We start from the raw sequence: 144179 nt of genomic DNA, 5'->3' as shown, positions 1-144179 counted from the left end.
ATGGTTGCTTCAATAGGTGTAAAATCAATTTGTAACTTTTATTTAAGAAAACAGATCTGCCAAACTACCCACTGTTCCTTTTGTTACTGAATTTTAGTAGCAATGGTAGATATAACTCCAAGGGGAAAATTTTGCTCTTTGGAAAGCAAGACAATGTACTTTACCACCAAGTCAGGCATATTTTGTGTTGTGTTGATGTTTTTCAGGAAATAATTTGTTTCTAAACTTCCTTCTTTGTGTCTTAATTTTCTCCCTGAAATGATACATGGTCACTTCTTCAACTTACAAATAAATCAATTCCAGAATCAAAGTTCATAGTGAAGGGGACAGTAATTAAACATATTTAGTGTTAAGATGGAAAAATGACGCCGTTTGAGGAAATGAATGGATCAAACATGCAACTAGATGGTATGCTAAAATAAAGCAAAATTTTGTCTTTCCTTTACATTTGTCTTGTGTTCAACTTTTGCACTTCAAAATTAACAACTGAAATAATATAAGCAAGAACCATAGCTAGATATGTTGCTTAACAGGGTTACGTTGGTACCAATCCTCATTTAGGGTCAAAGAACCATCGATACTTTGCAAATCATTTTTAAAAGGTCAGATGAGAAATTCAGATTCTTGCTTCAAGACATCAAACATTGCAATGAAGCTGCAACATGGAAAGTTTTGACACAATAACTAGAGAAATACAAAGCTTGAGTACACTTAGGAAATAATTTAAAGCTACCAAAGGCAAAGTACTATAGGCCTGCATCTGAAAGCAAAACTGTTGTGTTGAAGTGTAGCCAACTAGGCAAAAACACATGGTTCCAGGGGACCCTGTCAAATGGATCAGTTATTTTGGGTCTACCTGAAGAGGGACAAAGAGGAGAGAAGCCATTTAAGAGCAGTTTTGCTGTCTGCCTCTTTTGTTCTTGCCAGGGTGCCCATTTTTAAAGTATTCAAACAAAGAACCACAAACCGCCAGTCACACCATAATACCAGCTTGTGTTTACATTTTCAGCTCTCCGGATCGTGATCCTATTCAGTGCACACAGAGCGAGTGCTCGTGTACACGCGCCCGTCCGCCATCAGGAGGACTGAAACTGTAAACACAAGCTGGTATTTTGGTGTGATCACGCTAATATGGCGGTTTGTGAGGTCAAGGGGTGGAAGGTGAATTATGGATCCAGAATTTCCTTGCTTTTGTCAGTTTAAGTCAGGCTGCTTACGCAGTAGCTGCATTTCAAACTTGAATATCAGCTATTTTAAAAAAATGAAAACCTACCTTAAATAATGAGAGGGCTACATTGTCTTCCCTGGAGAGTAATACAAGCTCCTGTCCTCAGAACCTTGAAAATTAGATCATGAAAGGCATAGAACAGCTCAGTTCTGAATAAAACTATGAGTTGGTCACAGCAAAAAATTTTGGGTAAAATAACCCAAGGACATCATAGAACTTCTCATCTCAAGGAAAAACCACTTTGGCAGCTTGTCTTATTACTGAAAGCTTACTTAATCAAGAAAATTGAGAAGTATATTAACTTTCCAACATATTGTGAAAAGAGAGAGGGATCAAGTTTCAGATGGAACTCAGAATATTTTTTTCACTTTTTGTTGTTGAAAAAAAAAGTCATGCAACTCAACAGTAGTTGGCAATTCATCCTTAACTCAGGTAGTGCTGGAGGCACTCTTCAAGATTACTTGAATTTTGAAGGACCATGAGAGTATCCTCAATGGAAATAATGTTAGGTTTCACCTGCTGTATTGGTACCCATCTGTAATCCCAGATACTCAAGTAGGAGGATCTCAAGCCAGCCTGGGCAACTCAATGAGACCTTGTGTCACAATAAAATAAAATAAAATGGGTTGGGGATGTAGCTCAGTGATAGACTGCTAGCCTAGGATGAATAAGAGAAACAAAACCCAAAATATAATTCCTGTACTGAAAAGAATAAATAAGTAAAGTTTCCCAACTTGCCTTACCAATAAGAAATCATTAATAAGAGGTTTATTGAATCTCATTCTGTAAGAACAAAGGCTAACAAATATAGAATTAGTATTAGAGTATCATTTACTCTTCCATATAGGTACAGATAGATAAAATCTTTTTATTCTGTAGATTTTCAAAACAGTATAACATTTTCAAATCATCAAAGTTGGAAAAATAAATGGAAGCTTCAGAAAATGAAATACGTTTACCCACTTTTGGTGCTTTTGAGGGAAGATGACATGAGCCCTGCGTGTATTTCCAGTAATTTAAAATTCCATTCCTGATGACAACATGAGCATTTCTTTCAATATACTTTCCTTACATTTGCATGAAAAATAGCCCAAAAGTATCAGTCAGTTGTTAAACCATGTGCGGAAATGGAAAACAGAAAGAACATTTTGTTCTTTATAGATGAATTTATTTCTAGTTGGTCAGAATTCAGCTACAAAATTAGATGAAAATTTTTAACTTTCAAACTTTAATAGGCTAAGGATAACTGTAAATATATGATATCATCTATCTATCAGCCTATCATCTATCTATGCTTCGATTGTCCTGTGGTTACCACTCATTCCTATAACAGCTCTGCACTTCTACAAGAAAAAGTTCGAGTGGTCTTTTAGTTCATAATAATCTTAAAGCTTTCCACAAGCATGGAATTTTCAGCCATCTATATTTTCCTTCTGAAACCATCTCAGATTACTGTAAGACAATTGACTGCTTCCCCCTTTCATGTCTATATGTGTTATGATTTGTGTTATATGTCCTCTGAAAGCCTCCTGCAGTCATGGGGGCAGGCTTCTAGAGTTCTGATTGATTGATGGTTCAAAGCTGGGCCTATGGCTATGAGTGCTAACCCACCCCGGGGCAGGTAGTCTGCACACAATGTAAGAGAGGGAAAGAGGCTTGTTCTCTCACACTGCTCCTTTCTGTCCGTGTTGTTTTGTCATCTTCTGCTGCCATGAACTGTTGCTCCCCTGCCACACCATCCTACCTTGGAGCCAGCTGATCATGGACTGAAACATCTACAAACTGTGGGCTAAGAGAAAAGTAACCAAGATAATATGTTTACCTATAGTGATATATGTAATAGAATATAGATAAATCTCTATAAGCAAACTGACAAATATCTAGGATAACTAAACAACCCATATTAATTTATATTAAGAGAAGTCATTTTAATGTCATTTTATCTCTTTGATTAAACCATAAACTATTTAAAAATTTAAACTACATTTCAATGAAAGTTGTAGCTCGCATAGTGTAATTTATTCTGTTGGTTCTCAATAAAAATGGCATTACTGATTAAACATGAAGCTAACAGAAGGTTAGAATAGGACTAAGTACTAAGAAATGAATATTTGGTTTGCAGTTCTTCTGCAGGTCAAGTCAGGTTCTATGGAGGAGGCTTTGGGATAGGTGATACTTGTATTTTCTTAGTAATCTGTGTTAGTCTATGTTGACAATAAGGTCAATTTAAAATGCCCTTGAATGAAACTATTCAATCATTGTAAACAGACAAACAAACATAAATAAAAAATAGAAACAAAACTTTCTTCTTTCCAAGGAAGAACTCTGTAAAAAGCAATATGGGCTTCTAAGAAAATAATGATATGGCTAGATATGTATAATTTGTTTTTAAATGGAGACTGGAGAGAATTGGCCATGGTGGAACCCAGAGGGCTGCAGAAGACGGCAACTCGCCCGCCCTCGTGGTAAGTGCCTCCCTCCACGCGAGCCAGGAGGAGACCAGTCAGTGGCTCCCTTGAGCCTACAAGCACGTGGGCTGGAATCAAACATCCCAACCCCCCTGCTGTCCCCCACCCCCACCTCCCTGTTAGCAACTGGGGACAGAGGTCTAAACGTGTCTTGAGAGGATGACTGGGGGATTTCCTTCCATCTTCTGTTTGAGGGCAAATTTTTTTTCACTGTTTTGTTTCATTATGATTAATTGTATTACACTATTCAATATTGTCTTTCAAATGGTTTTATAATGTTCTGTTTTTTATTTGATTTTGCTATACCTAACTGACTGGACAACCACTGTGAAGATAAGGAGATACACAATGATACCTATTACTTTACCCCAGTATCCCGCTGTGAAGTTCTGTACCAATTTCACTGCATTGTCTTGATTGGCTTTGTTTTGTTGTATTTTTACTACCTTCAAAATAAAAATTAAATAAAAAATAAAATAAAATGGAGACCAATGACTGTACTTGATACTTAGAGTTTACATAGAATAAGTAAATTTAAGCATTTGTAACATGTTAAAGATTTTTTTTTGTGGAAGGTAATTTCTTAGCTTATGTCAGCAATTCTTTTCATTATTCATTATTTAAAATATTTTTCATGATATGGGAGATATGATAAATAATTGTATAGATCAGTTTTAAATTATATGTATAAAAGTAGAGATTAAAAAATAGATTTTTATAGCTCTTCTATTTTAATTACAAAGGCATGAACAAAGCTTAATCTCAGCAATAAATAATATCTTATCTGAGACAGGCAAATCGGATGGGGGATGCAGCTTGGTGAAGCACTTGCCAAGCTTTTGTGAGGCCCTGGGTTCAAGTCACAGTACAAAAAAAACTTTTAAAAAGACAAAAAAGAATATATATTTATACATGTTAGTATCTACAGAGATTCAAACACCATAAGATTTATCTAAGAAAAATATTAACCCAGTCATTATATTTTTTAATATAATCAGATTAAATGTTGATATAGGATGTATTTACTAATTCAAAAGCTTTTAAAAACTAAATCTGTCGGGCTGGAGATTTAGCTCAACGGCATAAGAACCTGCCTTGCAAACAGGCAGTCGTGAGTTTGGTCCCCAGTACCGATAAAAAGGAAAAAGACAAAAAAAACCCTAAATCTGTCTTTACTTTTTGGCAGAAGTAGTCATCTGTAACTACCCAGAAGCTCAGCAAGAGGGACCAACATTCCAAGATCTGGAGTAGTTTTATTTCTTCGTTTTCTTAATACTGGAATAAATAGAAAAATGTTATTTTTTCCCCTGAACAAAGAGAGGGACATAACTGTATGAAGTATTTTCTCAATGTATCTTTCAGATTGTCCCACCTCTCAGTGTATCTTTATTTCTGTTTTTATAACAGTTTTCTTTGGTTGCTTTTTACTGCTGTATAATGGAAAAATGTGTAAAGAGAGGAATACTAAAAAAAGACAGAGATATGGAGAATAATTGTAAATATTTTATGTTATACTTAACAGAGCCAGCGAAGACAGTTTTGTATCATTTTAGAATATATGCTTATGTATTTATATCAATCCATTATTTTGAGAGTTTGTTTCAAACTCTCACCAACACATCGTGGTAATCATCCCGTGGCAGAATATGAGACTCTCTTTTCCTTTCCGTTTCCTTTTCTCTCTTTCCTCCTCCTCCTCTTCCTCTTCTTTATTCTTTCTCTCTTTCTTTTTTCCTTTCTTTCTTCCTTCCTTTTTTTTTTGGTTCCAGGTGCTTGGGATCAAACTCAGGGCCTTGGACATGATAGGCAGGCATCTCTTTTTATTTTATTTTCCTTTAATTTGCTCAGGCTGGCTTCAGACTTGCAATCTTCCTGCCTCAGATGGGATTACACACAGAGCTCTTTTAAAACTGCCACGTAGTTCCAAAGTACACAGGTACCTTAATTAATTTAACTGTAGGCCTATGGTGGATATTTACATTCTTTCAGGTATTTTCTCCTGAAAACCATGAGGCCACAAATGGACTCAGATACATATCTTTGTGGGTATGTTTGGGTATTTTATAGGGTAGTTTCAAAGAACTGGAATGACTAGGTTGAATGCATATGTATTAAATGTTGGGTCCTGGTGTGGTGGCACACCTCAGTAACCCCAACATTTGGGAGACTGAGGCAGGGGAACTGTCATGAGTTCAAGGTCAGCCTGGGCTACATGGTGAGTTCAAGGACAGCCTGAACTACATAGACTCTGCCTCAAAACAAACAAACAAATAAATGTTTTGATGAACAGTGTCAAATTACTAACTATAGTCAACGAAAATGCCAAATACTCTTAATCTGTAGCTTTATAATCGCAACAATAAAAAGTTAATAAGCAACAATACAGCCAGGGGCAGTGGAACACTTATGTAATCCCAGCACTCTGGACACTGAGGCAGAAGGACACAATGCCCAAGGCCAGTCTGTGCCACAGTAGTGAGTTCCGGCCCACCCTGTGTTACATAGTAAGATCTTGTCTCAAAAAAACCCAAATATTCATCAAATAATAAAACACCAATGGCAGAGAGAGTTGGGTGCCATCATGATAGGGTCAGTTCATCTCATTGACAACTGCGTGTTGAGAACCGCCGTCCCTCGGGTGCTGTTCAGCAGTGGAACAGTAAGTTACAGGGCAGAATGAACAGAGTAATGATTGGATAAAATAGAAAATACTATGAAACTGTTGGGTTTGGAACTGAAGCTGACAGCGTTGGCTGTTTCCTCCTGTGCACCTTGCGCACTCTTTGCTAATTCTGTGGCTAAAAAATGCAGGGCTGCCCCTCCCCATGACACTGGCTTCCTGATGGGCCGCTCTTGGTGGCTGAGAAGGTGGGTGAGCCGAGGCTTCGCTCCTGAGCACCTCAGTCCCAGTCCCGTGGGAAAGAAGGCCCTGCTCACTGTTGATTGAAGACAATGTGACTGCCAGGAAGAATCAGAAAATCATGACGGACAATTTAACTCCCGAAGTGCTATTGTCTGAATTCTCAAAAAACTGAAAAATTACATGGTAAGTTGTTGATCTCTCTTGCTCCAGGGTGAGGTCACTTCAAGGGCTACTCAAAACTAACACAGGCATCAACTGATGTTGAAAGCCTGAGACTTACAGATACAAAGTAACAGTTGGAACCAACTAAAACATAGAACCTCCTGGAATGCTTTCAGGCAGTGAAGGTCACTTAATCTGGTAAAATGAAGAAAATGGAATTTTGAGCAGGCCTTCCTTTAGCTAAATAATATCAGTAGTCTAGAAAGGACATTCGATTTGGGCAGAATTAATTGATCCACTTGCAATCTGCAAATACAATGCTTTTTTACATAAAGGTTGCACAGTGAACAGAGTTGGGAATAAACTTATTTTAATGAGTTTTTAGAATACAAACACATGTCACAGAACCATAGGCAGATGTTTAAATAAACACAAAATCACTTCGGTTTATTGTTGCTTTCTACCAAAACAGGTTTGCTGATTTGATCTAAATTAATTGACAGGTCTATATTTTTGAAAATTTACATTTATTTTCTTAAAAATTCTCAACACACACACACACACACACACACACACACACACACACACACACACGAAAAAGTCCCTACCTCATAAGATTAGAAGCAAAGAAGCCAGGAGAGGTGGGATACATCTGTAATTCCAACCTGGGAGGCTGAGGCAAGTGGGGGTCAAGTGTGAGCTCAACCTGGGCAACTTAGTGACTTAGCAAAATTCTACCTCAAAAAGCAGCGGGGAGCGGCCTGGAGGTGTAGCTCAGTGAGAAGGTCCTGTGTCTAATCCCCGGAATGAAGAAAAAAATAATAAAGACTGGAAGCGAAGGTGTTGCAGCTCCATCCAATTGTCCTTTGAGTTCTGAGTTTTTTGGAACCTGGATCTCACTGAATCACTAAGTTCCCCAGGCTGCTTTTTTTATTATAGGCACTTTTTAAAAAAACGCACTGAAGATGTCTCCTTTCAAAATTCAAGGTGTGGGTGTGGGTGTGGGTGTATATGTGTGTGGTGTAGGGGAGTATTGGGGATTAAGCCCAGGGTCTTTATAGTGAGCTATATCCCCAGCTCATTTTTACTCTTCAAGATAGGTTGTCTGGTAAACTGCTCAGATGGAACTTGAATTTGAGATCTTCCTGCCTCAGCCTCCCAGAGAGCTGGGCCCACTGGCATGTACCATCTTACTTGACTAAAATTCAACTGTTTATATCTAACAAATATAAAAACAGCTTAATTACAAAACAACTTTTTGGAAGACAACTTAAATTCTGTGGTTTTATGCACTATTGGTGTATAAATTATACCCAGAGGTAAAGGACTTGCCTAGCATGCTCTCGGCCTGGCCCCATTCCCAACATCTCAAATTAAAAATAAGGTAAAATATATGGCTCCAAAACTAAGCCACAAAGTAATAATAAAAATATATTTTAACCCCTGAATTTCTATGAGGATAATTTGAGTAATATTTATTGGAAGATTTTAAACAGTAGCTCATCATGATTTGCAAATAAAACTGACCAAATGTACTTCTAATACATCTATCTACTCAGAACTAAGGGCCTGGCTCACTGGGGTATGGCAGTAACCCCAATACTCCGAGAGGCTGAGGCAAAAGGATCACAAGTTTGAGTCCAGCCTGGGGAACTTAGTGATTCAGTGAGATCCAGGTTCCAAAAATAATGGCTGGAGATATAGTTCAGTGTCTCAGTCCCCAAGGGGGGAAAAAAGAGTATGCTTTACTTTATGTAGAAATGTCTGTGACCATGTCAGATATAACACTACGATGCAACTACGTAATAAATAACTTCAATTAAATTATCAATAAATAGTATGGATTAAAATGTTAGGCAAATTATATTGAGAGAAATAAATAGGACCACAGCCTTAGAAGGGTTAATCTGGCTGTCACTGACAGTCAAACAGCAGTTTTAATCAGACTAGTGTCTGTCCTATTACTGATAGCTAGGACATTTCTCATTCTAGAAACAGAAAATTAAAAACCTTTCTTCACATTTATCTCTAGTGTTTCCTTGACCTAACCAACAGTCTTTAATACTATCATAAATTGTCAGTTTTAACAAAAAGTTTTTACTTTTGCCATACCGCTCAGTGTCTTTGCTCTAGACCTAAATCTCACAACTGAATAGTAATCGTTATATCCTAGTGTCTCCTCTCTCTCTCTCTTCTTCCTTGTTCTCTTTTTCTCATCAGACTTAAGATGACTTTTTTCTCTCCCTCTTCCCTCTTTTCCTGCCTCCCTCTTCCTCCTCTCTTTCCCCTCCCCTCCTGGAGACTGAGCCCAGAGCCTGAACATACTACACACATGCTCTACAGCAAGCTCTACTGCTGAGCATCACCTTAGCTTTTTAAAGCCAAACGATAGCAATTCCGTAGCTTTAAGGATGTAAGGTATATTTCTTCAATGTTTTCGATTCTTTGAACTCTCATCAGTTTCTCCTTATCCTTCAAAAATGTGATCCAAAATAGGAAATAACTTTCAAGTGAAAATCTAAATAGGTCCTTGCTTATTTAAGATTTTTTAGGAAATTATGGGCTGGAGATGTAACCCAGTGGTAGTCCTGGATTTGATCTCCAGCACTACATACAGCTACACACACACACACACACACACACACACACACACACACACACATTCAGACATTATTTGGTTTTACTTGTGTGAGACAGTGTCTCACTTCAGCCTGACCTTGAACTTACTGTGTAGATCAGGCTGGCCTCGAACTCACAGCAGTCCTCTTGCCTCAGCCACCTGAGTGCTGGGATTACAGGAGTGGGCCACTACACCAGCAAAATTATTTGTTTTCACCAACATCACTGACCGCTGGACTCTGATAGACCAGTTAGGTAGACATCATCATTTTTTTCCTGTGGTCTTTGCCCCCACAGTCTTGTACAGTCTTACAGATGTGCGTGCTGTGCTTCAGTTTGCAATGGAGTGGTGTGTTGATAAGCCCATGTAAGTTAAAAATATCATAAGCCGGTTCAAGCATATAGCTTAGCACACAATACCTGCCTGGCAAGTGAGAGGTCATAAGTTCGATTCCAGGTATCAAAAAAATCATCATAAGCCAAAAGTGCATTTTATTTTTTTTGGTACCAGAGATCGAGCTCACAACTTCATGCCAGGCAGGCATTTATGCCTGCTGAGCTAGGTCCCGGCCCCAAAAGTACATTTTCTATACCTAACTTACTAGGCATCAGAGTCTGGCAGCACAGCCTACTGTTGGGTGTGTTTGTTGCTAGCCCTCCTGGTAATAGGGAGCCGCAGCTCGGCGCTGCTGTCCAGCATCAGGAGAAACCCTCGCACTGCTTACTACTAGTGTGGGAAAAGATCAAAACTTAGCAGTTAGAGTATAGTTTCTGCTGAATGTGTAAAGTAAAAAAAAAAAAAAAAAAAAATGAGAAGTCAAACCATTTTAAGTCTGGTACCATCTGTATTTCATTGAGTGTTTATGAATGCAATTTGCACTTACTGCTTTTAAGTATCTTTTTTGTTATACATGATCATCTTAATTTGAATTTTAGTTTACTTTTTCATGATACTACTTCACTTAATTTAATATAACTTCAAATTGGTATAGTATAGCTTTTTAAAGACACAAAAATATGTACATTATTAAAATTTTGAAGGGTCATTCTTCAACTTCCCCATGGGAAGGCTACATACATCCGGAACAACTTGCTCATCTGTCTAAAAGTATGACCAAAAAGATATTTCCCTCAGCTACTAAAGAGATGAACATATGTAACCACAAATCTTTTTACTATGTAATCCGTAATCTTCTGGAAGATGATTCTGAAGTCTTTTAAAAGAATTCATCAGAAAAGTCCTTTATTAGGAAGCAGATACACAGCCATCGAACTACTAAAAGTCAGGGACATGTTTAACATAGGTCATTTATATTATCAAACCTTCACAATAATCCCATTCTGATAGTGACAGAGCAGAAATTTAGAAAATACAACTATTTTCTAATACAACTAATACAGCTGTGTGTAATAGATAGTGTTAGGTAAGCGGTGATGACCATGTATAGGAACACAGTGCCAGCCTGAATTTAGTGTTCTAGATGAGACCTTTAGGAATAACCCCAGTTTATAGAGATGATTTTTCGATGGATACGGTAGGAATCAGTGGGGCAGACCCAGGTGGGGTGATGCAGAGAGGGAGGGTTTGAGATTAGGGGAAGAATGGCTGAATAGCAACAGGCTCTGTGACCTAGCAGCAGAGTGGACGTGCTGTGTCCTGGCTGGGTAGGGATCGTTCTCTGGGCCCAAGTGACTGGGAGTCAGCCATCCTGGGAACTCAGGCAGCTGGGGAAGTGGGGGTTAGGGAGCAGCACAGACAGGAACCTGACCAATCAGATCGTGTTATTTGTTTGCAGCTCTTTTGGCTGGTCTTCCTGTGGAGGGAGTGAACTTTCCATTCTTATTTACTCAAGATTCATCACGTGATTTTCTCTGACCAACACAGGGTGGATGACAAAGACATGTTCAACCACGCGGTAGGAAGTACGCGGGAATAAAATAGAATAGTTAATTCAAAGTGTAGAAAATAATGTAGGCCTTACATCTGAAGAGCTGATAAAGCTCATTAGTAATCAGATTCTAGAAATTAAAAGAATGATGAAATATCATTTCTCACCTAACAGAATGCAAAAGATTTTTTAAGAAATTAACCCTCAACATAGGAAAGGATTGGGAGTAAAATCAAGATGATATTTTTATAGGAAAGTCTAACTATAGTACATATTTTAAACAAAAATTATGTACAGTAGACTTGATCTGGCAGTCTCATTTCTTATGGAAATAATGGGTCAAATGTGAAAAGATGTTTCACAATACTCATTGTAAAAATTTCAAACTAAGTGCTAATCAATAGGAAATGATGAAATAAATTATGGAACAGTTATAAAATAAAAACTTATTTTAATGTTAGCCATTAAAAATTATGAAGATTTATATTTACAGGCATGAAAAGGCAGCAGTGTTGGGACTGGGGATTTAGCTCAGCGGCATAAGCGCCTGCCTTGCAAGCAGGCAGTCGTGAGTTCGATCCCTGGTACTGACAAAAAAGGAAAAAGACAAAAAAAAAAAAAAAAAAAAAAAAAAGGCAGCAGTGTTTCTAAATTAAGAGAAAAAAGAATACATAAAACTATATGTACAAAGATATGTAAGAAAAAAATCTATGTCTAGTGGTATCCCATTTTTTTAATATATGGCTTACATAAAAAATTAATTCTTTACCAGTAGGCAGAATACTATTTGCATCAGGCTTTCCATTCTTTGTAGTAAAAAGCAAAAGTTATAGGATGGATATTCATATAAGAAAGATAATATCTGAATGTGTTTTATAATAAGAATAAATTTATAGACAGAAGTAGAAGCAATAAAACACTTTCCTTTTTAAAAGAAAAAATATATACACGCAATATTTAACAATATCTTTTACCAGTATGAGAAAAAGTCTTCAGGACACAAAATAGGTCACGCCTTTTGTTTCTTCCTTATCTGGGTTCTCATAAATTATTCATGGAAATTTTATGTAGACTAGTAATTATTTCTTTCATTGCTCCTTTTCAGAAAATGACAGGTTCTATATTCTGTAGTCACTGATAGTATAGCATTCTTCTCATAATAACTGCTTTCTTAAGTCACGTTTACATGTTTCAAAAAAATTCACATAAATGAAAACAGCTAATTGATGAATCGAGTATTCCTACAGAAACTAATAATTTCAACCTGAACTTGAACTGACCAACTTGAATTGACCATTTTTAAAGTTAAAGCCCAGAAAAAAATTTAAATCAACAGTCTTTTTCCATGATTTGGAGGACAAAATTAGAAATAGTCTTCAATGAGACAAAATAATTTATAAACTAACAATTATGTAATAAATATTTATATTATACACATTTATATCTCTATATAAATTGTAAGTACAGATTCAGGGGTGTAAAACTCAGGAAAAAAAGTATTGAACTGCAACACTTATGTAGGATCATATGAAGATTCTGACAGAACATATAACTGAGGACACAAAAGTTTGAAAAGTATTCCTGTATGGACTAATGTTAATATTATAAGGATATCCTAATTTATTTATAAATGTAATTTTGCTAAGAATTTCCAATAAACTATGAGAGTGACACAGGGTTCTCATAAGTTCAGGGTGTGAAAAAGATAGTAAGTGGAAAGTATTGTCCTTGTCTTTCATTTTTTCTCCTCATATCAACTCCCTAGAAGTAAATAATTATGATTTGAAAACACTAACCAGGTACAGTGCCAGTGGTGCATGCTAGTAATTCAGGCACTGTGGGAGGCTCAGGTTCAAGCTCAGCCTGAGCAATGTAGCACCTTGGGAAGACCCTGTCTAAACGGAAAATAAAATAAAATAAAAGAGCTGGAGTTGTAGCTCAGTGTGAAGGCCCTGGGCTCAATCCCTTGTGCCTCCATCCCCCAAAAGGCAAAACAGACATCAAATAAGATTCACCATTATACATGTTCATGTGTACAATTTAGCAGCATTGTCTATCTGTATTGTTGTTCAGTCATTACCGCCATACCTTTCCAGGACATCTCTTGCAAAACTGAAACACATCCATGTAAACACCTACGACTCCATTTCCTACTTATCCCAACCCCTGGCAACCACCACTGCACTTTCTGCCCCTACAAATGGGACTACTCAAGCTACTTCACACGAGCTGAATCACATAGCGCTTATCTTTTGTGTATATTTAGTTTTAAAAGATCTTTTATGGAAAGAATTTTTTTTCTGTTTTTACTCCTCCCTGGAAAGAATTTTTGAAAATAATTTTTAAGGGGCTGGGGATTTAGCTCAGCTGCATAAGCACCTGCCTTGTAAGCAGGCGGTCGTGAGTTCGATCCCTAGTACCGATAAAAACGAAAAAGACAAAAAAAAAAAAAAAAAAAAAAAAAAAAAAGAAAGAAAGAAAGAAAGAAAGAAAGAAAGAAAGAAAATAATTTTTAAATTATTTTGTTTTTTTTGTTTTTTGTCTTTTTCGTTTTTATCGGTACTAGGGATCGAACTCACGACTGCCTGCTTACAAGGCAGGCGCTTATGCCGCTGAGCTAAAGCCCCAGCCCCTATAATTTTTAAATTATAAGAATAGCCAGGCATGATGCTAAGGGAAGAAGATCAAAAGTTTGAGCCCAGCCTGGGCAACATAGTGACTTAGGACAACTGTGTCTCAAAATAAAAACATGTTTTAAAAAGGCTGCGAATATAACTCAGGCAGGGCAGTGGTCCTGTGTTCAATCCCCAGTACTGGCATTAAAAAAAAAATTTTTTTTTTTTTTTAAAAAGACTCTTTCTGATAAAAGACAAAAGTTTTTTCCCTATAATCTCTACCGCACTTACCAAAGGTAACCCTAAATGATAAGTTCTGGCCATTCTTTTAAAATCTCTGTCTGGATCTCTAAGGCACATAAACATACAGGAGCATGTACACACGCTTCTGTGCTTTTCTTGGTAAAAGTTTGGAAGAGGGATAACATTATCCACACTGTTCTTCACTTAATATATTTTGGGCATTTTCCATAGCAAAACATATGTTCTCAAGAGAATCACTTTAACTTAGTAAAATAATTCAGAAGTGCATGAAAGAATAATCAAGAATGACAAAGAAAAATTTTCAAAAAAGTGCTAAAGAGCTGCAACAGCAGATGTATTTGTGTATAATAAAATAGTGTGGTAAAGGTGGAGGAACATAAATTAGTAGAACAGAAATTAATCTCAGGAGTGGATTCTAGAGCACAAAAGCTTTCAGTTGGATTCAGAAGTCTTTTTATGTTTTTATTTCGCATTTTTTGTCTTTTTGAGACAGGGTTCACCATCCCTGGCTGTGGAATACTATACAATTATTCAAAAAAGTTCTTTTGAAAAATATTTAATGACATGGGAAAAGTGATATATTTTAAGTGACAATACATAATGACATATTTTAATAATTTTAACATGCACTATTATATAGAAAATTTACTATAAAGATATATTCTAAAAGATTAACAGTGATTATAACAGGATTATGGATGAGTTTTTTTGATATAGAATCTAGTTATGCAGTTCAGTGTGACCTTGAACTTGATCCTCCTGCCTCATCCTCTAGAGTGCTGAGGTTACAGGTGTGTTCTAACATGCCTGGCTATGAGTAATTTTTGTTCTATTGTTTTAAATTTCAAACTGATACATAAATATTCTACATATTTATAGGAGCATCATGTGATGCTTTGATAATTTTTTTTGCATTTACCCCCATAATTTCTATTGTGCAAATATCTTAAAAGGTTTATGATACAGATATTGACATTTATCTCCTTCTCCATGTAACTGGTTTCTTAACATTATTTTGGGAAAGATGCAGGTAAGCTTCTAGACACTATTCAAAAAACAAAACAACCGTACTAAAGTTATGTTGATTTTACAAAAATATCACTCTTCTGTTAGACAAAGTCACAGAGCTAAAACATGCCATTTTCACAAGTTGGACACAGTGATATGTTTATAGTCTCAGTTTCTCGAGAGGCTGAGGTGGGAGGCAGGTGACCAGTTTGAGTCCAGCCTGGGCAATTTACTGAGTCCTTCCTCCCAAATAAAAATTAGAAAGGACAAGACATGCAGCTCAGTGGTGGAGCCCTTGCTTAGTGTGTGTGAGGCCTGGGGTTCAATCCCCACTAGTGGGATGGAGGATCAAATGTCTATTACAGTATAACTAAAATAATTCAATTAGAATTATATGCTTTCACATAAAAGTTAAATGAAATCCATCAGTACCAAATTACAGCAGGTAATCTAACTTCACTTTTAGGTGGTAGAAACACAAAGAAGTACCATTTTGTAATTTAATACTCAGGAACATGGATTTAAAAATAAACACTATAGAAACATTTTTTCATTTTATTACCCTGGGGATAGAGAGCACAGCAATCATCAAATATGGCAAATAATCTCCCAGTAAAAGTCTTTATTTCTTCTTTCTAGGAAATGCTGACTTGATGATTTGGTGACAAACATATGTAATATTCTATGTAACGAAGTGATTAAAAAATGTAAACAAGGAAAAATTAAAATTGTCAAGTGCAAAGCAACTAGTGAAAATTACTCCTCTCATACATCCTTATTTCATTTACTGTTTCTATTAACAAAATAAATTTTACCCAATTCTGAAATGATTAATGGAAAGCTTTAAAAGATTATTGATTAGCAAGCATTGTACATAATCTTCTTTTGGAATCTGATTTTAGGCACAGTTAATTTAACTGACAGTATAAGCAACAATCTCTATGACATGTAAACAAGAGGAAGTAAATCCCAAGCAGAGCCTGAAGAAGGAGGGTGATGCATTCCCAGTGACCCAGGGGCCTTTCCACACCACGCAGTATCCATCTATAACCAGGTGTTGCTCCCAAAGGAGAAAACACTGCCCTCCAGTGGTCGTCGGTGAGGCACTGGAGATAGTTTCAGGTGCCATGATTGTAGCATTTATGTGAAACATGGTGTATTTATCTAACCTCATTTTTGGCTATGTTTCCTAAGCTAAAACTTATGTCTACAACTGAACATAAGGAAAAATGTTCAACATAAATTCTAATCTGTATGCAGATAGTCCCGTTAGGTAAAAATGGTAACCAGGAAGATTGTGAATTTTTGACTACAAAAGCTGACCATTTACTTGACTACACAATTGATTATTCCAGCCTCCTATAGTTTCTCACTTCTCAGATAAGGAAGAAAAGATTTCATCTCTATGTTTCTCTTGTTGGCCAATTTTTTAGCTAAAAGACATTTAAAATTGTACAGCAGGCAGAACCCCAGGGGACTGAACAGTGTTCCAACATCCTTAAAGGCTTCCCATCACTTGAAAAACCAAATTCTTCCTCCTGTTTCTTAAACTAACCAGAGTAGGCAAAAGCAATTTTAAAAAGTCTTTGTGTCTAGCATTGGAACTTTCTCATATTTCACACCATTATATAAATGTCACTCTAACCTATATGTATCACAAATGCTACGCTAAATTAGGGCCAAATTTGCAACCTAGTTTAACTGGGTTTCCTCTTTTTGCAAATGCAGTTTTTGTGTCTGCATTTAGCAATGCATACAAAACTGTCCGTGTAGCTAACTGCTTCGAATTGCTAAATTTGAGGATGGATGTGTAGATCGCTTGTCTTTATGCATGTGCCAAAGCAATGCTGTTTTTCTCGTCATATGAAGACTTCCTGATCAAATGGACCTTGACTACACTGCTGAATTCTTGGACCACTTCATTCACTCTTTTGGATGTATAAAGGAAAAGTGGAATTCTAAGAGTGGAAAGACAGTTTTCAAACCTCTTCCATGCTTCTGTCCTCAATCACGCAGTGATAAGACACTGAACTTTAGAGTCCCATGGCCTGAGAGGCTCGTCCATTACTATGTGACTTAAACTTAGCATCATTTCCAACAGGAAAACAAAGACAGTAACGCCGGTCTCATAAGGCGCTTATTACAATTGAACGAGGGAATGTATGTTGAGTTTTCAACATAGAGAAAAGGCTTGATCAAGAAATTATTATTTACTGTTTGGTGGTACTGGGGATTGAACCCAGGGCCTTCACATACGCTAGGCAAACACTTCACCATTGCACTACATTCTCAAGCTCTATGATTTTAAATTTTTGCGACAGGTTCTTGTTTAACTGCCCAGGCTAGCCTTGAACTTGTGATGCTTGCCATGCTTTTTGAGGAATGTAGACATTTGTCACTTCCCCTGGCAAGAAATTCTTTTTCCTTTATCGTCATCACTTCTTAGACTATTAATCTAATGGACAAGTAAATTTCCCAGAGGATGGTTTTCTAAAATTAAAGCCCTTGACCACATTAAATAATGGCTCCATATTCAGTTTACTGTGTAAACAGTGTCTTGAGTCCTCCAAATAAATTCTTCAAAACAAATGGCCTTGCTAAAAGCAATATTTTAATACCATGTTGCTCAAATGTAGCACCTTTAATTATCAAGTTTTTCTTTTCACTCACACAGAACATTGTATCTATTATATATTTACCTGGATTCACAAAGTCCTTCAGAATTTTTAAAACTTGCAAACATCAAGATTTTAATCATTATAAAGGTAATATAGTAATTCAACATATTTGGGTATATTGTAATGAATTATAAAGTTTCTAGATTTGAGAGTATACAGTTCCACCTATCACATCTGCACCGGTTAATTTCAACTTAAAATGTACATTTCAGAAAGAAAAATTGCTTCCTTTAGGAGACAAATTCACTATTTTTGATATGAAGAAAAGCCTAGAAACACATTTTAAAAAGATACGTCCTCTTTCCATTGGCTGTGCCATGGTCCTACACCTGCATCTCCTCCCCTTGCAGTGTTGTAAAATGTAGTTTTTTCTGTATAAATTCATTGAGTGTTGGTTTCAATGACCATGACAAGTCACCAATAATGTCAGTATGACATGTATGTCATACAACATGAAATCTTTGGTTACTTAGCATACTTGTTTTAAGTAAGAGTCAAATCGTTTATGATTTAAATCAGGAGCCGATATGGATGGATTGAAAATAAAAGAATGAATGCAGCAACTATTTAAATTTATATCAGATTCTTAGAAAATTCTGAGGTAAAAAATTTAAAACACTATTTAAAGATAAAGCAATACAAGTACAATTAGATATTACAATGGTGTGTGTATATATGCTACTTGTATATTGTGTGTAGTAATCATTACTATGTGTCAGTAAATGGGAAGAGAGCTAGAGATACAGCTCAGTGGGAGAGTACATTAACATGTGTGAAGCCTCCCCCCAAAAGAAGGGGGTAAACTTTATTATAGTTAATATGAATTAAGGATAAATTTTGACAGTTAAATGTATGAATTTATGATAAACATCTGACTTTTAAAAATGCATCATATATGTAACTGCACCAAAATAAACTAAAGTCAGAACACTTTTTCTGGGTATAATTATATTATTGTAATTCTCTACCTTGACAGATGACAATTTTAGAACACTCTAACTACAAGTTCTAGAATATGCACTAAAATAAAATGTAACAGATAGACAACTCACCATAGTACAAGTAACACATTCAAATTTAGTAATTTATTTTCCAGGTGGAAACCAGGCTTCTTGGAAGACTTCAAACTATGCCAAATGGTCTTATTTCACCATAGAGGTAGGCACTGGAGGACTAAATTTACTTCTGTGTAATTTTTGTTAACTACATTTTACATGCAAATGTATATACAACCATGTTAATGAAGTTATAGAGAAAGAAAGTTGGCATTCCCACTTTTCTGTTTTATTCAAAAGCAACTTTTCAATTGACTTGCTCTATATTTTTAAACCATTCTTCATTTACTCATAAGAACATGGAAAAGTTTAACAGTGCATTCAAATTGGATCACAAGTCAAGAAAAACAATACTTAAGAATAAAATTTAGACTTGATGTTTTCCCTCCTACACCTGTGTAGTCTGCAGGATAAAACCTACTTCAAATGGAATCAGATAAAAAAATAAGTTCTGTTAATCATAAATATTTCAAAAATTGCAATGTACTGATTCAGAGTTAGTTAGAGGAAAGATTTGTTTTTCCTTCTTAGCAAGGGGCTCAAAATTGTGTGCACTCCAAATTGGATGGTTGCTTAACTGACAGTTATCCACAATATTTTTTCTAGAAATATAAACAAATACATTTAAATTCTACATGGATGCATTTTTTATTAAAAACACAATGAAATTGTATAGTAGCCTTTCAGTGGGAAAGTTAATAACACAAAGCTTGTCCCAGATTAGAAGTATCCCTAGGATATAAAAAAGAATGTTTTAAAATTAAAAGGGTAATTAATTTGCAATAAAACAAAATGCAACAATATGAGAAGCACAGGCAACAAAGGGAGCAGAGAGAAATGATGCTGTAACTGTGCATTTATAGTACATATTATCCAGCCAGGTGTGGATACAATCTTACCCTGTAACATCCAGAAGAAGAAAGTAAAATCAAACCACCTCCACTCTCACACCTTAGAGGGAATCAGAACACTGACCCAAATTCTAAATTCCTGAAACTTGGAAATGTCTGTAAAACCCCCAACCCCAAGGTTTCTTAAACCTGCCACATCACAGAAATAGGGAGACCTTCAGTCATGGAATTGTGATGATTAAAAATTCACAGCATATCAGTAACATTTGCTGGTCACCCCACTCCCCATGCCAGAGAGAGAGAGAAAAAGGCAATAGGAAAGGAGCACTCAAAGCCCCGGAGGAGAGTGGTGTGAAAACCCAGGCCCTTCCTGGGACTTAGGGTGTCAACCTGTTCCTACTCACTACTACTTATCAGGGAAATACATGCATGTGTGTTTGTGCGCGCGCGCGCGTGTATGAGAATTGGTGTGGAGGGGAGAGCAGGATGTTAAGAAATTTAACAAATTCATAGGATTAAAGAACATTGGAGAGTGTTGTGTTTATACACGCTGGGCAACGTAAACCATAAACCTTGCTGGATTTCTGCAAACTGCTACGTAAAGCAAACAAATGGCATTCTTGTCAATGGGAGGAAGAGACAGACAGAAATCAAGGCAGAGACAAGCAGTGCCCAGGACTGAAGTTTGCTCCCATTGCAAGCTGTAGTAGGAGATGATGACCTCCAGAAGAAAATGTCTTTTTCACAAAGATGCTAAAAACTCTTGATTTGTAATCTCTTTGTATAGACAGAATGATCAGCAGAAATGACTTAATTTCCCCCTTTTCTGGAATCAAAATGTAAGGTTTTTTAGTTATTTTGAAACTTCTTGTAGAGCCTATTGTTGTGTTCCATGAAACAGGAACAACTCAGCAAGACAACAAAGGCTTGATCTGCAGAAGAGGAGGCAATACAGAGCAAGTTCTCTCCAGAGGGTAATTAAACCTTAGTCATTCATTTTAGAACTCCCAGTTACAGTGAAGGTTAATGTTCAGGTAGCTTCTTTCTATTTTCTTTAAAAAAATTTTAAACCTTTTTTTTTTTTTTTTTTGCAGAATGTTATACTATTAATTGCCAATTTGCATATGTGTGCAGCTGCTGTTTTGGCTCTGAACTCAATCCGATAAGCTTGCTGGAGGTATCGCAGAGCACTTGGCAGCTTTCCTATTTGAAAAGAAAGCCTCTCCCCACCACAGAACAGCTGATCGTCTATCAGCGATAGACCCTGATGGCGTGAATTACAATTACACTACTTTTCACACTAAATCTGGGTGATAGCTACTTGGAAAGAAGTTTCATCATTTTTTACCACAAACTGGAAAAAGAATTACATGGTCATGCTGTGCTTTTAAAGGCAGTTTGGTTCACTTTTGTCTATTTAACACCTAATTCCAAGAAGTCCATAGGCATCCAGAGATCTGAATGGCGCGTAATGAATTCACTGTTTAGATTGAAGATTTAAAAAATCTACCTCAAATTACATTTATTAACAAGGCGACCAGGAAGTGTTAAAGTTGTTAGACGCTTCATTTATTAAATAATTTGTGGGTATTTTCAGTTGTCATATCTAGAGTCATGGGGTTTGCTTATTTTTTTTAATTAGCAATCCAAAACAATGCTACTGCAATTTAACAATTCATCACATAATCTTGGGCTCTTCAGTTCAGCTGTTAATGTTAGATAATTCAGATTGTTATTTTGATCTGTTTATAAATGATTTAGGTGCATTGTGCTATGAGGAGCACCCCGGCAGTCCAGGCAGATCTCCCTCATCTTTTTTTGCATTTCTGCCAAGTATGGCTGAGGGGCTCTCCAGAAAAATGCATTTGGAGAGTTAAGTTTGGCAAACAAGTGATGGAACACTAATAAGAACTTGATTTATTACCATCTCTTACTGCATTATTAATGTGCATTTCCTGTTTGGAAAACTGAAGAAAGGCCTTCTTGACAGCGTACATTTTATTAGAATCCAACATTCCTCTCCATTCTGGGACCTCAGAAATGACTGTCTCCTCTCCATGCAAGAATTGCCAACCCTCAGAAAACCCAAGAGCCCTGGACATCCATGGTCTTCTCATTCAGTCTCCCCTCAGCTCGCCTCCCTCCTATCTTGACATTAAAAAAAAAAAAGTTAAACCCACCTCAAGCAGCAAAAGTGGAACACACTAATCCTGACGTAGTTAACCTAAGAGAAAAATAGATTTTTGTTTTCCTTTTTTAGCCGCTAGCTTTATTAGATTTCTCACTCTCGCAGATATCCGAAGACTACCCATTGATTGATCGCCCGTAGAGCTGCATTTGGTGTAAAGAAGAAACTCACAGCTTTATTGGCTCCCAGGAGACAAAACAAACAGAACAAGATATTCATATTAATGCAAACAATGCAACAAATGAGAGGAAGGATCGCCGGCTGCAGCGAGGCCCGGAATGGCCGCAGCCCGCCCGGAAAAGGCCTGGCTTGGCCCGCGACCCTGCTGCCCGGAGCCGTCGGTGCCCCGCGCTCGCAGGCGCGGAGGCCGCGGGACCCAGGCGCGCTCCGGCCTCGCCGGCCCGCGGGGCAGCGGCAAGCAGGCCGCCCCGGGAAGGGCCCGCTCCTCGCCTCCGTGGCGCCTCCAGGTGGAGCTTCAAGGGCCCTGAGACCTCCTGCTTTGGCCTTCCCTATTTCTCCCCAGGCGTAGCTCAGTTTCCCCTTTACAGCTGGGTGGGGATAAGGGTGCAGGATTCTCAGTGGCTGCAGCGCCTTTTGTAGCTGACATTATCAGAGAGACCATAGAGATACACATTTCAACACAACACAAAACCTGTACCATGAAAAGCGAGAGTAGTCCTATGTTGCCAAATGCTGAGATATTTAAATGGGCCTTGGCCTGCTTGTGGCATAAGAACAAAAGAGAAAATTCCAGGCAGTAAAGGACATTATCTCCACACCTACCTTCCCACCCCAAAACTAGGGCAGAATCTGTTAAAACTTGGTTTCATGTCTTTACAGTCAATATAAAGGGTTAAAAATAAGGGTTGCCAAAAGAGCATACTTATAGTAAAAAATTACCTATCATTTATCTGAAATTTAGATTTAACTGGGCATCCTACTTTTTGCTATGGGTGTTGGAAATTGAACCCAGGCCCTTAGTCCTGAGCTACATTTCCAGTCCTAAATTTATATTTTTGATTTTGACACAGGGTTTCATAAAGTTCTAGTTGTCCAGGCTGGGCTCAAACTCTCAATCCTTCTGCCTCAGCCTCCCAGAATGCTGAGTTTACAGGCAGGCGCCACCACAGATATGGTAGAGCATCATGTATTTTATTGGCTAAATCTGCGAACTAGAAAAATACTTTATTGAAACCATACAAGAAGCTAGGCTCATTCTCTGATGTAAGCTGCATATTCAGTATACTTCTATTGGATCCCTGCCTAGAAAAAGCAAATGAGTTGCCTCGATAGCATACTTTTCAACACATTGTAGGGTGGAGGAGGAAGAAATGACTGAAGCAACTTGGAAATGTCCTCATACTTTAGGAGAAAATGGTAGTGTCATTGTTGTGTCTTCTAAAGAAACCAACCAGGGTTCCTTCCTCAAGGTTGGCTCGCTTGATTCGCTCACAGAAGCTTTGCCTTCCCGACCGGCAGAGGGCGCCATGGCAAGCCGGCAGGAAGTGGCAGTTACACAGGTCAGGATCATGCATGTTATCTGAGATCTTTGCTATACAGCCATGTTACTCATTGGTATTCAGTATATTCTGAAAGAAAACAAAGTTGGGACTTGGAAACCTTAAAGGTGGAATGGCCGAGCAAAATATGCTTTGAAGGTTTTCTATTTAGAAATAAATTTCACCCAGGATATTATAAATGCTAAAGAAAAGGCTTTCAAAATGACAATGATAAAACCTTAAGAAAAACAATACCGTGGAATGCATGTTGAAGTAACCGTGTGTGTGTGTGCGTGTGCGTGTGTGTGTGCACGCGTGCGTGTGTGCAATCACAAAGCTGCTTTTATGGAGGAAGCCTGCTGCTTGCATTTCTTCCCAGGTCCTAGTTAGAGAGCTCTTTAGCAAGCAGGCTTGATCACACTTCCAGATACTCGGATTCCCAGTGAGCTAGTCTGCCTTTTAAGCCAATTGCTTGAAGTTGTATGAATACACCCACACAGGATGCCCCTTTATCGCTAACACTTAGTACTATTTAACAACAGCAAATGGAGAAACGATTTGTCTAATGAGAGCTGCTTTCAGAGTTGATTCAGCAACACTGAGGGAAGGTAATACAAGGCAATGACACCACCCTTGGAGTCAGGGCCATCTTAGATAAGGGGAGGCCAACTGCAGCCAAACGAACACTATTAGTTGGCTTTAGAGAATGTTCTAGATCTAGTTCAATGGTCTTAGAAAATACACAGACTTACTTCCAGTCTATACTGCTTTGCTTTTTTTTTTTTTTTTTTTAACTTTTTCTTTCCCAAACTCTAACCTTTGGTTTTGAATTTGAACTATCAAGAAATTAGCTCCATGGTTTGAGGGTTATGTTGTGGCTTAATTGCATATTTTATTTTGTTATGCTTTTGTTTGAGCCAGGGTCGTACTTTGTAGTCCAGGCAGGTCTCCAGGCAATCCTCCTGCCTCAGCCTTTCAAGGGCTAGGATTGCAGGCACATGCCACCAAACCTAGCTTTAATTACACATTTTATAGCTACAAATTCTCTTGCATTTTATTGTGTCTCAAACCATAAAGATGCATTCCAGTGCTTGCCGTTCTCTCACTCCATTGGAATAGAGCTGAGAAATACTTAGTGAATAAGGTACCTCTTTCTCCCAGTAGAAGAGCCCTGGAGCCTCTCAGGACTGCACTAATGACAACCCCTACACAGTGAACCCCACACCATCACCAGGGAACACTGGGCTCCTGTTTCTCTCTGTGGTGCAGCATAATGGTTACGGTCTTTTTGTGAAAAACTTTGGATATGATTTAAGTTTCCTGTGAGGACAAGTACAAAGTCAGGGGAAATTTTTATATATTTTTTAAGGTAAAGGATTATTATGGAAAAAACAATGGATTGAAAGTCAGTAGAATCTGTAATGAATTCCAGGTATTTTGAGTAGGTCTGAGAAACTCATTCATCCCTTTAGGTTCAGTTTGCCTTCTGCTGCTAGTTTTTAGTGGGGTTTTTTTGGGTTTGTTTGTTTTTGAGACAGAGTCTCACTCTGTAGTCTGGGCTGGCCTGGAAGTTGTGGGATACTTGTGCCTCAGCAGCCTGAGCACCGCGATTACAGGTGTGCACCACTATGCCTGGCTAGACATAGCTTGCTTTTGATTGTCCACATAACAAGAAAGTTCAGGTAGGCCATGTATAAGATTTTGTTATTTTTAAAACGTTTCCTTCAATTAAAAGGTGGCAACTCATCTCTTGTATACTGTTTCAAAAGAGTATCAGCAAGACAGCTTTTGAATGGATTCATGATAGAACCATAAAACAAGGGGCAAGCTTCAGGGTGTCTGGGCTTTCCAAATGGTTGCAAGGGATGTTGGAAAGTGGGAGCCTGGTTAAATATCAAGGGGTAATGCAATCAGGTGCAGAGTTCCGAAAGATGTGACTATAACTGCAGGCATAGAACAGGAGGACAGCATGTTTGCCAGCTTGCTTTAGTCCTTTAGGCAGTGAAGCCTCAGAAAGAAGACTGCTATAAAATGCAAGTCAATGCTTCTTAGTAAATATATATGGCATCATCATGCGGAATATTCTAGTGCTTGGTGTACTTTAAGGGTATGAATACATCCACAAGGAGCTCTAAGGCTGAAGGAAGTTAGCAACATCATGGTAACTGGTTCTAGAAATAATCTCAAAAACTCCTTTCTTTATACCTCATCTGTAATATAAGGTGATAGTGATTTTAATTTGAGGCGCTTCTTGAACTGTAAGCTCCAACAATCTTTCGTTAAACAGACTTCATTCACATTCTGAATCTGGTTTTTGTCTCACACATATTAAATTTTACAAAACAGAAAGAAACAATAGAGCTTATTAGGAAAAACTTGTTTTGAATAGTAAATTAAGCATAATGGAAATAGGCACACGTTTTAGCATACTCCCCTCTTTTTTTTTTTAACCAATTGAACATTTACATCTTTTTCAATGCTGTGATTTTCCCCTTAAGTCTTAAGCTGGCACCACACACTTTCAACAAATGAGACTTACATCATTTGTATCTACCCAGAGAAATCATTGTAATACTGTGGATTCAAATGCACAGCCTTCTGAAAAGAGTTTAGGCAGTCGCCCCTAAACTGCACTAATCATATCATTGTGGTGTTCTAAGGATCCAAAGAGCCACCTAATTTCAAAGACTGTAAATCAACTGTCAGCTCTGACTGGTTTCCCATTATGCCCTGTTTTCTGAGATTAGAATCCTGTAAATTCAGTACACCTGACTACATGGTTTGTTATTAAGAGATATGCCCCAGGTGGAGGCATCTTCAAAGCCAATATATTTTCTTTATAACTGGTGTCAAATTGATGTATATATTAAAAAATCTTGGAAAATGATCTCAAAAAGGAAGTAACAGCCCAGTGAGCCATATGTTCAGGGAACCTAACAGGTTTCCAGTGGGACCAAATTTCACTTCACCTTTTTGTCCTTATGTGCAAATAAAACTTATCTGTAAAATACACCATTACAACAGGCAAGCAAATACGTGAGATCTATAGAATGAGAACAGATTACATTAAGCCCATAAATACCAAGTCCTTGGATGGTAACAAATTTTGTTAGATATTAGAAATGCATACGGAACTGAACTAAATTTATCTGAATTCCATAGTTTCACTGCTCCAATATGTTGCTTCTATGGAACTGGTTAATGAAACGGCTGATGAATAGTTAATAAATTGCTTAATTTTGATGTTTGAAGCATCTGCATCTCAAGTTAACAAATCTAAATTTTTTTTCTTGCTACTAGGTAGACTGCTATTTTAACAGATTCAGACACCCAGGAATTTTCCAATGCCAGTTATTATATTAGTACTGAAAAGTCTGTGGTGTATTAAGGGCCGAAGCCTGCTTACTGGTTTTTCAAAGAGTCGACATGGAGAAGTATTAACGTTTCTGTAACTCTCAAGTATTTTCAATTTAAAAAATTTTAAGTTTGGTATTTAGTACATTCTAATAGTTTTTCATTCAGCTTCTCAATTGTTAGGCCTGGGAATAGTTCAAAAGGAAAAATGACAGACAAGTTACTCTGTACACTTGCCTAGTTTTCATATGACCAGGACCAATGACAACATAACTCATTTTATTTTGTATTTGTGTACTTTTTAATGAAATATTACCAACAAAGGGGCAGAGAGACTATAAACGCGAACCTTATGTTCTGACCCTTATTAAATTTTCACGTGATTTTGATTTTTAAAAAAATAAATGTGTGTAAAGATATGCAAAGGTAAGTAAGAAAAAATTGTACTGCATAGATTGTCTTTCAGCTACTTCCATTTTTCATTAATGGTTGCAGGGAGGGAGTTAGGTGAGGCATCTAGTTAGCTCAATAGCCTGGGACACTTTAGAAGAAATCATCTCATTTACTCCAAATTCGTACCATTCTCTGTAGCTGGGCCTCCCTGAACCCATTTAAATCATAAAGCCAGTGGTTTTTAACCTCTTAGGGTAGTTTATGTAAATCTGTAGGAGTAAAAATATTCTAATAATAGCAAGAAAAGTGTATTTTAAGCTCAACAACCAGCTTTTAAACTCAAAACGCAGGGATAAGTTGTGTGTAAGCCTCAGTTTCCAGCCTCTGCGGGAATGGCCCGCCTCAGCGCACAGACTCGAACTCAGGCCCATTCCAGGTCGGGGCGGCCAGCAGCTCCTTTTCTGTCCAGCTCCTGGACAGTGAACACTGGGCCAGGCGGCCAGGCGGGCAGCGGAGCGGCCTCAGCCCCTCGCCTTCAGCCTCACTTCTCGGGGCGCTCTCCTCTTCCCCCGACAGTCCTAAGGGGGTGCAGAGGCTCCCCTTAGCGTGGGCCGGGAGGTCAGGCCTTGGGGCACAGCGAGCACGAAGGCCTGCTCCGTGCTTACTAGGGCGCAGGTCGTTCTGGTGTTGGGGAGTGGGGTGCCGGGTCCGGGGCGCCCCGAAGCCCCGCCGCGCAGGCCTCGCAGCCTCGCCCCCGCCCGGCCTGCGCCCCCGGGCTGAGCGGTGGCCCCGGCGGCGGGCCGCTCCGCAGTTCTCCCCGCGCCTCTCCTCCCGGCGTCGGTCCCGCGGCGGCCTCTCCTGCGGGCTGCGGGCTGCGGGCTGCGGGCTGCGGGCCCGGCCGGGCCGGCGGCGGGGTCCGGGCTCGGCTCGCCAGCGGCGGGAAGGACGCGCGGGAAAGCGAGGCGCGGGCGGCGGCGGCGGGCCCGCTGGAAAGCAGGGAGCGCCGCGGGGCGGAGGGCGCGGAGGAGGGAGGCCGCAGGAAGGGGGAGCCGGCGGCGGGCGGCGGAGGGAGGGCTGATTAGCATGCAGCAGCGCTCGCGCGCCCGGCTCCATTGTTTTAACACCTCCCCTCTCCTCCGCGCCAATCTGTCACCGTTCAGCAGGCGAACGCTGCTGCCTCAAATGCTGCTCTTCTCAAATGAGACGGATAATTAGTTGCCCCGCACGAATGCCGCACTCTTCTCACCCCTGATTGCTATCACCTTCTTGCTCCTGGCAGTTTTGACACCTCGTAATCAGCCTGCTGCTTTTCTCTTTTCTTCCCGACTTCTGCTTCCCTCCCCCCTTCCTTCCTAGTTGATTTATTTATTTATTATTATTATTTTAAATGCAATCCCGGTGCCTATTTGGACGAGTCCTCCGCGCGTTAACCGCGCACACGCGCGCGCCTCCCGTGTCTATGCAAACCGCGGAGTGTGTGCGTGAGCGCTGCGGGAAACACGGCTTCCACGCGGGATTTTCTCCTAAAGATATTTTTGGGAGGGGAGGAGTTGAGGAAGGGGATGGGAGGGAAGAGTAGGGGAGACCTCAATTAATGCTTTAAAGATCTCTTAGAAATTAAAGCGGGGAGTCTCGGAATCTGCTGTCAGAAGCGTGTTTCCCCCTCGCCTCTAACAAGCACTGACAGTCTAATTACTGTAGCTACAAGCAGCTGTCGAGGCAGCAGCCGGGAGAAGGAGCCACAGGCTGACGCCGCCCGCCGCCCGCCCGCCCGCCGGCCCGAGCCGCGCCCCGGCCGCCGCCCCGAGGGGCCCAGGCCAGCCCGGCGGCCCGGGTGCCAGCGCGCTCGCTTCCTGTTTCATATTTATGAAGTCTTTACCTTGAAGGTTAAAAGATGTGAAGAGGAAAGGAGGGGACTGGGCGGGTGGGGAGAAAATCTCCTAGGCTTCCATCCACCCCTCTCCTATCTCCCCGAGCTCTCCTCCCCCTGTGTTGGTAAAATAACCACGCAACCCGGGGCTGAGGGGGCGGGGTGAGCCGGGCTGCAGTGCAGGAAAGCAGATGTCCCCGCTGGCAGCAGCCTCAGCCTCCGGGGAAAGCTGCACGGGCGGGGGGCCCTCCCGAGGACATTCACCTCCCACTTCTCAGGCATCCCGCTCACAACTGCCTCGCCTCGGCGGGGGTGGTTTTTTCAGACTCAGCGTTTTGCGTGTGCAGCTCTTTACCTGGAGCTGTTCTTACCCGGCCACGCTTAGCAGATGCCAGGAGGCAGCCCCTGCACGACTCAGCAGGAGACAGGGTCAGACCCGGCGGTGCCCATTGCAACTTTCAGGCTGCAGCCAACGCCGCCTCTGCACCGCTGCCGAGGCTGCCGAGCGCGGCGGCCAGAAAGGTCTCCATCGCTCAGAAGTTGGATCTCTGGGTATCTCTAGTAACCAAAGAGAATACAGAATACAGTTCCCAGCTCCCACTTGCAAGTGGTGGAGGTGGGGAAAGGCCAGGCAGCAGTAAAGGGGCCAGCGGTCCACTTTCTGGGCCAGCTTTGTTGGACGGTCAGCAGAGTAGTAGATGTCAAGTGTGTGAGAGGGACGAATAATTCGGTTTCACGAAACAGGTACTGTGGTATATTCTGGCTGGTGCACACTGTCAAGTTTGAGCTTTAATTTTGTGTGTGCGTGCTGGAGAAGGATGTATGGGGGGAAGGGAGGAGCCTTGGATAATTGTCTAGGCATTCAGCCCCAGTGGCAATGAAAAGATGTACATGCCTCAGAACCTTCACAGTGAATACCTAATAATCGCTTTGTCACCTTGGTGAGGAAGATGTCAATGTGATGCGCTTGGCACTCTGAGAAGTCGAGGCACCACTCTCATTCCTCCACAAAGTTGAGGCTGTCCCCTGCCGCACTGGGGCCTCTGCGAATTCTCCATCCCAAACCCTCCAGTTCATAACACTTGCTTCATGAAGTCTTCAATTTCTGTTTGAGAGCTGCAAATCAATGTTTATCAATGTTTAAAATGGAAGTCATGCCGCAGATCTTCTAAAAATTGGGTTAAAAGAGAAATGCAAGAAAAGATAAAGGGAGTTTCTTTTTAACACACATTTTCAGCACCCTGAATTTGGTCTCCTCCCTCTCTAATGTCTTCCAGTGGCCATCAATCAGACTGCTAACAATGAATAACAAATTTCTCAACAAGAATGTCAATGTTCTAATCTAAATTAATAAATATGGATAATCCTTACACTGTTGTATATTTGCTCCCATTAAAAGCAAATGCTCCTTTAGTTAGTTCAAGACATGATTTTAAAATTCAAAGTGACCTACTAATTATAATAAATGTCACCAGATCTGGTCATCAATCTTCTGTTAGGTTAATGGAAAGAAAACATGAATTTTACAAATGCCCCCCCCCCATGTGATTTATTTATTTTACCTCAGGAACAAAGAACACTAACGATCACGACATAAGGAACTCAATATTTAATTCATTTCCATCATGTATGTATACACACAGTAAAAATTAAAGTCATATATATTATTAAAAATCCAGAAGTATTTAAATAATTATCACTGGACAACAAATGTCTTCAATTTGGTACTTAGATATTTATGTTATCTGCTGTTTTCTATTACACATTTATTTAATAGAGAACATTACCTATAACATAAACTAATTTTTACAGCGAAACATCTGACATCATCAAATTCAATAGGTTTCATTAGAAATCCAAGCAGTAAGCTTAGATATTTGAATCAACATGATTATACAACTCTGTAAGTCATACACTAATTTTGAATTATAATATTGTAAACAAGAATACAATGTATTTGTTTTTTACAAAATGATCTTTTAAAGGGTAATAAAAGTTACAAATAAGTTTAGAAAAAATTTAAATAACATTATTTTCTATAAATGATCTTCAAGTTAGATTAAAATCAAGTATTTATAGTATTACAAACCCCAAATCATGACACACAACTTGAGATATACATCCTTAAATGTGCCTTAAGTTTCCCCATTAAAGTGTGAATTAAGATGCCGAAGGAAATCCCCCCTGGACATAATGGATGGTGGGAAAACTGCTTGACAGAATTCACACACTCGAGGTATATGCAGTTCTGAGTCTGTGTCATTTTGTGCCAGTAAGTCACTGTCTTGATTAGGAAAGGGGTTCCAAAGCGGCTGCAGGAAACAAACAAACAACATCTTCTGTTACTTGTTTTCGCATCAACTTGAATTGAATTTAAAATTTAAATATTTGAATGTTATGTGTATTTATATATGAAATTTCTTAATATGAAGCCAAGTTACTTTTCCAGAGTTCGAATGAGGATACGACTCAATTCTTTTTTGCATAAACGGTACACTAAACTTTGATTAAATATCACTGGTGTGAGGAATATTTATCAAATGTAGAGTGCTTGCCTAGCATGCACAGGCGCTAGGTTTCATGGGGGGAAAGGAGAAGAAAGAAAAAAACTAATCACTAAAACACACATTTCTCTGTCTTGTCTTTACATATTTTAAAGAGTATTCTAGCTTTAGCTCCAGCAATTTTTAGTGCTCAGTTATCTCAATGGTAGTCATTTTGGAACAACATGCAAAACCTTGTAAACTAAATTCTATCTGTTTTACAATAGAAACCTTAAATCACAGCACCATCTTTAATACATGGCACACTAGTCTTGTGTGTGTGTGCATGTACCTTAACCAAAAGTAATTTAAATTTCGCTACTCCTTATAAAAAAACATGTAATAAATAAATATGAATCAGCATTTTGATTTTTTAAAGTAAAAATTTTCAACTATTAAACAGAATTCACTGATTACTTTTATGTGAGGGGACTGGTTTTTGAAAATTTATATACTGAAATTAATTCAACAAAAGCTCATTTCAGATCACTTCTGACTTTTAACTTTGCTCCTGTTATTTAATCTATAGTTTGATCTTCGTACTCTTTCTTGTGCAGAATACAGTGAAATTTAATAATAGCTGCCCAACTAAAGAATTATGGAAAATCCTAATAGAATTATCTCCCTTAAAATCACCAGCAAATGAGAGAAAAACTATACTTTTTAAAAAGCTTTTCGAAGAAGATATAGTATTTGGTTTATTAGAAGGTACTTGATAAGTAACACTGACTAGAAAATAATTTATTTTCTGAGTGGAATAAACTAGGTTGTTTATAAAATTTTCTCCCTCACCTTGACATAGGTAAGTTACCCTGCCATAGCTGACTTTTGATACTTTGAGGAAGTAAATTTAAAGATAATCCTTTATGTTCCTATTACTGCTGTGTTTTTAAATGAAACACAGCCTAGTACAGAACCTCACAATTTTCATTCTTTCAAGTTATCCATTTACATAAGCAATATATATATATATATATATATATATATATATATATATCTACTTAAAGCATTTGGGTTTCATGACATTACTGTCTTCTTATAAACATTTTACTGGACAGGTATGTACAACTGGAATAAATATACAAAATCTAGGCAGTAACATATAACCATATATTTGTAATCTATAGGGCTTATAATAACATGGACTCAATTCTTTTCATGAGAAGTGGCCATTTAGCCACAAAATAGTAACATCTATAATAAATGTTACGAAATTTGGGGCAAACCAATTTTTTTTAGAAAAGCTTTTCTTCCATAAAAGAAAAGCCATAATTTTGAATATATAAACAAAAACTGAAGGTTAACTATATTCAAATATTACTGCCTGGAATTTAAGCAAAAAGTACATATTAATAAAAATATGATTATAAAAAGATTAAAGAAAATTTTTGCTAAATATAGACTAAAAAGAAACTAACTTAGAAGTAATATAGCTTCCAAATTTGGTAAGCCAAACTTTCACTAATAATTTATCTTTAAAGTTCTTCTCCATTAGAAACAATTAATTCACATTTGATCTCTTCATGAAATTTACTTATACCTTAATAGCTGATTCAGCAAAAATAAGAAATAAAATCAAATAAAAAATATGCTGATACATTTTAGTCTTTGCTGTAACAATGTGTAAAGTAGATGCTTAGTAATAATAAATAATATAAAGTAATTTGTAATATATAATCAAAATTTTACTTGTTACTACCAACACAAGAATTTTGTGTTTATGTGACCTTTATTACACTAATAAAATAGTAAAATATTTCTTGAAACTCATTTAATGAAAAATTCTTTCAATTGTAAAGTAACATGGCTTCAAATCAAACTAATTTCTTTGCTTTTTCTGCCAAAGTATCAATTATCTAACCTTATGCCCCATGTCGTGTGACAGCTCAACACTAATTCTCCCGCATTTTTTAAGCTGAATACTTTTCCATCAAGTTGTAATCACATACCAGCTGTTTCTCTTGCTGGAGTACAGAAAGCAAATGTACAATGCAGGGTGCCATCTACTGAAACATGAATGCACAGACTAAACTAGTAAAAGAACAAGCAAGAAGTATAGGGAAAAAGTAACAAGCATCAGAACTGATACAGTTCATAGCTCCACGGGAATTATACTTGCAATAAATGAAATTGTGTAATTTGTTTCATTTAGTAGCAACTATAACCGAGATTATGATGTGCAGTAGGGTACAATGTAATACTTAAGTGAGTTTATAATTAAGGCTTGTTAACAGCAATGCCTAGTTTTTCCCAATATTAAAATATAATACAGCTTGACTATTGTCTTCTTTGCATGCTGATTAAAAAGTCCATAAGAATACTTAGGCTCAAAGCACAGTAATCAAAAAAAATTTTAAAAATAATCTCAAAGAGAAAAAAGTTGGCAAGTTATATACGTATATCAATATATGTTTGCACAGAATTCTGTTTATTGTAATAATTATATATTTTTCATTTGCCTTCAGGAGTTACAACTTTTTTTAAACAAGAAGAATCAGTCTATGATAAAACTTGAATCTAAAAGGAAAGGAGAGTGGGACTGAATTGGTGGGTTACAAGTAGCTTTCAATCCTACATTTAACGAGACTACTTAAAATATGTATGAGGATACATGTTCTGTGTCAGATTAGGTCCCCAAACTAAAACCCTACAGACCCACTTACCACATAACTGAAACTATTATATAAGTAATAACTGAAGTTCACTTATTCTGAGAACTAGGAATATATGATGAATTACTTATGGGAATTGTGTTCATGTGACAATAAGTATGATACACACATGTGTATATAATGAAGTATATATACATGCACACACACATATATATGTATATATATGCTTTTAATTGTATAAGACACTATATTTCATATTTTGAAATTTAATAATACTGGTTAAATACTGATAGTGAATAAACAAGCTTTTAACAGAGACTAAGAAAGTGATGCCATGCTAGACATAGATAAGGTTTATGTATATTTAAAAATCTGTTATAAATTTTATAAGTTTTATCATATTCAGATTTGTAAATTCCATGTCCTTTAGTATAGGACTTGAACATTTTACTGAAAGCCTTAACTTTAACATTAATGTAAAAAGGATATCTGATAACCTAAAGAGATACTTGTATGGCAAAATGCGTATTCACGCAAAACAAAATATTTGCTAATGCAAAACAGTTACCTGCTGTGGTCCTCGGATAGCTTTTCCTGGGGAATCCAGTGAAGGAAAAGGTGCATCAGATGGGTCCTGAAGTGGGAATGTATTTACATATAATGCATTATGGTCTCCAGGTGGCAAACACAAAGCTCTATCCAGAGTCGTCCTGATACAATTGTTTATAAGATTTGAGGGTTTTGATTTGTCAGTTGTTTTAAGGTTTTGCATAGCTGAAGCTATAGGATCAAGTCCCTGAATTTCAAATAAAGTTTCTTCTGTTTTAACAATGTTTCCTCGGTTGTCTCTGAGCTCCATGTTAAATTTTTCCGGGCACACAGCCTCAGATGAGGCAGGGCCAAGGACATTGGGTCTTTCTGTGGTGCTATGTAAGAAGGTAGAGTCACTGTCCATAGGTGGAAACTTGACGTTGAATTTAGAAAGTGATTCAAAAGAGGTGTCTTCCTCATCTCGACCCAGTCCTCTCGGTGTGACAGATGTAATACATGATGCACCTCTATTTATATCATCTTTAGCCTGAGGCTTAAACAGTGCTTCTTGTTTTTCTGTTTTATCTGTACACTGTATAGGCACAGAGCACTGTGTTTCTGCAGGAAAAGGAACACAAAATGGAAATAATCATAATTCAAATCATTCTTTAAAATCTGTTCAGTCAGTTTTGGGCAGATGACTATTATTTTTTCTGTTGGTTTTTGTAAACTGAAGACAACTGCGATTTTCACATTTGCTACTACCTTACACAAGAACATTAGCAGTTTTTAGCAGGTGAACTAGAACACAGCTTATTAGTCAAAGTTTAACTACTTTGTCTTTTCCTTGTCTTTTTGCTTTAATCTCTGTATCTTATTCACAGTTACAATGCTCTACCCTTAAAAAAAATTGTGGGGCTGGGGATTTAGCTCAGTGGCACAAGTGCCTGCCTGGGAGGCGTGAGGTTATGAGTTTGATCTCCAGTAGAAAAAAAAAAAATTTGCTTGTAGTATATATATTTAAAGGTTTTGTTGTAAAGGAAGCTATAACTGTGAGCTTCCTTAGATAACTAAGTTGTTAAAAGGGAAAAATTTTTACATATATATTTATTATTTACTATATGAATTAATATCAATGTGTAACTAAGTATACCACTAATCAATTTAGCCACTGTCTGATTAATTCATATGAGAGGTTGGTAATGGATGTTGGGAAGAAGGAAAAGAGAGATCCTTCCTTGGGGACAAAGGAAGTACGAAATTTTATGAAAAAACTATAGAATATATGGTATTCTTGTATTTTTTTTTTTTAAAATAAAAGGCCTTTGCCAGGGTTTTATCTCAGTGGTGTAAGTGCCTGCTTGGCAAACACGAGGTTGTGAGTTTGATTCCAGGCACCAAAAAAAAAAAGGCCTCTGTGGCTGGGGACATAGCTCAGTGGTAGAGCACTTACTTGCCTAGCAGGCACAAGGCCCTCAGTTCGATCTCTAACAAGTCAAAACAAAACAAAACACAAAACCTCTGTACATGATGGGTATTTATCAGGCAAGTACCAGGACCTCTGTAGCACATTTATCCTGAAACTACTTAGGCAAAATTCAGTTCTCCAGGACATAATAAAAAACTAAGAAGGAAGCATAACTTCTAAGGAGTTGGAATTAGAGCTAAAAGGCCCACAGGCACATGAATTTTCTTCTTCTATTCTCATTTTACATTTATTCTAACAGGCTTTATGGGTCCTTAGCTCACTGCTTATTTGAAACGGTAAATTAAAAAAAAATAGGATATGAGTTATTAAATGCAGATGAAATCCAGAGCTAAAAGCACAGGGGAAGGCGATAAAAACAAATATGTAGGTGTAAGAACTCAGAAAACATTGCAGGCTAACGTTAAGGCAATGGGAGCTGTATTTTGGAATAAACAACAAAAAAGCAAGCTCCATGTTGATGATCCTAAGATACTAGAAAAGCTAAAATTATGCTCCACAGTGTCAATTTGAGAAGCTAATGAAGTTGGTAACATATTTTTATTCAGTGGCAGTAAAAAAAATTAAAATTATTAAATAGATCGTCATTACTGAAGTGATATTCACACTGGAGACTACCACGGATGCAGCTGAAATAGAATGGATACCATGAACACGTTGCAGGTCAATCCATATTAGCAAGCACCCAACACACACAGTTTCCTCTGATCTTTGGTGTCTCATGACACGCTTCTCTCTTTTGTTAGCACATATTTCCAACATAAAGTATCTTCGGTACCATGTGTAGTACAATGAAACTAACTTCTTTAGTTAATCCTATTATGTATCTTCTGCCTCCCTTTAGTTCACACCACCCCTTCTTACTGGATTATTACAACAGCCTTTGAACTGCTTCCATGCCTCTACAGTTGTCTCATATCCAATCTGTTCTCGACGTTGCAACTTTCCCTCCTACCCTTCCTTCTCAGAGTAGTTTTTCTGATACAAATCTGGTCATGTTACTTCCTTAATAAAAGCTTTTTATGGCTCTCTAAAATCTCTGGCCCTCAGACAAGGCACATAATCTATTCATAATTGGTCCTCAGCCACCTTTCCACACTCACCTTTCAGCATACTGGTTTTACTTCATCCTCTAGCTATAATGAACTTTGTATAGTTTCCCAAATACCCATGTGCTTGTCACTGAACCTTTGTACCTGCACTGTCTAACAAGTCCCCTTTCCATTTCTCCTTGTCCAATACTTATTTGTCCTTCACATCTTGATTTAGACATCAGTTCCTCTGGATGGCTCTCCTAGCACAGTTAGGTAACCAGAAGACTGTGTTTACTTTCAAGTATACCTCTCTTCCACTCATTAAAGTAGGTTTCTTGATGTACTAAACTATGTTCTGTTCACCACTTAGTCCTGTATGTTGCCCAGTTCCTGGCATACAGGATGCTTTCAATAAATGAATTCTGAATGAATCTTCATTCTTTTCTTCATAGAGCCTAGGATAATAAGCTACATTTAATGAGGTACCCTGTCTGTGACTGGGAGTGGTACAGTAATTGAGCTTGAGCTCAACTGTTTAGCTGAACTTCTTTGACCTCTGAGGTTCCCAGAGTCCATTAGCTTTCAAGTAGTCATTTTTCCTGGTAGTAGACTTGAAGATGACAAGAAATTGTAGGAAACAGTAATCAAAATCTGTAACATGTGAGAAGGAGGAGAGCTGATCAAATGATCTTCACAAGAAGAGGGTGAATGTTTTAGAATCTGGTGCTGCTGCTAATGGTAACAACTATTAACTCCTATGCACTGTTATAATTGCTACATTAGCATGAATTCACTTAATATTCAGAATAAATCCCAAAGTAGGTGCTATTACTCCAAGTTGGACACTTATTATCCTCAATTTCTGTGTGAAGAAACTGGGACACGGAGAGGTTAAATCCAAGCTACACAGCTAGTGAGTGGTAGATCTGGCACTGGAACCCAGGAAGTCTAGCTCTAGAGTCTGTGCTCAGAACCATTATGCTAAATTGAACATGTTGGTTTCTATATATAGAGAGGAGTCCTCAAATTGACAGAAATATGCTTGGAATTACTTTCCTAGCAGTTGACCTATCCCCCTTGCAAAGAAAACATGGAGAAATCAAACAGCTGTAACAAAGCAGTTATTTTCTTTCGGCATAGTTAGCTGGCATCCAACCTCAGCCCCACTAAAATAGAGTTAATATGTTCATATGGTGATAGTAATATCTATTAAGAATATTTAAATCTAAGATTCCCAAAATTAATGAAAATTTAAGATTAAAAAATATAAAACTCCAATAAAGTACATGAAAATACTTGTCATTCTGACACCATACTGAAAAAAGATTAGGTGAGCAAACAGCTTTATATTTGTATATTTCAAAAATACTTATTTTTGCAAGGAAAACAAGATGAGAAACAATTTTAGATTTCCAAATTTAGACTATTTCTCAGTTTCTTTACAGTGAATAATGACAAAGCAAAAAGATTTGATGGCTGTTTGCAATCCCTAATCCTATATTCTGTCTTAATAGTCAATGAAATGAGACCTTTCTTTGGGATCAAATAGTGCTTTTCTCCAGAAGACATACTGGCTAAAACACATACTTCTATCTGTAACCCTTCTCAAGGCTATTGCCACATAGGGATGAGTAGAAAAAAATAAAATATTAAAGGAAATTATAATTTTACTAACTCAACATTTTAAAATTAATATTTGGTTCTTTAAAAGCAGAAGTCAAATTTTAATTACAAAATAGGAACAATAATTGTTATATTGTTTCTATACATATTATGCATATAATATACAAAACAGTTTCTTTATATTTCTATTCAATGTAGCATACATACTTGGGAACCCTGTATAGGCATCTTTCTCCAAAATATTTTTTTCTTTCTTTTCCCTTTTGATCTGCTACTATCAGGGCATAATATTTGGTATTTTGGTCTCTGGATAGAGCAAAACTTCACTGAAATCTGTAGAACAGCATATCCACAATATTTCATGAACAATGTAATATTATTTGTGACACAGTTCATATAAAGCATAAGAATAATGTTAAGAAGCAGTTTTAGGGGGAAAGAAATTGAAGTTAAACACCCAGCGTTCTAGTTGACAGATAAATACTCAGATTCAGATCTGTGCAATTTAAACATGGTCAAAGTATTAAGCCATTGATAATGGGGTATGTTCTCTGTATAACAAAGGATGTATCACCATTACAATGTTTTGATAAGATGTTGATGTTCAAAAAGCATGCTTATGAATTCGAGGCTATAGCTAACATATTTTAAATAAAAATATTTACTTCAGACACAGTATCTTTACTCTGTAAAAATGATCTATTTTTCTTGAAAATGACAACAATTTAGATGGAGAAATTAAGCAGTCTTTTGAGACAAGGTAGAGGAATGTAAAGGGAAGGAACAAATTGTGCCTGTTTAAAAAAATTATTTTGTTTCTTTCTTACTTCATTGTATAACTTCACCAAAAGCAAGGTGATAGATGCAAAAAGTGAATTTACACCCTACAGTGATTTTTACACAGCTCAGATGTAAGAGCTGTAAGAAATGAAAAGTGATTTTTAAATAAAGGGGTGCTAATCATCACTGCTGCAGTCTCCCTCAAGAGTGAAAGCTGTACATCACATCGCTTGGGAATTATCAGCATATTAGCTCAAATCACAAGGGTAAAGGAGAATTTATCAATAGAAATGATCAATTTACTTTCTTTTTGTCTTTGGATGTCCCTCACTGCCAGACTTAATCCTTGGTATTTTGCTATTAATACCTAACAACTGTCACAAACACCAGGAAGCCTGTCTGAGATTTTAGAGAAGGATAGAGCTTTTAAAGAACATATTGCGACACATGTGAAATACATGTCACTTCTAAGTTGTATTTTATACTAAATTTGTATTTTGTGCCTCCAACAGAACTGGTACTCAGGAAATGTACATGCTATATTTTTATTCTTGAGGCAAATGATCAGAAAAAAACCTGTAACATTCAACGAAATTTCAGGCAGAAGGTAAAAGCAAACCTGATGTTATACTTTTAGTTAATTCACATGATAGTGTTACTTCAAGGTTACTTAGTAACGTAGGATTTAATATTTAATATGATCCCCAAAAAGCAATTTAAAAGTCTAGGAGACATATACTATACTCACTTTGTAGTTTTTCAAAATGGGACTTCCCATTAAGTTGAATAGAAATTAGGTTATCCAGTTCAATCGATATGCACACTACCACATAAATGAAAACAGAGAAAAAGCCAGGAACTACATAATGTAGTATCTTACAGAACTTAAAACACCACATACTACTCAAATATGAGTGGTCGAGGGACATGATGCAGATATTTAATACTATTTATAAGCATTTAGAAATATTTTATGCTCAAGCAAATGAATTTCAACAAATAAAATAACTTAAGTTACATAAAATCTTACCAGTTGCAACGTCTGGTATATTAAGTTTGCTTAAGTGGTCCTTCTGTGCTTTTGCTAGCACACATATTCTATGAAATTCTTCTTTCAGGTCCCAGAAAGTCTTCTCTAAATTATCCCTAAAAAACAACAGCAAAAAATCAGTATTTTAAAATATAAGGTTATAACCAATCATTAACCAGGCTAAGTAACTAGAAAATGTCTCCCAAACAACTCAATGTTTGGAAAGCCAGGCGCAGGGTAAGTAATGAACTAAAAGTTCTAATACATAAATGTAGTGTAGACTTGTATATCTACAAATCATGTATCAGAGTGATACTATTGTCTTATCCTCACATTAAAAACTTTAATGCATTGATGTTTGTTCTCTAAAACATAAACAGAATATTAACTATTGAAAGGTTTACATTATGATTCACAAATAAAAATAATACAGCCTGTCATATGTGGTCTATTAAAATAACTAAGATTTACAAAATTCAGCTTTTACTTCCAGCACTGCTATATTGTAACCCTATAACTTATGTAGGTCATTTTAATATGTAGGAGCTTTGGTTTGGTCTCTTCCAGTTGTAAAAGAGACAGCTTTTTTACAGTTCCTAAAAGTGAAAACTATGTAAATATAAAATACTGTATATTTTAATATTTGTAATCTAAGAGTCAGAAAAACAAAACAAAACAAAACAAGAATATAAAACTACCTTTCTTGGGTTAAAGGAATGCCAGGACTCCTTGATGAAGTTTCTTTTCTAGGGGAAGAAATGTCTTGTCTTCTGACCTTAAAAGATACAAAAGTGACTATATTTAAGTTGCTTCCAAACTCAAATGAGATTCGGTTAACAGAAACAATGGAAAACTTGCTCTTCAATGAAAAACAAACTGAGTCACTACAGTAGATTACATAATGTACAATGTTTTTTAAAAAATGAGATCAAGGTAAAAGCATAATGAAAATAGGAAGTATGAAAATATAAAGCATTTTTGCTAAATTCTTCAATTACTATTTCTAGTACTGATATATGAGGAATTTCTTAAATTCATATTGACCAAAATTGCTACCAAGTACCTCATATGATTAGAAATTCAGGCAAAAAGCTATGCTAGGTCTTCTAATATTCACTAGTAACAGTCTTTATATTTAAATCAATTATCTTTGACTTTCGTGATAGATTCTTTTCTACAGAATGCTGCTGTAAAAAGGGAAAGAAAACCAAGTTACAAGTCCTTATTATTATTTAACAAGTATTTAAACGTCTATAAAGATAATGCAATTATGTGTTTAAACTGCTTCAACACAAGTTCTTGCCTTTCACTCCCACCCTGTGGCCCACACTGGTATTACATTTATTCTGACATTTAAAAATCAACATTAAACAACATGTTGTAATAATCTATTACAAGGTTCTGATTTAAAAAAATCTTTACTTATATCTAGAAATCTCTGTGTATTTCCTGAAGTTATACACTGGCAAGTTCTGAGACCTGAAGTCTCAATATTATACAACTGTAATTTGTAATTTAGAGTACATCTCTTTAATTTTGCCTTTTAAGCTTGTTTTAATTTTTTAGATGTCTTATTTGTTCTTTAAAATAAAGACAATTTTAGTTTGGTTTTCTTAAAATTAATATATTCTTCGGTTTATTTAATTTACTGCTCTAATTTCCATCTTTTCTATATAAATATTCAGAATATTACTGGCAGTGGGTCAGTAATTAGAAAAATAAGATATTGGCAATTCAAACAATCTGTGATTTTATGTATCATGAGCTTGATGCAAATAAGACCGTTCTGCTGCTACATACTGTTCGACGAACATGTAGGCCACGTCTTCTAGACTAAAGGTGCCTTACTGTACTCTGTAAGGCAGTCAGTCATAGCAGAAGACATTTACAGGTTGTTTTTCAAAGTGATAGATGAGGTTTTTCTTTGATATTCTGTACAGTCAGCAGTCGCAACGCATTTTAGTGTACACAAGAAGACAGACAACATTTTAAAGCCAGCCAGTCATTCAGGACACTTCAACAAAACAAACTTTAGGAAAGATTATATTATGAACCCTACATCAAAACCAGAGAAGAGATAAACAAAAACATCAGGTAATTTAATGATAAATTATAAAATATATGATTACATTAAATGAAATGACTTCCTTTTAAAAATTGCTACTAAAAATTCTCTGTATTATTTTTTAGGAGCTTGAAACAGCCAAAAAGTACTTTATAATTTTAGTCTAAAACTGAAAATCAATTACAGAGAGTGGTAAAACACAACATTGTAGTTTCTGAAGTTGTGATTTTGACATAAACTACAAATACTTTTGAGATGAAGGAATCATTTAAAACTAATGCAAAAAAGAGAATTGAAGGAAAAGATAGGGAAAATTGATAAGCTTTTGTTTATTTTAGTAAATAACTGATGAAAATTTCTGTGGTATTTAAATTTGCTAACTGGTGGGTAGATGTGTCTCAAAAGATTCTTAGACTGGCAAGAGGTAAAGAAAGAGTCATTAAAGAATTTCTATGAAGTATCTAAACTAAGTTCCTCGTTTCTTTAGAGTGAAGAATACAGCTTTACTGACACTAATTTTTATTCTTATTGCTTAAGAAAAGCACTACTGGATATATTAAACAATATACTATCATTTATACCAAGTAAATCTGTTAGCATATTTGAAATGAAAATTCTGAGCCTCCAGTGTCCAAGCAAAAATTGCTAATAGAAATCTTTTAACATGTTAATTGGAAAAGAAAAAAGGTAAGTAGCTTTCTGACAGATGTTCTAAAGTAGGATTTAGTTAGTATGAGTACAGCATGTTAATTATGATTTTTGATTGGCACAATTTACTAAAGACAATCATTTATTTTTCAAAGAATTTAGGATTAATGTAGTCAATAGTAACTGCAACACTTTTACTAGAAATTCAGACTTTCTTTTTAATGCCTAACTATTTTACTCAATGAAGATTACAGGTTTGTTGAGCATCCTAGAGAGGAAATAAACATTAGAGATCACTTGTATTTTTCTTGTGATTCTCAAATATCATCCAAGTGAAGCTTGTACTTCAGGAACATGCAGTTACTGTAATTTCAAATAAAAAAGAAAGGGAATCAACATTTTAGTTTTAAACTCAACAAATGAATTTATTTTGAGGTACTAAGACTTAAAATACTTAATTGTAAATTGTTCCAAGGACTAGTTTGGAAGTGTGGAACTTGTGTACTGATTGCTGAAATAAGTTTCACATGATATGTACTCTTTCAATGTGGCTCTTGGTAAGCCATTCAACCAAATCCATTAAGATAAGCCCATCTGAAATAGTTGGAAGACATTGTAAAATGTTTCCAAAAAATTTTCTCTGAAGTGAATTCACAGAATTTTAATTTAGCATGGATTAAGTTTCTCATAAATGGGTACTAAACAAAAATATATATGTTCAAGGCCAGTTGAGTAGGTGATGTTATTTAAGAAAAAAAAAGATGCTCATATCTCAGTTCAAAATCAGGTCTATCTTAATGCAAAAATACGGGAAAAATGAGCGGGGAATGAAGTTTAGTGGTATGGTTTACACCTAGCATGCATAGGCCCTGGTTTGATCCCTAGCAAAACACACACACACACACACACACACACACACACACACACACACACACAGTTTTAGTTTTACCTTCCAGGATGTGTTAGCCATCAATCTTTTAAAGAAAGATATGTATATTTTTCTTAACCCTTGTCTTTGTTGTAGTTGGTATTAAAAGTGGAAGTGTTTTCTGTCTTTTATATAAAATAATTCAAAAAATACAGAAAATGAAAAGTTTTCATTTGCAATTACACTTCTCTTACAAATTTTAACAATCTTATAAAATTAGACTTATTTATGGAACTTTAAAGACGACAGTGACGTAACTCAATGTAACGTAGATTCTTTCATATATACGAAAATGAAATTTTAAAAAGCTTATTTTTATTTATTTTTGTATTGATGGGGACAGATCTCAAGGCCCAGGCAAGTGCTTTATCTGAGCCCTAAAAGAGCAATTTTAAAAAAGTAAGTAAGTTCTCAATGATACACATTTGAATTGCAGTAGCAATATCTACCATACTAAAAACTCTCTAAAACTGGAGTTGAGATTCTGGAATGCAAAAGGAGTTTTTTAAGTGGCTTAGTCAACTATGTGTAGCTAATATACTATTTAGTTTCTGGGTAAAGCTTAACAGAATTATACTTTCAAAACAGGGAAGAACGTATGCTCCGATTTTCAACAATGTAAATCAAGGTAAGACGTGATGGACTGGTAAAGAGGGTATAAACTGAACAGCTTTAAGAAAGTTTGATACAATTCATTCCAGAAAAAGGAGTAGAAAGAGACTGAAAACAAGGATTCACTTATCAGATGGATTTTTGAAACTTAAGAATGAGATAGCAAAGGACAAACTGAGGTTGAAATGTTTCCTTGCCAGTTTTAGATATACTGAGACAAAAGATGTTACAGTGAAGTCAAGCATTGGATTTGGTTGAACTAAGGAGAAAGTAAAAAAAGAAGATTAAGGTAAAAAAACGGGACCAGAAAAAAAATCTACAAAAAGAAAACTGAGAATATAAAATATAGTAAAATAAGTCTGAAAGCAGTAAGAAAAAAATTTTATTTAATCTGTAAGAATTTAATGGACATGTGAAATCTGTTTCTTTCACCCTCATTAACATTCCTGAAAATCTAGCAAAGCAATGGGAACAAAATCATAGGAGACTTGTCTGTTCTGCATGACGTGTGCTAGGCAAACCCACTGCCAGCATGGGAACAACTCCAGGGCAAAATGGGAACCATCCCAGAGTTCTGAAGGAAGTGGCAAGAAAATAAACAATATAAAAATAAAATTAAACACCCCAATTACTTCCAAGTTCTTTACAGGGTTCTAGTTTAATGTAAAGCCCCCCATCTATCAATTCAATGCTACCACAGGAATATATATTCTTTAAATAATACTTTTCTATCCTCTGTCTTTTAAGTCTTTTGCCATGTATTAGGAATCTTCTGTATATATCCTTCTAAATTTATTTTATTTTTCTTTCTTTTTGAGACATTTTTCTACATAGCTCAGACAAGACTTGAACTCACTATGTAGCCCAGGCTGGCCTCAAATTCACAGCAATTCTCTTGTTTTAGACTCTCAAGTTCTAGAATTATAGCATGTGCCACCACATTTGAGCTGAATGTATTTCCTTATGGTATAAAAATACTTAATTTTGAGGGTAACTTCTTACAAAAAACAGAAACTATACAACTTAAATGAGCAAGTTTTCTCATACTCCCTTTACACTACCCCCAAAACTACATTTTAAATAAACTGATTTGGGGAAACTCCTTTTTTTTAATCCATCAATGTAATGTTAATCTACCACATTGATGAATACAAGATGTCTTCTTAAAAAGTTATTATTTTAGCAACTTGCATGCATTAACTTGATCCATATAATCTTATGTATTAAGTAAAGATTAAAAATTTGTTTGAAAACGTTATTTTAGAGAAATCAAATAATTTGGCTAAAGTGCAGGAGATGAAATGGCTGTGACTGTAATACAAATCTTTACGGTAGCACTAACATATTGTACCCAAAGCAAAATAATTCTAAGAATTGTCTGTTGCACAATGAAAAATACACAGTATTTCTCATTGAGTAGTTAAATGGGAAATTTTTATATTTAAATATTGCCTGGTGCCAGGCATGGTGGCACATGGCAATAATCCCAGCACTTCAGAGGCAGAGGCAGGAGGATCACTGTTACTTTAAGGCCAGCTTGGACCTCAGAGTGAACTCAAGGCCTGCCTGAACTACACAGCATGATCCCCTAAAAGGAAAAGAAAAAAAAAAAAATATATATATATATATATATACATATATATATATATTGCATAGGGTAGGTGGGAGGGCTCTGTTATGGCTTTTTTTGTGTGTGTGGTACTCAAGGATGTACAAATATAAATTTACATCCAAAAATAAGACTTGCTTGAGTCCTGTGAAACCAGTTCACCTACTGACATAAGCAAACTAATATTAGTTTCTTGGTCAAACTTTCAGAGTTTATTTCTCAAATTTGGTACAAAAGTTAAACATTTGACGAAGTGTGAAGATGCAGAATCTTACTGCTAATTATGTTCTCATTCAAAACTCTATCTCCCCAGCTGTTAGCAGAGGACTACACAAAGTTATAGTAGCTGATAAAGTTTTTGATGATTTCAATATCTGATTTTATCTCAGGATTGGTAGCTGTATCACATTTTCTGGGTTCTTTGTATATTTAATACCATATCCTGAACACTGTGAATATTATCTTATGGAGATGTTAGTTACATGGTGCTGAAGAATTTTTGTTTTTACAGCTAGTTAACTTAGCTGACTCCACACTGTCACGTCCACGGAGAGCAGTAGCTAAAATCTCAGTTCAATTCGTTAAGCCTTAATTATGAAGTATTTCAGTTAGTCAAGCTACCTTGAGGATAGCCAAAGATTTAGAGTGAGTTTAAATGCAGAGTTTAGGGTTTTTCTTCTCTGTTTCTTATTTCACTCTTTAGTGGCTATAGGAACTTCAGTCTCATTCTCCTTCCTGTTCTATTAGCCAGAATGACAGTAGGCTTTCTGCTAAATTTCAGCCACTACTGGGCCTCTACTGTAACTGTGGCCACCATACGGACAAAACCACAGAAAACTGGAAATTCACTTTTTTATCCAATGACTTGATTCATATTTTTTGATTAAGCTCTAAAATATCCAAAGTTTAATCTCTAAGTTCTTCAGGTAGTAGTTGTCTAGAATTTGTAACATACCTGTAGAGGATTGATTTGTTAGGTGTTCACTTCTCCACAATGGGAGCTGAACTCCTAAAGTATGGTTTTTTTTTTTTTTTTAAATTTTTAAATCCTTCTATTCTTTTGAAATTTCAGAACATTTCCTAAAGCTGTCTTATATACTAATATAATGATCTTTTAAAGCTGTCATCCTGCTTAACCAAGCATCTCAGTTTTTAGCATTTCATACAACTGGTCAGCTTCATCCTTGAAACTTTCTGGTTATCAGAATAATATAACACTTCTCAAGTTTCTCTGATCTCTTTTTCCTAGTTTACAAATTTAAGCATTTTCTAACATTGAGACCTAGGTACACTACTCTTCCCTCATTACAGAACCTTCTTTAGTTATATCATTCATTCTTAACTCTATTGAATAGTCAGCTCCTAACCTCTTTTACCTGCAGGCCCAGTTTCTCTCTTTTAATAGTCATTCTCAAATTTCAACCTGTCCAATTCATGTTCAGTGTTCTGGTGTCTATTCCAGAGTGTTATATTTTACTTTGCTTTTTCCTAGGATCAAATAGACTCTCTTTTTCCCACCTTTTATTAGTACATTTGCAGTACATAATGATTATATTCCTTGCAGTTGCTAAGTGTGAATAACGTATCTTAACTTTTTAATCCCTTTCTTCTCCCTTTTCCCTGTCTCTTAATTCTCTTACCATCTGAGACAGATCTTTCTCCATATTTTCTGCTACACATCTTTTATTGTGCTCTTTGTATTCTGGGTTTCTCATATAAAAGAATCCCTGTGATATGTAAGTTTGTATGTCTGATTTATTTCCCTTAATAATATGATTTGAAGATGTACCTATTTTTCTATGAATAATTCAAATTGATCTTTCTTTTTGGCAGAGTAATACTTCACTATGTGTACCACATTTTAAAAATCCATAGACCATTTTTCATCAAATTTAGTTCATACTTTTATTTTCACTTTTAACATAAGGCTATTTCCCTTAGCATAAAACAAAACAGGGTAGGAGAAATCATAAAGAAACTGAGATTAGGCTTTTCTAAAATAGAAAAGTACAAAATAAATTGTAGTTCAATAAATGAACTAAACCAACTTTATTTTCTTCATGCCAAAAGGAGTGGACATTTATCAAAAAAGGAGCAGGGGACTTTCAGGTTCAGCTTTGTACAAAAATTATCACTTTGTCGTAAAGACAAGACAAAAAGCTAGAGCTGGGGATGAGAATGAGGATTGTCAGGCTGGAACACAAAGAGGAGAGGAGAAAGAATACTGAATTAGCAGCCACACACAGAAAAGGAGATCTATTGTGGCAGTTTGGTCACCCAGCAGGAAATATAATACAAGTTGGTGGCCTCCTGAGGTACTATTAAGATGAAATACAGAAGGAAACATGCTATCCTTAATGTTAAATAGTGAAAAGCAATTGAGGATAGAAGTAACAATAGGTAAACCCATCAGACATTGAATTTTTAGGAGTGAAACTGAGTTGGAAGGGAAAAAACTATATTATCCCTGATAAATACCATGAGAAAGATAAAACAAAAGGTATCTGTCTCAGCATTATTTTGTTTACAAAAGAGACTTATTATATGAGAAAAAAAGGTCAACAAGTAAAATTTGTGGGAACTACTCTGTATTTCTTTTATTGAACTTTTGGATACATGTGTATGTACACATATATGAAGACAACTATATGGAAAGATGACTGGCAAAGAAAAAATCTTTTAGGGTAAAAACTTTTATAACATAGTAAGTCTGCTTAAGCATTCAGAGTCTATAAGGTATTAGGGGCAAGTGAAAAATTAGATGTGCCTTCCTCTCTTCCACCCCCAAATTCTAGCAATATTTTTGAAGGGATTACAAATCTAGTAAGAGGATATTAAAATATATGGTTAGTATAAAGTGTTAGATAAAGATCCTTTGGCTTAACAAAGCTAGGTAGCATTCTTACTTTGACTTCAGATTCTACATATATTCTTGTGCTTTTAAAAACCTCACAGAGTAGACAGTACACAGCATTTCACAAGACCAAGGTTTTGTGGAGCCTACTAGGAAATGCATGAAGCAGGTCAATGTTACAATCTTTTTTTCTCTTGTCTCCCTCTGTCCTTCCCTCTCTTTCTTCTTTTGTGGTACTGAGGGTCAAATCCAATGTCTAGGGGCTTGTTAAGCAGGTGCTTTTCAATGGAGTTATATCCCTACCTCCACACTGCCAGTGGTTTCAAGATATGGTCCAGGACCACTGAAATCCCAAGATCCTTTTAAGGAATCTACAGCTGGGAGACGGGTATCTGAAATCGCCCCTGATTGTCCCTGCACATTTCTGCTGCATATGTCAAGAATTCAAGACTCTGATTATTCTTTACTTGGACACTTCTCAGGGTTGTGCTTGCAGAGAGCAAACTTACAACATCTTTTAAGTAATGTCTTCTTGGGTCAAAGAACAATTTTACTTGCTGCTGGCGATAAAATGAAGGGTTTGCCCACCTCCATTAATGTAACCCACTGCATGTACAGGAATCCATTCAGATTTGTGTCATGGCTTTGGTGGAAACAAGCCAAACAGGATGTTCTTGCTTACTATTCTGTGACTAATATGAAGGTCCCTTTTCTCTGATCCAGTCTGTTTTCCTCCAGCATCCATGGAAAAGTAACCGATAACTTACATATTGGTAAGTAAGGTAAAATAAAGTCCCTGACTTTGACATTCATGAATGCAACTATATTCATAATAATATTAAGATATTATTTACATTTTTTACTGTACTGGAATTTACATTGATAATGCAAAGCAAAAGTGAGTAAAACTATTTGGTGGTGGGACATTACAAAGGTCATCCATGATGCCCAACTGTATTTGAGGTATTTTTCAGTTCCACATGCTCAGTAGAAAGAAAAGCAAATGAACAGACCAGTTTCATTTACGAATGTACTTAATAAAGTAGTAAACCTATTTTTTGTGAATTTCTATTTCAAATAATATTTAGAAAAATATTCCCTGTTACAAAAAACTTAAAAGTATGCACAAAAAACTGCTGCTACATACTACAGTACAATGGGTGTTTTAGGCAAATGTTTTCTTTTGCAAGCTGAACTAGTCACTTTTTAAATAGAATGCCATTGTCACTTGAAAGAATGACTGACATGCAGGCTACAGTTATTCAGACACTTTTCTCAAAAGGAAATGAAGTTAGCCTGTCACTTTAGGGAAAACAAGTGACAAGATTTGTTGCCAATGAGAAAATCTGAACTTTCAAGTGAAAATTAAGATTTTGGAAAACGTGTACCTATCACAGAAAGCTTGACAGTTGCCCAATACATCAAGACTTTTCGGATGAAATCAGTGATGATGTTACATGTGATTTTAAAATATTATATAATGAAGTGAGTCAACACTTGGAAGACCTACAATCTGTGTAACTCAGTGAACCAGTATTTTCCAAATGACCAATATGTTATAGTCATTTAAATGATTGATACACCATTTAAATTACATACTATTAAAAGACACATTCAATGTACAAGACAGGCTGATAAAAATGTTCACTGATAGGATTTTTAGATGCAGTTAACATTTAAAAAATAAACACTTAGCAAGTTTTGGTGTATTATCAAAGAATATCCACAACTGCTAAAAAGGCTTCTTTTTCCCAATTACATTATCTACGGCTGAATTTTTGTCATATAATCAAGAAAGAAAAGGAAAAAAACCCACAACAAACTGAAATACAAAAGTATTCACAGCACTGAAAAATAGTCTTCCAAACATATTTTCAGAATTTTTAAGAAAGCCAGATTATACTATTACAGGAAGAAAAACGACACTGTTTGGTGGAGGTGGTGATGGGGGTATTCTTTACCTGCTGGATATAATGTTCTTTACTTGTATTACTCAAGAGAAATCAAGTTGGGTAGAATACACAAATCCTATTTTGTGGACTTTGAAGATTAAAAAAAAGGAAAATGTGAAAACGGAACGAGGAGGGGAATGTAGTGATACTTCAATTTGTGTAGAAGTTAGGAAAGATAATTTAAAAAGTGAAAGGACACTTCTCATTTTCTTCTCTTCCCAATGTTTATAGTATTACAGCAAGGTAAAAATCCCAAAATGATGTAATGAATTTAAAAAACATGGGCCCATCACAAGAAAGGGTAAGATTAATTAGTTCAATTTTAGAAACAAAATTTCTGCAAGAAAAATTTCAGTGTGAATACTAAAATGCTTTGGATATCAGTATATCTTTTTCTTATAGTTTGTTACCTTTATTATATCACTTTGGCAAGAACTGGGAACTTTAATGAAAGAACTGGATGAAGCCAGTTTTTCCTTGTAATTAATACTCTTCTAGAGTTTATAAACAAAAATTAGTCTTTAAAGAGGAGTAACACAGAAGTGTCCATACAGGCTCTAGATACAAAAACGAGACAATGGGACATTTGCTCTGAGAAGGTGAGGATCCTCCAAGGTGTTTCCCATAAAAATGTATTTCTCGCCAGTTCTCCAGAACCTCCAGCTGATATGTACCAATGTCTTTTTCCTTTTTATCGGTACCAGGGATCGAACTCACGACTGCCTGCTTGCAAGGCAGGCGCTTATGCCACTGAGCTAAATCCCCAGCCCCATATAATCACCACTTCTGCCTAATGAAAGTTGAAAAGAATAGATCGTTAAAGGAGTATAGGACTTTTTTTTTTAAAGGTAAGGAGTTTAAGTAGTCAAATTTATTTTAAATCCTTCTTAGAAAAGGTATTTAGACAATATAAATAGAAATTCCTATAGAAATCACTTGGTAGTTAAACATCTTGATTAAAGGTCTAATTTTTATTTTTATTTTTTAATATTTTAAAATTTTACTTTAAAGAGAATAAAACCAAACCAAACAAAACACAATAAAGCAAATTAGAACAGAACATTGTAAGTGATGTACAACTTCAAACAAGACAATAGGAAATCAACAATTGCTACCATACTGTCTTTTGTTTTCTTTAAAATAGCTGTCCATATCTTTGCAAATAATAAAATCAAAACAAAACAGAAAAAAACCAATTAAAACAAAAAATGAAAGGATTACAGGACTTCAAAACAAAATAACAGGAAATCAACAATGGCTACCATGTCTCGTTTTCTTTAAAACAGCTGGCCACATTTTCACACATAATCAAATCAAATCAAATCAAAACGAAAGAATGAAAGCATTACAGGACTTCAAAACAAGATAATAGGAAATCAACAACGATTATCATAATATATCCAGTTATCTTCAAAACAGCTGTCCATACCATCAGGCACAGTAAAATCCAACAAAACAAGGCAGAATAAAACCAAACCTAATAAAATTATTAAAATAATATAAGAATTCAAAACAAGATAATACAAAATTAACAGTTTCCCTTTCTATCATTTTCATAGTATGTACTGAACTTTTTTGGATTCCACTAACTCCTTCAGTTTTTTATGCTAGGGAGATAACTTAGTGTTCACTAATATGAATCCCAACCATTTCACCCATAACCATGATCTCCAGTTGCATTTATTTACCTACAAGAGCAATGAGATTATGCTTACTTCATAGCTAAGTAGCTTTCCACTGTATGAAAATACCGTATCTTTTTTAATTCATTCTGCAGCTGAAGGGCAAGTTACACTTGCTTTTTGCTGGTTTCCTGTCACATCAATTTTGAAAGATAGTTTTTCAGGGTACATCAATCTGGGTTGGAAGTTGTTTTCTTTCATTTGAAACATTTCACTCCAAACTCTTCTTGACTTGATGGTTTGTGTTGACAAGTCTGCTGTGACTCTGATGGTTTTTCCTTTATAGGTGATATTTATTTTTCTTTTAACAGCTTTTAATATTTTGTTCTTGTGCTCAATTTCTGGGATCTTATTATATGTCTGGATATTGATTTATTTTGGTTATGGCTAGTTGGAGTTCTATATGCTTTGCTCATGCGTATGCCAGATCCTCTTCCCATGTTTGGTAGGTTTTCTGCTATTACTTCTGCAAACAGTCTTTTTTATGTCATTTGTGTTAACTCCTGTTTTGCTGATACCTAGCATTCTTAAATTACTTTTCCTTGCATTGTCTTGCAGCCTATGAGTTGTTTTTTCCTAGTTCCTTGTTACTTTCAAGAGATCTTTCTTTTTGCAATTGCTACCTATGATCCTTTCTTCAAATCAGAAAATCTATCTTCAGTCTCTTTCAAGTTTTGCCAGCTTTCAGTTGACTTTTCAATTTCCTGAGTCTTTGACTGTTTAATGCATTGTAATTCCTTCCTATATTGTTCATTCAAGGTTTCCATCATTTTCCTATGCTCCTCTTTTTCATCTATGTCTTCTTCAGATATGCTCAGCAATTCTTTCATTATATTTGATTTCTTCATTTACCTGAGATATTATTTCTGATCTGATTACTTTTAGTCTCATGAAGTTGTTGCTTTACTTCAGCTGCTATCTTCTCAGAGATTTCAGGTTTTTGACTTCCATTTTCTTCCAAGTCTATGCCTCGCAAACTTGTTCTGTGTGGGGTGGAAGTCTAAGATTGCCTTTTGCTACTTTATCTTTACGTTTTCCTGGGTTCCTCCAACAAGCTGGTTGTGGGGTCCCAGGCACATCCCATGTTAGATGACCCTCCGTGGTGTAGAGGAACCGGCCATGCACCTGGGTTTCTCTGAACCCAGGTTCCCAGGGAGGTAGTAGGGGTATGGGGTGGGCTTCTCTAGACCCTGCAGCTACACTGAAGCCAGGAGTGCATGGTGGTGTGTGCCACTTCTTCTCTCAGTCTGTGTGTCTACACTGGCACTCTCCTGATGGTGGCAGGCACACAGTTGTGTGTTTGTCTGATTCTCCTGGTGGGCACTGGCTGCGTGAAGGAAGCAGGAGTCTCCAATGGCCGTATGAAGATGCATGGGGCTTATCTAGCTGTTTCTCCATGCCTATGCTAGTTACTGAAGCAAGGCAAGCTTTCCAGGGCCAGTGGTGGCAACAGGTTCGCAGGGGAGGGTCTGGCTGTGTCTCCCGGCCCATGCTGGCTGCCTGCCAAGGCCTAACTTTTAACTTTCATTCAAATGATGAAAAACATTTATCATATACCTGTAATGTATCCTTTCTTAAAGCTTTTTAATGTGTATAAAACCAAGTAACTGGACAATATTTAGTAATTTAAATAAATATAGTTCAGAGACCTGCAACAGAAAAATGCCTCAAGTGTCCAGGGAAGTTATGAGGGCCCAAAACTAAGATGGAGGTCCCCAAGTAGAAGCTGCTCCAGAAGTCTAAGCTACAAGGATGAGAAACGACCCAAGACCTAGACCTCTGAGTATAGGATTTTAGGCTATAGAAAGGTCATAAAGTAGCACAGGGTTTAAGCATCACTAGCCAAACTGCCATGATAATAAAGTAACGGAAATACAAGGACAATCTTCTATGAAGCCATGATTATGTCACTTAAAATTGGTAATGGTAGGTCTGGGAACCAGTGGCATGCATGAGTTGCCGTCAGACTGCGAACAGCCAGACCCCAGCCTCTCCCCATGGGTCAGAACATTCGAGAACAAGAGGTAGAGAGAACAAGGCCATACCAGGAAGCAAGTCCAGTCTGAACTAACACCATATACAGGCTGCCGCCTGATTGGGAACAGCCAGATCCCATCCCCTTTCTGTCATGCAGGCCGGTAAACAAGAAATATCCCCACCATAAGTGACTGGCATATCTGGAGAAACACAGGCTCTGATGATAGCTATTGAGGTAAAATGCAATTGGATGCCTGTGGCGCTCTGATGTTTCACTAACATTGCAGGTCTAGGGACAGTGGAATGATCATAGGTTCAGAGGATAGTGGTATGTAGTGTGGATCTTCTTCTTAGGATTATAGTCATTATGATTGCTTATGGTCTTGCTTGGAGATCCTATATCATTTCCAATGTTTTGTTGGGTTCAGTTTTATTCTCTTTTGTTTTGTTTGATTATGTTAAATCCAATGGCAGGGAGCAGCTATTTTAAAGATAGCAAGATATATTATGGTAGCAATTTTGGATTTACTATTAGCTTGCTTTGAAGTCCTTTACTGCATTCATTGTTTTGTTTTTATTGTTTCTATTCTGTTCTGTTTGATTTTTTACTATGTCTAAAGTTATCTGCAGCTATTTTGAAGACATCAAAAGGCCTTATGGTAACTATTGTTGATTTTGTAATGTTTGAAGTCCTGTATTTCTTTCACTAGTTTGTTTTGATTGGTTTGTTTTATCTTCTTTAAAACAACAAAAAAAAATTGGTTATGGTAAATGATCCTTCTTATTCTAAACCCTCACTTTTAGCTTTTGGTATACAATATTCTCCAAAGTTATCTGAGGTAATTTTGGTTGTTGTCAGGCTGAGGATTTAGCTCAGCAGTGTAAGCACCTGCCTGGCAAGTACAAGGTCATGAGTTTGATCCCCAGTACCAACCCCCCAAAATTCAGTTTTGTCTAGAGACTATCTTTCCAATCAAAATTTTACAAGAAGTTTTAAGTTCATATCATGCTCACATAACCAAAATATAGCTAAATAAGAACATGTTAAGCTAACAACACTACAAGCAACTGAGTTAAATATGTATTACAGGTAGTCATACAGGGCTAGGCGCAAGGAGCCAGTATAGACCAGGTATTATGCAACCTAGGAGGAGACATACACCTCTGCTGTGGCAAGATCTCAAGATAAAAGACAAAATAAATGCAACCACACTCTTAACTATAAACATCAGGGATATTCTAAATAGGTATCAATCACCTTGAGGAAGCCAGAAGGAGCTACTAACCCGACCCATTGCCAGCAAAGAACCTATTCTGTATTCATGCCTCCTTGTTTTGTGACTTGCCTCCCCATCTGATCCTGATTTAATCAATTTTACCTGAGTAGTTACATTTGTAATCTTATTTGTTGACCATAGTTTTGTCCCACTTCATGCCCACCTGCCTTGTGAGTTCCCATTTTTCCCCACCTAACCTCCTGGTTTTGCTCTATAAAAATCACTAGAGAAGGCAGGGTTGTGGGCAATTTACTTAGGACCCTTTCTGTCTCTCTCACAGCTTTCTTTCTCTCAATAAATATATTCTGCTCTTAACCTACGCTGTTCCTAAAATTCATTCTTGAATGACCGTCTTACCAGACAGACATCTAGTAGGTTGGGAGTTTCATTTCTCTGTATCAATTGGAGGTTCCTTCAAGCTTCTGCGGAAGCCTACCATCAGCTCACTGCCATATGAGTTTGTTTGACAATTTTCCCTACTTGGACTAAATTTTGAGCCCCTATACAAACCTAACCACAGCTTACCAAAAATTTTAATTTTTAAATCGTTTCCATATATTTAATATGTGCCATAAAACTATAATTATAATTTCATCTTGCCATTTAATTATTCTTAATTACATAACAGGATTAAATAGGATACAATTTCCTATCCCATTGTTTTCTAATTGCTTTAAGTCTCCAATCTTTGTTTCTTCAACCAAACGATAGCTTCTCAAAGGCAATTGCTGCTAAGTCTTTTCTGTAATGTTTCAATGACTAGCAATGCTAAGCAAATAAAAGCTTAATAAACACTTCCTGTCTAAGTGATTGACAAATTTTTAGACATCAACTTTTTTGAACATGTCAGAATGTCTGTATTTACTTGCAATTGCCATGAACAGCATATCTTATTTCCGTAATGTTAGCAAGAATGGCAGCTCCACAGGTATATCATTCTTTGCTATTCTAAATCTACCAAATCTTTTTTGCTTTCTTCAGAGCTATTATACCTGCTGTTCTCATCAATGTTGCTACATCATAAATTTGTAAACTGGGTCATAAGTGTGTTTCAGTGACAACTGTGCAATATATTTTTAAGATTTTGGTTATCTCAGATGAAACAGACACATATAAGAATAAATTACAAATTTATATACAAAAATCAGAAGTGAAGCATAAAACCAGCTATTTGGATGAAAGCATATACAATTCTTGTTTAAACAGTTAAAAGTGCAATTAGATTTATACTATGTTTATCTCACATTTTGGATCCTAGAATCTGAAATAATTGCAATATTCAATAATGTCAAACTTTAATCATTAAAACAAGACTTTATGCAAAAAGAGAGGGACAGTATTTCTTTGTTCTCCAGTGATTGGTAGTTTTAGGTATATAACAAGAATTTAAATCACTTAATGAATAAAGAAAAAATAATTGCACAATACTATCAAATTCTTTTATGTGTTATATATTGCTTTGTATATATTTTTTTGCATTAAAGCACTCTACATTTTTCTGTTACTCCTTACAAAAAACAGAAAGTGGGACAGAAACATAATAGCAAATATTTTTGTGAAGCCTCAGACACCTAATATAAGATTTAGTTTAGCAAGTGAATTATCTCCCAGAAATAAATATAAAATTTCATTTCCAAAGATTTTAAAAATGATTCAGTATGTTACAATTCTGGTTTTTAAAAAATATAATTTAAAACTAAATTAAAGTAAAAAATTTGTTATTAAAGTAACTATCATTATGGACATGGGTTACTATTTCTGACAATAGTGTCCTACAAAGAAAAGACGAACAGTGCTTGTCAAAATAACATTTGTGTACATTTTGTGTAATTTGATTTCTTATCTATAAATAGTTTCTATTTTTAACAATGACTATAAAAAAAGACTTGAGTAATGCTAGGAATGGTGGCACACTCCTGTAATCCCTCCTACATTGAAGGCTGGGGCAGGAGGACTGCAAATTCAAGGCTAACCTGGGCAACTTAGTGAGACCCTGATTCAAAATAAGAAAATATAAAGAACGAGGGATGCAGAAGACTCCTGCGTTGAATCCTCAGAACCAAAAAATAAGCCAAACCCAAACAAACAGCCCCCTGTCGCCCCAAACTCCTAGGAAATAGTTCCTTAGTTCGCTAAGCACTGCTCATGTAATATTTCCCTCTGGAAAGTCTATATTCACATTAAGAATTTTAAAAATTGTTCTGATAAGCTGTATTTCTATCCTTCTACATTAATGACAAGATTTAAGAAATTCAATGTACCTTTTTTTTGGGGGGGTGCTAGGGATTGAATACATGATTCAACTGTAAATAGATTACCATGGGTCATCTAATAATATAGCTGTATTGTGTTGACCTCTTTAAGTTCCTTTAGAAGAAAAAAAAGCCTCTTGCATGTTTTTGTGTAGAATAACACAAACAGAAGTTGAACTATGAATTTTATTCTTAAGTAAAGCTTTTAACAAGGCTTCTTTTCCTTTCACATATCCCTTTTCCAGAACTCTGTATCTTTTTTCCCAAGGCAGCTACAATTGCCATTTGCCAAAATGTTCAAGAATCTTTTCCCTCTCAAAAATCCTAACAAAACAAAATCCTAAACAAAACCAACAGTCTAAAAAAAACCAATCATCAAATCACCCATCTATCAGAGGGAGGAGGGGACTGTGGGTGGTTAGTAGTAGCCTCCTTCTGTTACTGGTTCAAAGCATTTCCATTAACTGGAATTAGTACGGAAGCAAGGCTAATTAGGAATTAATTTTTAGAAACACTAATTTTTCTAAAGATGAATACTATTAAAGTATACTGAAGAGTAAAAAAAGTTATTTCATTACCTAATCATTTCTCTATGTCTTCTAGTTCTCATATATGTAGAGACACAGTTTTTAAAAAATAGTAACCAACCAAATGTGGGCTTTTTCACTTTAGAAAGAACCTAGTATAATAAAATATTAAAGTTCTTTAGGAAACGATTTCATCTGTATTATCAGTTGTAACCCATTAAGTATAGATCAACACATATGCCAATGGGAATGATGCCCATTTTAATTGCTTGATTGGCCAGCACTTTTTCTAAATTAGTCCTAAATTTTTAGATGGAATATACAGCTAGCTCTCAAGTAGCCAGTATGTTTAATTTACCCTTTACTTTAGAACATATTTTTTCTACCATAAATATAATGTATCCTTTAAGAATATGTTTCTTAGCTGGGTATGGTGGTACACACATGTTGTCTAGTACTCTGGTAGGCTGAGGCAAGAAGATCACAAGTTTGAGTCCAACCTGGGCAATTTAGTGACTTATAAGACCCTGCCTCATAATTTAAAAAATAAAAAATGGCTAGAGATATAGCTCAGTGTAAAGGTCCTGGATACAATCCCCAGTATTACCAAAAGAATGTATACGTATGTGTGTTTATATTTCTTTTTATACACTTAGCGTTCATTAGCACTTTGGACACAGATACACAAAGGAAGGAGAAAAAATGGAAATGTAAGGCAGTTTAAATTTTATTTTTATCAAATGATTACAGTACGAGAAGACTGAGTTGAGCCATTCAAATAATAAAAATGTGGTTCTCAGCTAGGTGTGGTGGCACAGGACTATAACCCCACCTCAGGACACCAGGCACAAGGATCAAAAGTTTCAGGCCAGCCTGGGTTACACAGAGAGTTCCATGCCAGACTGTACTACAAGCAAGACCCTCTCAAGAAAACAAAAATACAAAGAAATTAAAACACAAAGAAAACAAAACCCCATCAGCAAAATATTGATAACTAATGTATTTAGAAATCTATGAAACAGGAAAACTGTAATTATTTACTTATGTGTTCAATTGATGTCAGTCTATTTATAGTAATTCAATGACTTCATAACGTACCAACAAAACTATTAAAAAAAAAGTCAAAATCATTGTTTCTGAATTTTCTTCTTCTGCAAAATAAAGTTAACTGTATTCCAATTCCATGGTTTCTTGTGATTGCTTATAAGCATTTTTTATATAAACAGAAATTGGAATGGGGTGAATGAAAAAAACATTCAAATAAATAAAGATTTTATTTATTCTCCGTACTGGGACTCAAACTCAGGGACTCATGTATGCTGGCTAGCACTTTACCTCTGTGCTACATTCCCAGTCTCTAAATAATGGTTTTGAACAAAAAAATATGAACCAAGAAATACTGTAGAAAACTCATTTTGAAATCTTTAATTTTTGAAAAAGACTTCAAAATTAGATTTCTCAGACTTGATGCTAAATAACAAGATAGTCTTAGTTGTGGGATCTATTACTGAGTAGCCCTGAAAAATAAAACTAAAATTTCTTCTTTTATTTAGAATGAAATCTATATATAGCACTGCTGACCTAATTAATCTTGCTGATATTGAGTCCTTATACACTACTCACCTCATTTCATTTTAAAAATATTCTCTTGAAATGTATTAAATTTCAATGACCCAGGAAAACAAGAATAAGACACTACATACCTATGCTGAGCACATGCCTGAAATCCTAGTACTAGGGGAGCCTGAGCAACCTAGGTTGTCTTAAAAAAAAAAAAAAGGTTGGGAATATAACCTGGCTTCAATCCCCAGTAACCCCCCAGTAAATAATAATATACCTATATACTCACTTGCCAGATTTGACAAATGTAACAAATGTTATTCTTGCTATATTTGCTTTATTTTTTATAAAAGAAAAAGTTGCAGGTCCAATTGAAGCCTCCTTTATTCTTTTCTTAGACACTGTAACATTTATCCCCACACACTAGAAGTGATTATTGTTTCTAAAGAAAATATGCATCCTTTCTGTTCATTATTCATACACATTTACTATGTTTTCATAAATATTAATGTCATTACAACATGTTTTTAAATATTACATAAATTATGCCCATTTTATCATTTTGTAATTTCCATTTTTCTCTTAACAATGCCTTTGAAATATAAGTATTATTAGATTTGATATATAATAATTTATTTATTTTGAGCTGAGCATGGTGGTATACAACTGTAATCTCAGTGCCTGGGAAACTGAGGCAGAAAGATTACCACAATTTTAAGGTTTGCCGGGGTTACATAGTAAGCCAGTATTATATTAAGATCCTGTCTCAAAAAATAACAACAAGAATAGTTTTTTAAGTTTTTTCAAACTGCTTCTAAAGATGTATTATTCTGCTCTTGATAGATGTTTAAGTTGTTCCTAACCAATGTAGCATGAACATCCTTGTATATACCTCTTTGAAGATATAATTCTTTTTATATTGCTTCAATGAAGAGTTTTCCTTAATTAGGTGCAATTTCAATTTTGTGTCTTTTTTTTTTTTTTTTTAAAGGATAGCATTTTTCTACATTCAGAGTTCAGGCTGACCTAGTCTCACTATGTAGTTTAGGATGACCTCGAATTTGAAACTACCTTCGTGCTTTAGCCTTCCAGTGCTGGGATAATAAGCACGTACCGCCATGCCCCAGCTAGGTGGAATCTTTTAACTAAACATATGAAATTAAACATAAAAATAGTCGTTCTCTAGCATAACATTAGTGTCATACTATTTAGCTTAAATTTTTATTTATTTTAGGTCTTTTACTTCTTTGTTAAATGCTTGTGATAATAGGGGGGAAAAAACCCCAGAAATCTGAAACCTAAGCCCTTTTTCTCCCTTGAAAATAATTCTACTTAGGAGCCTATATGTCATATGTCTGCATATACAGAATTTCTTAGTTTTAGAATTCCAGTGCTGTTATCACCTCAGGAAATTAAAACAAGGAAGATGTATCATGTACCAGCATTAAAGTACTCTTTTCTGTAGAACCAACATGAGGGTGGGAGAAAATCTTGTCTAGTTTCTACCCGTGCTCTGTCTACCAAAACCGTGAGGGTACACTGACTGAGTAGGTTGGAAAGCCAGGAAACCTAACTTTTTCTTATTTCCTTTAGGGAATGAACATGGCAGTACGGTCTACCTTTGATTGCTTGTCTTTTGATATTCCTGATTTCACTTTATCATGTGGCTGGTCAAGAGTCAGATGATTTTCTTTGGTTTCACCATCGTCAAGCAGAGGAACACAGCCATAACCGCTATCTACAAGACAAAAACCTCTTGGATATTAGTAGAAAAATCTTATTTTTGCTACCACCTGAAAAAATAAAAACCAAAAAATATAATTTTAAACAGTTTTTAAGCTATAGGTTTAAAAATATTTAGATAATAACTACCTTGAAAAATGGTTCACTTATATTTTTTCTTTCTATGAAATATACAAACCCCATATTCCCCAAGGTCAGGTGTAAAATTGGCAGAATTCAAAAAATGAAAAATAGGATGTTTGCATTTTACTTTTACCAACAATACACTTTTATACAAGTCATATTTTCTAGTATACATTATTTGAGATAATTATTTATACAACTATTCCATGCTTATTGTAGAAAAACTAGAATATGTAGACATGACATAAAGAATAAAAGCTACTCATAATTTTTTAAATTTTGGTTTATATTCTATTAATTTTTTTCCTATACATAATAAATTCAAACAAAAATCATTTTTCTATATAAATAACATTTATTTTTATAGTCTTCATTTACTTTGCTATATATTGGGAACATATTGTTGGTAAGTAATCTCTATTATAACTTTTCTCGGCTACGTAGTTGTTCATACGACTCACTGTAACTAAATTATTGGACACATCCTCCTTTTTTGATTGTTTACTGATTTACAGTAAAGGACACTACAAAAGGAGAAATGCACAGGGCAAGGTATGTGGGATGGGGCACAGACCTTCCTCTTCCACAGCCTTTCTGGATGCACTGCCCTCCAGAAACCTCTCCATGTTTAGTTATCTGGAAAATCAGATACTGCTTTTAACTTTTCATTACTAGAAATCACACTGTGGTGCACATCTTGTATATGTATCTTTGGGTCCTTGACAAATTTTCTTATACTCTAGTTTTAGGACTTCAATTTTGATTCAAATAATACAGAACAAGGCAATGTTTTGGAAGGAAGGTTTATCAAGGAAGTTTTATCAACCTAGAGTTGCCGTACAGTATATACAAGAGTTCATTTTTTCATACCTTGCAAGTGTTCATTTGAATAAACATAATGCATAGGTGTACAACTTACTACATCTGAACTATTGAGAACCAGCAAAAAAATAAAGTAGTAAATAAAGTAGTAAATCTCAACTTCCATCTTTCTTTTCTCTAAGAGGTTCAAGAAATACATAAAAAATTAACATGAACATACCTCGACTGGAATGTACAAGAAGTAACTGTGATTTTAGCTTGTCAATAATAGTTTGTTGAAGTGACAGCTGTTCCTGTTGCTCACGTATTTTCTGCTCATAGTTCTCAGTCTGCTGACATGAAATCCAGTTAGCCTGATATTTACTGACAGAGATGAACACACATTTACTGTCCATTAAGAAAGAAATGGATAGAGTTGCCCATATTTTTATTTTCTAGGTTTTGGAAAATTTATTTATTAGGTACAAACTGACTCCATGTATCGACTTGTAATTGCTACAAACATCCGTGATTTAAAACACTTAAAGCATTGTAAAATTAAAAAAAAAAAAATTCAGTTCAGGGTTTGACATTATGGCTCAGTCTTTCAGTTAGGATAAAAATCATAATGAAGAATTAAAGTCTTAAAAAAAGTATGAAACAAAACATGTTCTATTAAAAGTAATTCTTTAAAAATATTCCCTAATGTAAAAAAGTAAAAATTCATGTCATTCAAAAAAGCCACATTTACTACTCATACAAAGGTGAACTTTCATAATTAAGACACTTCAAAAATGAAAAACTAACAGAACTGATAAAACCTCCCAGTGCGTAGCCTGTGCATGTTGCCTGAGGGGAGTCCTACATATCTTAACAATCTCCATAGAACTTTGCTAAGCATTATCAACTACATGCTTACTGAAATAAAAAATATAGGAAATAAATAATCCAAGTAAATTTTATTATAATGAACCTTGTGTCTGTCTGGACCACACGTTCCATGACCATGAGTTTTGGAACTGATCCTTGGATGCTCAAGCCTAGTTAAAGACTAAGCTTTCTAGGATTTGACATCTTAGTGTTACATCAGTTCACATCTGAGCTGCTATAAACAGTGGGTAAGTTAACTGAAAGAAGGATCCAAACATCTATAGCAAATTCCTAATACTTTATAGTTACCTGGGCTACACAGAACTACAAGCGTTTAAAAAATCAGTAAATTGGTGGCAATCTTACTACTGCTATGCATTTAGAACATTCTCCAAATAACTCTAGGTTCTTCACAAATATCAATCAATAATTACCAATTTTTACCATATTGTGGTAGGAATATATAATACACTGTCCAGAGATTAAGTAACCAGCATAAAGAACTTAACAGGTTAGAGAGAGGCCCAGAATAAATGTCTAAGTTATGCAAGTTTCAACCCATTCTTCATCTACTATGAGTTTTTTCCAAATTAATGACAAAAATAAATGACCATACACTTTTTTACAGAATCAACTTAGAAAGCTTCTGCCCATTAATTTTTAATGGGCAGAATTAATGAGTGAAAATGCTGAATATGGGGGGCTGGGGATTTAGCTCAGCGGTATAAGTATCTGCCTTGCAAGCAGGTGGTTGTGAGTTTAATCCCTGGTACTGATAAAAAGGAATAAGACAAAAAAAAAAAAAAGCTGAATATGTATTTAATAGGTAGGAGAATTAATACAGCAAAGGCTATTTCAAGCTATTTTAATACTACCTGATAACTATTTTTAATACTACCTCATAACATTATATAGCAGTAATTCCCAAATTCTGCAATAATTTAACAAAATGATACTGTGAAAGTACAGCAGAGGAAAGAGAACAGTTAAGAGTTCATTATTTTCCTACTATACTTTTTCATATAGTATATTTATATTATAGTTCTTAAAGTATTCTAATCTGTCTATATGTCTAATTTTCCTCTACACTTATACTTTTCAGGGGAAGAGACTATTATTTCCTGATATTTCCAAAGTATCACAGAGCACCTGGCATATATTAAGATGATCAGTAATTAGTTGAATAAATTAAACTGTTAATGATACATCTGGGAATTAAATATTTCGTTACAAGTGATGTGAAGAAGAGAGGGAGAAATGGCTTTGTTTTTATTTCTGTAAGGAAAAGAAAAACAGAAAGGTCAGTAGTTAAGGAAATATACTGAGTTAGAAAAAATGGATATAAAAGATAGAGTTGAAAAGGTTTTTTGGGAGTATGGGACAGCTATACCATTAGAGAAAAAGGTAGCAATTTGACAAGAAATAAAACATTCAGAAAAACGTATAAAGATTTTGATCATGGGCTATAAAAGTCTAAAAGAAGGCATTCTATCAAATTGGAAAATAACCAGTGGAATTTAGTTTACTTGCTATGCTTAGAAATTAAGTGAAACAAATTTTTAAGGATTTTGTTCACTAAACAAATCTAAATAAACAGATGATCAGAAAAATCCTTTAAAATGTCAAATAATTGTTGCTTGGTCATAGTATTTTTTTTTTTTTAAAAAAAACAAAACAATACAATTACAAAGCAAATACATTCCGGTACTATCAAAGACCCCACAAAACAGAAAAATCACTAACAACCACATTGAAAATGTACAACAGCAATGTCTTGTCAACACTTCTGTACAGAGCACAGACATGACAGCTAAAACAGACAGAAGAGAAGATGCTTTTGACAGCCAGTGTGTGTGAATGATTCTTTGAGTCAGATGGCAGCAACAAGTTACCAACTAGGAGATCTGCATGACAACTAACCATCCATCTGTATCAAACACCATCTGGCCAAGACGACTCTGGCTTCTGTGTATTTGACACTCCTTCTAATTCCAAAGATTAGCAAAACAAGTAGTCTACTAGCATTTGAAGAGGTAAACAATTAGGCACTTGTGTCACAGGTACTTTATATTCCTTCTTAGGGTTCAAAAACAAAGTTTAAAATAATGGTGATAAAATGAAAAAAAAAATCTCAAATTTATTAAAAATTATTTTCCATACATGCTCTAGAGTACTGTAAATAAAACTAAAAGTTTATCTTAAGAACTGTGACTTTACCAAGCCAAAATTTCAATCCTTTCTCTTCAAAATCAAGGCACTGTATTTCCTGTAATTTTGGACATACAGTTATTTGGGATTTCACAGTTCTATAGGTATTAAAATAAGAGTTCTATAAATTGATTTTTTTCCCTATTGTTGCTGACATCGAACAGTCTTATTTTTCCTATTTTTCAAATTGCTTATTTCCAACAGCTGGGAATAAAAACAAGTGTCCTTAAGTCATCTGTAATACTCTAAACAAGCCAAACAATATTTTTTTCTTATTCTCAAAAGCAAATTTCAATATTCTGAAAAAATACCATGACTTTCCTCCAATGATTTCCTAAGAAACCTAATAAATGTTGAATGGATTAAAAATAGTCTCAATCAAAAAACCTTTCAAAGTGCTCCAAGATTAATAAAGAGAATGAAAGCTTTATTGAAGAAACTGCTTGGCTATAAATGCTCTCAATAGGAAGTTCTCAGTTCACGAAGATAAATATTAATTATCCCAATACATAGCACTTCAGATAGAAAGTAATTAATTTAGAGGCAATGTAATTAAAGGCCATTTTGAAACTGCTAAGCTAAGCAAACTCAAAGTTTTTTATTTTATTTTTTTAAGTATGAGTTCGTATACCCTGGCTCACACAGCTCTTTCTTTTACCTAAGTTATAAGCCTCACACACCCCTCATACACTTCCAGATACTAAGATTTACCTAACCAATCTGCAATATGATGGTATACGTTACCAACCTCAGTGCCAATAATGCAATTTTTAAGAATGCCAAGTGGGAAGTTATAACCAACTATTTTACTTTACATTTCTATTTTCATCTTAATTTATTTGTCTCTCTGAACTATTAGCTTTTTTCTCTTTAAAATGAAAACCATATTTACCTGAAGGACTGAAAGAGTTGGCTCATAAAATATGTTGTTACATATTAAGCTCTTGGCAAATGTTAGTTCCACCAAAGAATCTACATAATAACTAGTTTGGCAGGGGCACTCTAAAGTCCTCAATAGGGCAATGCTCAGCAGTCTTGAAGTTTAGACTTCAGATAGCTCTTGCAAGGATAATCTCCAGCAGGGTTAAGGGGACAGGGTAACCTTGACATCACAGTGGCAAAATCATCACTCTACTGGAAAAGCAGCATCACTGTATTTTGGAAGAACATAAGTTGTTCAATTTCATAGGCTCTCAGATGGAGAGGAATTTGCTGTAGGAGTCTCATCCACATCTGATTTATCTGATATTTAGATAAGACTCTAAATTTAGATTTTAAAGCTGATGTCATGAATTAAGACTGCTGGGATAGAAATATTTTGTGAGAATGGTATGGTTTGAATGTGCTGCTCCCAAAATTCAAGTTAATTTAATTCCTGTAATAAGGTATTATAAGGTGGGGCATTCTGGATGATAAAATTAGGTCATGAAGGCTCCTCCCTAGTCAATGACATTAAGGCCTCTCTAGAAGAGGTTTTGCACAGTCTGACACTTTTTGTACTTTTATCACTTCCGCCCTGTGAGTACACAGTGCTTATCTCACATACATCATCTTGAAAAAGAAAATTGCACCTCCCTAGACAACTAAACCTGATGCTGTCTTAATTTTGGAATTCCTAACCTTTAGAACAGTCAGAAACGTATTTCTACTATATAAATTATCTAGTTTAAGGTATTTCATCATAGTGGCACAAAGAATGTGTCAACAAAAGTTCTCATTATCATTGAACTGTCACCAGACTTATGACAGAACCATCTTATGCTTTAAACAAGGTTTTTTCCTAGTTCACTGGAACCCAGAACTCACAGGCTACTTTTGAGAAATCAGTGTGGTATCTCCACTGAATTAAAAACATTCTGTCAAGCAAGAATCAGTGAAAATAAAACCTTTGATTATTCAAAGTTTACAAAGAGACCATCATGAATTAAAAAGCTCAAAGAAAAATTAATGACAAAACTTACAAAAAATTGCACATCTGTTGCAAAAATGCAAAAAAAGCAGCAAAGGAACAATTAACTGTACTAAAAAAACAAAGTATGGGCATACAAATATGAATAGATATATGCAAAATAAAAAGTGGCAGTCATTTCCATTACTTGGCCTTCTATTTCTCTTCGGAGGTAACTACTATTGACATAGTCAGTATGTATCCTTTTGAACTTCTGAATGTGCTAATTTTCTTTAATTCATTTAACTTTTTTTTTTTAAATAAGCCTACAGCACCCAGTATTCCCAGGCAGTCTCCCATCCAAGTACTAACCAGGCCTGACCCTGCTTAGCTTCCAAGATCAGATGAGATCGGGAGTGTTCAGGGCGGTATGACTGTAGGCAATTCATTTAACTTTTAATCCAGCTTTCCAAAGAGATTATTTCTCATATTTCATAGATAAAAAGAGGCTCAAAGAGGTACAAATACTCTATCCAAGCTTTTCCAGTAGACAGTACAATTAAGATTTAAATCTAGGTTTGCCTGACCACAAAACCTAACCTGCTATGGCATATCATATGAATCATTTAGCTCTCAAAAGTCCCTCCTTTTGGTGTGTACTTTCTTCCCAGGTAATCTCATCCATGCCAATGGCTGTCTATGTGACAGTGACTTCAATTTCTCCTGGTTGAGATGTTTCCCTCTGATTTGTAGCTCTATGTGACCAACTATTATTGAGAAACATTCTCTCTTCAACTACCATTCATTTTCACTCTCAAAATCTGGTTCTTCCCTTACTATATGCCACTACTATCCAGAAACTTTTGAAATCTATTCATTGTATACATAGCCAATCCATTACCAAGTATCAATATAAATCTTAAATATATCTCAAATATACTGAATTTTTACATCTCCAATATAGTCATTATAGTCCAAGCCACTATAACCTTCGTGGACTACTGCAGTACCCTAACTGCTCTTCTTAAATTTCTCAGTTAATTCTCTATACTGTGGCCATTGTGTTCTTTACAAAATGCAAATTTAATCATAAGATCCTGTAATTTTCTTGTTTTTGTCTTTTTCCTTTTTATCGGGATCGAACTCACAACTGCCTGCTTGCAAGGCAGGTGCTTATGCCGCTGAGCTAAATTCCCAGCCCCGATCCTGTACTTTTCTGTTTTCTCTCCCTTGTTAAAACTGCACACAACTCAAGATATCTCAAATGACTTACTAGTCTCGAAGAACCAAATGTCTTTAATGTGCGCTCTAAGTCTTTACATAGTCATGATTCTTCTCTTTACACTCTTTATTTCCCTTACCTTTTAATTCTTTTTTTTTTTTGGTACCAGGGATCGAACTCACAGCCACACGCCTACAAGGCAGGCACTTATGCCGCTGAGCTAAATCCCTAGCCCCACACTTTTAATTCTTTTAGATCAGTGTGTCTTTAAAGTGTAGGCTCTTGTATGTAGAAAATCCCCAAATCCTGCTCTTTCAAAAATCACTTTATAAAGATGATACGTCTCCCTAGTTATATCAAGTCCCCATTAGACACTCTAATTGCAGTTAACCTTTTTACTTGATACTTTACAAGTTAACTAAATCACAGTTATAAGATTAGTTTTGGCTTTGTTAGAATGCTGCCATTCCATGAAGCTGATAGTATGTCTGTTTGCTTAATGCTATACATCCAGAACTTAGTGCATTTCATAGATGCTTGAAGCATTTTAAAATATGTCACAACATACAGTATTTTATTAATAAATTTTCTTTGACATATTATACTATGTATCTGTTTAAAAGTTTTGACAAAACAAGTTTCTGGAAATAAGAATTTAAAGGGAAAGTTACAAATACTTTAAATTTTAATGGATACAGAACACCTCTATGGCTAAATACTAATAATGTACTATAAAAAAATAAGGCTTAAGTTGAATACTACCACAAGTACCTTTATTCTAGTATCAGGAGCTTCAGTAGAGAGAGGGAAAAAAAAAAAAAACCCAAAACGGAACCAACCAACCAAATAACCAGAATGAAATGCTTTAACCTTTTCAACACTTTAAACAGAGCACGTCTGTTGTTGAGGAACGATGGGGAAAAAATTAGAAAATATAAATCTCTGTATAATGAGGTCATTCACTTCTTCAGGGAACGTGAACAAAAAGTGCTACAAAAAAATAGTAGCAATTAAATAAAGGTATTTTGTGCCTTCATGTAATCCATAAAAACATGATTTAAAAGCTTTTAGAGGTAACATAAACCTTGAGGCTAAGAATTTAGGTCAGATAGGTCAATAATAGCTCTTGACTAAAGCAGCCTGACAACACAAGTCTCTTGTAACTTTATTGTTAAAAAAAAAAAAAAAAAAAAAAAACCATAGAGGATCTATGACAAAAAAAAAGTATAGTCAAATTTAGCCTGTTAAAAAGCTTTTACCTCATCTTTACTGGGTGGTCAGTAGGGTTTCTTGTTCAGCAAATTTGATCCGTTTTAAATAGCATGCATCCTTTGCCTTTCTTATTAGTACAACCAACAAAAAAGTAACTTGCAGCATAATATACCATCTAAATTATTCTAGAAGTAAGAAGGTTTATTCCTTTCTACAAAAGACTGACAATTTTTCTTTACTCAAGACTGGACATAAGGAGACAAATTTTATTTCATAAATTTCTTCGTAACAAAGGTGACTATATTTTTTGATTACACAATGCAACAGATCTTAGGACAAAAGGTCAGCTGCAGAAAGTTTTCTATAACTTGATCATTTAAAAATATGTCAGATGCTGTTATTATTTTATTACTAATTCTTCCCTTGGAAAGTTGGTTAAAAAGCAAAAGAAGTTAAGTCTTTGTTAATTATATCTGCTTTCTTCTACAGAACAGTGGCAGAAATCAATGACAAGCAATTTGGTGTAAGTAATAAAATTTATTAAGTAATTCCACATTGTGGGATCTTGTGATATGTGAAACTCTCCAGGCAACATCAGCCTAGTCAGCCAAAGATACGGCAAAGATTATTATTTCCAATATCCATTCTCATGTTTTCTTTTAGCAATCAGTTTCAGTTGGATCACTCAGCTAGAAGACATATTTACTAGCTTTCCTCACTACAAAGTGTGCTTGTGGGACTAAGAACTGCCTAACAGGATATGAAGAGAAGTAATCTGCACAAATACTATACAGTATCATTAAAAGAAAGCAGTCTCCTCTCCATTTCTTCCATTCTTTTCACTGGCAAAGGAACAGTAACAAGTAAAGCAGCCACTGTGATTCCAGATTTACAGATGGCAGAGCTGCCTTATTAGTCCTGGCCTACTTGCTTCTAGACTTTTAGTACAGAGAAGTTACCTTTTATATTAACTAACACTGTATTGATGTCTTGGTCTTTTTGTAATTGTAATCTTTAGCAGTTGATCCTATATAGTAATTAATTCAGGGATCAAGCCAACTCCATCATCTTATATCATAATCTTATTCTGCAAACTTATTAAAATTTGTGTGTCAGAGACTGATGTGATTGTAACATTCCTCTATTTTGAAACAGAAGACCTTTTAGTGCGGGTACATATAAATGCTTACATATTGCACAAAAAGGAATATGCAATTCAACATGGTCACATGTGTGTACTATTCTAGCTATGTGGGAGGCTGAGGAAGAAGTGCTCTAGCTCAGGATTTTAAGACCAGCCTGGGCAACACACGATAACTATGTCTTAAAATAAAAAAGAAAAAGGCAACAGATTAAGTAGTATACTACATTATTATATAAACTTTTTTTTTCTGTGGAGGATTGTGGGAGACCAAACTCTGGGCCTCATGCATGCTAACCACACGCTCAAACAAAACAGCCCCAGTTCTTGATTCCATTTCTGAAAAATAATGACTTACATTCTCTGAAAGGATTTATCTATAACTGCTAAAAATGTCTCACATTAGTCACAATGGGACTGTAATTTGTGTGTTGCTGCCAGGTGGCTTGAACTTGCATGACTGTCTCATCAGGTGGCTTTTTATTAATTTTATTAGTAAAAAGACTGGAACTTTCGGGAAAACATGGCGGACAGATAGCAGCAGCTATGGAGGCTCTCTGAAAGAACCAGCTTGGAACTTAGGAATGGTGCGGAATAAGGAGTCGTGAGCAGGTGGAGATATGCCCTCCTGACCCAAGAACCAACTGGGCTGAGAGAAACCAACTTGGAGTGCAATCCTGGTGCTATAACAGGAACAGAAAAGCCTCAGTGTGGAAGCTGGAGCCCGCGGCATTGGAAGCCGCGATTTGGGTTTCCCGTCGCACGGCGGCTGCTCGGCAAGGAGAGAGACGCGTGGAAGCTCTAAGAATGGGAATCTGCGAACTGAGTTGAAAACAGGATGGGCGGGGAGCTGTGCATTGACTTGCGGTGAGGTGAATGAGAGAAACTGACACTCTTCCCACGGTTTGGGAGACTCCAACAGAGGACATTCTGGGACTGGGCAGACTTTGGGGAGCAGGGCGCTGCGGGGCGACTTCACCCACGTATCCCCCTCTCAAGCAGGATTGGTGAGCAGTGCCTAGCCTATGTGACGCTGCTGGCTGAGACCCAGTAGGCTAGCACAACCCAGATCCCAGAGCCTGAGGGTGACCTGGAGGGGCGGGCCTCGCATAGGCTGCCTGATCTGCAACTTCCTGGTATGCTGCGGCGGGCGGGAACACCTAGCCAGCGCAATTCAATCAGACTGTGGCTGACAAGAAAGGAAGCTGGGACTCCTTTATACGCTTGCATATATAAGGAACAAAGAATATGGGAAGAGGGAGCAACAAGAAAGGCCCCTCGGCCCCCAATCCTGAGAAACAGGCAATAGCGGACACCACACCAATAGACATAAAGCGCTATCTCCAGAGCCTCATAGACGAGTTCAGGAATGAAGTTATTAATGACCTGAAGCTAGAAATAAACAGAATAGTTAGAGAAATGCTAAGCACCACCCAAGAAAAAACAGATGGTGGAATGGAAGATCAGAAAAAGAGGGGAGAATTGTTTGATGGAGAAAATAGAGAAAGCATAGAATACGTGAAGGAGGTTCAAAGAGACTACCAGGAGACTAAAAACTCTTTATCGAAAATTGGCATAACAGCTTGAAAGAAACTAAGGACAGACTATCTGAACTGGAGGGCAGACTTGTAATATGGGAGAATGAAATGAAAAACTTCTTAAAAGTAACAAAGAAACAAACAGCAATAATACAAAGACTAGAAGATGATAAGAGGAGCCATAACTTAAGAATTAAGAACATAAAAGAAGAAGTAGGGACACAAACAAATGAACTACAAAAGCTACTCACAGAAATAATCCAGGAGAATTTTCCTAATTTAGCAAAAGGTAGATACTCAGTTGTATGAAGCATACAGGACCCCAGCCACCTACAACCCAAACAGAGCAACACCCAGGCATATAATACTAAAAATTCCAGAAATTCAATACAAGAACAGAATATTAAAAGCTGTCAGAGACAAGAATCAGACCACTTACAAGGGAACACCCATCAGAATTACAGCAGATTTCTCTGCACAAACCATCAAATCATGAAGAGCGTGGGGGGAAATAATTCAAGCTTTGAAAGATAATAATCTCCAGCCAAGACTGATATATCCTGCACAACTATCCCTGGAAATTGATGGAAAAACAAGGTGCTTCCAGGATAAAGAGGAACTAGGGGAATTTGCAACCACCAATTCAACTCTACAGAGAATACTACAGGATATTCTAAAAAAGAAAAATACAAAGAATCCAGAAATAGTGGCAGAGAGGCCACAATGAATGGAGCAGAAAACAAAATGAAGAAGACAAACTGACAACTAATGACAGAAAAAGAGCTCAACAGAAATGAGGCAGAGAAGATTGGATGATAGGAACAGCTATTTTGGAGAAAATGACATCTTAATAGGTAAAACTGATTTAGTATCATCTTGTTTTGAAGTCTCATCAAGCTTTTGTTCTTCTGTCTCCATTGATCTAAACAGGTTGTATCTTATTGGATTTTATTATGTATGATAGTATAAGCAAAAACTTTTAAAGACAAGGAGATTATACAGAAACCATTGTTCGTTTTCTGTTGGTTGATTCTAAATACCCGGTAATGCTGTCATTCTCTTAAATGGTTTTACTTTGTTTTGATATATTTGATGCTATAATATATGAAGTTATACTGAAAGATTTCAAGGAAAGAGACAATATGGTAACTACTTTTATGTCAGGATTATCTTGTGGTGAAACACTATTCTGCTTAAATGGTTATGTTTTGATCTGCGCTGTTTTGCTGTTATGCCCTCTTTTATCTCAATCTCCACTTCATTATTTACTTTTTTATTTTTATCCTTTTAATTAAGGGAAAAATAAATAAAAAATAGGATATATTGTAGTAACCCACTTTGACTTTCCATTATCTTGATTTAAAGCCCTGTTTTACTCTCACCATCTTGTTTTTGACTGATTTCCCCCTATTCTGTTTTGCTTGATAGTACCAGGTTCGAAAGTGTAAGAAACAGCTGTGAAGATAGTGAGATTCATTATAACGCCCATCCTCGTTGACTATTATCTACTTTTGAAGACCTATAATGTCTCCAATGTTTTGGTTTTGTCGGTTTTGTTTTTTACTGTTTTGTTCAATTTTATTATAATTGATGATATAGGCAATTCTATTAGAGATAGCGGGAGGCATTATCTTAACCATTGTTGATCACCTTGTATTATGCTTTTACATTATCTATTATGCCCACCCTTTTGATTTGATTGACTCTGTTCTGTTATGTCACATTTGGTTCTACTCCCTTCCAAAAAAGTAATAAGAACTGTGGGAGCAACAAAACCCAAAATGGGTAATTGTCATTGTACAAAAGAGAGGAAAAGAAAAGTGCTCTAAACGATATAACTGCATGTATGTATAAGATAGATAATGATATCACTGAGTTTTGTTGGATCATTGAACAGAACTGTTTGCAGTCTCACTGTCCACTTTACAAGCTTTAATTTTGTGACTTGAACAATTATTTCTAAGATGACAATATGTAATCCATTAACTAGTGATTTCCTACTGTGTATTTTTTTCTGTAAATCTGTATAACTTGTACCCTTCCTCTGCTTTTTTTTAGTCCTTAAATAAAATTAAAAAAAAAAAAAAGACTTATAAAAAGTGGTTAGATTCTTTTGTACCACCAGTGGTCCAAGCTGGTGGGAATATGTTAACATTGAGGAGTGAGTGTCCAGACTATCCCATTATATTCTGAGCATCTTGATTTACTTTGTTTGAATAAGCACAAATCTTTTGAAATTAAATATTTAAAGAATAATGCATTCACTTTATCTACATCCTTTGTCAACTTAGAATTCTTGGATGCCTTTGCTTGACAGAAATCACATAAATGGCTATCACCTATTAACTTCTCCAGGAATTGCTACCGAGTCTGAAAGTGCAGCCAACCAGGAGGAAGACTAAAAACAAAACAGATCGAGAGTAGACAGCTAGTGGTAAAACGCTGGTGAGTTTGTACATACTGGTGAATACATCAACAGAAATACAACATGGCTAGTAAGAGAATATGGGCTAAATCAACTCTTATAAAGTATTTTTAAAAATTATGGCAAAATATACATAAAATGTAATCTAGTACCTTAACCAGTGTTAAGTATACAGTTCCATGGTAAAAAGCAAACATTTGCACTGTGGTGGTACTATTGCCTCCACTTCTCTCCCAAACTGTTCCATATTCTTTAGCTGAAATTCTGTTCCCATTAAACACCGACTCCTCACTAACTCTCTCCCCTTCAGACCCCAGCAAGTATCCTTTGTCTTTATGGATCCAACTATTCTTGGTACCTGACAGTGGAACCATACCACGTTTTATTCCCTTTATGACTGGCTTATATTAGCATACTACCTCAACATTTCCTGTTGTAACATGTGTAAGAATTTCCTTCTTTTCTAAATCAGAACAAGTCAGTCTGCCACCTATTCGATTATGGTTCTAAGATTTTATTCTCCTTGATGCTATTATTGTAATTTTCTTTACCTTATCATGTTGCTTAATGCTTATGTATAGAATCTTTGTACATTGATTTTGTATCCTCTAACTGAATTTATTCTAATAGCTATGTGTCAGTATATGTATTCTAGCATTTTTTTACAGGTAAGACCATGTCAACAAAACAAGTAATTTTACTTCCTGCTATATAATTTCAATGTCTTTTATTTCTTTTTCTTGCTTATCTGTGTTGGCCAGGACTTCCTTATTATGTTAATTTTTTTGAGGAATCTCCACACTGATTTCCACAGTGTTTGTACTAGTCTACTGTCTAACCAACAGTTGTAAAGGGTTTCTTTTTCCCTACAGATCCAGCAGCATTTTTTATTGGTTGATTTTTTTTTAATTAAGTAATTTTTTAATGAATAAGGGAGAGGATGAGATAAAAGGGGGCACAACAACATAATAATACAGGTTAAAGCATGACACTTTCAGCAACCTAGTGCTTCACCACCAAATAACCCGACTTAATAGTTGTTACCATAGTGTCTTTTTCTTTGAAATATTTGAATATAACTTCATATGCTATAGCATCAAACATATCAAGACTGTGTAACACCATTCAAGTGGATGAAAGCATTGTAGAGTATTTAGACTTTTCAGATATTTTCTGGCATGGTCCTGTCAGGCCAAGTGTATTTTTTTCTAGTTACTGTACAAATTTCTCACAGAATTTTATACCTGCTTTGTCTTGGGGCCTTAGATGTTCTAGCATACTTCTTTATTCTTATGTAATCTCTTATCCCCAAATGTTTGCAGGCTTGTATTTCCTTTACAGTTTACATGAACACTACTTTCTAACCTGAAACCCAAACTATGCCACCACTCTTAACTCTACTTTCATAGTCAGGCAAAATAGAAAACACTTTTCTGGCAGCCTACAGATAGTTAGACCTGGACGCTTCAAACAAGTTCTGCTAGGTCTCTTTCTTTGGGGAACAAACAGATTGGCTCATTTCCTCCCAACTACACATACCATGCTGGGAAGGTGATGGGACAAAGACAAGAAGAAATTCTACACCATTTCCTACATTTTGAAAGTTTTTTTCTTGATTGAGCATTCACTTGGTTGTTGCAAATCTCTTATTTTATATCTTCTATAACATTTTAAAAATCCAATCTTTATTTGATGCTTTTATAGGGGAACTTCCTAGTCTGCTATCTAGGTAATGTCACTTAACAGACCAACTCTTTAAGACTTTAGGAAGGGAAGCTAGTTCCATTTACAGAATAATACTTCAGGCCTCTTCTACCACCAGAATGGCAACTTCTCTAAGGTTCTCCATTGGATTCTATTTTTTTGCTCTGTTTTCATTATCTGTACCACCTTCTACCACTCCAAATATCAGGTCTATGCAGATGACTCCAAACTTGTATTTCCAATTGGTACTTTACTTCAAAAATCATAGTTCAATTGCTTGCTGATAATTTTTCTCTGGCTGACCTGGTATCACTTAAGTTCAATATATCCAAATTAGATAAAAATAGTAATTTCTAATACCAAAATCAACACTCTCTACTTTTCATGATGTACTATCCATTTTCCAGCTGACAAGACTGAAAATGTTGGAAGTAGCAGAGAGAGAACTTACAACTTTAGATCTGACTTCAGAACTTGTGCTCTCCACACATTATAGAAGTTAGAAAACTATGTAGCACAAGCTGGCCTCAAACTTGCAGCAATGCTTTTACCTCAGCCTCCCAACTATTGGGATTACAGGTGCCTGCCACTACATCCTGCCCATTTATGAAGTGTCTGTTCAGTCTATTTCACCATTTTCTGACTGGTCATTTGTTTTTCCCAAATTGTTCAAAGTAAGAGAATGAGTAGTATGTTGGAAGATAAGTCATTGTCAGGAGAGATGATGGTGTAATTAAATGGTTTGGTTATGACTTTTTCATCTAACTTTGAATAGATAAGGCCAGAGCAGCAATGACGAGCTAAGACATTACCTTTTTGTTTTCTCATATCCTACTCCACTGACCAACTCCTGTGCTTTGATGGGACATTAGACAGGTTCATGTAGGAAGATTACAAAGGCATCTATAAGCTGTATCCCTAAGGCACAATATAGTTATCCCTACTTTGAAATGAGATATCCAGCTTGCTAAAGATATTAACCTCTACATGATCTGTAGTCTAATGATGAAGCTATTCTGACATTGTTTGATACTTCGATCTCATTTGTTTCTTTCATAAAATTAACTTTTTTCTTTACCGGTTATGGGAATGATATCTATGCTACTTTTTTTTTTTTTAAGCATTTCTTTGGATTTTATCATTTGGATATTTGGTTTGTATTATTGAAACAATTATACAAGTGTAAGTCCCTGTCAGATTGGCTATCATGAAGGACACAAAAACAAATGCTGTTGTGAATATGGGAAAAAAAGAAACTCATGTATAATGTCTGATGGGTACATGAACTAGTACAACTGCTACTGAAATCAGTATGGAAAGTCCTTAAAAACTAAAATAAGAGGGGCCAGGGATTTAGCTCAGCAGCATAAGTACCTGCCTGGCAAGGGTAGGGTTGTGAGTTTGACCGCTGGTAAAAAAAAAAAAAAAAAAGATTAAAAAATATTTTTTAAAAAGAAACTAAATAAATTCCACTTGACCTAGCTATTCCATTCTTGGGTGGATACAAAAACTGTGGTATATAAACACAATGGAATATTATTTAGTCATAAAGAAGAAATCACGTCATTTTAAAAAGGAAAATGGATGCAACTTCAGACCATAATGTTGTCAGACACAAAAAGGTAAGTATCACATTGCTTATCTTTTTCCACATTATCTTATACGAGAAACCTAAAATACAAATAAACAAGTAAAACAAAGAAGAGACGGTGGAAAAGAAGAAAGAAGACTTTTTGGAGATGCTGATTTGGACTGCATGAGGGGGAGATAATGAAGAAGGAGACAGAGGTTTCAAAAATTGATCAAGATATGTTACATATATGTACCAATTCATACAAATGAATGCTACTATTACATATTACAAATACACACTGATTTAAAAAAAAGAATTTTGGTTCTTCCTTTCACACACAGCCTCTCTAAATGTCACCATTCCTAGCATCATTCTAGAAGTGCACTAGTCACAAACTAGACCTGACTTCCTCAACCCCAATGCAGCTACCTACTTTTATGACATTATGAAGACAAAGGATCCTAACCATCAAATAATTACTGACACTTTTTTATTTCTAAATCAGTTTCATACCTTATGGAAATTTCAATCATAAACCTTTTCTTTGATCTTAGTCTTGTCCTAGATTGGCTTCTGTTCATTCAGTTTATATCTCAAAGTACATACTTTGAATCATTTTTATATGCACTTTGTGGCCATCTATATTAGTCAGCTTTTTGTCACTGGGACAAAATAACTAACATACACAACGTAAAGGAAGAAGGCTTTATTTTGTTCACAGTTTCAGAGGTTTCAGTTCCTGATTGGTTGGCTCCAAAACAATGCAGAAAAACAGCAGAGGGGCATGGCAGAGAAAAGAAAGCTGCTAAGCAAGGAAGCAAAGAGAGCACAAAGAGGCAGGGGCAGAAAGGTACCCTTGCAGGCCACATGCTCACGTGATCCACTTCTCCCAACCAGGCCTGCCTTCTCTAATAGGACACTGAGCTAGTGAACTCATCAATGGAGTACAGTGACCTTGAGATGTAATAGCCTTCAGAAAGTCCCACCTCTGAACACAGGACTCTTCTGGGGATAAATCAGATATAGAACCTCACTTTATGGTCCTTTTACCCTTTTTTTCATTTTTGGAGCCACATTCTCATTAAGTGTGCATTGGAGGATGGCCTTCAACCCACTATGCAGTCCAAATTGGCCTTGAACTCAGTGTGATCTTCCTGGCTCAGACTCCCAAGTGTGGTAATCACAGGCATGTGCCACTCTACCTGGCTCCACCTTTTTTTTTGCTCATGTCTCTTTAATCCCCTAGTCTTAGATTTGGATTTATCCAATACTTATACCGAGATAGCCACTAAAAACAATGACCAATAAATACATGAAGTGGTATCACCAAAACCTGACAACACAAAAAACCATGATTTAAGTTAAATGCAACATTTTTTTTTCCATTTTTAAACTGAAGATATTTCAATTATTTAACAACTGCCCTCAGAATATTTTACAAATCACCTCCTTTACCAGGTAATTTTACCTCACACTTTATGGAAAAAAATTGATTCTTACATGACAAACCCCTAAATCTCTGCTACCAACTCCTGTAATCTACAAGCTTATCTTCATGTGTTTTTTGTTATTTTGGGGTTTTATTTGGTTATGTTTATTTTTCCTTCCAGTCCAGAGATGAACAGGTACTTGTTTCCTTGTTCGAAGTCAATTTGTAACCTATATTTTGAATTTCTAGAGGCCAATGAACTGACCTGCTGTACCTAATTTTACTGGCTTTCTCTGTCCTTCAAATACCTGGGTATTTGTATGCTAAGTATTGTAAACAAAACAGTGAAGAGAAAGTCTTAGACTCTGTAGGTGCTCACTTTCTTACTCAGGAGACAAAGCAGATAAAGTGTCAAAGTAATACATGCTGAGAGGAAAATACAGATATCTGAAAGACAGAGAAAGCCAGTAAAATTAGGGACAGAAGGTTAGTTAACTGGCCTCTAGAAATTTCAGGGTTTTTTGTTTTGTTTTGTTTTGTTTTTTTGTCTCCTTAATAATTCCCTTTTGAATGCCTATTGTTTAAAATTTTAGTGTTCCCTGTGTTTTTTCTCCTATGCCTCGCAACTGCTTTTTCTTTGTTCCAAGTCTGTAGGGGCCAAGTGGTTGGCCTTCTTTCTTTCCTTTTGTCACACCACCCTATCTATCCTTCAAATATTCCTTTAACTTACATACTCTAACGAGGAAATGTTATTAAAAAAAATCCCTAATTCATGTTTAATGCTTAATATAGGTCTTCATTTGATTGTGTGAAGTGATCGCCAATCATTTTCCTTTAAAATTGACATATATATAAAACATAATATACAGTTATAGTAGATACACAGTAACATATGAATATTATACATATATTGATACACAAATACAAATGGACAGCCACCATGTATTTTTATATTCCTTGCTTTTAGAACATTGCTTAGCATAAAATATATTCTTAATGTTTCTTGAATTGAATTGTACATTGTTCTGTATCTTACTTATCTTTATGTAATTTTTCTAAAGCATGTATTAATCCTTTAATAACTATGGTACAAACTCCTTAGCCACATACCTTAAAATTGGGCTATCATCAATCTGCAGCTTCTTTTCCTACAATATTCTGTGATTCTTTTTGGAGCCACAGAATCACTTCATGATACACTCAATGGATCATACCTTCTTCTGGATCTTAGTTTTTAATATATATTGTTCACTTTACTTGTAGGACTCTTCTCTAGTTTGCTAAGTTCTCCTAATCTTAGCAAAAATGCCAATTCACATTGAGCTCATGACCTGACTCACTAATCTTTATTGTAATACTTGTTACACTATCACACTATCCACTGATCTTTTTATCTTTCATTATATAATAAAATAATCTTTTTTATTACCCATTTGAAAAGTTCGTTAAGGATATAAATGATGTTTTGTTTTTAGTGTTCTAAAAACTTCATTAAGGGCTCAGTACATATTAGGAACTTGGTAAGTGTTTTTTTAAGATACATCTATCAATAAATACAACTATGAAAACTAAATACAGAAAATCTTCACTTTTCTTTTTTTGGGATATATGCTAATATGAACAAAGGCTTCTACTAATGCTGCTAATATGCTGAATTACCAATTGATTACTCCTGGGCCCTGTGAGAATAGTAAGAGTTTAGAGAAATTTCGGTTTCTGCTTTACCCTGAAAACATCTAAATGATATACTTTTCTAACTTTGTTTCCTAAACTTTCCATTATGGAACTGTCAAGAATTTTTTTTTTAAATGAATCTAAATACAAAACAGGCAGAACAAAAGCTAAGCATTATTTTTGTTTAGTTTCTTTTTTAAACAAAAGTGATTATGCCTTAAATATGAACTTGAAATAAAAAGAAAATTAAAATTCTAAATTGGGTGATCTCAAAAGCTCTGTCTATCACTTATTCTTCCTCCTACCCATTTCTAATGAAGTAGCTCACAAAACCAGTTATTAACAAAAGAATGAAGTATTTTGTAAAACAAGAGAAGAATCCCAAAGATCCTGACTTTCAAATGCCAGTGGAGGAATAATTTAACATAATAGGGCTCTGGCTGTTATCTTTAGGAAGGCCTATTTGTCAATTTTGTCCTTGAATAGATTCTACTAATTTGGCTTTTAAAAACATTTCTTAAGTGATAAGGTTGTAACTGATGTGCCAATCTACTTAGACCGTACAATGAGATTAGGATTAATCTGTTTTCTAAATTTGAAATTCTGGTTGACACGGTACACCTATGCAAGCAACCAGCTTTTGATCTATCAAAAAAAAAAAAAAAACCTAAACAAAACCCTGAACTTTTTTTTTTTGAGACAGGGTCTCACTACACAGTTCAGGCAGGCCTTGAGCTCACTTTGTAGCCCGGAAGGATCTTCCTGCCTCAGCCTCCAGAGTGCTGGGATTACAGGCTTAAGCCCCCAAGCCATGCTAAAACCCTGAATTTTCATGCCCAAATGGAGTTCCTTATGTTCTCCACATATGATGTAATGTATGAAGCGGAACTAAAAGTCTAGCATAAGAAGACTAAAAATAGTTTCCTCCAGACTCTACTGATGTCTTTTCCCATGAATGATCTGATTATATATGTTTACCATGGCACTGTAATAAATCTTAGCAATAAGTGTGTTTGTATGCTGAGTCCTGCCAGTTGTAAAGAATTACAGAATGTGTGGGTGGAAATGGGGACCCTTGAAACACTATCAAGCAATGATAATAAACAAAGAAACAATCTTCTCATCATTTCACAGATGAGTATGTTAAAAAAAAATCTAATCTTTAATAATATGGACACATGGGGCAAATCATCTAAGAAAACAGAATTTTAAGTGGAATAAAGTTGATATTATGAGAAGTTCACTGCATTATCCCTGTGTCTCTCATTTTGCTGCAGATCAATAAGGGTCTCACCATAGAACAGTAAAAGACACGAGCTTTTGAACTACTAGATTCAATAATTGTCATATCCCAACTTACTTTCCTTTGGTGGGCACTGAAAACACTAAACAGAAATGTTATATACACAGGAATAATTTTTAAAAGCTGAAACTTTTAGTAAGTCATACAGAATTCAATATAATATTTTAAGTCATAAATAATGGAAAACTATCATAAAGTAATAACAAATGTAATACTAAGATATTTTAAGATCTGCAGTCTTCATGCCAGCCAAATAATAAAAAAGGAACCAAAAGTAAATTAGCTCGGTCAGTGATATTTCTTTTAGTCTGTCATAAAATCAATTGTTTTTCTATTCATTTCCTCCTTATACACAAAGTAAACACTGATATTTAAAAGCTATACATAAAGCATCATTCACACAATCAACTTAAAATGAGTATATCAAGTCAACGATTTCCACACATCACAGTATTTCTTTAAAAGGCCAAATAAGAATCTCAAGTTTCCATCCATTAAGACATTTGTGTGTTTTAATAACTAATTCTCCAGTTTTTACCTGTATCAGGTAACTGAGTTGGGTTAGAAATATTATAGGCAGTCAGACAGGGCTAGGCCTTTGAAACAGCCAGTGCAGAAGACCAGTTGCCTTGTAACTGTTGGGGAGACACACACATCTGGCTATGCGCCAGACCGCAAGACCAAAAAAAAAAAAAAAAAAAAAAAAAAAAATCAAACAAATGCACCCACATACTTCCTAAGGATAAATTTCAGGGACTCATATTCTAAATAGGTCTCTATCACCCTGAGGAAGCCAGGAATCACTAACTCACACTGCTCTTTATGCATGCCGGCTTGCTAGGTGCTCCCTTGCTGGCTTCCCCATCTGTCCCCAATTTAATCAATTGTACCCCAGCAATTAGTACTTTGGTTGGCCACAGTTCTGTCTCACCACATGCCTATCTTGTGAGTTCTTACATTTCCACACCTTAGACCTGCCTCACTTTCTGTGGTTTTACTTTATAGAAGTTCCTAGAAAACACAATGTCTTTTGCAACCCACTTGGGACTTCTTTGTCTGTCAGCCAGAAGCATTCTTTCTCTTAGTAAATATATTCTGCTGTTAATATTTGCTGTTACTAAAGTTCATTCTTCAACTTTAGAGAACACAAACTCATACCAGACATCTAGTTGGTTAGGAGTTTCCTTCCCTTTATTATCAACATGATTCAGTTGCAAAAGGCTCTCTCAGATTTTACTTACTAGGATAAAGAACAACCTTCTGAAGAATCACATACCTTTTGCTGTAATTCTTTTACTGCAGTATCTCTATCCATGCATGCCTGTCGGAAGGCTTCATATGCTTTATTGAGTTGTTCACCAATGTTTTTATCCATTCCTCTTTGTCCTGTAGCATCACTATAAAGGATGGAGTAAATGACAGATCTGCAAGACAATTGTAACAATTTAATAGTTACTAAGTTACATAAATTTCATTTAAAATGCACTTAACCATAGTCCTACAAGGTTTTACACTAATATTACAGCAACAAGTTCTGTAAAAGTATAACATACCATCTAAAATCCTGATAAAAAGTATTACAATATCTATCTTTATTCTTAACTAATGTTCCAATTTAGAAAACAGGGTTCCAGCTCATAAAAATGCTACTTTGAGAATGGTAATTTATTTATATAGCTTAAAAATTGAGACATACAAAAGGGCATTCTATTATTAATACTTTATTATACAAACATATAACACAATTAGCAATGTGGAAAGGGATTTCTTTTTACTAAATGGACAGTTATTCCCATTTATAAGGTGAATTGTTGCTATACTGAAATTAGGGCAAAATTAAACAGATAATAAATGTTTGGGATGGAGTTCACACTGTTGTTATCACAGAGCAATTAAAATGTGTGAAAATGCTCTTATTTTAGCACAAATCTAGGGAGAACTGCTGTTAGACTGTACATTACAAAAGAAAAATCACATCCTTTCAGTCCTACTCCTCCCCACTATATATTAGTTTTCTAACTTCCCTGCTGTTTCTGAAATACATGTGATTTGCTTGGATGAGCTAACTTGTTTTTATCATCTCAGTTTGTATAACATATCCACCAACCATATTACTGGGCTGTGAGCAATTACCTGATTGTTCTGATTTTTCTCCAGCATGAAAATCACAATACAGACCATTCTCTTAAATCTCTAGGAGTTACAGAGTTGACCAAGTTTTTATTGGTTATAATGGTACCAAACTATTTTTCTTTTTGGGAAATCTTTCATAATCTCAGTCTTTAACATAGTATAACACCTTTCATTTTAATTGTGGGTACACAATGTTTCTTTCAAAAACACTTTAGTATTTTTTAATTGACATGCTGTAGTCAAGAATTGCAAGGAAAACAATTACATACAGGACACATAATTTATAGCATTTTATAATAATCATCCAGAGTCAAACACAAAAGACTGCAGGAAATCTGTCCACACTAAGACCCAAGAATCCAGCTAAGGCCTGGGTCTCATGACAATGTCCTGCATGAATCCAACTGAAGACCTACAGTCCAGGACAATGACTCATGCAAGCCTATTTCATGTATCTGCAGTGGGAGGGCCCAAAGGTAATGGGGGAAGCTAGAACGTCTATGCCATTCGGGTGAATGATTTGTGCCAGCAGGCTGAGGGTTCCATATTGGAGTCAAGAAATAACACTCAAAGTAAGGACCAGGGTTCTCCTGAAAAGTACCACAGCTATCCTCATGATAATGAGATCCTGAGCTCCTCTGATGATGGTAACAGCTGAGTTCATTTTAGGAAGTCAGCCCGACAAGCTTCCCCTGGCGACTGAGCCGCACACCATCTTCCCCTCCAGAGCCAAGGAGTGGTAAAGACCAGAGCTCCCCCAAAGCCATTCTCAGCAACAACGAAGTCCCTTTGATGATGAGAACAGCCAAGTTCATACCAGTAAAGAAGACTGACAAGTTCTTTCAGGAGAACCAACAGCAACAGGAGAACCAACAACACCACAGACAACCAACAACACACTTCTTCCTAGTCAGTTCTTTTTATGTTGGCAACAATCCTCAGGTGAGCCATCCACACACAGCACCATAATGATTCAGTTTAGCTGGTTGTTACAAGCTGACCACCAGTTGTCAATCCACCACAACACACCATTCATATAAAATAAAATTCATTTTAAAATGTACACTTTCGTACTTTTTAATATATTATGTTCTGCAACAATCACTGTTTCAGAATCTTTACATCACAAAGAAACTGAACCCATTAAAAGTAGCAATTCCCCTTTTCTTACCCTGTCTTTTAGCAGCCAGTAGTATCTTTTTCTTTCTCTGTGGGTTTGCTTCTTTTTGACACATCTTATTCAAGGAATCATAAAATATTTGGCCTACATGGCTTCTTTCACACAAGATAATATTTTTCAGGTTACCCAAATTGTAGAATTAACAGTAATTCATTCCTTTTTATAGCTGAATAACATTCCATTGTGTTGATACACAACATTTTTCTATTTCTCAGTTGATGGACATGTAGGTTTGCTTTTACTTTTTGGCTATTATGAATAAAGCTACAATGAATATTTGTTTACATGATTCTATGTGAACATGAGTTCACTTCTCTCTAAAAGTAGAACTGGATCACACGGTTATTTTATGTTTAATATTTTGAGGGACTGCTGGCCTGTTTCCATAGTAGTTGTTCTATTTCACATTTCCACTAGCAAAACCAACGGTTTCAATTTGCCACATCCTCGCCAATAGTCTACTTTTAAAATCATAGCTGTCTCGTGGGCATGAAGTGGTACCAAATTGTAATTTTAATTTGTATTTCCCTAATTACTCATGTTAAACATTTTGTCATGCATTCATTGGTCACTTCTATACCTTTGGGAAAATATCTATTCAAATCCTTAGCCCATTTTTAAATTGGGGTGTCCTTCTATTGTTTAGTTGTAAGAATTTTTATACACACTGAAAACTAAGTCCTTATCAAATGTATGATTTGAAATTTTTTCTTCTGGTTTTTTTTTTTTTTTTTTTTGGTATCAGGGATTGAATTCATGACCCTGCGCTTCCCAGCCAGGTGTTTATACCATTTGAGTGAAATCCTCCGCTTTTCTTCCATTCTGTAGATTTAAATTTCCTTTTTCTCTTTTAAAAACTCCAAAGTATTTTTATTGGGATCTTTTCTCTTGACTCAGGATAATTTTAGTGCTGTTTCCTCCTGAAGGTACATCCTCCTATAAGCCTGGCTCTTCTGTAGGTTAGGGGTAGGAAATGAACCAGCTAACACACAACCTATTGTTTGTATATGGCTAAAGACTATGCTGATGTTATAATATCCTGATCATTTCACATACATGAGATAGGAACTAGAGCTCTGCACCACGGATTGCTTCTTATGTTTCATCTTCTCAGAGTCTTTGAGAGTACCATGTTCTCATGGGGAGATTGTTATAGCTAATAAAAAGTTATTACTTTCTTGATAGTGTCCTTTGACCTGCAGCACATTTCATTTTGATGAAGTCACTTTACCTGTATTTTTCCTTTCCTTCTTGTACTTTTGGTGCTGTAGCTAAGCAATTGCCTCACTAAAGGTCACTAAGATTTTCATTCATTTTCAAGAGTTTTATAATTTTACTGTTTACATTTAATCTCTGATCCATACTGAATTAATTTTGTATATGATATGAGGTAGGTTCAGGTTGATTTCTTTGTGTGCATGCCATTTATTGAAAGGGTTATATTCTTTTCTCACTGAATGACTTTAGCACTCTTGCTGAAAAACAAGTACCTGTAAATCTCAACTTTTTTCTGTTTTTTGGATGCTGGGATTGAATCCATGGCCTTGTACATGCTAAGTGCATGCTCTACCACTGAGCTGCTCCCGCCAAACTCTCACAATGATCTTTTAAATACATAGATAGAAGAAATAATTCAATCCTAAAGCCAAATTCTTTCATTTCAGTCCATTTTTAAGTCATTTACCAGGCTTAATTAAAAAGAAATCAGTTTTGTTACAAGGATCACAGTATATTATTAATTTCTGAACTAAAGGAATTGTAATTCTTTTAGCCATTCCAGTTTGGAAGTCAGTTCCCACTACTATGGCCTGATAGGTCAAAAAGTTGGAATTCTGTGAGGATAATTAACATGGCTGGAACTTGTCTAGCCATAGATACTACAGAAAGGTAAGTAACTAGCATTAATACTGAGTGTTGCTTTGAGTACTTTAGATACTTTCTCATCAAAAAAGTACTTATAAAAGTACCTAAAAGATTAAATATAGTATATAAAGCAGGAAAGAAAAGAAATATACTAACGCAGAAATTACATGCTTGAAGTGACTTATTTGTTATCTTTAAAAGCTGCACATGCTGGCAAACTATCAACATAAAACACACCTTTATTTTGACATCTGGAATTAATCAGGCTTGAACTGAGTCTCCATGTAGTTTCATAGTTTGTTCTATTACTGATTGACTCTTAATTAAAGGCCACTAAATCTTTTGTACCCAATTCTTTCTCTCTAGTACAAAAAAAATATACTCAATTTCTAAGGAAATTCCTCTTTATTTGAGTCTATGTGTTAAAAATGAATGTCTAGTCCATCAAAAAGGTACATTCTTGTTTTTAAAAATCTCAATGTGGCATTAAAAATAGCTGCATCATATGCAAGTAAGTCATGTGGAACCTTTACTTCAGATTCTTGAATTAGATCATACAAATGTCACTAAGAGGAGCTGCTAAGTAAATTCCACATACACACATACTAATTTCTGAAATAAGAATAGATGCTAAAAAATAAGTTTTGGTTGATTCAAATAAATAAATAAACTTACTTCTAATTTCATAATCAAGAAGATAATGAATTAGATCACTGATACTCACCAGAGAAAAATGAAAGTCTCTGAGATCCAGCTAATTAAAGTGGACCAATTTCAAATATTAACACCCTGAACGTTAAAGCTACTTGTTCATCTACTTTTTAAGTATTTGTTAAGTGTAAAATTAATTTCACAATAGCCAGGCATGGTGGCTCACACCTGTAATCCCAGCAGTTGGGAGGCTGAGGCAAGAGGATCGTGGCAAGTTCGAGACCAGCCTGGGCTACAAAGTGAGCTTATGGCCAGCCTGAACTGCATAGAAACTCTGTCTCAAAAAGACCAAAAAAATAAATAAATAAATAAATAATTTCACAATGGAGGTAGTTATGTTTCAATTACGTTTTCGTAAGCTTTCTATAAAATTTGCCAGGCTCCATGGGAAAGTTCTGTATTTAAATATTCAAATCAAAGTTGCACAACAATTCTCAATCCTCAAATCCAGGTAAAAAAAACCACCTCTACTTTAGGAATGCGGATCTAGGTAGTTTTTATTTTATTTCTTAATTTGGTTTGCTGGTTTCCTCCCACTACATAAGGAAAACATTAAGACATTCTAATGTCCTAGAAGGAAGCTAGGTTAGCTGGATGCATACTCCCTCCCCACCACAACCCACTGGATGCTCACCCACTCACCTTTTATGCTCTAGTAGTAATTATTTTTTTTCCCCCACACCTAGAGTACAGGTAGTTTCACCAAAGTAAAAGAGAAGGTAGCAGATTCTCATTTCACTTCTTTAGTTTAGTGACTGTTGTGTTTGCTCAGGGGGAAACACCAAGAAAATCCCTGGGCAGCATGCCTCTTCCTCTTTCACTAGGACAGACCAGAGGCAATTTGCACTTGGAGATGATTTTTCCTTTCTTTGGTATAGTTTACTAGTCCCAACAAAGATATGTCAACTGTTGGGGTAAAAGTTTGCTTACGATTAAGAAAATACAGTTTGCTACAGTACAAGAAAATATATCCCATTACTATTCAATTAGATAAAAAAATTTTTTTCCTCACTCTCTCTGGAAAAGAATCATATGGGGTTGTAGCATAGGAGTAAGAGATAGTACTACTTTACAGTTATGTTTCTTAACAAAATACTTTCATCAATTCTTCACTTCCTATTTTTAATAGTCCCACTTGCCAAAGATTCAGAAATGGTTCTTAAATGGTTACCTATTTGTTTTATGAACTAGGCTAAATCTTCAAAATTCTTAGTTCAAGGATTGTTCATTAAAGCTAGTTCCAAAGGATGATAGATACATTTATTAGACAAAACATTTATTGAATACCAATATAAGCAAAGATGTGCAGGGTACTACTACTACTGATGAAGAACAAAACAGACATAAAATCTACCCTAACGAAGACACTATTAGCTATAACTTAAAGCATAGATGAGTACCTTAAGAGATTCAAATGTCAATAGTTTGATGAGGTAAGTGGTCACATGTATTTATGAAGTTCAGGACAAGGTTGAAAGGCAGGTAGTGTTTGAATGGTGTTTTGAAATGTGAGTAGGAATGACCTAAGGCATTTCTCTTACTTCATTATCATGTTGCAGTCATTCTTTACGAAGCAGGTTTCCCTCTGCTATAAAAATGTTTTTAGTGTTAACTACTACCAGTTATTCACTAAAGCAAGCCTAGATCATATGTACTTCTTATGCATTGTTCAGTTGGTTTTCCTGATTAGGACAACCCTGCAAAACAGACTATTATCAAGTATAATAATGATGATTACTGTAGAAATGATTGATTTGTCAGTATTTTTTTCATGATGCTTAAAAACAAGTAAGGTTGGTAAAAAATACCAAAAACATTAAGGGTTTTGGTTGGGGTCAGAATTGTTGTTAGTATGTGCAAAGGCCCAGGATCAAACTACATGACCACAAAATAAACAAAAAAAAAAAACAAACACAACAAAAAACCAATTAGGGATGAAAATAAACAACAAGTTCTATTCCCTTAATTTTTGTCTTTTTCCTTTTTTTGGAATGATATAATATGCAACTTGATTGTATGATTGTACAGCACTGCTAAACAAATACAGAGCATGGGTGCTTTTGCTGCACAAATACAGTAATATTTTCCTAAATGATATAACAGACTTAAAAGGAGTAGCCATTATGTTTAGTTTATTGCAAGGTAGGCCTTCATTATAAACTGTTCAATATGCAATACCAATATAAGCAAATTTCATTCCATAATGGAAAAAGTAAGGAATAAACTTACATGAACCTAGGGAGACACGTTTATACATTAAGTCTGATTTATTTCACTTGTGAGTATAGTTTCTAGTTGCATCCATTTACCTATAAAAGCCTCAAGTTTTTCTTTATAGCCGAGTAATACTCCATTGTATAAAAATACCACATCTTTTTTACCCATTCTTTGGTTGATGGGCATTTGGATTGTTTCCAAGATTCAGCTACTACTAATAATGTACTACAAATATGGATAAGAAGCTAAAAAAAGTAAATAAGATACAAAAGGTACAACAGATATTGTGAAAGGCAAAGAAACTTCTCAAAAGGAAAGAACAACCGGGGTGGGGTAAAGGACAAAAGAAGGGAGAAAAAAAATATATATATATATATATACACATACAAGATAGCTTTTAAAAAAGTATATATATATATATATATACACACACACATATATACACACAAGATAGCTAAAACTAGTACTACTAATTCTATTAATTCATTGAACAGTTACAGTTAGTGCTTATATTGATCAATTTTGCATGCCTATATCTGGTAATGTGAATAACTATTTTAAAGATAATAATATGCAATATAATAACCACCATTAATTTCCTATCATCTAGTTTTTTGAAATTCTGTATAATCCTTTAAAATAAAAAAATTTAAATTTATGTGGAATATTCTAGAAGTAAAGGGACAGCATGATGTTTGTAAAAATAATGTACAGTACTGTGAAAATTACTAGATTCATTAAGATTTTATATATTTATAAACATTAGTAAGCAGAGTGAAAAAACTTTTAAGTTTTCAGGTCTTCAATTTTCTAGCTTTTTATTTAGCTTCTTTGAGCATTAGGTTTCATATCATTCATTTCTTTTTTTTTTTTTTAGATTGGTACCAGGGATCAAACTCACGACCATGCGCTTGCAAAGCAGGGACTTATGCCACTGAGCTAAATCCTCAGCCCCTATATCATTCATTTCAAAGCTAGCAGTTGTGAACATTAAGTGAACCAGATATGAACAAAGTATTTTATTTGTTCCTTATATTTATTCTTTTCTTAAAATGTAAATATCTCTGATTTTTCAGCTGGTGTGACTGTGTATTTGATCACTGGCAATGGGATGTAACTTCCAAGAGTAGTAAGTTACTTAAAAACCATGGTGACACCAACATTGTAGGGATAGTGAAATGACAAGAATGAAGAAACACAGGTCTTTGACACTGTGAATCTGCCAGATCAGCTCTGGACAAACTACACCCTGAATTTAAAACAAAAACTGTCTTGTTTAGCCACTGTTTTGTGAGTCTCTAAAAGAAGAAAAGAGCTATGTCCTGACTAACAAATAGCCAAGAATAGTTTAGAGTTGAACACATAGTAGGTGCTGTTATCCTACCTGGCAAAAAGTCAGTCATGATTTCTGACTTTTTCTCCAATTACAGTTTATAATTTAGGAAGGCAAACACATTTAAAAAACTATCTTCTGAAAAAACTGGAAATTACAGTTTAAAAAATAAAAAGCAAATAGACTGGATGCCAGCATGGCATATAAAGTAGTAAGGAAGACAGTGTGAGGATATTTCATAGGAAACTATTGTCGTATGGTAGGTGAAGGTGAGGGCTTGAAATAAAAGCAGCGGAAATGAAAGATGAATAGATTCAAGGACATTTCAAAGAGAATCAAAGGGTTTTGTGGCCAACTGGATCTCAGTAACAGACAAAAAGGCATATTCAATAACAGACAAAAAGGTACCTATGATTAAAAATCAATTAGCCTAGAAAGAGGCCTTAGAAACTACATTTTAATAAGCAAAATGTCCAAGGTAATTACGTCGCAGATCGTCTGCCAGTCATTTTCAAAACATTCGAAAAAAGTAGTGACAGACATAGGAAAACAAAAGAAACTTTGGCAGGGAAGTAGGAGGGCAATGAATTCAATTTAGCACAAAAGTGTCAGAAGAGACCGTGGAAAAAAAAGAAGTGATAATCGCAGGAATTAAAGAAGGCTAACTATTTCTTTATTGTGTTCTTGAGGTCTGCTTTGAATTTTTTTTTTTTTTTTTTTTTTTTGTGGTACTGAACTCACAACCTTGCACTTGCCAGGCAGGCGCTTATGCCACTGAGCTAAATCCCCAGCCCCAACTTTGAATGTTTTTAATACTAGAACTTTCCTAGATGGTCAGATAGGCTGAAATATTTTTACCAAGAAAATGCAGAGAAAGGTATTTTTTTGTAAGAAATAATGGAGAGACATGGGCAGTACCTTGTGTCACAACAGGTACACTCTTTTAAAAAAAAGGGAGGAAGTGTCAGCTATTATCTAAAGACAGAATAAAAACCAGAAAATGTGTAAAATGCAGCATCATAGTATGTTATGTTACGTAAAAGACACTATCATCTAACTAGGAATATAATCTAATGAGCTGGTCTGCTAACCATTCCACAATATTAAATAACCAGAAACAATAAGTCTAGAATCTTGAACGTATGACTCTTAAGTTTCTTTCTTCTTTGACTCTCAAATTTTAAAAAATATAGTAGAATTAGTAATTACTTTTCAAGAGTAGTAGAGTTTGTATCTATCTTCTGATTTTAATCAGAAAAGTCAGAGACCCCCTCCACTTTTTCTTTTTAGTAATCTTAAAAGATTCCCCAAAATGTAACAGTAATAAAAAGGATGTTACAGGCTACATGAGATTCATAAAGGGGCAAAGTTCAAACAGAAGTTAAAATCTTACTCTCTCCAACTGTTAACATTAGTTGTCCCTCCAATATCCTTGAATCATTTATTGTATCAACATAAAATGAAGAAAGAATATGAGAGCTCAACTATAAAGAGAACATAAAATTTTAGTAAATAGATTTTTTTCATGAAAGACTTATTTCCTCTTCAAACCACAGTTTAAAACTGCTGAGCAGTCAGTTAGCCTTGAGAATATTACCACTGATGAATAGGACAGGCAAAAAGCCTCATAATTATGAAGTTGTACTCTATGCTCTAAACCACTGGCACAGCTCTTCATACCTCTGCTTTTAATTTCCCTGAGGACACCTAAAGGCTGATGTGCAAATGTTCGCAAGTCACAACTTGTTTTATTAGAAATAATTGTGAGAAGGCCAATGAGAAAATAAATAAGGTCTCAGAGATTTCCACATCTCTATTTCTAGTCATTCCCAAGATGTTTAGGGTGTGACTTTAAATGTATAATGTAAGTTTAAAACTAAATTCAATATTTTTATACTGGGCAACATATGCCCAACTGTTGAATATTTCTGGAGAGAAGACCTCAAAAAAATCTCCCAGGTAGTCTGACAACCTTTCAAATTTTCATCTGTTTCAAAATTAACCCAACTTTCTACACTTCTTAGGGGCCACAGCAGTTTTACTTAAATGTAGAGATTTAAATTTAGCAAATTCTAACACCTGCTGTACCACCCTACTGGAGGTGGGGGGAAAGAGTTGACTAAAGTTTTTGATGTGCTATTTCACTTTCTTTTGTCTTTGGAAAATATTTAACAGATGTTATAAAGATTCCAAGTAACTTTGAGCTATACTATATTTCATGTGGTGTATTAATTTCTCTGAAAATTTATAGAGTATCTGAATTAAAGTCTGGTTGACCAAATATAAAATCAAGAGCTATACTGTGGAATATACATCCAGAGTAGACATATTGATTAGAAGTGAACAGTCACTTATTCTTTTCATGGACTTCAGTTCATGGGTCCCAGTTTAGCATGATTGAAATAGTATCACACTATAGAATACTGGTTCCCATTTAGTGAGTATATTAGGATCTTCCAAGGTGGCTTTAAAAAATAGATCATCAAACTCTGTCCAAGACTTTTTGAATCATAATTTTATGGAGAGAGATGTGTAAGGTTTAAAATTTTTGTAGAGGATCAAGTCATAGTTGGAAAGCACTGGGAAACACTATACAAATGTACCAAAGCAGGGAAATAGGCTTTTGTAAAATGCCTCCTACAGTGAACTGCCTTTTGAATTGTTCCAGAAGTATAGAAAACAAAAATAGCAGTTGCTAAGGTGGAAGACTTTGAGAGACAGAGAGACAGAGACAGAAAGAAAAAAAGAAAGGTAAAGAAAAAAAAAAAAAAAAAGAGAATGTATTTTAATACTCTGGCAAATGGCCCAGAACAATAGCACTTTTATTGATCTTGGTCTCATGAAATTCCCTTAAAACATCAGTATATATGATAAATGTTTTCATTATCAATGGCATTCTTGTGAAGAAATTTGAGGGTGACCATTCTTTAGAAGATGCAGCATCCGGACAGTAGGAATTCCAGAAAAGAAAAAAGAAACTCCTAAAATATTTCAATAACAAGACTTGATAGCTGAATTTTAAGACTGAAAAGGTATACCAAACACCCAAATATAAAATTTTCTTTCCACCATCACGACCCTTTTAACTTAATGTTCCTTCATCAATATTTAATTCTCTCAATTCTTTTTAAATTCTCAAACTATCTATAGATAACTAAAAGAGGACACAGATCCTACTGACATGCCTTCAATCCAGAGATACACAACCACGGACCAGGAAGGTGGTCAATCATCTTCTATTTCAATGGTAAGCATCCCAGCTTTGAGGAAAGGGTTGGTTCCCTATCTCTTCATGGGAAACGATGGACAAGTATAAAAACTGACACCTGTTTGCCAGGTGTTTTACATAAACCACCCATTTTAAATCTCTCAACAGGAACAAATACTGTCTTCCTTTTGTAGATGAAACTGAACTTCCAAAAGGTAATTAAGTTGCTTAAAATCATAGAATTAGAAAATGGATGAACCAGATAAATCCAGGTCTGATATGAAAACACAGTCTTTAGCTCTTTTACTCCTAATCAAGCTCTGACTTTATTTTTATCAAAGCTATATATATCTTTTTTTATCTATAGAGTTAAATAGTTCCAAAAAGGCTTAAGAAAAATAGTGCTGTTTTCCTCTCCCCAATTCCTGCTTCACATTGGCAACAACTTTTGGTTGATTCTTTTTTGTATTTATCTCTAAGCAATATGTAATATTGCTACTACTGATTTTTCAGTTTTGTCTTCCCATTATGCAAAGTAAGAATTCAGTAGTCGTTAAATACCTCCTCCATCCTACTCTTTCCATTTTTCCAATATGCTTATATCCTATTTTCAGTTAATTAGCATTTGGCTTTTACTGTACATTCTTAATATTTTTCTTGTTCACTGTTGAGCCACATAATATTCTCTGGTTGCTTATTCTCTCCTGAAAAATCTTTTCCATGAAAAAATTGTTGTTCCCATTACCACTAATATATCTCCTCAAAATACAGATACTTCAGGCCTTCTATCAATTTCATCTTCTTAGAAGAATCTCCATCCCTCTCCCTCCCTTCCTCTCCTTTTTTTTGTAGTACTGAGGACTCAGCTCATGGCTTTCACACTGTGCTATACCCCAACCCCTTCTATTTTTTGTTTTAAAACAGGGTCTTGCTAAATTGCTAAACTGTCCAGGTTTGGCAAAAACTTGCAATCCTCCGGCCTCAGCTACCCCAAATGCTGGGATTACACCTAAGAATCTTTTCTTGGGCTTTCAGATTAACACAAACTGTCTGCTTGGATAAAAAGCTTTCATTCTGGGACTTCTTTCATCTTGAAGGATCTCTCTTAAACTCTTTCTCTAATTAAATTCCTTATTTTTCAGGATCCCAATTCTTTCTTATTTTACATCTCCATGTGATGCACCAAATATTCAGAAACAGTTGCTGAGAAAGAGTGCTTACAAAGTAACATGTTTGGACAGTGGATTTAGGTCAGTGGCATAAGTGCCTGCTTGACAAGTATGAGGTCCTGAGTTCAATCCTCCATATATTAAAAAAAAAGTAACCTTGCATAATTGAAAAAATCTTTGTCATCAGTCATAACTTAGAATTTGGGCAGATTGAGTGGTGGGTGAGAAGTTAACTTTTCATTTGAATTTTGAGATCTTTACTGTTTCCACTTGTTTTGGGGGAATTACAGACCCATTTTATTTCCTGATGAACTGTATTAATCCACTTTTCCCTCCCCCAAAACTAATGGGTTTCTCTCCTTTTGTCCATAGTCTTCTAAAATTTCTATACATTACAATGGGTGTTTGGCATACCTTTTCAATCTTAAAATTCAGCCATCAAGTCTTGTTATTGAAATATTTTAGGAGTTTCTTTTTTCTTTGTTTTCTTTTCTGGAATTCCTACTGTCCGGATGCTGCATCTTCTAAACTGGTACTTTAATTTTCTCTACTTTCCTACTATTCTAAAATGAACTTCTCTCATTTCATAGACACCGTTCTTTAATTAAACTTGCTGTCTTAAAGCCAGCAGTAACAATTAAGCAGTTCTGGATAAAGAAAGTAGTAATTAAGGGAAAGCAGTGGTATTCCAAGAGCTCCATTGAGACTGGGGAAACAGAAGTCAAACAATGTTCTACCTTCAATATCCTACTTTAATCATAACAGTAAGCTATGATCAGTTATATGTATTGGGATTCTAAATATGAAGAAACTCACAGGTTTAAAAATAAGATTTTGCCATCTCTACCCCAGGGTGATTTGTAAGTTTTCAGGATGTTCTTCATGCAGTAATAGATAAGTATGGGTGATCTGGGAGGTGAGAAAGGCCCCTCCGGTGGGTTTCCCCTGAGCTACGCCTATTCTAATTCTGGGTAAATGTTTTGCTAGGGTTCACACTTGTGGTAAGAGACCAATTAAAATGTAAAGCAGTTTCAGGATGGGGAAGGGAAATTACCTTGAATACTTGCTACCCTTCCACTCTACCCTAGAAAAGCAAGCCATCAGTCTTTTCCCAAGCTCTTGGGGCACATGAATAATAACAAAAGTGCATACTACACTTCAGAAAACTTGTCACTTTAGCAAAAAAAGATATGAATAAATTAAAGAAACATCTTATATTTTTCATTTATTAACTGCATATTTACATTCTTATTTACAAGAAGCAGAAAATCCTATCATTACACACACATAAGTAAGACATCATCAGTCTTAGATAGTTAAGATAGACCTCCAAACACCCAAAAACACGTGTTTTCTTTACCTAAAGAAAGGCAATGGAAGAGAATGTCACTCTTTTTGGGGGATCATTTTCTACTTTAAGGTAAGACCATTCTACTGATCAAACCCAGGGCTCCCCAGTCATTCATTTTGCTGGATCTCAGAACTTGGTGAAACTTTCTGTTCCCAAGAGATTAAAATATTTCACTAACAAAGACAATACCTATGAGTCTCAGTGTCTCCCCCATTTCTATGTTTTTCTTATAGTACAGGCATTCATCACTTAACCATGATGATGCATTCTGAGAAATTTTGTCACATTATACTTACACAAACATTCGGGGTAGCCTACTACACATCTAATTTTATGGTACAGCCACTGCAGTATCACTCACTACTTCATCACACAGTGTATGACTGTACTTCCCAGGCTATTTATCAAATGCTGTGGGGTTTAGGTGCATAATTAAACAATACTACCAAAAGGGAAATGGGCATGTGATGTTCTTTCTGTAGGTAAACATTAACATGTTACTGCTCAATTAGCTATGCTCAGACACATCAAGTGATCTGTAAGGAGTATCTTAGTCACTTTCTTGCTGCTGGAACACAATCACTGAAAGCCACACTTAAAGGAGAGCTTCATTTTGGCTCATGTTGTCCATCCACAAGATGTTGGTCCCAATGCAGGAGAGCATGGCAGAAGGGTGCAGAGGAGGCAAAACTGATCACATCATGCAGCCAGGAGGCAAAGAGTGAAGTCAGAAACCAGAAAGGGAGAGATGCTCTTTCAGGTCATGCTCCCAGTAACCTGGCTCTCTTGGCTAGACCCTGCCTCCTAACAGCACAGTCAGTTATAGTGCCTTCATGATCCAAACACTTTTCAATCGCTCTATGAACATAGGAAGCTCGCGGGAACACACAGATATAAATCATAGCAAGGGATATCTTTGCCTCTAAGTACGGGACATGTTACCAGAGGAGGCTTTGTTTATATAATTTAAAATGACTAATGTTAATGTTTTTATAAATCAGATAAATCAGTGTGCTGCATAATATTCATGAATAGGTAAACTCCAAGTAAAAATCTGCATCAGGTGGATATGGTGGTATATACCTATAATTCCAGCACTCTCAGAGACTGAAACAGGAGGATTCCAAGTACAATACCAACCCAGCCTGGGAAACCTAGACTTTATCTCTAAATAAATATATAAATGGGCTGGGCATATAGTTCAGTACGAAGGCCTTGGGTTTAATCCCCAGGACTGGAGAAAAATGTCTCTACCCAGTGTGGAAGACATAGAGTAGCAGAACAATGTGAGAAGACCACACATATTACAATCAATGATTTGTGAAATTTTACCAGAAACAAATAATACTTTTAAAATTTGAGAAACACTAGTATCAATACAAAGGGACCAAATTATGAGGTGATAAAATTACAGTTAATGCTACACAATAAGTGTAGTAAAACCATTTAAATATTCCCAAGTAAGAGCTGATTTGCTGATTCTTCAAGCAATTTAAAATACATCCTTTTGTCTTGAAGAGAAATAAATCCTTGTTTTCTGTCCTTACACCAAGTGACATTTCACAACAAAACTATTGTGTATTCTGCTGCCCAACAGAACAATTCTTTGTATTTTACTCTATTATAAATATTTAAGGATTTAACTTTCTTTTTCCTTTTTATTGGTACCGGGGATCGAACTCACAACTGCCTGCTTGCAAGGCAAGCGCTTATGCCACTGAGCTAAATCCCCAGCCCCAAGGATTTAACTTTCTAAGTTATCAGTAAATCATATTAGTTGTTTTTTTTTTTTTTAGTTTAGGTGTGTTAGGAAATTGTATTAGTTGTTTTTTTTTTTTTTAGTTCATTCAATTTCTAGTAATTCCTTACTATAATAACTTAAAAGTGCTACACTGTTTTCACTGTTAACCTGTTTTCAGTAAACTATTCTTTTTTTAAAGAAAAGTTTGGCCATAAGTAAAAGCTGTTGCAGATTATTAATACTCAAACTATTTTTTTTCTCACATATACTGATAATTATTATACAGTTTGCCTCTGATGGTCAAAGACCAAGTAATTGGCTAAGATATTTACCCATCAAGTAATTATTAAATAATTTGCTTAACCAACAGTTAATAGTAATTATTATGAGGTAATTACATGAAAAGTTTAAATTGTATCTGAAAGATAATATACAGTATTTTTACCCAAGTTTAAATTGTATCTGAAAGATAATATACAGTAATTTTACCCAAACTCTTTCCCTGAAAGAAAAAAAAAACTCTTCTGTTGCGCACGACTGTGCAATACTATAGAGCTATACACTTATGAAAGGGTAAGATGGTAAATTTTGTTACGTGCATTCTACCACAATTTAAAACCTTTCAATAGACTACACCAGTGGTGGCAAACTTAGGGTATGCCACAGTGAGCTGTTTGTATCACTGAAAGCTCTAAAAGGTTTGCCATCACTAGACTAGAGATTGAAAATTAACGAACATATAACCTAAGTCTAAAAGGTTTGTTTTCATTTGTATAGAGACTGCTATTCTTGCGTGTTCCAATTCCCCTCAACTTACTTGGAAAAGGGTCAAATACTGCACCTAGACTAAAAGATTCTGCATATTAACCACTCACTCACCTGAAAGGCTGTTCACATAATTCATAATTCTGATTCTGAAGATTTTTGTTATCTAGATTAATAGCTTCCTCTTGCCCTTTACTCATGTCTCAAAATCATGGCAGCAGGGCAGAAATGGCATCCACAGAATAAATCCTACAGGAACTAAAATTTGGCTAGACATAACTGAATACACATGAGTTAAAACTGTACAGTAGGGGCTGGGGATTTAGCTCAGCGGCATAAGTGCCTGCCTTGCAAGCAGGCAGTCGTGAGTTCGATCCCTGGTACCGATAAAAATGAAAAAGACCAAAAAAAAAAAAAAAAAAAAAAAAAACTGTACAGTAGTACTTATGCTTGTACGGTGTTAGAAAACAAAAAAGCATAAATAGCAGTAATGTCTAATTAATTAACACTGCATCAGAATAGTGAAGTTTTATATCAATAGACTTTCTGTTGATCCATTATGCAAAAGTTAATAGACATTAATAGACATTAATAGATTTTAAAAAGTACAGAATCTTCATTAAAGGGTAGGCCCCATCTGTGTCAGTAATTATTTTTGCTACATTAATCAATCATAAACTAAAATAATCAAATACATAATGCCTACATTTCACTGAAAACAACACTATTAGTATCCAAAGGTATCCTTCATAGTTCACAGATATGTACTGCTAAGTTATATTACTTACCTAGTCATATTCTTGAAAGTTTAGATAATCATTTATAAAAGTTAATAATTCTACCAAAGATTATTTAACCTTATTACCAATATAGTAACAAATTATTAGCATCATAAAAAGGTGGACTTTGTTTAGATATATTCCTTAGAACCAGCCCTCTTCCATTTATATGTACAGCACACACCACACATGCTCTAACCTATGCTCTTCCCTTTGTATTTAAGAAAGTAAAGCATGTTAAGCATGTGTTATTTTCTCACCTGCTCATTATGAAACCCATTGTGGGATTTAGCTATAATACAATGTTGGCTTAGTTATTACTTGTTAAGTAAGAAATTTCCCAGCAAAACTGGCATGCTAGTGGCAACAAGGCAAAACTGATGCTATCCTAGTTGAGTTTCACTCTTGGTTTCTTTCAGAGTACAGAAAAACTTGTCCATGTGGATGCAGGATCCTTTCTTTTGTAAGAGAAGATGAGAGAAAGACTAGCAAAGCATTTTACTTAGCAGTCTATGTAACTACAGAATTTTTTGATGACAATTTAAAAAAAGGTATAGAGATGTTTGTTTCTGTGTATGTTGTGTACATTTTGTACAATCACCAGGATGAGTAAAGCAGTTCTTCATGCTCCTAGCATTATTGGTGTCCTGATTCTTTTATTTATTTGGATTTACTCTAAGGAGTTTTTATTTAAATTCTGGACCAATTTGCTCAGACATAGGTGATATCATGATTGAATTCTTTCAGCTTTTCAAAAATATAGTTTTCATGCTGTTTAAACTATAGAGCCTATTTTTTTTTTTTTTTTATCGGTACCAGGGATTGAACTCATGACCACATGCTTGCAAGGCAGGCACTTTTGCCGCTGAGCTAAATCCCTAGCCCCTAGAGCGTATCTTTTAAGAAACCAGGATAACCTTGACAAAAGACAAAGATAAACTTCAATTACTGATTTTAAATAAAGATGTTACTAAAAAGGAACCAATATATGCTTAAATATTTTACTATGACCAAATTAGATTTGATTGTAAACTAAAAATATACTAAAATGATATATCATACTAATAGAGCAAAGAAAAAAAGCTCATATGATAAGTTATAAGAGATGTAAAACAATACAATTTAATTTCTATTATCTATTTAAAAAGTTCTGGGGGCTGGGGATATAGCTCAGTGGCACAGTGCTGCCTGCCTGGCAACCATGAGGTTGCAAGTTCAATCCCCAGTACCAAAAAAAAAAAACAAAACAAAACAAAAAACAACAAAGCTTTAAAAAGTTTGAGATTGTCTCAATAGAATAAGAGACAAATTCCAAATGAACACTCAATATCTATTATTTAAAACTGTTTTTGAAGTGCTAGCCATCTAAACAGATTTCTATGCCTACCAAAAATCAACTTTGCCAACAATCCAAACATTGATTCTCTGTAAAAATTCTAATAAGCTAGAAATGGTAAAAGAAACTTTCAAGGCAGGGCCAGCAACCCAGGTGAGCCCGTTGCAGGCAGGACCAGCAGCCCAGCAGCAAGAGAAAGTCTGAAGCAGCAGTGAGAATAGGAAACACTGTTTCCCAAGGGTCCAGACAGAGCCGGTGGTTGGTGGTTGCTGAGTGAAGCAAACTTGTGCTGTGCTCTGTCACATGGACAAAAGGAAGGGAAGCATGCAGCGAGGGCTGCCATTTTATGTCAAAGGATGCTGGGAGAACACCAGCAGCAGAACAATTACAGCTCAATTAATTGCCAAAATCCAAGAGTAAAATGAGGGAAGAGCCATCAAATCACAGTTATCTGTTGGCAGGTGAGAAGCAGGTTAGGGGGAATTTTGTTGAGGTAGGAGCTGGGACCACCTAGACACCACTTGTGTGGCCATGAAAAGCCAGTTTTAGCTCCCAACAAAAAGGACTGGAAGTGTATGCCCTGGTCTGTGACCAGCAGAGTGGCTTTGGTCCAGCATAGGCTGACAAGCAGTTTTGGTGTGCAATGGTACAGGGGTAGTACTGTACCCTGCCCAAAGACCTGCATGCAGGAGAAGTCAGTGGTGTGAACAGAGGAAGTTGTGCAAGGTCCACGAAGAGCCAACTATACAAAGTCTGGAAGCAACTGTGGGCTTTCCCTAACCAAGGGTGCCACAGCAACTGAGACAGTGTTGTAGAGATAATCATAGTAAGGAGAAGTAGACATCCAGTATGTTGTTGGCTTCAGACCATTCACAGTCCTTATATCCAGAGGCCAAGATCAGCCCCATACCAAGCACAAATTCTATGGTAACTTAGTGGGATTAAACAGCACATTTCTGAGATCCGACTTAAACAGAAATACAACCTGGACACCATAGGAATTTTTTCATTTTTCTTTTTATTTATTTGTGTGATTGGTTTTCATTTTTCTGTCTAGTTGGGTTTCTGTTTTTCATTTTTGTTTGTTTGTTTTGAATATTTAGGTTTCTTACCACCTTTCTTTTTGCTTTCTTCTATTTGTCTTTTCTCTTTTTCCTCAACTATCTCTCTTGATTTTATATTTTCATATGAGTAAACACTGTCTCTTCTATTTCTATATTGCTTCAATATTCTTTTGCTCTTTCCTTTCTCTCCTGTGCTCTCCAGTTTCCCAAAACTTGGGTGAACATCCACTGCCCTCCAGCCTTGCTTCTAAAATATTTGCCCTCATTCGTCTCTCTGTTTTGACCCTACCTCTCTTTAGCTCTCTGCCATCTCCCAGGGTAAAATCCTCTACTAATGGGGAACTCAATGCATACGAGTCTTTGTTATATGTTAGATTTATTTTGTTATATAACCATACAAGTTGTTCCTATTATTAAAGGTATCAAGTTAATAGTTATTACGGTTTGTCAGTAGCTAGGTTTTGCTTGATGCTATTGTTATTTCTAACTATAGTACTTTAGTCAGGATGTCACACTTGCTGTAATAAGTTTGTCTCCTTTGTATGACAACACTATGATAGCCTGAATCATAACCATTACCATAGTTCAGTACCAAAAGACAGGGTGTTGAGCCAAACAGATAGCAACTTCTCACCCTTAACAAATTGAAAAGGTAGGTTCTTGGGATAGACACAAAGATTAAGAACCACATATAGCAAGAAGATATCTCTGAGGAATAGACATTTCCTAGGGAAGCATCAATACTAGTGATAACGCTACCTACCATAAGAAATTTATAAGTATTCACACAGAAAAAAAAAATAATAAAAAAATAGAAAATGACAAGATGCAGAAGCAAAATGCAGCCCCAGACTTCCAGCCCAATCAAGTCAAGTCTAGAGCACAATGAGATAGAAGAAATTAGAAGTCACCCACTGGAACTATCATTTCTGAAATGATAGAAGTAGAAATAAAAAAAAAAAAAAAAGAAAGAAAGAAAAAAAGGATGAGGCTACAGAAAAAAACTTCTAAAAAGGAAAGAATGATCAAAATGAAAGATGAGAGTAGACACAGATTTTAAAAAATACAGGAGCTTAGAAAAACAATGGAAACCATGAATCCTCAACTTGAAAAGAAATGGAATTCATGAAACAGATCTAGAGAGAAATCCAGGAGATTAAAAATTCCACCAAAAGTATATGCAACAGATTGAACAAAGGCAAGGATAAAGTATCAAATCTAGAAGACAAGATTCCGGCTAGCAACCACAAAGAAAGATATATTAAAAATAGCAAGGTACCATGAAAAATCAATTGAACAGCTGCAAGATAAAGCAAAGGAAAACAGTGTAAGATTGATCAGAGTCAATGAGAAACCCAAAAATAGTGCAAATGCTATATACAAAAATCTTCAAAGAATGGCAGAAAATTTTCCAAACAAGAATAAAGAATTAGACACCCAATAAGTGAATCAGACAGAACACCAAATAGCCACGATCAAAATAAACCTATACCAATTCATATAATAAGATCCCAGAAATACAGCATAAGGACAGAATGTTAAAAGTGGTTAGAGAAAAGAAACAAATCATCCAATAAAGAAAAGCCCATCAGAAACTCAGCACAAACCCTCAAATTAAGGAGAACTTGGGAGTTCTCCTAAAGGAAAACAACCTCCAACCTGAACTGATGCACACTGCAAAACTATCCTTCAAAATCAATGGAGAAATAAGATACTTCCATGACAAAGAACAACTCAAGAAATTCATGACCACCAAAATGGCTCTCCAAAAATTTCTGAAGGCTATTTTAGAAAGAAATAATGAAGACCATAATTCCAAGAACACCAACAGAAAGAAGTCACCAGGCAAGGCAAGCAATTAAACAAGGGGGGAAAAATAAGGAAACAACAACAGGAAAACAGTTTGAAAAGGATGAGCCAATACCTATCAGTTGTAACCATCAATATAAATGATATAAATTCACCAATCAAAAGAATCAGACTGGCAGAATGAATCAAGATGCAAGATCCAACAATATGCTGCATACAACAAACACATTTAACCCAAAAAGAAATTCACAGACTGAAAGTCAAAGATGTAACAACCATATTCCATGTGACAGGAACCTGGAAAAAAAAGCAGGTGAAACTATTCTATTTACAGACAATGTGAACTTCAAGCCAAGACTGATCAAAAGAGACAAAGAAGGTCACTACATACTTGTTAAGGGAAATCCTCAAGAAAAAGAGATAACAGTCATAAATATGTATGCTCCAAATACAGCAGCACCCAACTACATAAGACAAATACTAATGGACATGAAAAACCAAATACACAAGAACACAATTGTAATAGGAAACAAAAACTCCACCAAGAGACTTGCAGACATAACAAATTCAGGAGTATAAGCTGGATAGAGTCAACACTCAAAAGCCAATAGCATTCCTTTTTTTAAGCAACAAACTTACTGAGAGAAATTAGGGAAACCATACTTTGTTCACAATAGCATCCAAAAAATAAAAAAATAAATATTTAGGAATTAGTCTAACAAAAGAAGTAAAAGATCTATGTACTGACAATTACAGTACTCTGAAGAAGAAGACTGAAGAGGATATTAGAAAATGAAAAGATATCCCTTGTTCATGGATAGTTAGAACCAGCATAGTGAACAGGACATCTTCCCAAAATTGTTATATAGATTTAATGCAATTCCAATCAAAACACCATTAGCACACCTCACAGAACTAGAGAAAACATTCCCAAAATTCATTTGGAACCAGAAGAGATCTAGAATAAAAAAGGCAATCTGGGCACAAAGGCAAGATGGGAGCATCAAAATCTTTGATTTCAAATTATACTGCTGTGATCAAACTGCTGTGATAAAAACAAATAGTACTGGGGAAAAAAAAAAAAAAAAAACACACCAGACTGAAGGATCAATGAAACAGATTAACAGATGCAGAAACAATTCCAAACATACTGAGCCACCTTATTTTTTATAAAGGGGCCAAACTCAGTCACTGGAAGAAAGGTATCCTCTTTAATAAATGGTGCTGCAAACAATGGGCTTTCCACCTGCCAAAGACAAAATAAGATCAAGGCTACCACCATACCCTAAATTAAAATTGAAATAGATCAAAGATCTAAGCATTAAGACAGAAACAATAAATCTTCTGGAAAAGAGAATAGGCAGAGACATCCGTGTAGGCAAAGAATTCATGAACAAAACCCAGACTACATGTGATATACTACAAAGAATCAACAACTGGGTTCTCATGCTACTAAAAAGCTTTTGCACAGCAAAAGAAATCACCAAGAGAGTGAAAAGACAACCTACATAGTGGGAAAAAATTTCAGCCAACTGTCCCTCCTTTAAAGCACTAATATCTAGAATATATAAAGAACTGCAAAAACTCAGATGCCTCAGATTTAAAAAGTGAGTAGGGGAATACACACTTCTCGGACAAAGAAATGCAAATGGCAAACAAATATATGAAAAAATGTTCAATATTACTGGTCATTTGAAAATGCAAATTAAAACAACACTGAGATTCCACCTCACTCCACAAAGAATGACTATCATCAAGATATCAACCAACAACCAATGCCAGAGTGACTGCAGGGAAAAGGAACCCTTTTCCACTGTTGGTGGTAATGTAGACTGGTACAACTACTGTAGAAATCAGTGTGGAGATTCCTGAAAAAAATTACAAGTCCCATTTGACTCAGCTATTCTCCTTTTGGGTATCTTACTAGAAGAATTAAAAACATCATACCACAAGAATATATGTGCACCCATGTTTATAGCAGCACAGTTTGTATTTGGAAACAACCCAAATATCCATCAACAGAAGTATGGATAGGGGCTGAGGATTTAGCTCAGCGGCATAAGTACCTGCCTTGCAAGCAGGCGGTCGTGAGTTCGATCCCCGGTACCGATAAAAATGAAAAAGACAAAAAAAAAAAAAAAAAAAAAGAAGTATGGATAAAAAAGATGTGGGTTTTTATGGAGTAGTACTCAACTATAAAGAAGGGACATTTCTAGTAAATGGATACACTTTGAGACCGTAGTTTCATCATAAAATAGTAGTCCTGAAATATTAGAGAATATAATGGTTAAAATTCCCAAAGGATTAGAGATTAATGGTTAAAGTCCCAAAAGGATTACGTTAATGGCACATAAGTTATTTACTTCAATTTTATGTGAAGGACAATGTAGCAATATTTAACAAAATCTTTAAAACATGAAGAGACTAGGGGCTGGGATTTAGCTCAGCGGCATAAGCACCTGCCTTGCAAGCAGAAGTCGGGAGTTCAATCCCCGGTACTGGAAAAAAGGAAAAAAAAAAAAAAAAAAGACCAAAAAAACCCCATGAAGAGATATTTGTGTATAAGCAACATTTAGATCAAAGCGACAGAAAGATCTAAAATAACACATATACATATGAGAAGTTATTATACTAAGGTTAGTTCAAACTTGTTTTCAAACAAGTGATTTTGACAAAGGATTTTGGGAAAAACAGGTACTCATTCATAAAAACAAAGAAAAAACGCCAAATCCTTATCTTATACAGTGTATAAAAATAACTTTGATATTTAACTGAGTAAAGCCCAAAAAATAACGGACAATACAGGAAAAGACTGTAGTAGTTTTGGAGTGGGGACTCTCTTCTTATATGAGATAAAACCTGGGCATTTTAAACCAAAAGGCTGATACAGTTTTTACAACTATCCCTCTCAAAAAGGGGGATAAAATTAAATTTCCAACACCATACAACTTGTCTGCTATCCTTTAAACGTCTATTCCAACCTTGACAGGAAGACAGATCATTTCCTTTTCCTTCAAGTTCACCTCACTTCACCCCCTTTACTACCATTTATCCCTTACGGTACCTTTCCAAAGTGTGAGACACAAAAACGTTTTTTCACTAAGTCGTTTTGCTTTTGTTTGTTACAGCATAACAATAACGTACAACTCTTATGGTTGAGTATCTTCCCCCTTCTTTCCACCCCTCAGTAAGAACAGGTTTTGTGCCTCTAACTTGCTTCTAGCTTAGCAGAGTGGGTAATTCACCGACGTCTAGGCTCTCACTGCGGGCGGGGTTTGCATCTGCTCTTTGTTCCCCGGCCAACAGTCCCCCCCGACCCAGTGGGAAGTTACCTAACTTCTCTCGGACAGGGCTATGATGACAGCCTACAGGAAAGCAGGGAGGAATTGTGCAACCACTTAGGGAAGAACAGAAAGAATCTACAGAGAAATTTTCCAGAGTAGCCAGGAGAATACTTGCTGCAGGGTTGCAGCCTCTCTCCCGCAAGGAAGTCGGGGCCACTCCTCACGGGGTCCACGGCTCAGCCCGACACCACACCGCCCGCTCCCTTGCTTCCCGCCCCCGGAGTCAGGCGGCCGAAAGCCGCCGCCGCGGAGCTGGGCCGGGCGCAGCCCTCGAAGAGCCGGCCGCGGAGGCTGGGTCGGCCTCGCGGCCCACAGAGCCCCTCCGGGCCCCTCGCGAACTGCGACCGTCCGGTCCGGGTCGGCGGACCGCCCGCCTCCGCCGCTTGCTCCTCGGCGTTCCTCCCCGCGGCGCCCAAACTGCCAGCGTGTCCTCTCGGCCACACAGACTAGTCTTCTGTCGTCGCGCTCGACGGATTCAGACGCGCCAACTCGCTCAGGAAGTTTTTACTCACAGCTCAGGGACTCGGCCAAGCTCACACCACAGGTCGCCGGCCCGGCCGGGTGACTGCAACCGGAAGTCGCTTTCCGTTCCAGTTCAGAGGGCAGCGCCTGCGCGCCGCGCCCACAAGGCTCCGCTCTACGCCCGGCCCTGCCCCTGCCCCGCCCGCCCCAGCGGCCTCGCCCAGCCCCGCCCCGTCCTGCCGCGCTGCACCCGCGGTGCCTCTCGGCGAGGACCTCTGCGGCCCCGAGGCCCAGAAGTCAGCTTTAAACTTCACTTGAGAATTTTGCGTAGAATTTTGGCCAAACAATAAGCGATCAGGTCATACATCACCCTGTGTGCAGCACACAAGAATCACAAGAGAAGCTTAACCAGGAGTTCCGCCACCCTGGAGATTCCTAGTCCACGAAACTATGGTGAAGCCCAGGAAGCTGTATTTTCAACCGATCCTCAAGTGAATGTGTTAAGGGTTTAACTTTAGTGTCTACAGTTTGAGAAACTACCTACGCAGATATTTTTTCCCCCAACTAATAATACTTTTCAAAAGAGTTACTTGCTAAAGTTGAATGGCTGCTAAATGAAACTAAAACTTTTATTAGAAATTTTGCCACAAATTAAAACATCCTTATTATTTCATTTCTTAGCTACGCTTGGATATTCTCTGAGATAAAAATTTTAGACAACTATGAGAGATATCTTTTTTTGGGGGGGGTCTTCTTCCTTTTTATCAGTACCAGGGATTGAACTCAAGACTGCCTGCTTGCAAGGCAGGCGCTTATGCCGCTGAGCTAAATCCCCAGCCCCTATGAGGTATCTTTTTCTATTAGAGCAAGAGAATCGGGTTCTGGCTTTTCCAATTTTTCCTTATACTTCCAACCTATTGAAGTTTACAATTATTGTTTTCAGGCCCATAAAATCCAGGTAGAATATCCTGCCTAGTTGACTTGAACATTGGGTTTAATTTTAAAAGCCAAAGGCAAAATATACAATTCAATTGGTCTGTTGTTGTTGGTTTTTTTTTTTTTTAAATACACACTTTTTGTACCTAACATTTGGGCCAATTAAACAGTCTTGCTGTAGATTAAGTAATTGATGTCAACATGAAAGTGCAGTGAAAACACATTCCTTTTTGTAGATCAGTTTTAAAGCCTCTGTCCCTACTCATGTAAGCCTTCCCCATTATCAACATTGCCATTAAGAAAGCTGCTGTGACTATTGTTGTGCTGATTTTGTGTGGAAGTAAATTTGTAGTTTTGTTAGGTAAATACAAATAAATAGAGCAACTATTTCTAAGATGATAATATGTAATCTATTAACTGGTGATTTCTTACTTTTTTTTTTTTTTTTTGTAGTTCTGTATTACGAGTACCCTTACACTGCTTTGTTTTGTTTTGTGTTTTTCTCTTTTTCCTTTTAAATAAAATTAAAAAAAATACAAATAAATAGATTGCTGGATTATATGGTAAGGGTATGTTTAGTTTTTAAGGAACTGCCAAACTGTTTTTCAAAGTGGCTATACCATTTTACACTCCTACTAGCAATGAATGAGAATTCCTACTATTCCTAGTCTTTGCCAGCATTTGGATTTCTCAAAGTTCTGGGTTTGGCCACTCTAATGAGTATGTAATGGTATCTAATCATTTTAATTTGTAATTTCATGATGACATATGGAGTAGAATATCCTTTCATGTGCTTGTTATCTATGTATCTTTTGGGGCAGGTATCTAGAAATGTTTTTGACTCATTTTTTAAATTGGTTGTTTGCCTTCTGACTGTTGAGTTTTAAGTGTTCTTTGTATATATTAAACAATGGGCGTTTATTAGATATATGGCTTGCTTTGTATTCTCTTGACAATATCTGTTGCAGAGCAGTTACTTTTGATTTGAATGATGTACAGTTTATTCAGCACTACTTTTGAGTGAATCAAAGAAGCTGCTTTGAAGTTTTCTGATTAAAACTGTAGAATTTAATAACACATGGAATCTAAGGCTATATGTGCAGGCGCTTTGAAATATTCATAAAAGTTTTGGTAAGGACAGAAAAATATAAATATACAAATTTCTTAACTCTATTTTTCTCCTTTCATTCCTGTGATTTTATAGCTTGAAGAGAAGTGGCTGTGTGTGTCAGATATGAATAAATGCTGGATGGCATTGTTTTGGTAAAACATAGCTTCCTTTTTCTATAGTAATTATGATTATTTTAGAATTAACAGGTGGTATAGTTAATGAAGTTAGGGATAGAGTTTAGATATTTATTTGAGGAATAATCCTTTAAAAGAATGACATAAATTTACTCCAATTTTTCTTGATGTTAATATGCACCTTTGGTCAATTGACAGTGATGTGGCATTCATATTGAGGTGAAATGTGAAGAAAACAGGGAATCAAAGGCTTATTTAAATAAAAAAATTTTGGTACCCATTTAAAAAATTTTAGTATTTTATCGAAAGTTCTGACTATAAGTTTAGGCATAAGATAACTTGCTAATGTAATATAAATACTTGCCACAATTTGGGATGCCAGGTGTGATCTCTGTCAAATCTTTGATGTAAGATATTACTATTAATAGAGTATGGCTGACTTTTGGTGTAAGATGACATATTGACTAGCAGTTGTGTATCAGACTCCTCACCCGTATTGCCTATGAAAAACCATAAAAATACAAGCATTTATAATGCTTTGAGGTACAGAAGGCAGGGCAGATGACTGGGGCCACCATGTGTGGCTGAGCAGGCTATACTTACTTGCCAAAGCTTGTTCCGTTCAGTTTGAGTCTTCTCAAAAGAATACTGTTTTCTACTTCACACAAAGACACTGTAAGAATAGCTATAACTCTGTTGAAAGAAGCTTAGCACCAGAATTTGGTAGAATTTTGCACCCGTTTCAAGAATGGTACAGCTAAAATAAACATACACCTTCTTGTTTCAAGACAAGCCAACTTGGTGACTGAAAGGTATTAAGAAAACTACCTGCTTATGATACTTACTACTGAATTGCACAGTAACTATATCATATATTACCTGCTGTTCCAATGCCACATTTGTACTTTTATTACCTGTTCTGGAGCTATTTACATTTGGAGAATAACAGCAATAGCCCAAGGAGTGGATAGATATGATGCAAGCATGTGAATATGCTTGATTCTTCTTGGAGGTTTAATTTTTCATCCATGATTTGTACCAAGGAAATACCAATACAGTTTCTGATTAACCAAGAATTCTCTTCTTCATAGTGAAACAAGCAATAAAAGTAAGGCAGTAAATGTATGGATCTTACCTCACCCAAACACCTATCAAAGTTTGTAAATATCAAAGTTGATAAATGTCAGTCTCAAGCCAAAAAGTTACTTGTGAAATATATATGTCTATTTGTCTTCCAGCTTAATATCTATGCTAAGGAAATATTAGGAATCACATAGATAATAAAAAGAAGTACCAAGAATCCACATATTCCAATTAATAAGGGTCACATTAGACTTGGAATGGGAAAATACAAGACAAAGTATCTTTTTGAAAAGATTATGTTGTATAAAGAAGAGTCCTAGAAATATAAGGAATGTGAACATTTGGAAAATGGTTTACTAGAAGTAAAAGTAGATGAAATAAATCTGTTCTTTATTTTGTATGAAGAAGAAATACGAGACATGATATTAGATTAAGATAAAGAGGGACTTAGAGGCAGAGAAAAATACAAAGTTGGGTAAGTTAAGGCTGTAAGGATACAACATACAATAGCATAATCAAAATATTATTTGGATATAAGGATGAAATCCATACTTCAGAGTATTAAATCAATGATTAGAATAAAGATGTAAAAAAAACCTCAACATGTGAGTGAAGAGAAAAAACAGGTGAAAACCATTAAGTGAAATAGTGGAAAGATCATGTTTTAACTTCTTCCTGAACAAGAGATGAGGATAAATGGGACAGAAATGTAGCCAAATATGTCAGAAGATATGAAATAATGCTTTGATCCAAGGTAATAACTTTGTTAGAAATAAAAAGATCTTTTGAAATATATTAAAGAACAGAAGCCAAATACTTTGATATATCCTGATAAAATTTCAGTACTAAATGCTGTGTCAACTTATTCACCAAATGTTTGGTGAATACAGTGTGCTCAAAGTTAGGGATAGAGGGGGCCAAGACATAGTCCTATCTTAAAAGAACATTGTGTCAATTATGGTAACCTAGATGCAAGCAGCAAACGATTACTACACAAAGGTGTTGTAATCATGCAATAAAGTTAACTACTAAATACTCTGAAAATACATCACGGAAGTCTGAGCCAAGACCTTGAAAGGGAGAGAAATGGCTTCTTGTATGTGAAATATGAAAACCTCTGTTAAGAATCTAGGTGAAAATAAGTAAATTACTTGACAAGAAAGACACTTTTGACATTAAACTTCAGAAGTTGCATAGATTAGCATCAGTTGCTGGGAAATGTTTGACCCAAAAAGTCTATACCCCACCTAAGTTATTTATTTATATAGGCAAAGGAAAACAATGACATTCTAAGATATCTCAAAGTTCAGAAACTATACCACCATTTTCCAGAACTGGAGATATACTTCACTTATTCAAGAAAGAATTATAATTAAAAAGTCAGGGTAGGTGAAATTTAGACATAACATAAATATTGGAAAATGAAATTTATATATTGGGTTAAACAAAAAATATGATCAAACATTAAACAATGGGAAGTTTTAAAGCAATTTTGAGTTATAAGATTATATATATATATATATATATATATATATATATGATCAGAAGTCGTCTGTTCCTTTTCCACTAGCCAATTGGGACAAATATTGCATCTTCTCCCCTCAAATTTCTCAGTACTTCATTGAGCAAGATGCTTCATTTTTTCAGGAGTTTGAGTCTAAGTGCAGAGTTTAGATTTCATTTGTTTTTCTGTTTGTTTGTGCTTTGTAGGTTTGTTTGGGTTTGATTTGCTGTATTTACATTGCTTGTTGTCTTGTGTGCTTCTTGAATCTGTCTTATATTTGTTAGGAAATTTGGGGAGTTTCTGGCCATTATTTCTTTGATTATTTCTTTTCTCTGGTTCTCTACCTCTTCTGTTTTTGGCATTTCAGTTAGACTGATGCTATCCTGTATGTCTTGAATGTTCTAGGGAGTTTTGCACTGGCTTGATTTTTGTTTATTTGTGTTTTGTTTAAGTATGTTTACTCTTCTTTTTGTGTTTTAAATCTTGTCAGTTTTATTGACCTAACATCAGATTCATTAATTCTTTCTTCAACTCTTACTGTGACCTTACTTTTTACAATTTCTGTAACTTCCATTTGCTTCTTTCTAATAGTATATATTTTCCTACCAAAATTAGTACCAGATTCAACATGTTGTCCACCTTTTCCACTAGAACAGAGATAACCAAACTATGGCATATGGACAAGATCTAGCTAGTAGCCTATTTTTTGTGTGTCCTTTGGATCAGTGGTGTTTACTTTTATAAAGATTTCTTAAGACTTTTCTACAAAAGAATAATTTGTAAAAGAAATCATATGTGACCTACAAAACCTAAAATATTTACTGTCTGGGTCTTCAGACAAGAAGTTTGTCAAACTCTGCTTTAGATCTTTTATCATGTTCATCATTATAAGTTTATACGCTCATCTAGAGAGATACAAAGTCCTATCTAGTGAGTATATGCCTGATGATTATTTTGGCTCTTGGTAGTGAATTATTTTTGCTTATTTTTCTTTGCAAGACAAATATCCAATTATGTTTGTGGGGGCTTAAAGTACTACATCATATTGAATAGCAGTAATGTTTATATGACTGAAAATGTACATTCCTGTCCTTTGCTAAACCTTTTGTGCAGAAAGTCAAATTAATCTGTTCAGAAATTGTATGGGATTCTAAATTTGTTGCTATGGTTACTGCAGATTTTCCTAGCAATACCTTGGGTTTAGGTAGGGGCTGGTACATCAGAATTTATGTTAATAATGGCTCTATTCTACTTTTTTGCTTTCTAATGTGATTATCCTCAGAGGTCTGTCTTATACTCTGGAAATTTTCTTGGGTTTACTTTGATGTTTGTTACTACTCAATGCTTTTTGGTTTGATGGTTAGAGGAAGAGTCTCTCAATCCTCAGATGTAAGTAGATAACAAGTCCCTCAGGTCAGGATGTGGACTTCTTAGCTTCCATGCCCTGCTCCAAGGTGTCTGTCTCAGACCAGCACCTATGCTTTCTCTTTCCCAGAAATAGAAAACTTTTCTGATTCTGTGCCCAGCTATACTTGGTTTTCACTAAGATATTTGTGTTTGTCAAAACTTCTCTCCATTTCTCCTCCATATAAAGATTTTTGTTCTTCAGGAGAAATCAGGAAAATGGTCTGATACAATTTTCTGTCTCTTTCATGGCAACAGTTCTTCCCATCCTTGAGGACTGCACTTGGAGGACACATTCTCAGAATTCTTACCAATCTTCTTTTGCGAGCACCTGCTATGGTATATGGAGAAAAAATCTGCAAGAGTGTGAATTTCCATAACTTCCAGCCCCTTTGGGGCTCTATGCCCTGATACTAGCCCACCTTGTCTCCACTAATTCATATCTGTCACAGGTAAATTCTTCTTACTAGTGTCTGACTGCATGCATCCTACATAAACAAATGCTTCCATCCTATTTATTCCACAGATGCAGTGCTGTGCCTAGCTTTCATGTAGAGAATTGCTTTGAAATCTGTTGTTTGTTGGGCTCAAACTTGCAATTTTCATAGCTGTATTTTTGTTTAAGGGATGGGGATGGTGTTCCATCTAGCTACCTATATTCCTGAGTAGAAACTACAAGTCCAAATACCTCATTTTTCAGGTTGGACATTGTCACAGATTCATAAGATATCAGAGATGTAGTAAGGTTCCCCAAAGACATAGGCAGATGTTTATGTTTTATGCTGTAAAAAGCACTTTTTTAAATTTGGTCCTGAGTGAGCAAGTGCCTCTGTTTATAAGAACCTAATTATTTAATAGGGTCAAGGTTTGAACATGGAAAAACTGTGGCACTAGTACAAAAAAGGGGTCAGAAAAATTTGACTGTTGTTAAAGAGAGAAATTAGAGTGGTGGGGAATGGGATCCAGAATTACATGAGGCCAAAGACTGAAGAAAAATGGAAAGATCATAAATTTTTAAAACTCATAAAATTCAACAAAGCCAAGAATCAGATTTATTGTCACTAAAGAATGAGAGAGTCAGAGAAGTATGAAAATGAGTGACCTGGTTGAAGCACAGTTCTGGAGTTAAATTATTACTTTGGATTTCGGTTTGGCCTCAAGGTTCTAATGAGAAAGTCCATCAAAAACCAAAAGGAAACATCTGCAAGGGTCACCAATATTGAAATGAATACAAATAAATATTTAGAGTTGGATAATAATAATAGTGAGCTAAGTAGAAGCACAGTCCCCACCATGGCAGGATGGAAGGGTTCCACACCGGAGAAGCACTCCCACAACACAGGGAGTTGCTCTGTATTGCTCCTATTTTTACTTGTAGCTTCCATTATTAATCTTATCTTCCCTTGAATTGCCTGTGCAAGACATTTCAGCGGTCATTTGTTCTACAATATATGTTATGTAAAATAAAACTTCAATAATTTGATCTAAAAATCCACCTATGGGGACATGAGTGACAATGTATTGAACACACTGAGAATAACCCCATGAGGAGACAAATGTCAACACTGCACAATGCTGAACTTACACTCTTCTAACAAGATACTTTCTACAAAAGCTACAAATATACATCAATAAATAAACATTAGTATTACTGAAAACTGAAGAATAATAGATAAACTAGGTTTCTTTTCTTTTCTTTCTTTTTTTTGAGACTGGGTCTTGCTTGGTAGTGCAGGCTGGCCTTGAAATCACTAGGTGGCCCAGGCTGGCCTCAAACTCAGGACAATCCTTCTGCCTCTGCCTCCCAAGTGCAAGAATTACAGGCATGAGCCACCACGCCCATGTTTAAACTAGATTTCATTAAAATTAAAAACATGAGGGGCTGGGGATTTAGCTCAGCGGCATAAGCACCTGCCTTGCAAGCAGGTAGTCATGAGTTCAATTCCTGGTACCGATAAAAAGAAAAAAAAAATTAAAAAGATGTGCATCAAGGGATATCAGAGTAAATAATTACTCAAAATAGGAGCAAATATATGAAAAAACATTTTGTAAAAGATTAATATCCAGAATATGTAAAATTCAACAATAAAAAACAAACCCAGTTTTAAAATGGACAAATACTTAGACATCTCTTCACAGAAGATACACAAATGAGCAAAAAGCACATAAAATGATACCCAATATAAATTATTATGAAAAATGCAAATTATAAGTGTAATAAGATATCATTTCACTTCCATTAACTGGGCTATTTTTAAAAATTAACATAAACAGAACAGTAAGTCTTGGGAAAGATGTACAGAGATAGAATTCTTCTGTATTTCGGTAAACATGTAAAATAATATGGCTTTGGAAGAGAAGGTTAAGTGGTCTCACAAAAAGTTAAACAGAATTACTGTATGATCTACTGATTGCCCTTTAGGAATATACTCCAAAGAACTGAAAACAGTGCTTCAAAGAAATACATTAACAACAATGTTCATGCTGGCATTATTCACAAAAGCCAGAAGGTAGAAACAACTCAAATGATCATCAACAGTTAAATGGATAAACAAATGTGATGAATTAGTATAAGGAAATATTAAACAGCCTTAAAATGGAACAAAATCCTGATTTAAGATACAATGTGGAGAAATCTTGAAAACATCATCATAATTGAAATATTCCAGGCACAAAAGGACAAATATTTTATGATTTCATTTTTATGAAGTATCTAGAATAAGCAAATTTATGGAGACAGAAAATAGAAGTTGTCATGGGCTTGGGAAAAGAGGAAGGAGAATTATTGCTTGATGAGTACAGAGTTTCGGTTTAGGATAATGAAACATTCTGAAACTGGCATAGTAATGATGGTTCCATAACATTAGGAAATTACATAATGCCAATGCACAGCATACTTAAAAATGTTTAATAATTGTGATGTATATAGTTTATGACACTAAAGGAATTAGATAAAAAATTAATAAATCTAAATGCTTAAAGGTAATGTAACAAGTTTTTATTATATTTTTTCATTGTCTTTTTAAGTCTCCTTATGCCACCTTCAAGGTGTATGGTGTAAGTAATTATTTAATACATAATTTAAGAAAGATAATGTGGCCTAAACTTCCTAACTATAGCAACAAAATATCAAGTGGTAGGTGAGACATGGCAGGACATAAAAGTGTTTTATTAATATATTAATTTTCCCATACTCTGTACACATAGAAATAAAAAGTAATATAATCTTTCACTATGATAATTGGAGATTTATTTAGTTTTTAATGTACAGATAATTATAAGTAGTACTAAAACTTTTTTTTTTTTTTTTTTGTCTTTTTCGGTACCAGGGATCGAACTCACGACTGCCTGCTTGCAAGGCAGGCGCTTATGCTGCTGAGCTAAATCCCCAGCCCCTATACTAGAACTTTTTAGAAAAAGAAAGTAAAATACTGCCTCTGTAATAAAGGTATAAAACTGTAATTTCCACCGTTTAATTAACCTGTCAACCAGGGAAATCATGTGAGTGCTCCTCTGTAATATTTTACTCTGTCCCCACTGTCACAATCTGTCCTCTGTGTCACTCTGTTTCCATTGCCACTACTCATTCAAATCACCATCAATTCATAGCATCTTGGCCTCCTAACTGTAGTTACACTCTCTTGTCAAATTTTAATGTTATATTCCTGTATCACTTAAAATCATGCAATGCCTTCCCATCAGCTCACTATAAAACTAAACAATATGCCTTAAATAAGATTTCTTTCTACATTGTTAAAATTAAATCCTGCCTTTTACTCATAATTTTAACTTCTTTCAAAACTTCAAATGCTCCATCTTCTATCCTTTTCTATTTTTGCTAATATTTTCTCTCCTTTGAATATGTTTTTTCTTACATTTTACCTACCTGTTAAGGACTCTTCAGAAAAGTCTTATTCTATGCAAGGTCTCACTTGATTTCCATTCCAGATTACAACTGCAGACTCAGGTATGGACTCTTATTTTAACCTGTTCTTTCTTATTTATGACACTTGAAATTCCAAGATGCATACTTGGATATTTTTGAAGTGAGAATGGCTGTTAAAAATGTGCAATCATGAAGTAGTGGTCATTGCTTTCACAAGGGCAAATTTAAGCTGAGGGAGGCTAAGTTATACGGGTCATGAATAAGATTTCAGCAGTAAAACTGCCTTATTCATTAGTATTGCCATTTACTAAACTGACCAAACTAGGTTAACACTGTGCCTCTGTTTCTTTATCTATAAAATGCTGGGAATCATAAAACTTGTTTCGGAGGTTGTATTTGGGCAATGAAATAATACATAAACAGGACTTAACTTACAGGAAGGATTCAAACAACACTGGCTAACATAAAATATTTCTAAAACCTACTAGATAGTTCTATATATGGTTGATTTTTAATTTAATTGAGTATGACAATCAAGAACAAAAGGAAATCAGAAAAATGATGTGTACACAAAATGATGTGTAGAACAAAAGAGATATAAGTAATAAAATTAGAAATTCTGGAGCTGAATCATATAATAACAAAGAAAATTCATTGGAGAAATTGAAAAGCTTTGGAGCAGGCAGAAGAAAAAGCAGAGAGTATTATGATAGGACAATTAGAATTGCTTGGTTGGAGGAGTAGAAAGAAAAGAAATGACAAAAAGTAAGTGTAATTCAAGGGCCTCATGAAACACTGTCAAACATCAACATATGTTATGGAACTTTTGAAAAACTGAGTGAAAAGAAGCAGAAAAAATATTTAAAGAAAAAATAGCTGAAAACTTTGCAATTTGATAAGAGGCTTAATCTATATTCAAGGAACTCAACAAACCCCAAATAAAATAAACCCAACAAGATCCATGTTGAGAAAGATTACAATCTGTCAAGAGGCAAATACAAAATCTTGAAAAGTATTGAGAACAAAGTAACATATTATGCACAATAGATTCTCAGTAAGATTAATTTCAATTTTGTTTTGAAACCATGGAGGCCAGAAGACAGTGGACTGACACCTCTATTTAAAATTCTAAAGAAAAAGTGAAAATAAAAATTTCTACTCTTTATAAAAGTAGCCTTCAAAAGTGAAGGTGAAATTAGACCATTTGGTTATTAAATAAGAGCTAAATGGAGTCTGTTATTAGACTTGCCAAGAGAATGACAAAAGGAGTCTTTCAAGTTGAAAAAGGGCTACTAGTTAATAGTTTGAAGCCATATGAAGAAATAAAGAACCTTCACAATTCTCAGATGAAGAAATACAAATGGCAAATAGATACATGAAAAAATGTTCATCATCATTACTCATTAGAGAAATGCAAATAAAACCACACTGAGATTCCATCTCACTCCTGAAAGAATGGCCAGGATCAAGAAAACCACCAACAACAAATGCTGGAGTGGCTGTGGGGAAAAACAAACTCTCCTGCACTGTTGGTGGGAGTGTAGACTGGTGCAACCATTGTGGAAGTCAGTCTGGAGATTCCTCAAAAAGCTGGCATTGGAAGTCCCATTTGTTCCAGCTATTCCACTTCTAGGCATATTCCCAGAAAAACTGAAAGCAACACCCATGTTTATAGCAGCACAATTTGTAATAGCCAGATCTTGGAAACAACCCAAGTGTCCATCAACTGAGGAACAGATAAAAAAAGTTGTGGTATTTTTATACAATGGAATACTACTCAGCTATAAAGAATGATCACATTGAGATACTTATAAATAAATGGGCACAGCTTGAGACCATGCTCATAAGTGAAATAAATCAAACCCACATGTTTCCCTAATGTAAGAAATGATAACAATACATAAAAGTATGTGGTAATTATGGTTCCCCATTATATTGCTTTGAAGCCTTATAATGTTTTCATTCATTAATTGTAATGGTTTTATTCTGGGCTGTTTGATTTTATTGTCTGTGATGGTATGAACAGCTATTTTGGAAAAAACAAGACATTATAATAGCCAGTGCTGATTTAATATCATCTTGTTTTGAAGTCCCATCAAGCTTTTGTTCTTCTGTTTCCATCCATCTTAACATGTTGTATTTTATTATATGTGATAGTATAAACAAAAACTTTTATAGACAAGAAAATAATATAGAAAACATTGTTCATTTTCTGTTAGTTTTTTTTGTCTTTTTTTCGGTACCGGGGATCAAACTCATGACTGCCTGTTTGCAAGGCAGGCGCTTACGCCACTGAACTAAATCCCCAGCCCCTGTTAGTTGTTTCTAAGTACCATGTAATACTGTCATTCTCTTGAATGGTTTTACATTGTCTTGATAGGTTTGATGCTACAGTATACGAAATTATACTAAAAATTTTCAAGGAAAGAGACGCTATGGTAACTACTTGTTATGTTGGGATATCTTGTGGTAAAACACCATGTTGCTTAAATTGTTATGTTCTGACCTGTGCTGTTGTTTTGTTATGTCCTTTTATTTCAGCCTTTTTAAAAATTATTTATTTTTTTTTAATTAAGGGGAAGAATAAATTAAAAAAATAGCAGGATATATTATAGTAACCCACTTTGATTTCCTATTAACTTGATTTGAAGCCCTGTATTGCTTTCACCATCTTGTTTTGACTGATTTTACTCTGAACTGTTTTGCTTGATAGTATCAAGTTTAAGGGTATAGGCAACTACTTTGAAGACAATAAGATTCACTATGATGACCATTCTGGTTTGACTATTATCTTCTTTTGAATTCCTGTAATGTCTCCAATGTTTCAGTTTTAGTGGTTTTGTTCTGTACTGTTTTGTTCAAGTTTATTGTAACTGATGAAGTAGGCAATTCTTTTTAAGATAGCAAGAGGCATTATGGTAACCTTTGTTGATCACCTTGTATTCTGTTTTTACATCATGTACTATGTCCATCTTTTTGATTTGACTGACTCTGTTTTGTTATGTCACATTTGGTTTTATTCTCTTCAAAAAAAAAAGTAATAAGAACTATGGGAGTAATAAAACCCAAAATGTGTAATTGTTATTGTAAAAAAGAGAGGAAAAGAAAGTGCTCTAAAGAATATAACTGCATGTATATTTAAGTGTATAAGACAGATAACCATATTACTGAGTTTTTGTTGGATCATTGAACAGAGCTGTTTGCAGTCTCACTGTTTGAATGTCCAATTTGTATGCTTTAATTTTGTAACTTGAACAACTATTCCTAAGATGACAATATGGAATCTATTTACTAGTAATTTCCTACTGTTCATTTTTTTGAAATTCTGTATTACTTGTACCCTTTTTCTGTTTTTTTTTCTTTTTCTCCTTAAATAAAATTTTAAAAAAAGAAAAGAAAAAGAAAAAAGAAATAATGAACCTTAGTATGGCAATTATAAAGACAAATGTAAATACCTGGATGATTTATCTTCAGTTTGTAATTTATTTTTATTTCCTACGTGATTTAAAAAAACAAATTCTTAAATAATAATTATAAATCTATGTTAATGTGAATATAACATAAAATGATAACTTGTGACAACACATAAGGAAGGGATGAAGCTGTGTGTATTTAGAGTTTTTGCATGTTCCTGTCTTAGTCACATTCTTGCTGATGAGACACACTAGCTGTCATCCACAATTTAAAGAAAGAGAGGTTTGTTTTGGCTTTCAGTTACAGTCCATAGATGGCTGGTTAAAAGGCAGAAATGGCATGGAAGAAGGCCTTGGCCAGAAGAAAGCTGTTTATCCCACAGTGCCCAGGAAGCAGAGCAAGAAGGGAGGAGCCGGGGACAAGAAGACACCTTCCAGTGTCCCCAGTGACCTGCCCCCAATCAGGTCATACCTCCTAGCAGCAAGTCAGCTATAGCACCCCCATGATTCAATCACCTACCAAACGTCCCATCTCTAAACACATAAGAGACATGTGGGGGACACTCTATATCTAAACCATAATAGTTATTGAAATTAAATTGATATCAATTCAAATTATATTATTTTAAATTTTGATTCCTGTGGTAGCCACTAAGGAAAAAAAAAAATATATATATATATATTTAAAATACTCATAAAAATGAGAAGGGAATAAAATGGTATACTGTAGAGGAAATAAAACACACAAGAAGACAACAGTAGAAGAAATGAGGAGTAAAAAGCAGTGTAAGAATGTAAAGAGGAATTTTCTAATAAAGGAGAAATTGACCAGGATACAAAATTTGCAAGTGCAATTTAATCAGTCAATAAAGAGGCTACTCATAGAGAAGATGAACACCTGCAGTACTGATATGATCATAAATGGACATGATGGGAAAAATGAGTGATAAAAAAGGGTAATCCAGATAGTTATAGAGATGATAAAAAGTACAAGATAACGTGTGCCAATACATTTGAAAACTTGATAAAAATAATTGTTTTCCCATTCAGCTACTAAGTCAGGCAGCTTGAAGCATGATCCTATAGGAAGACACTGTCTTACACTCCAAAGGTAGTCAAGGGAAATGGCAACTGTAACAACACATCTTCAATACAAGCAAGAAGGTATTCAGATGGATACTGAATGGTCATCAGATCTGCAGGACTAGTTGAACCATCTGTTGCAATAAAATGCCATTTAAGTGTAAAATATCACTTCTGGGCCTGATGCTGAGGAAGGAATATCCTATACAACTATTGTGCCTGGGTTTGATTTTCCATTTTAACCTCAAAATTAGGTTTAAAAATTGTGTTAATGTACTGTTTCTCCTGAGAAGAAGGTAAGGGGTTGAATTTTGGAAGCATTTTTTAAAGGGAACTCACCTATGTTGTTATTGAAACTTTAAGTTGCTATTTTTAGTCTGACACTGGCAAATTTAAACATTTTAAGATAATTTTAAAAAATCAAAATCATGCAGAATAGAATGAAGCTAGAATTAATAGCACAAGGATAACTATAAAATTCATAAATGTACACAAAATTAGGTCACATTCTTAGCAAACCAAGGGTCAAAGAAGAAACATCAAAAGAAATTGAGATTCAGTTAAGAGATAAATAAAGACAAAATTGCAACACACCGAGATGGAATGCAGTGAAAGCAGCACTCAGAGGGAGGTTAATAATAGTAAACATTTACATTGATAAAAAGATCTGAACTCAGTAATCTAACTTCAACCCTCAAGAATTAAAAACAAGGGCAAACTAAATCTAAAGCTAGCAGTAGGGAAGAACTAATAAAAACTGAAATAAAAGAATAGAAAAATAAAAGAATCAATAAAAACAAAAGCTTTGAAATAATTATAACAAATTTACCATAAAAATGCAGTTATTAACAAGGAGGGACACTGTAAGTAATGGGGTAAGCAGAATAACATAGGAACTCTTTGTAGTGTTTGCTTCATTTTTATCTAAATCTACAACTCTTTAAAAATAAATGCTACTAACTGAAAGATAAATGAAGAAACTTTACTGTCCTTAATAACTTTTGATCAAAGAGAAAACTAAAATTACAATTAAAATGCGTGAAACAGGTTGAGGGTACAATTCAGTGAGAGCACACATAGTCTCTGTCAATCCCCGAGTTCAACACTCAGCACCAAAGCCAAAACAAAACAGAACAAAACTGCCTCATCCTTCCAGCCCAAACTGTGAATAATAATAATAATAATGTGAAAGTGACAAAAGTTATAAGAAATGACACTAAAATTTTCTTAGCTTTAAGTATTTCCATTGTAAAATAAGAAAGAATTAAAAATAAACTAAGGATTTGATCAGCAACTGAGCAAAGTGAAGTAGTCTAAAATGATAATAAATTTTCATAAAGTTAAAAGCAAAACTATTTTAAAAAAGAGAAAAAAGTTAATAATACAAGTGATGCATATAAGTCATCAACTCTGACACATTTGGTCAGGAGAGAGAAAGGAAGAGGGAGAGAAGATGAAGGAGGCAGAGAAGAGGCAGGGGAGAGGGAGAAAGGAATGGGCAAGATGGGTAATAAAAAAGATTCTTCATATACTTATGGAAATGATCTATGTATAAGCCAGTCCTGTGTATGCCAATATATTGGATGAACTTGATGGAAAGAATGATCTTCAAGCAAAAAATAATTCAATTGTATGAAAAAATATCATAAAACTTGAACAGATTGATAAGCCTTTTAAAGAATTACTTCCAGAACTGGGTACCAAGGTCAAGAGGAGTTACAAATTTGCTTCTTGGAGATTTCAAGGGAAGATAACATTATTAAATTTTATTTTAGAACATGGAAGATTTGGGCATTTTTATAATATCACTACCTGAAGCTAGTCTACCTTTAATAAGTAAGCCCATCAACAATAAATTTCCAGAAAAGAAAAATATTAATTTCACTTGTGACTACAAATTCAAAAGCTTTTATAGATTAAAACATTTGTTTTCCAGCATGCTTTTTTTTTTCTCTTTTTTTGGTGTTAGGGATTGAATCCAGGGCCTCACACATGCCAGATCAGCACTTGGCTTCTAAGTTACAGGCCAGTCCTTGGTGCACACTTTCTTAATACAAATTATATATATGATGAATCAGCTTTGACTCATATTTACATATAAAATCACATTATAATTATAAACCATGTTAATGGGTGATTTTTGATAACACAATTTTAAAAAATGTTACTGTGTTCTGTCACAGTAGAACACTATTTTTTCTAAAACAGAGAAACCACACAGTTGTCTATAATGATATCCAAAGATAGTGAATATAGTTTAAAATGAAGGCTTTTTTCCCCTCTTAAATAGACTTTTAGTAAACTAGAATATTTGGTAGTTTTTTTTATGGTAAGTGTACCTGAAACTAACAGTTGACGTCATTTTTAAAAATGTTAACCACTAGGGAAATTCTCACTGAGGTTAGGAGCTAGACGAGATTCACAGCTCTTTTCCATTATTATTAAGTAATTCTGGTCAGTGTATTGAGGCGAAGAAGGGAGGATACACATTTATATATTTTCCATCTGGGAAATTCATCACAAGTGAATTACTCAAAATAATTTAGAAAAATAAGAGACCAATGAAATAGCTTGATGAAAAATCGAACTATGAAATGGAGAGGCTAGCAGTAATTGGTTAGAAAATAGAGTAGAAAGAGTAGCATATCAAGATAACACCCTACTCTACAGACAAGAAGACAAAATAAAGTATATTAGAACACATTTTACAATAAATAAAGAAACTATGTTTATTATAGCCCTAATGCATGCAAAGACATGGAATGTTCACAGACAGAAAGGTTCTATATTATAAAAGATCATCATTTCACTCAAGTTAGTGAATAAGCTTCATGAAATTTCAACGGAAATTTATTTCAGGGGAATTAAACTGATTTATTTTAAATCGTCCAGTTAATCATCTTTTTCATGATCAGAAATGTTTAAGACTAATAGCTGGACATTGCTCTAGGGCTCCAGTTGGTGGTGGGCAGAAATCTCAGGAAGACTGGACCAAAACTAACATTCTATTTTCCATTAGAGGCAAACTAAGGTGTCCAACTTGACACGTGGAAGTGTCTGCTGAAGGGAGTAATGACACGAGGGTGGGCGAGAGAGAAAGGAGAGAGCTTCTAGGAATGATGTGGTTATTCTGTGGCATTGGTGAAGTCAACATCTTTTTCTCTATAATATTGCAGCTCAAGTAAGACAACTCCAAATACTGTTTTTAGTATTGTAAGAAGGTAAGACAGTAATAGTAGAAAACTCTAGAACGAGAAGCAACATAAACGTATCTTTAAAGCTTTCCAGGCTCTGGAATCCAAGAGTTGGAAGATCCTGTGATCATTTTCCTTCAGCAGGCTCTCAATAAATGATATCTATTAATATAACAATCCTGATAATGGGTTTTGTTTCATCTTTCTGAACGATTAATGTTCCTAGGATTATTTGTAAGAAAATACTAAAAAAATTAACATTAATTTTTGATTGTGAAAATAAAAGGGTCAGTAATAATAGAAAAAGACTAGATTATTATAATTCTATAAATTTAAATATTATAAAATGTGAATATCAGAGTTGTGTATAAAGTTAATACTTTAATGAAGTGAAATATTCATTGTTATATGTTTTTTATGAGGTAGAAAAGTACTAAACTTGAGTTAATGTTTGAATAGGAATATTGAATCAGTCAGAATTGGTTTTTAAAAATAAAACCAAAAAACATGGACATATACAGTATTAATTTACTTTTCAACATGGTAAGATGTATACAATTTAACATAAGGAAAATAGCAATCCATCTTACATCTTGTTGCAGAACTCACTCATTGGAAAAGGCTTATGGTACAGACATAAACTTTATAAACTCATTCCTATTAGAATTATTAAATTTTATTTTCAGATTTAACAAGAAAATAAAAAGATGGATTTTTGGCTTTTTTTAAGGTCAAATTATGACAGTGAACACAAAGTCATTTTTGGATTCTATCAAAATAGTAAATGCAGGAATGGAACAAATCTGTAATACTTAACACATTCAGACCACCTTGAGAGACTGGGAATCAACAGAAACTAATAAAATTTGATTACCTCTTTTCCAGGTGTCAAGTCTTCCTTCACAGATTGCTTCTCTTTCAGAGATGAAGGCTGTTACATTTTCTGGAAATGTTGTACGGCCTTTGCCAATGCTGCCCAGACAGTCCTGAGCTCTCCCTTGTGTTGAACTGGGAACTTCCACTGAGAAATCCCCTGTCTTGAGACTTCCTTATTTGTAGCTATCATCAGCCAATCGTTGGCAAGATATTGAAATGAAGCAAAAACTACCAGAAAATGTTCTGTAAACCACCCATGACTGTAACCCTGACTTCCTTTTGAAGTAAAAATACTTTAACCTGATTAGTTAAGGCATTTTAACAAAAACCTAGAAATTAAAAACACAAAAATATTTTTAGATGAATCATATTTTCACGTAAGGCAATTTAAAAGTAAATTGGTTTGCTAAATGATTTTTTAGTCACTTTTGCCCTAAGCACTATATTGATAAACAGCAGGCAAAGTCCAAGTTTGGGAACAGTCCTTATTTCATGGCTTACAGAAGTCATTTGGCTGATGTTTAATAAAAATAAAGTTTTTGCTGGATTCTGGTGCCTGATCTCAGGTGCTTAGAAGAGGAGTAATGCAAAGAAGGCTCTTAAGACAGCATTTCTGCTTTGAGAACTAAGGCTCACTGTTCATGAAGATGAGTGTGTGTTCTAGCACATGGAGAAGCTGCTTTACAAATATGTGTATTTCTTTCAGGCTACGTAGGGCAAAACATCAAGTTTTAAATGCAAATAGAATGCAGCATGTGCACCACGGACATTTTTCTTTGTTATAAAATGTTAAAGCTAGAAATGTCTGTGGACACCCTCTGTTCCATTTCCTTTTTTATTACAGATGAGGAAATAGGAGAGGGTAAATGCTCAAGGTCACAAAGAAAGTTAAAAGCAATGCTCAGATTACAATCTGAGCCGCTTGCGTCCAATTTTTTTTTTTGTATTATGATTTTGGTGTATCGAGTTTAACTGGAAAAGGAGTGAAGCAATTGAGTGATCTCCTTGTTCAACTCCTGCATGATCCAGATGAGAAGGACGAGGAGGCCTCATCTAAAGTTCTAGTGATTAAAAGGACTAGAATTTCTAACTCTGATTGTTTAGTGCAATTTTTTTTCTATTTTGAAACATTGCTCTCTTTTAAATTATATCTTAAATAAATATAGGATAGTGTGACTTAGAATTATTCTATAAAAATAATATGCTGAATAAGCTTGTGAATAAAAATGTTTCTTTTACTCATCAGGTTTACAATTATTAAATTGCTTTTAAGCCCATGTGTTTGTAACTGTCTTACTGATGAAATAACAAATGTTAAATGGAAAAATAAAACTTTTTTAATGCTGCAAACATAGAAAAACTAAGCAACATAGCAAAAAAGTGAGATAACTACTGGCAAAAGGAAAATTTACTTAACAGTTTACATTTTTGAATTATCAGGGTTTTCTTTTTAAAAAAGAAGCACCCAGGCCTTAACTGAGAAATTCTGCTTTCTTTGATTTTTCTGTTCCCATCTTCCTCATATTTCCCTTGGCAGTGAAGCTTGGCAGACCCCCAAGCCGGTCAAGGTTTAGCTATTCCTGAGGGTACTGGCCTCAGTCTGGTGTGGCACTGCTTGAGAGAGGCTCCTGAAAACACAGCAGAGAAGTTAAAGTACTTTTTGGGAAATTCTGTCTGAGTACATAGAATTTAAAACAAATGCCACTGACCAGCTTACACTGTAGGTAAAGAATGGGAGGCAAATGGATTTCATTTTAAAAAATCTTTTTGTCTCTCCTGGCTTCTTTTCCTGTTCACTGCCCCCACTCCATATTTTTTTTTTCCTCAAAGTCATAAATTATGGGGCCTGAGCTGATGGAAATACAGAAATCACTAGACAAAAGGAAGGCAAAAACAGTCACCAAGCCAGGATTGTCACAGTTTAGCATAAGTGATCAGTGTGGTGGGGGGAGCAGAGATGTCAACCAAGTGTGCTAACGGGCAGAAGGCAGATTACCATTCAGGCAGACATAAATGGTTAAGGAGTTAGCTAATCAAAGAATGAGGACAGTACTGTCCCGAGACAGCAGGGTTCTTGGTACAGGCCTGGGTGGAAAACCCTCCTAAGAAAAACCTTTATAGCACTGTCTTCTGGGGAAAGTGGGGGCAAGAAAGTCAGGTCTCTTCATTGTTAACTGGGACTCAGGAACATACTTCTTTTCGTAGGAGGGAGATTCAGCTACTTGTGACCAAGAAACTGTATCAGCGGTTTGGTTGCATGGGGTGGTTGTTTGAGCAGCTTAGTTCAGATGATCAATGCAGGTACCTGCAGGTTGTATCCATGCTCCAGGCTGGTGGGTACAGCAAAACTGTCTAGATTCTCCTTGCTAGTGGGGTAATGCTAAAGATTTTGTTGGTCCATGGCCAGCACATGGTTGACCTAAACTGTGAGATCCTATTATAAATTCAGGACTGGGACCTGCAGGGGTGGTGAGAATACTTTTTTTCTACTTCCTCAACCTCTATGAACTGTGCCTTTTGGAGAGTACTGATATTACTGATTTTCAGCTTCACACAAATTTATGCTGAAGTATTTCTTCTTTAAAGGGGATATTTGCATTTTTTGGTCTTAATCTTAGAATTAAATGGAATTTCTTGTTATAGTGACTGGATGGTAGAAGTAAAAAGGAAGGCAGGGTAGGGAAAATGTATTTACTCCTCATGATTTTTCAACTGTAATCTAAGTTTATGATTGGTGTTATATCAGTAGGGACATGTAGTTGGTATGTTTACTCAATTGTTTGTTTAATAAACATTTAAAACCTATTATGTGTTAGGTTCTTTGTTGAGTACAGGGATTACTGAAATGCTCTGCTTGTTTTTCAAAAGCTCATGATCTTAAGGAAGAGACACATGCAAACAACATTTTATTCTGCTCAGTGACTAAATGAAAGTAGAAATACATACAAGGTGGTGTGTGGGCAGAGAGGCAGTTCTCAGGAGCAGAGCTACATGTGATGAGATGCCTTGATACTCAGGAAGTGAACAAACAAAAAGATCAAGGATTAAAAAGTTAACTTATACCCTTTTATGTATTCTCAATGAATTTAATTTCTCTCAAATAAGGTCTTTTGCTTGTTTCCATACTTTTATAAGTAAACATTTTCTTAGAAATTCAATTGTTAATATTATAGAGGGTTTTAAAAATAGTTTTGATGATAGATGTCATTTTAATACTCCTTGTATCTGTTATCATTTTGAGTTTGGGTGTCCTCCCAAATCCTCATGCAGTCATGGAGATGGGCTTCTAGAGTTTGTGAATGACTCATTGTCCAGTGCTGGGATTATGGATATAAGTGCTACACTCAAGGGAGGGTGGAACACCTATAATATAAGGGACTGAAAGACTCTTCTTTGCATGCTCCTTCCCTTTTGCTCTTGATACATGAACTGTTTTCTGCCACCGTGAACTGTTGCCCTCTGCCATGTACCACTGTGCCTTGGAGTCAGCTGATTATGGACTGAAAACTCCAACAACTGTAAGCTAAATAAACCCTTCCTTCCTTCACTTTGAGTGTCATGTATTTTGTCTTAGTAATGAGAGAAAAGTAACTGAGACAGTACCTATACTTGAAAAACGAATTTGTAAGGCATAGATTAAGAAGTACTTTAAGCCTATTATTTTTGAGAAGAGGAATAAAAATAAGATTGTGGATTTCCCAGTACTCTGTCTTAATTATATAACAGTTACATATTTTTGGCTATCAAAAAATGGGACACAATGATATATAATGAAACAAATGTTGATAAAACCAAAATTCAAAAATGTCTTGACAAATTCAAGTAATTGATGCCAACATAAAATTTAATTGGTATAATTATAATGCTGTCTGGTTACTGCTTCTCTTCCTATCGCAATCCTACAAATAAGCAAACAAACAAATGACAATGACAAATGACAATAAACAGGAAAACAAAATCTCATGAGCTAGAAAGGATTGATGACACAACTTAGTAGTAGTCACATAACATTGACTTGAGCTTTACTTAAGGATATGGACATGCTAACAAACTCTCAGACTGACACACCTTTAATTTCCCTCTGCAATGAGGGAAGTGCTAGCCCTACTTTCTGACCTATCTCTCTGGATACCACTCTTTAAGAATAAATAATAACTAGTTATTAAATATTCATCCATGCTATTTGTGCGTGATTCTGGGAATGGAAGATATGTAGCTTAGAGAAAATAAGGAGGAAAGACTGTATTCAAATATCAATTAAAAGTTTCTTTCTAGCTTCAAAACGGACCTCAGACTAGTGAATAGGAATGTTAAAGAAAACACATTTGGGTTCATTATAGAAAGATCAACATTCCAATAGTCAGAAGGTGAGATAGGTCACCTTGGGAGGTAACAGGTTCCCTCTTCCTGGGAGAAAATGTCAACTACTGTATATGATTAATGATTATGAAAGGGGATTTAAATCTCAGATGAAATAATAATGAGTAATGTCTACATGGCATCCATTCTGGTCCTAGATTAATTCTAAATATTTTATATGTATCATGTTACTTAATTTTGATAAATACACAATGAAGAAAGGTAGAAAATCTAAGACACAAAAAGATTAATTAACTTGACACAGAGCATCTGTCTCCAAAGCCTATGCTCTTAACAACTTTACCATAGTGCATATCTACTATCTTGCACTTGAGTGTGGATTCTCTCATTAACTGACAGCATAGAATTTTAGAGGAGAGAGAAAAAACTTCAGATTTTTTTTCTAGTACTTTATTACTTCTTACATTGTATTTTGGGAGCTTACAGCCTGACAAGAAATTAATGAACTGGGACTATATCACCTTTAACCACTATTCATCACCTATCAGTTTGGTCTTGGGATGGATATTTAAGAACCGTATAATTGAAAACAGCAAGAGGATGATGCAGAAAAGGGGGGGGCATGATGTGAAAGGGAGCCTTCACTGAGAATTGGAGGGGCAAATTATACTTGCTGCCTTCTTCTCAAGTGCCAATTTAGGAAAATAGGACAGCCTTGGAGCAGATTCAATACCATTACTCAAGGAAAATGACAGTGTACATTTTATTTCTGAAGGTTTACTCATCCTTCATTTTTTTTCTTTCTAATTTGTTATGTATAGTTTAGAAAGTTTTACAGAAAATCTATGATACTTTCTATAGGGTACAAGGTGAAATATTTGAGTTTCTATAAATATCTGTAAATTGACAGACTTTCATCAGCGAATGAGGCATCTTACATTGAAGTGTCTGTTTCCGGCATTATACATTCTATTTTCTCTTTTAGTGACCAAGGTAGCAATACATTCAGTTTATTGCCAAATAACCCTTTTACCTTGATCTATATATTGGAATTTCTCCTGTCTAATGTTAATGAGAATGACCAAACCAAAATAATGTGTCTCACAGGCATTTTCTTTTTCAACTGAGAAACATGGAAAAGTGGTTTAGATAATCAGGTTAAAATAGAAGTTACTGGCCTTCATTTATGGAGGTTCAGAATTTATAAGTGATACCGAACAAATCTGTATGCCTAAAATATATTTCTTCTGGATTTATAAATTCATGAAATTGAAAGTGCTATGAGATGCCTGAGGACATCAATAATTTCTATGTGAGCACACACAGTATCGCAATTTAGTACTGATACAGTTTCTAATATTAGCAGGATTTATAGTTTGTAATTGTAATTTTCTATACATAAGGAGATAAAAGAAATATGTTAGCTCATCTGTAACCTCCAAGGCACAATGGCTGTGAGACAGAAATTAGAAGGAGGGAGAAGCGCAAGAGACAGGATAATCCATGAACTCTGAGTTTTTCTATGACTTTAATAAAATAAGGCAGACTTTCAATGAGATCTGACCTTTGAAAACTGCTTAGCTTGACTCCAAGGAGATGTTGCAAGGATTAACCAGCTAAAGCTGGCAGAGTGATTTCAAGGTTCTCTCTGTGTTACTCATTCTGTGGTTAACCGGTTAGGTTCCTTTTTAATTTGTATTTAGTAGGACGCTAGATCAGTGATGACAGATTCAGTAAACACAAGTTCCAAGTAAAATCACAAGCTTTTGTTTGAGGGGGAAAGAGTGAGATAATGCTAGAAGTGTAGGAGTAATTTTGTGGGGGCACATGCTGTTCTTTAGATAGGTTGGTTGAATCTTTACTTCAAAGAGGAGGAAACTGAGACATGAAAAGATTAATTGATTTTCTCAGTGTTAAACAGCTGACTGATGGTGTTGACAGATTTCCAGCGGCATTGAGGACGAAGTCCTTGATCATCTCTGGCTTTATAATCTAGAGATGTTATTAAGGTTTGGAAGCTGAGTGGGATGTGATTGGAGAAAATTTTCTAATTATTCTAGGGGTTAAAAGCCTGGTGCTTTGTCTCTCGTCATTGGGTTTCAGATTTTAAACATTGTTTGAATGGAAAAGAAATTTAGGAACACTTCTTTCCTGTGCCATTCATTTAATTATTAGTCCTTCATTCATCAGGTGCTATTTGCTGAGCACTTTTGAGTTGAAGAACCCATAGAACCAGGCTCAGTGGCTCTCTTTGTGGCATAGAGGAGGGATTTAAAAGCACGTTTGTTGAGAGGCAGTCTAGTAGAGGAGTTAGGCATACAGGTGCCATACCATGCTGAGTAGGATCCACAGGCTGACTTCACCCTTGGCTAACTAGCTTAAACATTTGTTAATGCATGAATTAGGATATGTAAAGCATTTAAAACCCTTAGACATGAGAAGACTAAAGCAAGCTTTTATTGTTGCTTATTCCTTGCTATATTCTTCTGTCTCCATGAAATCATAATGTGAATTAATGCAAATATTGCAGAAAAACTAAATGGAAGGAAATTAAATTATTTAAACAAGTAATTGTTTTCTATGCCACATCTGTGTTGCCTTTTCCTCTTTCCTTTAAAGCCCTCTATATTTTGAGAAGCTAATTCTACCCACTTTCTATGGTAAGGTAGAATGGCTTAAGCCCATCTCTACATTACATTTCTCTGGCTTTGTGTGTTGGCTTAGGGAGAAGCACTAAGCACATGAAAAATATTTAACATCTTTGATCATTAGAAAAATGCAAATCAAAACAATACTGAGATTCCACATTACTCCAGAAAGAATGACTATCATCAAAAACTCAATAAATAGAACAGATGTTGGTGATGTTGTGGGGGGGAAAAGGAACTCTCCTACATTGTTGATGGGAGGTATAAACTAGTACAGCCACTATGGAAAGCAGTGTGAAGATTCTTCTAGAAGCTAAAAATAAATGTTCCATTGAACCCAGTTATACCTCTTCTGGATATCTTCCTAAAAGAATTAAAGTCATCATATTACAGTGACACATGCATGTCTATTTTTATAGCAGTACAACTCATGATAGCTAACTCTTGTAAGTTATCTCTATGGTCACCAACAGATGAATGGTATATCCACAAGGGAGTACTACTCAGCCACAAAGAAGGATAAATTTGAGTCAACTGTAGGAAAGTGGATGCGCCTTGAAGCCATAATGTTGAGGGAAATATTTAAGACGTAGGTTATCTATTTAATGGTTTAACTTATAAGAGAACCTCAAAGTATGATAAAGAGGAAAGTAAAAGATAGATAAAAAATAGGGAGATAGACTTTGTGGAGATGGGAAAGGAGTCTGACATTGAAGAAAGACAGAGGGAGAAGAGGAAAAAGGAGCAAGATGCATTATATATATATATATATATATATATATATATATATATATATCCACAATGAATTAATATTTATTATGTATTGTACATATATGCTAATGAAAATCCAGAAAAAGCAAATACTCTCTATGAAGAAACTGTCACATGACAATTCTGGCCCTACGTACTGATTTTCTCAAACAACCTGACGAGAGAAATAATGATTCTCATTCCTCACCACTCTAAGGGCGAGACACTGAATATCATGCATAATGTACCATGACTGTAAATCTTATCCTTCACTGTCTCCTGTTTGTGGCCTATTTTGTGCTAATATTTCCATAGAAAAATGTTCATCTTTTCTGTTCTCCCCAGATAATTTTTAGAGTAACCACAGAAGATACCATTTTGGCACAATAATAGTGATATTTGATAGCTGCTTAAAGCCTTTCTATATTTAGATCTCAACCTTTAGTTTGCTTATGGATTTTACTTTTCTTTTAAAGATTTAATTTGAGAATTTACCTTTCTAGAATTTGAAGGCTCACTGTTTGTTGTTTATTTCATTTATTGTAATCCAGATAACAGGCTCATTTAAAATAGTTAACTCTGGTGGAAGATCAAATGATCTCTCTAGTTCTTTGTGTACTTCGGGTTCTTATCTTTTTTATTATTCAGGCACTAGGAGTTGAATCAAGGGCCTTCACACTGTGCTACACCCAATCCCTTTTTATTTTTGTTTTGAGTCAGTGTCTCCCGAAGTCACTAAGTTCCCCTGGCTGGGTTTGAACTTTAGATCCTCCTTCCTAAGCTTCCCAGAGTGATGGGACTCAGCTGGGTTTTTTGGGGGGATGGGAGTGGTGATGGTGGTGATGGTTATTGCATGAATCTTTATTTTTTGTATATATAATTAAATTTATTGGTACATTTTGGATATACATAATGATTATATTCATCATAGGGAATTTGTACCTGTACATGATGTATTTTGAAATCTGTTTTTCCAATGCCTTCTCCTCCCTTCAATCCACCTCCCCTCCATATTTACAAAGTTTGGTTTCCATTTTATCCTTTTTTTTGAAAATCTTTTTTTCTCTTTTCCCTTCCTTCCTCTCCCCTTTCCCTCTTTCTAGTTCTTCTTTCCTTTTAAACAATTTTTTCACATTTCACTGTATCTGTTGTATATTTTGGTCCTTATTTATTCTTTCAGGTTCTCACATCAGGGAGATAGTGTGATGTCTACACGTATGAGTCAGATTTCTTTCATTTAAGAGTTTGGTCTCAAGGTACATCCATTTATGGAGAAATGCCTCAAATTTATCTTTCTTTATGGCCAAATACTCCATTGTATAAAAGCTGTTACATCTTCCCTATTCATTTCTTTGTTGTTGGGAATTTGGATTGTTTCCATGGTTTTTCTTTGACAAACTGTGCTGCTATAAACATGGGTGTGCATATATCACTGTGGTGTGATGTTTTTACCCCTAGACCACCTGAGACTGGGCTGGGTCTCAAAATAAGTTTATTATTTAGGAATGAGCTCTCTCCCAAGCTCCTCCCATCCCTACTGGCCAATCATTCAAAGTCCAATCAAGAGGCAAAGCCTATTTATTACTTACTAATTTGGATAGGAAGAATTCAACATAAAGATTTAGAATTATTAATTGTACCAGATATTGTTCTACAAGGAGGTAAACATAACCCAAAAGAATTCCTTGAGGCTCTAAGGAGGTATATAAACAGGAAACAAATGCGAGAAAGAACATTTTCTCCCTAGACTGGAACTTAAACTATACTGGCAGAAGTGTAACTGTGAAGCATTGGATTGCAGTGTAGTTTGCTAGATTGCCCGAGCCAGAACTTATCCACAGAGGATGGGATAGCTCTAAACAGTTCTTCAAAGTGCAGCTGGGTGGGGGCTGGAAGATTGACTTCAGGGATACCTGTGAGGTTCACTGGGAAGCTGTCCATAGGATTGCTATTAAAATTCGATGAGAAGCCCTGCATGTGTGTGCCACTATAATTTGGGGGTAGATGTTCCTAGATAAATCCCAGATATGTGCATGTGGCAGCCAAGACATAAGGACAAGAAATAAATGGAGAGCAGGCCAACCAGGAAAGAAAGCCTGGTTCCTTTTATAACGATGCTTCAGCTCCCCATGCTGAGGAAATCTGACACTGGGCCCACAGCAAAAGAAAAATATTCCAGTGTTCCAGTTCCATTTTTGCAGACAACGAACTATGACTTTGAATCAGGGAAGTGGTACATTTTTAGTGGCAGACTAAAAGGGATTATTTTTCATTATATCCTGTTACTCTAATATAGGGGAAATAATATAAATCCCAGCCTGGTAGACATCAGACACATTGAGTTTATGTTCCCAAAATCAAAGAACGAATTCTGAGGAACAGAGATAAAGAGTAGGGAACAGTTAATTGACAGTGATAGCTCCTGAAACACAGGAGGACACCTGGAAGTGGGTAGCAAATAATCCCACTTCTTGGAGGAAGCTTTATAGAACAAAATCTCAAAGTGAGTACTGTGGGGGACCAGACAGGAAGATTAAAGCCTAACTGGCCTCTTCTGTGAGCACTGGGGAGAAAGGTAGCATGGGTGCATGCTGACACGCAGCAGGGAAAATGAATACAGCCAAGATCCTGTTGTTTTACTCAAACATGTACCGCGGATGATGGCAGACAGGTGAATTCTGTTTTCCTCTTATTGCTTGTGCCTGTGTTGGAGTGAATAAAGCCAAGGTACGCCAACCACTGGGGCTCTTTATTACAAAGAGGCAAGAGCTTCCAGGTCTCCCACGTTTTAATCTATTCTGTGTCCCTTTGTGTTTTATTTTCATTGCTTCTTGGTCAGGTATAAGCTTGTAGGCTGGCCCCCTACGAGCCACATTGTGCTTCAAAACTATGATCAGCCAATAAGATTACAAACATAATCATTTAGGTAATATTGCTCCAATAAGGAAGCCATCTCAGAGCAAGTGTGCATGGAAAGAACAAAGACTTTCTTTAGAAGGAATGGATCAGGGAGTCCTGGTCACCCACTAGAGTAACTGATGTCTATCTAGACTTTACTGAACCAATGATACCAATTATTTTATCTCCTGGGGAGGAATGTAGACCTGGTCATTCCATTTTTATCTTCAGGCTTGGTCTTCAACAAATGATTCTCCAACCCAGTTATAATGTTTTTCATCCTCCGCACAGACTATTTTGAGGGTCCAGCCCTCTCTGACTACCTATAATATTTCTACCTACTTTGGCTGTCTATAATGTCATCTTTCAATGGTAGCTTTTACTAAAGTATATCAGCTATGCTATTTTAAAGTCAGTGAAACTGATGTTAACATAAAAGATCTTTTCAGGTGTAGTCTCTACTGAGATTTTGGCACTCTCTAAATCTTCCTGGGTTGATATCTGAAATAGATTAGTGCTTGCTTGTAATATAAGACCTTGACCCCAGTTAAAATGTAACTATCTCATGAAGGAGAACTATTATACTGCTATAAACTATGGCACCTTATGGAGACTGAAGGCCTAAATCCTCCCAAGAGACTGAGCAGACGTTGCCTGACACTCTGTATCTTAATCACCATTCCTTTTTGAAACTTTCTATAAATGGTATGAAACTTTTGATGAGCTCTGAGAATATTCTTTCTTCTAGCCTCAGAAACATGGCTAAAACGTTGAATATGTTCATTTCTGAACATATGCTTCTGTTAATGAGAAAATTTTACTTGTCAACTTAGGGAGAAAAACTCACATTTCTGGCATAAGATACACTAAGGGGTTGTAGAACTTCAAATTCTATGTACCAAAGATTTGAAGAATGAAAAGTTCATTCTCTCTTCTGGAAAAATGGTAATATTTTAAAAATTATGATAAATTAATGTCTACGTTGACTTTTAAGGTTAATTTAAAATGCGATAAAAAGATTCATGTGTGGTAGAGAATTCATATGTGGTAGGGAATTCATGTGTGGTAGCAGTGGAAGAGGCTGAGACAGGAGGATTGCAACTTTAAACTCAGCCCAGGCAATTTAGTGACTTAGTCAGAACTTATCTCAAAATAAATGAATAAATAAATAAATAAATAAATAAAATAAAAAGGTCTTGGGATATAGCTTAATCTGAAGATTTTGGGTTCAGTCCCTACTACCATACACAAAATGTTGGAAGTATAGTTCAGAAATTTCATGAACTAACATTTAACATAACATTTAAACTAATTATCACAGAGCCCTCTTCCTCTTCCCTGAACCTGGTTGTTAGATGTTTGATAGGTCTGCCACAACAAAACACTAGAGCCTACATGATTAAACAATCGACATTTATTTGTCACAGTTTTTAAGGCTGTAAATGCAGGATTTAGGTGCCAACAGAGCTGGTTTCCTCTCGGGCCATACAGAAAGAAACTTCCAGCTTTCTCTCCTTGTCTTGCAGACGACTGTGTTCTTGCTACCACTTCATGTAGTTGTTCCTCCGTGTAGGCACGCCCCCCATGTCTATGTGTCTAAATTTCTTCTTCAATAGAGAAGATTCACTGTGCTGATTTCTCTCTGGGCAACCTGCACTATAAGCCTGTTAGGATTAGCATACTGCCTCTTTTGATTTGGGGGCTTGAAATTCCAGGTCAGCTTTTTGTGTGACTCCCTAAAAATTCGTATATTACATAGGGTCCTCGTTATTTTTCTCTGCTCCAAAACTTCAGCTGGCAAGCAGAACAGGAAAGTTCTACTTGTATTGTTACCTGTACACATAGGTACTTTTACTATTGAGGCAACTGCAACACAATGTTTAGATTCTGTGAATGTGTATAACAGAATAAGATAGCTTGATATATGGATTTGTTTTATCCAACTATTGCATCTTTCAACAGAATTGGACCAGTTTGGTGTTTAGAATTAGTTTCCCAGACTCCCATAATTTCTTCAGGGTGGTTCTCCAAGGCAAGGAAATGGATAGATAGGGCAAGTAAGAGTCATTTTGTAGGCTAGGAAAACAAGAGATTTCCAAAAGATCTAGTTAAGTTTCGCTAGGCTTTCTTACTAGAGAAGGCCAGAACCAAGGAACTTTAGGTAGCATTCCTCTGATCTTTTGTGTTCCAGATCCTCAGATAACGACCTTATTTTGATCCAGTGTGTTCCTGATCTTGGCATTATTGCCAGAAAGAAACAGCTTGTGTTCCTGAGCTATTTCTGCTGTACTCCTAACATCAATTTTAATGATTTTAGTCTTGAAAGTATAATCTGAGCCTGATTGCTGCTTGAGTTCTGCTGTCTACGGCCTTGAGTTTGTGCGACTCTGATTCATCCCACTGTCACGACTCAGCAGGAAAAAGTCTGCCTCTGCTTTCACAGCTTGCCTATTAGTAAACAATTCAGAAGTGAATGCATCTTTAATTTCAAAAGACTTTTTTTTTGTTTTATCTTTAATGCTATCGAAGCCAGTTTTAAAGCATAGAAGAAAACAGTTTTGTCTTCTTTGCAAAGTCATCAAAACTTCTTAAAAGATGACAGAATTAAACTCTGACAGATTCAGAATCTTTTTCACTTCTAGGTACTTATACTGGGTGAGCTGCTCATAAATGTAGCACTTACTGTAGAAAGCTTTTGTTGTAGTCAGGGGCAGTGAGGAGAACAATTAGACTCAGGACATGGAATTTATAATATTATTTTGTGATGGTCACCCAGAATTAACACAAGTACAGGAAATCTGTCCACAACACTAAAGACTCAGAATATTCAGCCAAGGGCCTGAACCACACAGCAATGTCCTACACGGGTCCAAATGAATACCCAGAGCCCATGACAATGCCTTCCAAGAGTGCTTCTGAAGGTCTAGAGCCCACAAGAAGGACTCACCCTAGTCTGTTTTACAGATCCATGCTGGGAAGGCCCAAAAGTCAGTGGTGGAAGCTAGAAAGTCTATGCCAGCAGGGTGAAGGAGCTGTGCTGGTGGGTTGAGAGTTCTACACTGGAGGCAAGAAGTCATGCTCATAATAAAGACCAGGCCTGTCCTGAAAAACACCACAGCCATCCTCAGTGACATGGAGGTCCCAAGCTCCTCCGACTATAAAAACAATTGAGTACATGCCAGGAAGCCAGCATAAGTTTCTCCTGGGGATTGAACAGCACATGTTTTCCCCTCTGGAGCCAGAAAGCAATGCTCGATGCTTGACATAAGGACCAGAGCTCCCCCAAAGTGAACCACAGCCACTCTCACCAACAAGATCCTGAGCTCCTCCCATGACAGTGGTTAAACTCACACTGGGGAAGCTAGTCATGGCGAGCTCCTCCAGGAGAACAAATGGCTCAAAAGAGCAACATTTAGAGAAACTCACAATACCTCACTTCTCCTGCTCTACATCTCTATTTATGCAGGCAACTTTCCTCAGGTGGAACATCTATGCTCAGCATCATGCTGATTTAATATAGCTGGTGTTCAGTTGCCATCAGTTTTTAATTCATAGCAGCTTTCTATAACAATTTGATGGAGACCAGATTCATACGCTGGAAACACTCTAAAAGCTCTTTTTGCTCAAAATTGGCATTTCCTTAGTAGACAAAAGAGATTACTGTACCTTGAACATGATAGACTCTATTACTGTGGACCAGAAGAAAGGGAAATAGATAGACTGGGAAATTGTAGTTATTTTGTATTAGTCCAGCACTCTGAGAAGGAAGATGGAACAGGGCAAACAGATGGAAATTGATTTTCTGGTGATACCTGTGTGGCTACTGAACATAGAGCAAAAGGATTGATACATATATGATGGTTTCGGTACATCCTGATTTTCAAACCTAGTATTGTTTTTGGCTCTTGACTGTTTTCTGAAGTCCATATATAAAATCTTTGTTCCCAGGGTGGTGTTATTGGGAGATGGCTGAACATTTGGGAGATGGGCCCTAGGAATCTTTTAGGTTATTAGAGATGTACCCTCAAACAGGGCTATGGGAATCTGATCCTTTTCTCTTCTTTTGTTTCCTGGCTATGAGGTGAATGGTATTGCTTTGCTGTGTGCTTTGACCATAATCTGCTATCTCAAGCATCAGCATTCAAAAATTTCCCCAGTTGATTTTTATATGTATTCAGCACTGCAAACTGTGTAACATTTTATTTCTTTAAAGACCTAAAGGAGAAAACTATTTACAAAAACAATTCTATATAGTATAAATATATGCTTTACAAATGAAAATGAAAACTACAGTAAATATTTAATTAGAAGTGTTTTTCAATGTGTTAGAAATTAAAACGAGAAAGAACATAAATTTGAAGGTCTTTCTATATTTTTAAAACCACAAATAGACTATTGTGTTGTTATTCTATTTAAATTTTCTACACAAACACTCAGAAGTATAAATCAGGATTAAGACTCTGGAGGCCTGGATCTGCTCTGCGACCTCCTGCTAGTGATTAACTGTTGTTGAAACTGATGAATGCATGGGTAAAGGTGAAGAATGGGTGTTAATTAGATTGCCTTGAAGTGGAGCAGCTCCACAAAAGGCTAATCTTGGAAAGGAAGGAATTCTTTTTAATACCTTATCACCTACTTAGCAAATTTCAATAAAAGAAAGGAACAAGAAGCTAACTTTTATTGTGAGCCTATTCTGGGTAGGGCTAGGCATTCTCATTTCATTTTCACAATATTTTGTGACTTAGATATAGAAGATAAAGCAGGTTCAGAGATTAAGTAACTTGGATATAGATAGGAAATGGCAGATCCAAGGTTTGAACTTGGGTACATCGGTCTCCAGTGTCTTGTCTTCGTATATCTGCTAATCAGTTGGGCACACTGCTCCTAGTGGGCAGATGGCCTTGCTGTCTAATGTTTCTTTATATCCATAATGATCTATCTTACACACAATAGGTGGATGACAATTATTTCCTTAAAAATGAACAATTAAGTTGCACAGGAAACTCATTTTAGATATATAGAACTGTATGTTAC

At 35.6% G+C, this 144179-nt stretch overlaps 1 protein-coding gene and 1 non-coding gene across 5 annotated transcripts; both read right to left on the bottom strand.

Annotated features, from left to right (window-relative positions):
* Positions 1-30598: 30598 nt before the first annotated feature.
* Tank (TRAF family member associated NFKB activator) lies at positions 30599-128673 on the bottom strand. 4 transcript variants are annotated; one of them, XM_063259154.1, is made up of 8 exons: positions 128528-128673; positions 84717-84864; positions 63495-63606; positions 62206-62324; positions 41342-41418; positions 40644-40759; positions 34728-35308; positions 30599-31316 (listed from the first exon to the last, which is right to left on the bottom strand). In XM_063259154.1, the coding sequence occupies exons 2-8, from the start codon at positions 84813-84815 to the stop codon at positions 31140-31142; spliced, it is 1281 nt and encodes a 426-aa protein (XP_063115224.1). In that variant the 5' UTR covers positions 84816-84864; positions 128528-128673; the 3' UTR covers positions 30599-31139. The 4 variants fall into 4 exon arrangements, with proteins under 4 accessions (XP_063115224.1, XP_063115223.1, XP_063115225.1 ...); XM_063259153.1 differs by lacking the exon at positions 128528-128673 and adding an exon at positions 109956-110097; XM_063259155.1 differs by lacking the exon at positions 128528-128673 and adding an exon at positions 109956-110097 and having other exon boundaries at positions 63495-63603.
* On the bottom strand, positions 68543-68661 carry LOC111754207 (5S ribosomal RNA). The gene has a single exon (XR_002788913.1). It is a non-coding gene; the product is annotated as a 5S ribosomal RNA (ribosomal RNA).
* Positions 128674-144179: the final 15506 nt, after the last annotated feature.

This window comes from Cavia porcellus, unplaced genomic scaffold (genome assembly GCF_034190915.1).
Source record: "Cavia porcellus strain 051 isolate PalLab524CR breed Dunkin Hartley unplaced genomic scaffold, mCavPor4.1 scaffold_12, whole genome shotgun sequence".
Classification (NCBI taxonomy): Eukaryota; Metazoa; Chordata; class Mammalia; order Rodentia; family Caviidae; genus Cavia; species Cavia porcellus.
The sequence above is the reverse complement of the archived record's forward strand: the minus strand, read 5'-3'. Positions and strand labels throughout refer to the sequence as shown.

Bases quoted from the DNA above. Each gene is read 5' to 3' on its own strand.
- Tank (XM_063259154.1), bottom strand. From the start codon at position 84,815: ATGGATAAAAACATTGGTGAACAACTCAATAAAGCATATGAAGCCTTC. The intron at 35,309-40,643 runs GTAAGATTTTAT...CTTTTCCTGCAG, and splicing joins TATACCAGACGTTGCAACTG to AAACACAGTGCTCTGTGCCT. The intron at 31,317-34,727 runs GTAACTGTTTTG...TGTTTCCTGCAG, and splicing joins CTATCCGAGGACCACAGCAG to CCGCTTTGGAACCCCTTTCC.